Here is a 144,179-nt window from a genome sequence, read left to right as displayed (position 1 = left end):
ATGGGGATGAGTGTATCAATTAGATTTGTGACCCCAGTCAGTGATTGGCATCAGGAACAAAGCCTTTCAAACTGCATATAACACATAGCAGTTCTAGATTTAGGTGCCCCTCCCCCCTTGAGAGAAGTATGCCATTTATTGAGATGTCTTAAATCATTTTAAGCTGGACTAAGTATTCATGAACCATTTATAACAATATCCCACTTCTCAAACCCATCTTTCCAGTGTTTGGTTTTGCCCTTAAGAGAGCCTTGTCCCAGAAAGTCAAAATTATTTTGCCTTTGTTTGATAAATAAGTAACTCTTATTTACCAGAAAGTTACATTTTTAGCTTGTTAGATTCCCATAATCATTTGCTTGGGGTTAGGGGTTTTGTCTATAGATGCAATTAAAACACTAATGTGAGCATGCTAATGAGCTGCAAGAAACTAGATTTCAAAGCTTGTCAGATAACCCGTAACCAGGTTAAAATTGTGTCTTTAGCAAAGAAAAACTTTAATTCAAAACAGCTTAATATGCAAAGAAGAAGGGAGGGGAAGTCTGAATTTAAAATCTATTTCTTTGTTCTTTAACACAATAGCTTCATTCCTTTACTTTCTCTTTTTCCCCCACAATGTGGGAGCTAGACCTTACTGTCACTTGGTCAAGATACAAGCTAAAGGAACAGCTGAGAGAGCCAGGGGGTGAGCAAGTTGGTTTTTCAATTACAAGTTGTTCCATCATAACCAATTTCCAAGGTCAGAGGAGATCATAATTTACTAAAATTGAGAATTACACTATTTAAAAAAGGAAAAATCTTAGGTAATTACTTAATCAAAGAAATCCAGAGATTTATATGGGTCTTTTGTGGCTTTAAGTCCTGCATTTATAGGGACAGAGTATGTGGAAGAGAAGGGGGGGGAGAGAGAGAGAGAGAGAGAGAGAGAGAGAGAGAGAGAGAGAGAGAGAGAGAGAGAGAAAGAGAGAGAGAGAAACCAAAACCCAGGGATCAGAGTATTGAAATATGAAGTTTATACCCAAAAGTACAGTTTGGACTGTTAAGAACTGTAATTAACCCACCTTCCCTCTAAATTCATAACTATGGGGAATTAGGGAATATTTTGAGATTGGTTGGTGCCAGAGACTCTGAAGTATAATTTAATTTTAGATGTGCTATTATTCTACAATAATGTCTGAGAGGAGACCATAAACCAAAGATGAAAGCCTAGGCAGTTGATTCCATTGGAGGTAAGGGGACCATGATAATCTCCAGCTCTGAACTCTAAAAGCTTAGAGCATCTTAGTTTAGGAGAAAAATTAAGAGCTTACAAAACCAGGAGGAACAATTGAGTTGGAGGATATGAAACACTCAATCTATTAAGGATGTATTTTAAAAGTAGGAATAGATGAAGATGGGGGTGCTATACAAGGCTAAAGTCAACCATTAAGGAAGATTTTGAGAAAAAAAGCAATTTCAACCAGCAGCTGAGGAGTAGAATTAGAACTGAACCAGGAAAGGGCATTTCTCTAGGGTTTGAACAGGTTGAGCCTTGCAGGTTCCTGTAGTACTTAAAAATGCTTGCTGGATTGGGTTGAATTGTACTAGTCAAAGAAATAGGTAAATTAGCCAGAGGGACCACAAATGTTAGGGCTAGAGGAAAAGGGGAAGAAAGAGGAGAAAAGGAAGGAGGTGTGTGAAACAAGAAATGTTTCAGAGAGACTGAATAATATTTTAAGATAAATCTAATTGGCAGCTCAAGAATGGTTACTTGTAATTTAATTACTATGAACAATTATATACTGCTTTAAGATTTACAAAGCATTTTCATCACAACAGTTCCTTGAAGAAAATAGGTAAAGTGTTCTTTAAATAGATAAGTAAATTAAATTTCTTTTTTATTATTACAAGACTAGTATATGTTAGAACCAAGAGTTCAGACCTAGGTCCTATGACTGCAAGTCCAATGATCTTTTCATTATGAATTGTCTTTCAATTATCTAATATTTATAAAAATTGTATTTCTTATTTTTATAATAGAGTAATTATACTTTAAAATGGAGATATATATGTTCTCTGACCCTAGCAACAATCCATTTATGAGTCATTTTTTTTTTTAGGTTTTTGCAAGGCAAATGGGGTTAAATGGCTTGCCCAAGACCACACAGCTAGGTAATTATTAAGTGTCTGAGACTGGATTTGAACCCAGGTACTCCTGACTCCAGGGCTGGTGCTTTATCCACTACACCACCCAGCCACCCTTATGAGTCATTTATGAGACTCGTCACCATTAGAGTGTATACTTTATGATGGATATTTTGCCCAGGAAAACTCATATAAAATGGCCTTCAGTCCTAGTATATTTCCACTCCCACAGGGATGATAACAGGGAGAGAAAAAAAAAAGAAGGAAGGTAGGGATTGCTAAGAATCACATGGTTTTCTCACCATGTATAAACTTTAATTTGATTAATATTGTCCAGTGATCAATGGATGGAAGCTGAATCATCCCTGTTTTGATTTTATTGTTATAAATAACACTAGAAGAAAGAAGGAGATAACAGAGAATAGAAGAATAACTGAGAGGTACACAAAGTAAAAATGTGGTGGAGGTGCTCTTATTCTATGTTCAGAGGCAACAAGAAACATTATTTCATGGAACAACTAATCATCTCATATTTTAATGCTGATGATAAGTATTTGCAAACTGCCATGGGGATTCCCATGTAAAGGTCCCAGAGAATCCTAGCTCAGTAGGGGATAAATTCCACTTTATGATTTAAAGTGGACACTAGATTGAATAATGACCAAGAAATCCAGGGAGAAATACCAATAGTACTTCATCCAACTCAAGCAGGGATATGCTGATAAATTGTTCATCAACCAGATTGGTGGTCAGTAGGAGGAGTAGGAACAACATACTTTTTTTTTTTTTTTAGGTTTTTGCAAGGCAAATGGAGTTAAGTGGCTTGCCCAAGGCCACACAGCTAGGTAATTATTAACTATCTGAGACTGGATTTGAACCCAGGTACTCCTGACTCCAGGGCCGGTGCTTTATCTACTGTGCCACCTAGCCGCCTCAACAACATACTTTTATATTTAATATACATTATTTACATTTTCTCCATCACTTTCTCAAGTCTAAAGTCTAGATTTATAGCATTTGGCACTTTCTGAGGTACAAATGCTCACAATGAAAATTTTACAACTGACTCTTACACATTCCTTAGCCCACATCTTCACTGAAAGACAACTAGAAGCTGCAGACAATGGAAGAGAAGTCCATCCAGAGAAGTTAGTACAAATATAAATAAATAGGCCAGAACCCTGTGATATTGCCCCAGCTGGGATAGTGCCAGGAATAATGGAAAAACCATGGTGGCAATTGGAACATGGACAGCCAACTACAGAGTTCTGAAAGCAAAATGAGACCCAAAGTTTGGTATAGTAATAGATTCAACTCAACAGAGAAAACAGTTAGTTTCAGGGAAAGGGAAGAAACAGATTTATGAGGAAGGGTAGAGTCAAGAGAAAGAATAATCACATTAAAAAAAAACTTATAACTTAGAAAGATTGATCATAGAGTGAAAATTAAGGAAGTGAAAGAAAATGTGAGAACTATTGACTGATACTATTTCATTTGGTGATCTCATCAGTTCCCATGGTTTCAAACATCTTCTCTATGTAGATGACATATCTATTTGTACATTGACCCAGCCCTAACACTACATGCTCTAAGATGAAATGTTTCCTACCTCTTGACAGGAAGGTAATAGATCCGAGAGAGAAACAGAATGAAACAAACATTTTCAGACATGACCAATGTACAGATTTGCTTGCTTGACCATGTTAATTTGATACTCTCTTCTAAGTTTTTGTGACACTGCTCTCTTTTGGTTCTCTTCCTCCCCATATGACAATTCCTTCTCTGTTTCCTTTGTCATTTCCTTCATCCACATCATGCCCACTAACTGTATTTATCCCCCAAAGTTCTGTTCTTCTTCCTATAAACTAATTTCCTGGGTGATCTCATAAGTTCTAATGATTTCAGTTATCATCTATATGGAAATAGCTTGAGTTTATTTGTCCTGCCCTAACCTCTATCCTGATCACCAGGCTCCCATCTCCAACTGTCTATTAGATATCTCAAAATGTATTCTCTTGAACATCCTCTCTCTCCACCCCTCACATCTCATGTCACGTCATATGTCTACCTTCAAAATATTTTTCTTGGTGCAGGCCCTTATATCCTCATACCAAGTAGTGTGCAATTGCTTGGTGTTTGGCCTCCTAGCAATCGATCTTCTCTCTACTTGCATCCATTCTCCACTCAGCTGTTAAATTGATCTTCCAAAAACCCAGGTCTGATCCCCTATTTAATAAACTCCAGTGACTCCCTATTGCCTTCAGAATCAAATATGAAAGCTTCCATTTAACTTATCACAGTTTTATATATGCTTCTAAGAGAGGTAGATTTGACCTTAAAGAGAATAAAGATGGGGGGAAAATGCCAGATTAGCCCAAATGCATAAAAGGGTCTACCTTTTTAATTTTCTAGTCTTCTTACACCTTATTTCCCTCCAGAGCCATTCAGTGGAATTGATCTGTTTGCTATTCATTACACATGATACCCTGTCTCCAGAGGCCATATATTTATATTAGCTGTATTCCATGCCTAAAATGTTCTTCCTCCTTATCTTCACATCCTGCCTTCCTTGCATTTTAAGTCTCAGCAAAAAGTCCTACCTTCCATAAGAAGTCTTTCCCAGTTCTCCTTAATCTTAATGCATTACCTCTGAGATGACTTCCAATTTATCAGGAATATAGTTTATATATACATCATTAGACTGTGAGTTATTTGAGATAGGAATTGTTTAAAGAATGCTTGACAAGCATCACATTCAACTGAGATCAATGTATAACATGGAACCAATGTAAACACTAGCAGAATGCCTTCTGTGGGGGGGGAAGCAAGAATGGGGGAAAAAATTGTAAAACGTAAAATAAATAAACTCTTTAAAAAAAAAAGAATGGGTGGATGGCTAGGTGACAGTGGATAGAGCACTGGCCCTGGAATCAGGAGTACCTGAGTTCAAATCCAGCTTCAGACACTTTCTCATTACCTAGCTGTATGGCCTTGGGCAAGCCACTTAACCCCATTGCCTTGCAAAAAAAAAAGAATGCTTGACAAGAAATTCAACTAAGCAAAGTCATCCCAAGGAATTTTTTTAACTATTTATTTTATTTTATTTATTTAAGGCAATGGGGTTAAGTGACTTGTTCAAGGTCACACAGCTAGGCAATTATTAAGTGTCTGAGGTTGGATTTGAACTCAGGTCTCCTGACTCCAGGGCTGGTACTCTATCTACTTTGACACCTAGATGCCCCATCATCCCAAGGACTTTTAATGACAAAAATGGAAGGACAACAAACAGAAGAATAAAGTGGAAAAAGATGTGATTACAACAAACTGTTTTCCTCACCGGGGATAAATGGAACCACTATCCTTGGACCCAAACATCACAGTTTTATATATGCTTCTAAGAGAGGTAAATTTGACCTTAAAGAGAATAAAGATGGGGGAAAAAATGCCAGATTAGGCCAAATGCATATAATCAGAAGAACAATGAAGAATTGACATGCAAGGTATCTAAAGAAGGACATACCAAAGCTATAGTGAAAACATATCTTCTCATTAATTCTTATCTTATAAAACAACTACTAATCTAGTACTATCTACTATCTCGCTTGTATAAAATCTTTTCAAAGATTGAGAGTTTCCTTTAAGGAAGAATTAGGAGGGAATAGGGAAGCTTTCACGAATGATTTTCAAAAATAATGTAACAAATCTTTACCATTTCACAGCTGATTAAAGATATACAGAATTTAAGATCCTATTGTGTTTATTATTTCTAGATTGTGAGAAAATCATTTGAGACTTAGCAACGCAAAATGCCACCTTAAAAGCCCTTTTCCAACAAGGTATCTTCCATTCATATGTCAGAAATTTCACAATTTCTTGAAAGACTTAACAACAAATCTCTGGTCATAAGCATCAGAAAGGCATAAAACAAGCACACGTATGCTCACCAAATGAGCTTTTCACTAAGATAAAGGAAATACAGTAGAGAGTCCAAGTTGAAGAAGGTAGATGGTGAGTCCTTCAAACATTCCTACTCAAGGATGACACTGTATTCTAATGAATACATTCCTCAAATCCTGAAAGAGTGCAGAACCTCCTTTAAGAGATCTGTAACCACTCAAAAGAATTTTGCCCGACAATGCACATAGAAAACAGAACCTAGTGAATAGAATAAGAGATTTGGAGACAAGATAATCTGGGTTCAAATCCAGATTCAGATACATACTAATTATGGGTCACTGAGCAAATCATTAACTCCTCAAGACCTCAGCTCCTCATCTATAAAAATGAAGAGGTATGATCAGATAGCCTCTAAGATCCCCTTCAGTTCTAAATCTATAATCACTTGAATCTAAAAATTAAATGGATAAAGAATAATTACCATATCAGATAATGACCTGACTTAGGTCAGTCAAGTAGTCAAGGTTCAAAATTGAAACAAAATGTGATATGTAATCCATTTATAGTTGTTTTTTTAAAAGACATTTATCTATTTATAGCATAAAAGAATTATTCAGCAAAGATGCAGCACTGATTTAGGTAGATACAACCCCCTAAATTGTCTCCATCAAGAAATGTTCCTGGTCAATAGAAATGGTGTGGAAACTCCCATGCTCTGGGATGTTTATAAAATATAACAGACATTGATTCCAAAGTTTCTAGGTTCTTTTAGGCCCTTAGCCAACTAGGAAGCATGAAAAGCATTAGGGTAAGCCTTCTCCTCCGTGAGTCAAGACTCATTGAATAGCTTCCATGCCTTTCAAGGGAAATCTAGCCTACTTATAGGTAAACTCAGGTGGATATTGCTCCTATCACACAAGCATGTCAACAAAATCCCTTTAGTATTTAACAAATTAGTATATCTGGAATAAACAATATAGATAGTCAATGAATGGGGTCTGGAGAGTAGTAATAGGAGAGTTGACTGAATTGCCTTTAGGGAATTACAAAGTTCTTTTAATAACTTCAAGCTATTCAAAGAAACAAAAATCCAGCTTTTAAATACCAATATTCTACCACTGCTGTTTTATGGCAGTGAAATATTGAATACAACAGTCTTCAAACAATTGAAAATTAATCACAAAGAGAATAATAGAGAATACGTAGTAGGTACAACAAAAGAGCATAATACTAAAGAATAAAAGAAGTGAAAGATCATCAAAGAAATACATGAAAGGAAAAGAAGATAGGCTGGTTATATGGTGAAAGCAAAGGTTGTGTTCCTCTAGTACCATTGCAAAGACAAGAGAAAATGAAAAGGCCTCCAACACTCTGGATGAATCATCTGTGGTGAATTGAGGAAAGGACATGGACAAGAGTCATATAGGATGGGCAAGCATGGATTAGATGTGGTCTGAATCACTGGAGGGAATTTCCAAATTGATGAGTTCACAAGTCTATTTGAGAAATCTTACACTGCAAATGGATATTGTGTAGGAATGACACATTAGAAAGAGAAAAGCCATTAATCCCCATAAAACCACCAGGTGGCAATGGCAATTGTGGCCTGCTGAAATGTAAGTTATTCTCCAAGCAGGAACCATATGGGCCTGCTCATATATACAACTCATTCCTTCTGCCCTTGGGACTCTTTTCAATACTGGGCTTTCAGGGAAAAGAGAAGAAATGGCAGCCATTTCATGGCTTATTCAGTTCTAATAGAGGCTACTAGTAACATATAAAATGGGTCTTTTAATACTTGGGTTCTTGAAATGCTAATTTAAAAATCTTGCTCTGTCAGAGTTAACTTGGATTGTACTGGGATAAGATACAATATTTTAAATGTTTCCCTTACAGTGTTTTATGCTTTCTCAGTTCCCAATTCTACTGCTAGCATTCAAATAAACAGAAGTGGCCCAAATTTGAATGATCTTTCAGATTTTAATAAAGGCAAAGAAGTATAAGTTACAGAAATGATAGCTTTAATAGTAGTAAGTAGCATTAGGAGAGTTAAAAGCAGCACTCCATCCAATTTTCCATTAGGGAATATATAAAGCAAGGGAATAACCAGATCAGTTAGGAAGTGAGTGGGAAGGTAGAGGGGAAATACAATGTAAGGCAGCCTTACCACAACCTCCATTTCTGTACCTCCAGTAGTTAGTTGTTGGCCAGTTCTGGAATTTTGTTACAGGGGAGGAATGATATCTGATCTCACTCAATTCAATTTATGATAGCAGAGTTCATCATAGAGATTTCTACTAGGATGGACTCTAAATTTTCACCATTCTCCATTGGTCTTCTAGGTAACCATTTCTTTCCCTCCCTCCTTGTTTCTCTATCTCGAGATTGCACATTTGGCTTTCTTCTCCCTCCACCAGCCCTCTTCAAGGTCAGGATCAAAGAACACCACTTTGAATAATTTGTTTCAGAAAAATCCTAAATCTCTAGTTGCTCAGTTTGCCAGAAAATGGGACTAGCAGCTCTTCCCCCTTACTTCATATCCAAGCTGCTCCAGAGCACTTCGAGGTGCTCCAGAAATAGTTACACCAGTATGATAGTCTTTGCAGTGTTATAGTCCTAAAATCACCAGATACCTCTTCAACAGAAGTGGAAAGCTAAAGAGCTAAAATAAAATAACTCATCCAGGCACTTTTTTGAATACTAAAAATACATCCAGAGCCCATGTATTGCAACTTATTGGAGTACTAAAAACAAGAAAAGAATGTAAATATTCCATTTCAGTGTTTTTGTGGGACACGAACTCATAGTAGCTATTTTTCTTTTATGGCTGTCTCTCTAGCACCTAGCAAATAGTAACTACATAGGAAATGTGGGTAATTGTTGGAGCGGTAACAAATTTTCATCTACATGTTCTGAAGATATAAAAGGAAACGATGGTAGTTAATACTAAGAAAATTGAAAAAGTACTTGAAATAAAGAAGCATTTCCTATGGAAGTATAGAGGCACAAAATGGAGTCAGGGGACTGAGTCTCAAATTTGCTAAGTTAAAATGCATAATTAGCAAGAAAAACAATCATAATCATCGTCACTGTAATTTAAGGATTATGAAGCAGATCTGAACAAATTAAACTAAACAGTTTATAGAGAAAATGCAAACTCTTGTAAGATAGAAAAGATAATCTGTTCTAGGAACCTACCCAAAAGGAGATAGCATTTAACATATACATAGCCTTATGAGGTTACATATGTATCCTCATGAGTTACATCCTCTCATGAGGTGGGTAAGAATACTAGTTTTGGAGGGATTTGGGGGGGTATTTTGTTTGTTTTTGATTCTGGAATTCATAGTTTGAAGGATGTGAAAAACACTCCTTATATGAGTTATGAAGACTAGATTAGAAAATGAGACCAATAAAGAGAGGTTAAAGGGACTGAGATTATTCAAGAAAAAATAAGTTCATACACACACTAGTGTCTATATAGGAGAAAAAATAGGTTTAAAACAAAACAGGAGAACTTTAGTTTATTAATAATGACTCACATTTGAGAATCATTGTGGTCTAACAAATAGCAGGCCTTAAAGCAAGGGGGAAATAGATTCAAGACTTTCATCTGATATATAATCTAATTATGAGACCTGATAATTTCTTAGGGTTCCAGGCATCGCTCTAGGCCTCTCTAATCAGTTGCTAATCAGTGGGGAGAATTTCTACAAAAAGACTTCCCCATATTGATGAAATCACAGTTCTGGACAAAGCAAAAAAAAAATTCACTAGTGGTAATATAGCACATGAAGTATCATAAAGTCCCAAGTTATTATTATAAGCCTTACCTACATTTTACAGACGAAGGAATTGAGACTTGGTGATTTAAGCATGGTGCTCAGTCAATATAAGAGTGACTTGAACCTAGATCTATTCAAAAGTCTAGCATTCTTTCCACTATATCAACTTATTGATGAAGATCATTGCCACATAAAAAAATCTAAGACTGCAGAAGATCTTAGAATAGCCTTCTCTGGAAATCTTAAAAATAGAATAAATTCTTCTTTCTATTGATCTAATTAGGAAATATACATTAATACAGGTAATGAAATAAATGGCTTCTTTCAGAGTATCTTTTATCTGTATGATTCTAAACCAATACAAAGGCAAAAGAAACCTGAGGAATAAGAAGCAACAGTTTGGGAGGAGAGGTAGAGGTGCAACCATGCTAATAGTTCACTATTTCAATTAAGCTCTCACTGCAGCAAGGCAAACTTTTTACTCCTCCATTCCACCCCCATTGGTTCTTGATCAAACTCACCATTATGACTATTCCAGATTTTCTCCTCTCCTCAAGCCTCCCACAATACAACTTTCCCCCCATCTTCTCAGTTGAAGTCAGTCAGGCAACAAGTACTTATTAAGTTGAGGAAACAAAGTAAGACAAAGAAAAATAAATTCTTTTTCACAAGGATCTACCATGCTATTACTTCTAAAATAATAATGATGCAAATAACCATAAACATACTAGATTCATATAACATAAAAGGAAAGTAGCCATAAAGGGAAGGAACTACCCAAGAAAATATCATGCAGAAGAAGGAGTCTCCCAAAGAAACTGGGAGACTCAGAGACAGATGGATTGTAAGGGATAGACTTGAAGCAGGGAGACCAATTAGAAGTTTATTGTAATAGTCCAGACACAAAGTTATGTACAACTAAATGCAGTTGGGGTTTATGTGAGTGGAGAGAGGAAATTGGATCCAAGAGATATTGGGAAGGTATAAACATTTGGCAATTGTATCTCTGAGCTGAATCTGAATGAAGGTAAACATTGGTGACTAAGAGAATGTTGATGCCCTCAAGATAATGAGTTCTTTTTAAGACATATTGTATTTATGATTTCGTTAAAAAAATCCTATTCCAAATGTTCAAAAGTGTATTGGTAATATAGGATAGTAGATCAGGAGAGAGACTATGAGAGAGACTATATCTGGAAACCAAATGCACAGAGATGAGAACTGTTAAGTTTACCAAGAGAGATAGTATGGAGAAAAATTGAAGTGGACCCATGGCAGAGTCTTAGGGAACACCAACAGTTAATCTTCCAGTTGTATTTATGGAAAATTAAAGCCATTTGTCCTTGCATCACAAACTCTTGACATTATCTACCAGAATTTTGTCCTTTCTTCTACTCTCTTAATGAAGAAGAGTCCTTTCTCCTTGACAATATCAAAATCAGGACAGCTGAGTGGCACAGTTGATAGATTACTGGTCCTCTAGTCAGCAGCACCTAAGTTCAAACATGGTCTCAAACACTTAATAATTACCCAGTTGTGTGATGTTGGGCAAGTTACTTAACTCCATTGCCTTGCAAAAAAAAAAAAAAGACAATCAAAATCTACCTATATGATGGGTTTCTTCCTCATTATCACCAATCCTGCCCAAATGATTGCCCCTATTATCATCCCTCCCTTTCTAATTAACAGTTTCTCTCCATCTATGGCTTCATCTCTGCTGTTTCCAAACATATCTAAATTTGGCCTCTTCCCATATATTTGTATTTCTTAGTCAAACTCCTTGAAAAAAGCTATCTACACTTGGTGTTGCTACATCCTCTCCTCTCACTTTCTGACCACATTGTAAAATTACCAATTTCTTTGCCTTTGCCAGCATTAGTTTTGCTGGTGGCCCCCTTTCCTATGGTTCATGGGTTTCAGAATGAATTTTTATGCACTTCTCAGGTGGAAGGAGTCATACTTCTGACCATCACCTCCCATCATCTGCCCTCTTTTCTGTCAGCCCTTCCCTTTTCTTCCTTCTTTCCTCTTCTATTTCTGCCCTTCTAACAGCCCCCCCCCCTTTCTTTTATCCTTTCCCTTTTCCTTTACTATAGGGTAAGATAAATTTCTGTATCCAGCTGAATGTGTTTGTTATTTCCTTTTTGAGCCAAATTTGTTGACAGTGAAGTTCAAACAATGTTCAGACCCCACCTTTCTTGCCCTGTACTATAAGTCTTTTGTGCTTCTTCATGTGATTTAATTTATCCTATTCTGCCTCCTCTCTTTCCTCTTCTCCCAGTAATCCTTTTTTTAACCCATTAGTTTTTTAATATCATCACATCGAAGTCAACTTATACTCACACCTTCTATGTATACTCTTGCTAACTCTCTAATAGAGATATACTTCTAAAGACTTACAAGTATCATCTTCCTCATGTAGGGATTGTAAACAGTTTAATCTTATTGAATAACATTTTTTCCTTCTCTTTTTTCTTGTGCTTCTCTTGAGTCTTGTATTTAAAAATATAATTTTCAGTTAACTCTCATCTTTTTCATAAGGAAAGTTTGAAAGTTCCCTATTTCATTGAATGCCCATTTGCCCCACTAAAATATTAAGATCAGCTTTGCTAGTTAGTTGATTTTTGGTTGTAATCCAAGCTCCATTGCCTTCTAGAATATCTTATTCCAAGCCTTCTGATTTTTTAAGTAGAAATTGCAGCTGCTTGTAATATTTTTCTCCTTGTTCTAATAATTCTGGAATTTTCCTGAAAATTCTACAATATTCCTTGAGTTTTCATTTGGGGATTTCTTTTAGGAATTGATCAGTAACTTTTTTTTTCATGGCCATTTTACCATCTAATTCCAGGATAACTTGACAGTTTTCCTTTATAATTTCTTGAAAGAAATTATAGAAATTATGTATGTCCAGGTTCTTTTTCTTGATCATCACTTTCAGGAGTCCAATAATTTTTTGAACTAATAATTCTTAAATTATCTCTCCTGGTTCTATTTTCCAAGTCAGTTGTTTTCCAATGAGGTAATTTATATTTTTCTTCTATTTTTTCATTCTTTAGATTTTGATTGACTAATTTTTGATTTCTTATAGAATAGCTTTCATTTGTCCAATTCTAACTTTTAAGGATTTATTTTCTTCAATTAGTTTTTGGCCAATTCTACAATTTTTTTTAGGTTTTTTTGCAAGGCAAATGGGGTTAAGTGGCTTGCCCAAGGCCACACAGCTAGGTAATTATTAAGGCTGGATTTGAACTCAGGTACTTCTGACTCCAGGGCCAGTGCTCTATCCACTGTGCCACCTAGTCACTCCACCAATTCTACTTTTAAAGGAGTTGTTTTCTTCAATGAATTTTTTTCCCATTTGGCAAATTCCATTTTTTAAGAAGTTTATTTTAGTCAATTTTTGTCCATTTTTCCACAATTCTCCTTCATTCATTTTTTCCCCAATTTTTCATTTACCTGTCTTATTTGATTTTTAATTTTAATTTTTAAATTAAAAAAAATTTTTTTTTAGGTTTTTGCAAGGCAAATGGAGGTTAAGTGGCTTGCCCAAGGCCAGCTAGGTAATTATTAAGTGTCTGAGACCAGATTTGAACCCAGGTACTCCTGACTCTAGGGCTGGTGCTTTATCCACTGTGCCACCTAGCCACCCTGTCTTATTTGATTTTTAAAATTCTTTTTGAACTCTTTTAAGAGAATCTTTTTGGGCTTGAGACCAATCGACATTCCCCTTTGAGGCTTTACATGTAGGCAATTTGACATTGCTGTCTTCTTTGGAATTCATGTTTTGATCTTCCCTGTCTCCATAGTAGCTTTCTATGATTAGGGCTCTTTTTGTTATTTTGCTTCTTTTTTTAAAGTTGAGCTCTGCTCCTGGAGCATAGGGAGCACTACCACAAGCTTCTTATGCTGGGACCTGGGGGGCCTGGTTACTGGCTTTCCATTTCAGGACCTCAGGTGCTTAAAGCTTGTCCACTGCCCTGGGATGGCCAGGTCTAGTCCTACCTGTGGTGCTGGGGTTCCAGGGTTGGCAATTTGTCTTCTGTGCTGGAACCGGAGGCCTCAAAATTGACCTGCTCTGCCACTAGCCTGCTGAGCCAGGATTGAAGGGTGTTGGTTGCTGATCTATGCTATGGCTAGGAGCCTCCCACTAGCTTGTCCCAGCATCATCTGTGCTAGACTGTGCTCCCCTTTTACACAAGTGAGACAGATCTTTCCTGAAGTCCTAAATTATCTTATGCTGGAAAATTGTTTCACTCTGTCTTTTTGTGGGTTCTCCCAAATCTGTTTAGATGCTTGATTTAATGTGGCTTCCAAGAAAAATTGGGAGAACTTAGGCAACTTTCTGGCTTCTCTTCTCATTGAACTTCTTGATCATTTTTTGTTCTGGGGAAATTTTCAGGGTTTTGGAGAACAGGTATGCTGGGGTCTACTTTCATTCAGGTAGCCATCTTGGCCAGAAGACTTTTCTCTGTAAATTTTAAGATACTTTCATACTAAACTCTCTTGGTATTTGTGTGCATACACACAAATGTGGGAAGAAGAGTATATGTGTTCTTTTCCCTTACCTTGTTTCAAATAAGAATGAGTGTTGTTTCTCATAGAATGGAACCTGCCAAATAATGTTTACAATTGACTGAGTAGTAGTAATGTACCATGAACTTTCTTAGTATTGTTTACCAGAGTCCTCTGAAAAATGTATTCAAAGATAGTTTACATATCTATTTACTATGGAATATTAGTTACTTGCTAGACCTGTGACTATGTCATTAAGATGTTCTGTCATTCAATATGTTTAAGGCTTATCTCAGTGGTTCACATGTACAAGATTCACTTTCAGATAAGAGTTTATAATGGAGTGTTACAATACTCAAATGAATATGCCTGAGATTCTATAAAAAGAAGAAACTACCATTTGATTACTTTTGATGATTCCACAAATGTCTGAAGAATTATTTGGAGCAAGAAATCATCATTAAAGGCAAAGAGTTTAGATGCACTTGAATTTCTAAACTAACATTGAATTTGTGTTTTGCTGGTCTCTGGTTTTCTTTGTTGGCATGTTAGTTTAACAGTGAAGTTTTAGATTGTATCAATGTCTAATCTTTATTTACATATATATATATATATATATAAGTAAATGTATGTGTATATATATAAATAATATATATTTAAATACATATTTTGTCTCCAAGCATTTTTCAACTAAAGTTTTTTAATCTAGTAAGATCATGAGAACTTTACAAAAATGAGATGAATTGAAACCCTCTGTGAGGTTTTTGTTTTACATGTCAATAAAAGAATAATTTAACAATTGATTTAGCACCTTCTATAGCTTAGTGTTAGAGATACAAAGACCAAAGTGAAACAGTTCCTGCTCTCAAGGAGCTTAAATTTTGAGATACATACATATGTGTGCATGTGTGTGTATATATATATATATATATATGTATATATATATATGTATATAAATATATATATATGGAGAGAGAGAGAGAGAGAGAGAGAGAGAGAGAGAGAGAGGGAATTTATAGAATATGAATATAAGGTTCTTTGGGAAGAAGAACATCAGTAATTGGAGGAAGTAGGGGGAGAGGAGGTCAAAAAAGTCTTCATGCAGAATAAATAAAGTGAATGCTTTTTCAAGCATGAGTGTTACCCAGTGAAAAGACATGATGATGAGAGAAAGAACAAGTATAGCAGCAAACAGGGAGTAATATGTAATAAGACTGGATTGGACATTCAGGTTAATATGGTAAAGGGAAAGTAATATAGGAGTTTTGCTCTAACAACTACCTGAAAGTGCCTTTTTATAGAGCAACGCTATAGAAACCAAAGAGAAGCAGAAATAAGCTTCCCCATTTAGTCCAGTACTGAAAAAAAGACAGCCTAGCCTGTAGAGACTAAGTATATTCACAATATTTAGTTGCAGTGAATAGGCAGAAAGCAGTGCAGTCTGGAGAGATCTCAAATGGAAGACACCAGTAAAAATCAGACCTGTGATCAGCTGGTGTTCTCAGAAAACAGAAGCAGGATACAAACTCTTTCTATAAAGTAAGATGTAGGAAAATACAGACTAGCCATGTACTTCTCAGAGACTAGGTGCCACAACAAGAAATAAAACCAACTCAAGGCCTAGATATTGTTATTGGAAATCCTTGTAGGAGGCCTGAAACAAATATGATCTCTAACTTCTTTTTTTTTTTAAAGATTTTATTTATTTTGAGTTTTACAATTTTTCCCCCTAATCTTACTCCCTCCCCCCACCCCCACACAGAAGGCAATCTGCCAGTTTTTACATTGTTTCCATGGTATACATTGATCCAAATTGAGTGTGATGAGAGAGAAATCATATCCTTAAGGAAGAAACATAAAGTATAAGAGATAGCAAGATCAGACAATAAGATATCAGGTTTTTTTTTTTTCTAAATTAAAGGTAATAGTCCTTGGTCTTTCTTCAAACTCCACAGTTGTTTCTCTGGATACAGATGGTATTCTCCATTGTAGACAGCCCCAAATTGTCCCTGATTGTTGCACTGATGGAAGGATCGAGTCCATCAAGGTTGATCATTGCCCCCATGTTGCTGTTAGGGTGTACAATGTCTTTCTGGTTCTGCTCATCTCACTCAGCATCAGTTCATGCAAATCCCTCCAGGCTTCCCTGAATTCCCATCCCTCCTGGTTTCTAATAGAACAATAGTGTTTCATGACATACATATACTACCACAGTTTGCTAAGCCACTCCCCAGTTGAAGGACATTCACTTGATTTCCAATTCTTTCCCACCACAAACAGGGCTGCTATGAATATTTTTGTACAAGTGATGTTTTTACCCTTTTTCATCATCTCTTCAGGGTATAGACCCAGTAGTGGTATTGCTGGATCAAAGGGTATGCACATTTTTGTTGCCCTTTGGGCATAGTTCCAAATTTCTCTCCAGAAAGGTTAGATGAATTCACAACTCCACCAACAATGTAATAGTGTCCCAGATTTCCCACAACCCTTCCAGTAACGATGATCTATAACTTCTGATTGGAAGCTATAAAAACCACAACAGGAAATGGAATTACTGACTAGGGATTGTGCAAAGAAAATGATTCAGAGACAAGGTTAGAACCTCTAATGAAGCACCAGAAGGCTGAGACAGAGAGAGAAGCCAAGGACTGAGTCATAAAGGGGAACCTAATACCAACTATATCATCCAGAACAATAGCAAAAAGGGTCAAACAAACCCATCTGAGGGTCTGGAGTCTGGCAAAAAAAAGTTCCAATCCTATGAATCGAGGATTAAAATATGAGTAAAAAGAAAAAAATATTAAACACAATGAAGAAATACTTTGAGTTAAGAAAAGCCCAACAGGCAAAATTAGAAAAAAAGTAATTCTACAAGTATAAACAATGTTTCAGAGGGGGAAAAATGACTTGGCCACAGGAACTATAAGAATTGCAGAAAGAAATTAAGGAAGAGATTGTTATTTAAATTATAAATTATGCATGAACCAATGCTGAATGAAGTGATGATCAGCTATGATGGAATTGTTCATATCAACAGTACAATAATAAAAAACAATTCTGAAAGACCCGTGATGGAAAAAACCAGCCATATCCAGAAAAGGAATATGGAGTTTAAATGTAGACCAAGGTTACTATCTTCAATTTTTAAAAGTTGTCAAATATGTTATGTTTTTGCCTGTCTCATTTTTCCTCCATTTTGATTTGATTCTTCTTTCACAACATGATTATTATGGATAGATGCTTAACATAGTTTTATTTTTATGTATAGATAAAACCTATATTAGATTGCATTATGTCAGGGAGAGGGAGGGAGGCAGGGAGAAAAATGTGAAACTCTAAACCTTACAAAAATGATTATTGAAAACTAAATATATAGTTGAAATATATATATTATATGTAATTTTAAAAATTAAAAAATAAATTATAGGTTAAATGAAAACTTTGAAGAAAAAAATATAAGAAAAAATAGGTCAGAAGAGAAGTTAGAAAATCCACTCCCAAGGAGTGACGTTCATGTAAAACACAATGGAACAAATAACTCTATAACACAAGAAATATTGGAACAAAATGAGAAAATTAATAAAACAAAACATACAACATCTACTATTTACCATATTTCCCCATGTTTAAGACATACCCTTTTTCAAAAAATTTGAGGTCTAAAATTGTTGTATTGGTTGTAGATTTTTTACTTGCATTTCCTACTTTTTTTGTGCTTGTTTTTTTGCACTCATTGTTTTGAATTTGTTACCAAATATTAGGTTACATTTTGCCATGTTTTGCCCAGAAATGACTCAGAAAAGATTTTCATACAGTGCTGAATTCAAGTTCAAAGTGATCCAGTTTGCAAAAGTGAATAGAAATAGTACTGCTGAAAGTCAGTTTGGTCCTCCTCCAACTGAGAAAAAAAATCAGAGACTAGCTACATACAGGAAGAAGAAACCCTACTGAAAACACCATGACAGAAGAAGACCAAGGGGTAAGTCAGCAAAATGACCTGATTTAGAGAAGGAACTGAAGATGTGGTTTGAAGGGCAAAGGGCCATTGGAATTCCTGTGTTCACAAAGATGGTTCAGCATGAAGCAAGAAGATTTACTGATGAAAAAGAAGTTATTGATTTCAAAGGAGTACACAATTGGTGCTTCAGGTTCATGAAATGGAATGGACTAAACATGCATACACGCACCTAACCAAAAGAGGTCTGAAAGCTATGAGCAGAAGGTCCCTGAATTTCATGATGAATAAAACTTGAGTTCAGTAACTTTATGTAATACATTTTTTTTTCAAATTTCGAGTCCCAAAATTAAGGTGCATCTTTTACATGGGAGCATTTTATACATAGAGAAATATGGTAAAACAAAAAAAACTACTGACTTTGAAAACAAGTCAAGGGGAATTTTTTTTAAAACACTACTTCCTGAAAACCATTCATCAAATAAAAAGTCTGGACTTCATAATTCATTCACCCCTCTCTGTTAGAACCAGAATCTATTTATCACCTTTTGAAAGAAATTCCAAGCTGAAAACATCCAAGAATATTAAAGCCAAAATTCAGATATTCCATCAAAGAAAAAATATACAAGCCAGTCAATAAATATTTATTAAGCTATCTATATGGTACTATGCTATGCATTGGGAATTAAAAAGAAAGGTAAATTCAATCATCTGCTCCACTTTCCCTCTCCAAAGCATTCATATTCTAATGGGAAGATAAATATGAAAATAAGTAGATATATAAGAAACTAGTCTTATAGAAGAAGGAACTAGAAGCTTTAGGGACCAGGCAAGGGATTCTGTAGAAGGTGGGATTTGAGTTGATTTGAAGGAAGCCAGGGAAAGTAAGAGACAGAAATGAGATCATTTCAGCCCAAGTTTAGAATAAAGGCATGAATATAAGACAGAAATTATCCTGAGCAAAGAAAAGGTAATGCAATGTGAAGGGGTTTGGGAGCATGTGGAGGATGGGCAGTAAAATATAAGAATATAAAGTTTAAAAAAGGATCAGGTTGTAAAAAAAATTTAAATAGCAAACAAATGATTTTTTATTTGATCTTGGGGGCAAAAGGGGGCAACTGAAGTTTATTGAGAGGAGGAAGGGGAGAAAATGTTCAAATCTCTGTAGATAAATCACTTTGGCATATGAAGAGAAAATGAATTGGAGTGGGAAATGGTTAGAAAGTTATTCCAATAGTCTAGATAAGAAATGAGAACTAGATAACTAGAGTAGTGGAGAGAAGGGGTCAGTCATATGTAAGAAATACCCTGCAGATATAAATGACAAGATTTAACAAGAAATTGTATCTGTAGAATGAATCTGAGAGAAGTTGACAGATTATGAGCTGTGATAGAAGGATGGTGGCAGGAAGGATAGTAATCAGTAAGTTCAAATAACTGAAAGTTTAGGGGAGAGAATGATAATGATTTGGGTTCTGAACCTGTTGAATTTAAGATACCCATAAGATAATCAATTCACAAAACTAGATGGGAGTTCAAGAGAGAAACTAGTGTTGGATATATAAATCTGGAAATTATCTACATAAAGATGATATTGATCCCCCTGGCAACTGTTAAGGTCTAAAAGAGATAGTAAAGAGAAGAGAACTCAGGTTAGAGTCTTAGTGGCAGTTCTCCAGAACATTTTTTATTGAAAAAAATCAAGGTCATTTGTCAGTCTTCTTTCTCATATAACAATTCCTTGACATTATCCCCCAATTATTTCCTCATTTCCTAAGTTTCACATTTTTTTAATTAGATAAAGAAAGAAAATATATTTCCCAACTATGATTATGGGGAGAATTCTTACATAAACAAGAGGATAAAAGCATTGATAAAAGATAAAATAGACAATTATGAAAACTGAAAACATTTACACAAGCAAAATGATTATAGTAAGATTTAGAAGGGAAACAAATGGTCCAAATATCACTCCAACAAATTTCTCTGAAAAGGTCTTATATCCAAGATTAAATAATGATTGATGCAAATATATAAGAATAAGAGTTATTTCCTAATAAATTAGTGAGTGAAGGATATGCATAAGCTTGAATAAATTAGCAGTTATTCAAATGAATGGAAGCTATCATAACTATATAAAATTGTTCCAAATACCTAATGACATAAATGCAAATTAAAACAACCCTGACCTTTCACCTCACACTAGACTGGTTAAAAATGAAGAAAGTAAAAAATTGCTATTTTTGGAGGATTGTGGGTTGAAAGGCATGTTGGAGCTGTAAATTGGTTCAGCCATTCTGAAAGGCAATTTGGAATTATATCTCAAATGTCACCAAACTGTGCATACCTTCTGATCCAGAAATATCACATAAGATATATTACCTAAGGAGGCCAAATACATACAGAGGAAAAGACCAAGACGTACAAGAATAATTATTGCAACACATTTTGCTGTAGCAAAGAATCAAAAACAAAACACATGTCCATCATTTAGGAAAGGTCTGAAAAGAAAAAAATGATATGAATATAGCAAAATACAATTGTACCATAAAAAAATAGTGATCCTATCATATTATAAAAACTAATGTGAATGGATGTATAGTGAAATTGACAGAATCAGGAGAAAAATTTATTTGAGGACCACAATAATAATGAAGGGAAACTCTGAAAGACGTTAGAACTCTAAGCAAAGTAATATCCAGTTACAATTTCAAAACATAGATGATAAAACTCATATTTTTGGGGTGAAAGATGGGGGAATAGAATCAAATGTGCCTTCCCAGATATGAGCAATATGGTCATTTGTTTTGCTTGACTATAGACTTTCATTTAGAAAAGTGAGATATGGCAAATTAATTCACAAAAAAAAGATGTGGAAAACAAAGAGTTGATCATTAAGACATTTTTAAATGCACAGAAGTGGAAAAGAAGTACAGTAAGTGACACAGAGTAATTTTATTTACTACTTCATTGCTACACATTGCTACACATCAATTAACTGTATATATAACAGAAATTCAACTTTTTATATGTCTCTTTCTTGTCCTTTGTATGTTGAAGTGTTTGGGCAGTTAGGTGGTGTAGTAAATAGAGCACCAGCCCTGGAGTCAGGAGGACCTGAGTTCAAATCTAACCTCAGACACTTAATGATTACCTAGCTGTATGGCCTTTGGCAAGTCACTTAAATCCATTGCTTTGCAAAAACTAGAAAAAAACCGCTCCTTATTCCTTGACAGAGAAATGATAAACCAGAGACATACATTCTCAAACTGCCACTTTATTCATCTGCTTACCTAACTTGGAGGAGTACCATTCATATAGTCCTAGAAAGTTGCCCTGAACATTGAAAAGTTTAATGACTTGGTCACAGGTTACATTAGCCAGTATGTGTCAGAAGAACTGGAATCCAGGTCTTTCTGCCTTCCAGGGTAGCTTCTAGCCATTGTTCCATATATTCCATATAATATCCATTATATTCATATATTCCATATTGCAGGTCTGCTGCATTAATGTTACTTGGATTTAAGGAATTCATTGAAAAGTGTTCATTATTACGACTACAAAAAAACAGAATAGATTGAACAATTTTAATATGAATTGCAGAAGTATTTTGAATGCTGCTCACCTTTCCTATATTTAATTTTAATTCAGTTCAATTCAACAAGGATTAGCCGCCTACTATGTGCTAGGCAGAATGCCAAGTGATCTGAGAGTAGAAAGACCAAACTACTCTTGCTCCCAGGCTTCTTGCATTAGACAATTTGATAGTACTTTTGCTTTTCCTCTGAATGCTTGTTGATATGTATTTTATTTCATTTTGCCTGTCTAAAGAAAGGTAAGCATTTAAGAAAATGAAATTTAGCCCCCCCAAAAAGCATTTCAGAAATGTAAACCTTTAGGAAAATGTTCCCTGCACAACAAACAACAAAAAAACTACTGGTTAGTGATTGCCACTTAAGTAGAATAGTTGTCACTCTTTGAACCTGTTTCTTTGCCTATAAAATGAGGGGGTTGGACTAGGCGATTACAAAAATTATAGGATATTATGTTTGGAAGGGATGTGAGAGATTAAGCAGGCCCTTTTTCTCTCAGATTCTTTCCATACCTAAAATTCTGTGATTTTACTCTTAAAAACACAAAGCACTTTTCTGTGCTCTGTATTTTTCTCTAAAGCTAGACCCTTCTCAAATTTAAGGAATTTGTTTATGAATTTAAAAAAATTTTTTTTAAGTCTCTCCACAATAAAATAAAACTAATGGGGTAAAGAAGGAAAAGAAAATTCTGATACGAAAAGCACTCAAAGTAATGAAAAAGAAATCGTTTTTGTGTTTGTGGGGAAATCCACTTAAAAAATATAGACAGATTTCTCTGAGCAAAAAAAAAAAGTTTATTTTGGCTTTTCTGGAGAAAAAGGCACACTCCAAGTCTCATAAAGGTAGTGAAGATCAAGGAGCTGCCCCAACTGACAGTCAAGCAAGATTATATGGCCTAATGCATCCCTCTCCTCCATATAGTCCCTCTGTTGACTCATTGGGTAATCTTCAGTTACATTCTACTTGTGAAAATCTACCCCAGCAACAAAGAAAAGAATGACAGGTTTTCATAAAATATTACCTCACCATCCAGATGGTGAGAACATCAAAAAGACTTTTAATGATCTTCTATGTCTGTCTAAACGAAAGTGTCTGAGTATGCAAGGTCTTCTGCTATCCTCCCAGTCAGTAAAAGTAGTCTTATCAAACAAGAGCTTCTGTGGAATGCAAAGTTTGTCTAATGGGAAAAAGTCTACCATCCTTCTAGTAGTCAGTAAAAGTAGTCTTATCAAAAGTTAGGAGAGTAAGCCACCTGTTTGGAATACAAGGGGCTTTCTTCTAGGAATAGTTTAAGAATAATAGTTTGTTCTTTCTTTAATATTTCCTAACCCTGAGAGGACTTCACTAGGAATATTAACCTTGAAATGGTTTTATTTGGAATATTCCACTCAGGTGGTAGCTCCAACAAAAGGTTTTAGAATGCTTTTGATGATAGGATACTTTGTGTTACAAAAAAAAAAAGGAATAGGAAGGAATAAAGAAAAATTGAGAAAGGTCAGAACCTGGAATCTTTTAACTACCCACCTTCCCACCTGACAATTGTAGAAATTGAGGCTAAATTGTGAAAATAGAGCTGAAAGGCCCTGTTTGAGCTATTTGTACCAAACCGGTTCTCTAAACGGATTTGATCTTGGCTTAAGAAAGGAGCAAGAAACTCTTCTAAGTCCAAGTAAGGGGCCCGGAGCTGCCTGGTCCCAAGGTAGAGTAGCAGGGCCCTACTAAGAGTCTACTTCCCACAGGGGAAGTAAACAAGGCAGTCTCGTTTTTCAGTCCAGCTCGGAGCCGGCTTCGGGCCTGAATGAGAAGTCAAAGCTGTCAGCGGAACGGCAGGGCTCTAGTTTTCTGAATAAACTAGTTAACTCGGAAACCTTCCTCCAAGCAGGCGGGGCGGCTCTCGGAGATTGCCTTGTAGGGAGATAGGAAAATGTTCACTGGCTGGAGGCCAAGGGAGTGGGCCGAGCAGTGCGTCAGGGGAGGCCAGAAGCTGGGAGGAAGGGAGAGGTGAAGGATGAAGAGGGGAGAGGCTTTGCTCTCCCAGCTGTTTCCCAGTTCCAGTATCACATGGTTTCCCTTCTCCCCACCTTCACTCACCACTTTGTCTCATCACTTGCCTTACTTCCTTTTTTTAAATTTTAAAACGTTTTATTGATGCTCTTCCCCTCCCCCCCCACAATATCCCATCTCCTCCACGACCCCCAAGCCCTGTTCTCTTTCATCATCTTGATCCTGTTTCTTCCTCCTCTCTTCCCTACTCCGCAGATGATAACCATAGCCCTCTCCCCAGACTTTGCCCCAACAAGATGATCACCCGCGTTGGCCAAACTTCCTCCTTTCCTCCCCCCACACCTCTGGCTGATACCAAAAGGTTTGGTTTGAACTTTCGAACTCACCAATGAGAGTCCGGGAGGAGGGTGGTGTGGCAGGGACCGGACGGGGTGGAGTTTGGGATGGAAGCAGAGCGGGGAGGGTGGAGGAGAAGCTCAGAGAAAGGAAGGAGGGGGTGGGGTCAGATCCTAGGGACCCCCCCCAACACGTGGTCTAGGAAGCCCTATATAAGGCCCCTCCCGCGAACTGCGATTCTCACTAACTTTTCTCCCGGAGACCTCCTAACGGTCGGTCGGTGAGAAACTTGTGTTGACCTCCTTTTCCATTTCTTCCCTCCGCGGACCCTCAGCACACCTTTATCATGGTGAGTGACGTGATGCCCCAGGTGCTCCAGGTGGTGGAGAGCAACCGCGGGCCCGGGACACTTAGGGTCATGGGCCCGGGAGGGGGGTCTAGGAGCCCGCCCTGACCCAGTTAGGGAAAGCAGATTGAGCAGAGGGGCAGTGGGACTTGGCGGGATGCGGGGCGCACGTGGCAAATTGGCCCCAGTGATGGCATGGAGGAAGTTCCTTGGCGGGCTGCCCCTGGAGCTGCGCCCTGAGAGCCTCCTGGGGCTTGAAAGGAGGGAATGTAAACGCCTTCCTTTGGCCCGGACGAAAACGGGGCGACTGGATCCTCCTAACTTTGCTACGGGACCAAAATTAACAGCAGGGCCGCGCGCCCCTTCTTTGAGGTGGAAGTGCCCACAATGATACGTGATGATTCCATTTTTTTTTTCAGAGAAAACTTACCCCAAAGGACAAGTTTTTTTTTTTTTCCGAAGGACAGGTTTTAAGGTTCGGATTAGCAAATGGTTTATTAAGCCCATTAAAGAGGTGCTCCATCTGATTCTTAAGTTTTCACTCTTCTAGAAAGTTTAAAATGCTTTTTGCACATTACCTTTTCCTATTCCTTCCTTCCCTCCCACAAAATAAGTAAGCTGGCCTTTCTATAGTAAATGAGGCAAATTGAAGATAAAGGTTGCTGGCTTTCTTCCTTATCTTTTAAGACATGAGGTCATTGAAGGCGAATGCTATCTAAGGTGGAGGAACCCCTCCCGACTCCCCCGGGACTCGTTCCCTGTGACTTGGTGCTGAGTCACTTTTACTTGAAGGAAGCACTAAAGTGTGGGGGGTAACAATGTTTCCTAAAGTCTAGTTAGAATTGGAGGGAGGGGGAAAATGAGGTTCCAAATAAATCGATAGATAACTAGTTTAATATTGCCTTGTCGAATACAACTTTTCTCACTTTATAGGTACTTAAGCTAGATTCTTAACAGATGTTTTCTTGTAAGGTTCTTAAGTACTGGTTATAGGATAACTTCCCATTTTCAAATATTTGAACGATGTCATTGCTTTTTGAAAGGAAGAATCACATTTATTTGGATAATTCTTCCTAAATATTACTCAGAGCAGCATAGAAAAAATTAATTCCCAAAGAGATCACTTCATTTCTTTTGTCTTGCTACAAAATACCCTTTTGGGGATAGGAATGGAAGGGGAACTATGTTCATCTTTAACATGATGTAAAATAAAAGGATACTATTCCAAATAACCTTGGTTATTTTTAGGGTAATGATTATCATTCAAACAGGTAAGGATAGGCTTAGCATGTGACCTGACTTCTAATAGCTGATCACCCTTCCCCCAGGTAATCTTGGAAAGGTGAGTCTTTTTTGACCTTCCCCGCTTTCCCAGGAGTTAAGCAGACAGTATAGGCCCTGTGAGGAAATTTCCCAAGGAGGCTGACTCTTTCATGATTTATAATTTATACTGAGTAATACCTTATTCAGAAGGAAGGGAATCATCACCAACATAGATTTGTGATTATGAGATCTGATAGCAGATAAGCTCACTTGAAAAGAAAGTAAATAACAAAAGGCTCCCCTAAAAAGACATAATTATTTATGAACCAGGAAGCCTAGATTCTAGTCTGTACTGTAACTAACCAGTAATGGTATTGGATGAATCATTTAACTTCTGGGTTTCATTTTCATCATAGGTAAAACTGCTCACATTTATGCATAAAGTTGTGTTTAATTCTGATTCTATGACCCTTAGTTCTTTTTTGCCTGCTAATTTAGTCCAGTGCCTTCATTTATCTTAGATCTCTTCTATCACAAGGATTGCCCAAGCTATATGATTTTTCCAAAGTCCAGTTATTACCATGATGAATCAGTAAATAGTCATGAGCTCATTAAAATAAATAGTCACACCGCCTACAGCTGGGCAAGTGGGTGCAGGTAATTTTGGGCCTTGACATGGTCAGATGACCATGCTTGTTTTATGAATTTTGTTAGATTGCTACCTGGGAGGGAAAGATCATAAAACAAAGGTTGCAAAGATTAGGGTGTTTAAATTCCTTGCTAAAAGTTAGGCTATACAACCTGTGATGACAGGATTTTTTTTTCTATTCATAAGAATTTTGAACCTTACCATTTTAGAAAACTTGAAAGCAGAGTTTTCTATAAGGGAGTTTGGGAAAAGTAGTGCTAGGTCCTTAGAGATTCTAATTAATAATGTAATATCTCCTGTTGATAAAAACTCCATTTAGGCCACACCCTACTTATAAATGTGTAAAAGGAAATGTTTTCCTAAATACTTTCAAAGGAATTTGATCCCCACCCCCCCCCACTGAACTAGAGATGTTTATTTTCCTGGGGAAGTCAATAATGATCTCTGCCCAATGAAGATGAAGGTCTCCCTACTATAGAGTTTTTCCCAGAAATTTTTTTGGGGGCCCTGTGGATACTTCTATTGGAAACAGCAAAGCAAAAAAAAATTCTTTCCATGAGTTGTAGGGCCAAAGTAAATGCATTGATAATAATAGATAAATTCCTTTACAAGGTTAAAAACACTGCCTCTGACCAGATTTTAAAATATAGCTAGTCTCTGCTTATCTGGCAGTTTCTTACAGTCATGTGGTTGTAGCTTGCTGGTTTAAGCCGGTTTTTTAAAGGAGGAGGGGAAAGAAACTCTGGAGTTTAAAGAATAGGATTAAAGTGGGTCAGAAGGATCTCAACAGAAGTTACACAATCACACAAAAAGTATGAATAAGAACTGAAAGTGGGAGGTTTTGGGGGGGATTTTTTGTTTTTTTGGTGTTTATGGAATCAGCTTCATATAGTTCCCTAGAGTTGAAAGGAAATTGTTCTGAATAAAGCTCTGGAGATAGACAGTTCTAAAATGGCAGGCAGGCTCCTGACTTTGATTCAAGCCATGCTGGTCCCTAGCTTTAGAAAGGTTTTATTTATTTTGAGTTTTACAATTTTCCTCCTCAATCTCATTTCCCTCCCACTGCCCCCCCCACAGAAAGCAGTTTTGCTAGTCTTTACATCATTCCCATAGTATGGATTAATCTAAGTTGAATGTGATGAGAGAGAAATCATATCCTTAAGGAAGAAACATATAGTATGAGATATAGCAGAATTATATAATAAGACAACATTTTTTAAAAATTAAAGGTAATAGTCCTTGGTCTTTGTTCAAACTTCACAATTCTTTCTCAGGATACAGATAGCATTCTCTGTCACAAACACCCCAAAATTGTGCCTGCTTGCTGCCGTGTTGGTATAAGCAAGTCCATTAAGTTTATCACTCCCATTGGTCCCTAGCTTTATAAGATAATGAATTCTCATTTGTTTCCTCAGAAAATTTTCTCCCAATTCAGTTTGTAGTGTTTGAACTTCAGGTAAGGGAGGTATACCTTTTGCAGTACTTGTGCTGTAATTGAATTCATTACTCATAGATATGAATACATTAGTTATGTGTCCCAACTGGCTCTTTTATTTTCTTATTTTTCTGCAGCGTGAGTGTATCTCTATCCACGTGGGCCAGGCAGGTGTCCAGATTGGCAATGCCTGCTGGGAGTTGTACTGCCTGGAACATGGTATCCAGCCCGATGGCCAGATGCCAAGTGACAAGACCATTGGAGGAGGAGATGACTCCTTCAACACCTTCTTCAGTGAGACTGGGGCTGGCAAACATGTTCCCCGTGCTGTGTTTGTAGACCTGGAACCAACTGTTATTGGTGAGTCCAGTTTGCATTTGCAACATGTAGATGAGAATGACCATCATTCCTAGTGACCTTTTTTTAAAAAATACCCTGGTTCTTCTTAAGAACCATATTATTGCCAAATTGTTAAAACTGGACTATTTTTTATAATCTTCCAGATGAAGTTCGAACTGGAACCTATCGCCAGCTCTTCCACCCTGAGCAGCTGATAACTGGTAAAGAAGATGCTGCTAACAACTATGCCCGAGGACACTATACTATTGGCAAAGAAATAATTGACATGGTTCTGGACAGAATTCGGAAGCTTGTGAGTCCTTTAGTACTAGGGTGATACCATTGTAATAGTAAGCCCTGAATTAGCCTAAGCAGTCAGGGAATCTTGCCCTCAAGATTGAAAATTCTCTTAATGTGCTATGTTAATTAGAGTGAATATAACATGTTCTCCTTAGTAAGGAAAAAAAGGGGGGGGGACTGAACAGTGCAATAACCACCTAGGTATAATTTATTATATCTATACTGTAATGTTAAAATTTAGGAGTCCTGAAAAATGTTAAGAAAGTAGGTTTAGTCATTTGGAAAATGGTTATATAGTCAAACCATGACTTGTCTAACTCAATATATCACATCAGGTCAAGATGGGCATCCTATAAATGGAGAAAGTTTTGGCTTTGATTCAGCAGAAGTAATTTAATGTTTCTTCTGCTTAACATATAAGCTTAATGGCAAGTCCATGACAACAAATGTTAAGACACAAATATAGAGTTGTGTGAACCTGTGATCTAGAAAGCCAGTGGCTTCATTCTGTACAGTGTCCTTCTGTGGCCACACTAGGCTGGTAGATGAAGTCACTGGTAAACCAGCAACTTCCTCTTGTCTTTTCATGTACAAGGTGGATTTCTATCAAATGAAGCCCTTAATAGACTGTAGAATTCCTTTGAGAAATCAGAAGTTTGTGAAGTATAATTGTTCTAAAATATGACTGTAACACTGTTTTCAAGAATAGTGAGTGTTGGGTATGATTTGGCTAATTAATTTGTTGAAAAACCATTGGAGATCAGCCTAGACATTGAATTGAGTTTCTGTGAAACAAATAGAATGTTTAAAGTTGTGTTGTTTTTCTTGTTTTACAGGCTGATCAGTGCACAGGTCTTCAAGGCTTCTTGGTTTTCCATAGCTTTGGTGGTGGGACTGGCTCTGGTTTCACCTCTCTGCTGATGGAACGGCTTTCCGTGGATTATGGCAAGAAGTCCAAGCTGGAGTTCTCCATTTACCCAGCCCCTCAGGTTTCCACAGCTGTAGTTGAGCCCTACAATTCCATTCTGACCACTCACACCACCCTAGAGCACTCTGATTGTGCCTTCATGGTAGACAATGAGGCCATCTATGATATCTGTCGCAGAAACCTTGATATCGAACGCCCAACCTACACTAATCTGAATCGCCTTATTAGCCAAATTGTGTCCTCCATCACTGCCTCTCTCCGATTTGATGGTGCCCTGAATGTTGATCTGACAGAATTCCAGACCAACCTGGTGCCCTATCCCCGTATCCATTTCCCTCTGGCCACATATGCTCCAGTCATCTCTGCAGAGAAAGCCTACCATGAGCAGCTGACTGTAGCAGAGATCACCAATGCTTGCTTTGAGCCTGCCAACCAGATGGTGAAATGTGACCCTCGCCACGGTAAATACATGGCTTGCTGCCTGCTCTACCGTGGTGATGTGGTTCCCAAAGATGTCAATGCTGCCATTGCTACCATCAAGACAAAGCGTAGCATCCAGTTTGTAGATTGGTGCCCAACTGGCTTCAAGGTTGGCATCAATTACCAGCCTCCCACTGTGGTTCCTGGTGGTGACCTGGCCAAGGTACAGAGGGCTGTGTGTATGTTGAGCAACACCACAGCTGTTGCTGAGGCCTGGGCTCGCTTGGACCACAAATTTGATCTGATGTATGCCAAGCGTGCCTTTGTCCATTGGTATGTGGGGGAGGGCATGGAGGAAGGGGAGTTCTCTGAGGCACGGGAGGATATGGCTGCCCTGGAGAAAGATTATGAGGAGGTTGGAGCAGATAGTGCTGATGGGGAAGATGAAGGTGAGGAATATTAATTTGTACGTTATCTTTTTCTTTACATTAGGTCTGTCTTTTTTTCTGTTCTGTGAAAATGTCCTCTGATCATTAAATGTTAATAAAAGTGTGATACTTGTATTTCAGGTGTCTGATCATATTTTGTCTGTTTTGTGATTGAATGATTTGAGCCACTTTCCTATGTTATACTTATTGTCATAGGCAAAACTCTGATAACATTAAAGTCAGCATGCATTCAGAAATGCCATGTTATTCCATGACCTGTTCTGGGCCTACTAAAGAGATGCATCAAATGTTCCAAACCAAACTAATACTTTGTATTTAGAATAGACACTAAACATATCAGTTGAAGAAAAAGTGTAGAGTGTTGAAGAGCAGTCCACCCACCATTTGGTGTTAGCAAGAGAATTTAAGTGATAAAGAAAATTTACCCGACTGCCAACTAAGTTCCATGCACTATAAAAGAAAAGTATAATGATATATTCAATAAGGGATGACCTTCAAATGAGAATCACAGAAAACTTGGACTTAATGTGTAGAAAAAGTAATGGATTTTGTTTGAGAAGGCTTCTATGCCTAAACTTAATAAGTTCCCATATGGGGATTATGTCTATTAACATCGAGATGAAGTCAACGTATTTTTTAGAAATGTAAATATAAATACAAATGAAATTATTCCTAAAAGGAACTGAATGAAAAACCAAGATTTGGAGAAGAGAATGAAATATCCCTTAGCTGAGGCACCATGTCTACTAGAACGAGTCATACACCATTATATATGACCACCATGGTCTCAAGGTTTATGATGGAATGGAATGGAATGGAATGGTCAAACTCAAAACTGGTTAGATGACAAAGCAGCTAACTGGCACAGTTGGTAGTAATTTCCAAGCATTTGTGTAAAGCACATGGATTCATTTTCAATCAATATTGAGACTACCATCTGCATAGTGCTGCTAGGTGTGAAGTAGATGGAACGTGACAGGATCACTTATCAAGGTAGTTTGAGTAGACTTTGAAGGATGTTTAACTTGGGTAGGGAGGGGAAAAAAGTATGCTTTGATTGGAAAGGGCATTTGTCATCTAACTAGAAATTAGTGGGAAAAAATTCAGAAGGCAGTAGAGCTTTAAGTTTAGGAGGAGGATATTACTGGCAAGAGGAAAGGCAGAGTTAAAATTTCCACATAACAGTAGGACATCTCAGGAATTGAAATGTATCAGAGGCACCTGGAGATGTAAGACTAAAAAAAGTGATGGAAAGACATTTCTTCATACCATAATATGGTAGCAACAAATTTTCCATTTGCATCCCCTTCTAAACCTTTGTGCATATTTTAAAGTGTTTCATTGATTCTTTTTTCTTTATGACTAGTAACTAGCTCACTAAACTCACCTCCTAAGCAAATAGTTCTCCCTTGTAACAATCTACCAAACCAAAAAAAGTTTTTTTTTAAAAATGCATATCCTCAACCTAGAGCTCTAATCCATCACATGCTTCATGATCAGTCTCTTAAAGTCATGATTGGCAGAGTAATGAAATCTTTGTTTTTCCCTAAAATTTTGTAATCATGTGAATTGTTTTGATTCTGTAACATGTTTGTCATTTCTTACAACTCAGTGCTATCACATTTTCATACAATGTCAGTCAAGATGTCTGAAAGGCAGTTGGAGATGTGTAGAAAGAGCAATGGATTTTGTTTGAGAAAGATTCTATATCTAAACAATGCTGTTTTCCCATATGGGTATCATGTCTATTTACAGGATGAAGTCTACATATTTTTAAAAAATGTCAGCAGAGAAGTTGGAAAGTCTAGTTAAGAAATAACTAGATTAAGAAATTATTGATATAAAGATGGTAATTAAATCCATGGGAGTTGATGAGATCATAAATTGAAGTAGTTTTTGGGATAGAGGATAGAACCTGTGAGATATCTTCGATTAGAGGAAATATTCTAAATGAGCATTCAGCAAAGGTGACTGAGGAGGAGCAGTCTGATAGAAGAACCAGGAGAAACTGATCCCCCAAAAACCTGGAGAGAAGAGAGTATTAAATAGGAGATGGTGATCACTTCTGCAAAGAAGCTGAGAATAAGGATTGAGAAAAGATCCTTGAATTTGGCAACTAAATAGGTTGTTGGTATATTTAGAGTGGGAGATTTTGGTGGAATGAAGTCAGCAACCAGATTGTAAGAAATTAAGAAAATAAGAAGAAAGTGGAGGCATCTATTATAGATGGCCTACTCAAGGAGTTTATCCACAGAGGGCAGAAGAGATAATAGCAGAGATGAAAGAATCAAGTAAGGATTTGTTTTTTATTTTTTTGTGATGGGGGAAACATTGTCATCTTTGTAGGCAGTTGGGAAAACTTATAAGCAGGGAGAAATTGTAAATAAGTGATAATAAACATCAGATTGCTTGTTGTCTTATGGACTGGAGAAGGAAAAAGTGAGGGAGAAAAATTTGGAACTCAAAAACTTATAAAAATGAATGTTTGATTACTTGCACGAATTGATCCTGAATAAAGTGAACAGAACCAGGAGAAAAGTGTACATAGCAACAATAATATTTTGTGTTGACATAATGATCAAAGACAAGTCTAAAACACTTATGATGAAGAGCTATGGAGTCTGAATGTAGATCAAAGCATACTATGTTCACATTTTAAAATTTTTATTTTAGTGGTTTCCCTTTTCTAAATTTTCTTTCACCCCATGATTAATATGGAAATATGTGTAACATGATTATACAAGCATAACCTATATCAGATTATTTGCTATTTTAGAGCAGGGAAGGGAAGAACAGGAGGGAGAAAGCTACAAAAATATATGTTGAAAACTATATTTGTATTTGAAAAATAAATACATTAATTAATTTTAAAAAATAAAATGGATATTGATAACTATCTTTACATGTAAGTGAAAAAATGTTATTCATAAAATTTTTTAAAAGGAAAAAAAGAAGTGAAAGAGTGGGGCTAACAGAAGAAGGACTTGAGGAATGCATTGCCTTGAACAGGTAGAGGGATTATCTTTGGTAAAGGGTAAGACTACCTTTTTAATTCTAATACTCTTCTAATTCTAAATGCATTGATTTTGCTTGTGCAAAAGCTTTTCAGTTTTATGTATTTAAAATGATTAATTTTATCTTCTTTAATCATCTCTATCTCTAATTTAGGACAGCAAAGTGGCAGAGTGAATAGAGAACTGGCCCTGAAATCAGGAGGACCTAAATTCAAATCCAGTTTCAGACACTTAGTAGCTTGTGCGACCCTGGGCAAGTTCACTTAACTTTTTGCCTCCTTTTTCTCATCTGTAAAATGAACTGGATAAGGAAATGGCATACCACTTTAGTTCTTTGCCAAGGAAACCCAAATGGGGTCACAAAAGAGTCAGACATGACTGAGGACACAGCAATAACACAACAAAATCTCTTACCTAAAAAAGAAGTCTCCCTCTAGTCACAGTTGTAAAAGATATCTCTTTCCTTTCTCTGGAAAGATGACTAACAGATTTATTTATCCAGAACTAACTTTTCTCCCTGCCTCCAGTATGAAACCTCTGGCTATTGAACATCTCAAACTAGGCATAATAAACTCAAACATTTTCTTTCCCCCCAAATCTTAATCCAACTCCCTATTTCTGTTGAGGTACCACCATACTTCAAGTCACTCAAGCTTGCGTATAGGTGACATCCTAATTAGGAGAAGAGAGCATCCATCATTCCTTCAAGTTGCTCAAATGCATTTAGCTATTGCTTCCTAGGATTGGGTTTCAGAGATTCTGCCCAAATCTAATTTCCTCAATAGAAATGCTTGGAAATTATCAATTAAAATTTTATTTTCCCCCATCCCCACCAATACACACTGTTTTTACTCAGTTTTTTACAGTATTTTTTTTTGGTTGTTAGTTTTTAACTGAAGTTTTGAATTTTTCCTATATTTCTGGGTGGGTTCAATTTTTAGTTCTATCAGGAGGTAATGGGTGAATTCTGGTTCCACTTTGTGCTCTGGCTTTAAACATTCCACTTCTTTTATGATTTCTTGAAATATGAGATTTAAGTTCTTTGTTTATTGTAGTTTTTGAGAAAGTTTGATGGTTCTTAAATTTGTTCTCCTTATGTTTTCCAGGTCAATTTTTGATAATAGCTATCTTGGGGCAGCTAGGTGGCGCAGTGGATAAAGCACCGGCCCTGGAGTCAGGAGTACCTGGGTTCAAATCCGGTCTCAGACACTTAATAATTACCTAGCTGTGTGGCCTTGGGCAAGCCACTTAAGCCCATTTGCCTTGCAAAAGAAAAACCTAAAAGAAAAAAGATAATAGCTATCTTACAGAAGTCTAATTTTTTAACCTTTTTATCTTATAGTAATATTTCATTTTGTCTTGTTGAATTGTTAGGTGTTCCTTTCTCTCTTTCAAGATGTTCACTCCTTGGCTGAGGTTTTCTTTCTTGCATTCTAAATTTCTCTTTTTTAAAAATCTCATTTTAACGCTTATTTTATTTCTTCCATCTGCTCTGGCATTTCTTAAAGTCGATCCAGGCTTTTTGGGGGGTTCTACTTGTACTTTTGTGGAATTAATTTCTTCTAGAATTTTATCTTTGGATTCTTTTAATTTGATCTATTGACTCCTGTTGACATATGTCTTCAGCTTCATTTTGTGGATTGTATCTTAAGCCAGACTGAGCTCTACCAGCCTGTTACTGTCCTTTATTATTAGATGGATCAGCTAAGCCTAGGACTTGCCTCCTAATGTAGTTCTGGCATTGGATTCAAATTTCCTAGGACTAGATCCTGCTATCTCTCTAGTTACAGATGCAGGAGCAGCTATATCTTGGTCCCGTATTTTCATAGTCTTTGGATGAGAGGCCATGTGAGGCTCCTGATCTAACTCCTGTCCCTTCTTCATCCTTCATTGCTTATGGGGACTTTAGTTATATTGTCTTTGGGTCCAATTCCTGACAGCCTAAGTGTTCTTTGATTTCTAGACCTATTTCTTGATGAAATGTCTGATAATTTTGACCATTCTGAGGCAATCCTGGACCAGATACCTTTTTTTTTTGTTAAATCTTTGATTCATCTGGCATTTTTCATTTTCCTGGTGTTTCTCAGGGAGCTAGCTGGCTTTGACTAGAACTTTTCACATTACTATATTTGCTTGATGGTCCTATTATTACTTTTTTAAATTATCATTTTTATTATATTGGCTCTGACCACATCATGAATAATTAATATTTATCCAAATATTTAAATCTGATTTTATTTGTAGAAAAATGGTTTTTTTTTGTCATTTTGTTCATATAATTTCTGGGTTTGTTCTGTTACTGCATTTTTTTTTAGTTCTCCCATCTTCCCTCCCAACTAGATTACATACTTGTATGCATGCATTTTTGTTCAGTCATTTCAGTCATATCCAACTCTTCATGACCCCATTTATGTTTTTCTTTCTTTAGTTTGTTTTACAGATGAAGAACTGAGGTAAGTAGGGTCAAATTACTTTCTCAGGGTCATTCTCATAGTTAGTGAGTATCTGAGACTATATTGGAAATCTTTTTCATTCCTCATTCCAGGCCTGGTACTCTATCCATTGTAGCACTGAGGTGCCCTTAATACTCACATGCATATATGCACACAAAAAATATATACAAATATACATACACATATGCATACATACATAGATATAAACACAAGGACTTAATAACTAAGGTGGATTGAAATATATCTTCAGAGAACTTTACTTCAGAAACATAACAAATGTTGACAACTTTATATTGTGGAAAGAGAGTTATCATAACAGGAAATTCAATCTAATGATTCCTCATAGTTATATTCATTACCTACTTGCCCCTTTTCCCTGACCCATCCTTCTTTGCTAAGAATGACTGAAAAATAAGAATTGTTATTTGACAGAAAAATCACCACCTTGGTCTGATCCTTTGCTTTCAGTGTGTAATATCTTAATTCTGTAGACATGAATCGTTTTACTGCATGATGCAATAGGGAAAGCATGACCCTCCTTCCTTCATGAGGAAAGTGAGTCCTAGTATCATCCTGGAGGTGTTAGCCAGCTATTGCTACATATCATTTGGTAAATGGGCTCTCTTACAGCTGCTCTGGAAAAGGAAATGTAAATAGAATCAAGGAAGGCAGGCCAGCCAACCTGCTGGATGATTAGAGGAATTCCTCACCATCCAGTAGATGGATCTGTTGACAGAACCTTGCTAGTTAGAGGATTCAAGTGAAACAAGATATCTTCAGAGAATGAGAGCAGAGAAATCAGAAAACAGTCCAGGATCTTATTCTGACCTAGTACTTTAAATATCTTTTCTCCACTCTATGAGACAGAAGTAAAGCAAAAGGAAGAAATTACAGTTTAGCCTAGCCAGATAGAAAGGGGAAGAATCTAAATAATCTGGGCATTTGGTAGGTCAAAACCTCAGTCTATCAGGTGATTATAAGGTCCTTTAATAGAGGGATTTTGTTTTCTTCCCATAGGATATTAAATATGAACAGAAATAAATCTGTTCAGGTATGAGCAAGAAAATTCTATATTCCAATATTTAGTCTAGCACATCCCAAAAGATGGTTATCTGCTTAATCTTCTAATGAAAAGGAGTGACACAAGATCAAAGGTCAACAATGTGGTTTGACTTGTAAGAATGGGCAAAGTCTTAGCATGGGGTGTTTGTGAAATATAGTGACTTTAGATACAAATGCTAGCTACTCAACAGTGGTCTGACTTGACCAGAGGGGTGATTTGCTATTAAGACATAAGAAAGGCCACTTATTAATGATCTACTCAAAGACTCTTAACTTTTTTGTGTTGTATAGCATTCTGGTGAAGCTTATAACCCCCCCCCCCCACACACACACACACAAAGATCTTTAATAATTGACAGAAAAGCTAGAGGTTAGTAAAAAAGAAAGTTGTAGAACCCTATCCACATAAGACTCCCTGACCTAACTCAATGTGCATAGGCAGAAATAAGCTTCTTCTTACATGGGTGGCAAGGACTATTCTCAGAATCCACAGTCATGTAGGCTAGTGGGCAACCTACCTACATGTTTTTGAGGTAAATGGCAAACTGAGCCCTTGTTTTAATAAGAACCCCCTAAATACAGTTTTGGAACCTAAATAGATTTACTGTCAAGTACCAAGGATCACCAAATGAATTAGGGAATAGAGAATCTAACTTAGCAAGATTTCACTTCTTTCAGACTTTGTCTTGTGGAGGATCATGTAAAAGCACTGAATCAGTTTAATTTACCCTATTTGACCAATACTGTTTCTAGGCTACTCTAAGGATGGCCTCCCCTCAAGGCCTTTCCCCTCTGTTGAGGTCATTCAAAGAAGTGAAGACCTACTTTCATCCCTGGCAAGACAGTGAGATCATTTTAAAGGTAAAGTTGGAAATGTCAGTTGAAAAAACAACAGTTGGAAAGCAAATGCCACTAGAAGAGAAAAAATATTAATTGCCAACTGTCATTTTGGAACATCTTGGACTTGATGGCTAATACTTGATCATTAAATAAAATGGCAAAAATCAGTTTGTTTGCACCACAGTCTTACCCATTTAATTGCCCTTGGTGGGTGGAATCACTTTTGGCGGGTCCTCTTAACTTGGAATATCAATTCACCACCTTACACAGAGAGCTAGCATCTTGTAAAGTTTTATAAAAGCACCTGCTGCTTCCAACCTTGGTCCCTGGAAAGAAAGACACTCTAACCACTTAGACAAAGAACAGTACATAACTGGAGTATCGCTTACCCAAGAGCAGTTATGCTGAGACTAATCAGCCCTTGTTTTACTGGAGTCAAAAGGTGAAGCTAACTGAGATGAGGCATGGGTCTGATCTGACCTTGGCAGACAGCTCTGGCACAGCACCAGGGCAGCAATTCAAGAGAGACAGAAGGAGCAGAGGGTGATGGGGAATGTTGATCAGCTACCAGGGAGGAAGCATTTGTTTTTTTGCTATTGGAAAAGACTCCCTTTTACAGATGCAGTTGTTGATCTAAGAGCAGATACTTCTGCTTTCCCTCACAGTTCCTCATTTCCATGAATCTTTTATCACCTGACCAATAGCTCAAAACCTCTATATAATTGGGAAGAAAAGCTGGCTACTTATTTTACCAATATTCTCTCTGGGTTTATGGTAGAAGAGCATTTTCCCCCATTGTTTTCCCCTTTTCTCTTTCATCAGTTTCCTCTTATACTTGGAGTTCTTCACACTATACTCACCCCATTTTTCTTTTGGTTTCCTACTTCCATCCCAACTATCCTAAGCCCTCTACTTCACAGAATTCCTGGGTGACATCATAAAAGGAAGGAATTTCATATCAAACAAATGGAGAATATACTTGAATCTTAGATTATAAAGGTACAAGGGTAAAGGAAAGCAGTCCTAACTAAGGTTTTAATCTCTCTGAATTTTAGGTTCCAAAACTGTAGAAATACTTTTATTATCTGCTTCATCAGAATGTTTTGGAAAAAGTGACTTCTAAAGTATTTAACTTACACAGAGGGACTTGTTTCATCTGATATTAGGGACTCTGGAGCAGTTATTCAAAATGCTATATCTGCCCAGAGCTGATATTATTGGGCATGCATGAAAGGTTTTTTCTGTGCTCAACCCATAGTCACTGTTTGGTCAATCAGTTAAGCATTTTAAGTTCCTGCTATGAGCTTGCCATTGTGCTAGATGTTTCACAATACAAAGACAAAACTCAAACAGTCCCTGCCTTTAAGACTCACTCTGAGTTTGCTCAGGCCACTGGTGAATATTTCCCAGGTTCTCATCTAGAGATTATACTGGTTTCCTCAAAACTATAACTTAATTGACTCTGACCTCTATTCCCATGGGGTTCCATATTCTTTCTTGTCCTGTATATAAACCAAGAGAACTCTCCCAGTGAGTGTTCAAATTAGTGTATTTACTTCATTGACAAAGAAAGTAAATTGTTAACAGTAAGACTAGGGGCAGCTAGGTGGTGCATTGGATAGAGACTAGCCTTGGAGTCAGGAGGACCTGAGTTCAAATGTGACCTCAGACACTTAATAATTGCCTAGCTATGTAACCTTAGTCAAGTCACTTAACTTCATTGCCTTAAATAAATAGGCTAGAAGCAGTTGAATCTACCTCTCCAACTCCTTCTACCTTTTCCTATACCTTGCCTTATGGCTCTTGAAGGCTAAAGTCATTGGTAGAGATCTGCTTTCAAGTACCCTTTGTCTCTGGTGCCAAACTATCTCATTATCTGCATTACCCCCCCCCCCCCCCACACACACAAACACATACTCACAGTTCATTTTATAAGAAGTGTACTCCGATAAAACCCCAAATGTCTGAAACTCTCTCCTTTCAGGAGAGAGGTAGGGGATTAGAGAATACTTAGATATTTACATACTTCTTCATATACATACATACTTCTTCAGATGCAGACATTCAATCCACTGTTCTAATTTCTTTATCTTTATTACAAGATAGGGAGAGTTACAATATATATCTGAAAATTACACTGATATAAAAACAGATCATCTATAAAACTGAGCCCCAAAATTGAATTATTGGGTTTGGCTCCTACTGCTGGTTGCATAAATATACCCAGAACTAAAGTTCAAAAGGAGTTAGTTTGTGAGTGAGAGTTTGAATAAAATTAATAATCTAATCCCTAGATTCTCTTAGGAACTTCACCTGAAGGCTAATGCTCATATCTTTTATAGAAACTACCAGGTGTCTATTTGTGGTGTCCCTCACACAGAAGGATTAATAGATTAACCCCACCACTGCATCTGTCTCCCTAAAGTAGGGCAAAAAGGGTTTTGTCAAGATTGTCAGCATGTTGTGATACCAACCAATCAGTCAATCAAACAACATAAATATAATCAAGCACTTACAATGTGCTAGACACTGCAATACAAAGAAAAAAGCAAAAATAGTTCCTATTCTCAAGGAGCTTACATTCTAATGATGGAGAGAACCTATATAAATCTTAACACACAAGACATAGTAAGTGGAAGAAAAATATTCTTCAATCCGGTAACACTAATTTTCTGATTGTTCCACACACTAGACAGTCTGACTCTCCAATTTGGGCATTTTCTGTGCCTGGAATATTTTCTTCTCTTCCAGCTGCTTATCTCCCTCGCTTCCCTTAAAGCCCTACTAAAATCCTACCTCTTCTACAAGAAATCTTTCCCAAACCTTAATTTTAGTGCTTTCCTACTCTTAATTATTTCCTATTTATCCTGTTCATTGATTACATATATTTGTTTGCATAACATCTCCCCCACTAGATTGTAAGCTCCTTGAGGGTAGGAACTGGCTTTTGCCTTTCATTTACACAGTGTCTGATACACAGTAGGTACTGGATAAATGTTTAGACATGGTCAGACCCATGCTTTGGGAAAATTATGCTTGGCACTTGAGTGGAGGACAAATTAGAGTAGAGAGTAAAGAAAATGTGAAAAATGAGAAGTTGTTAAATGGTTATAGTAAAGGGGTAATCTAAAGGTGGTATTGGGTAGCAAGGAATATTTTGACTCTGTGGATGGTTTTTGTTTCTTTCCAGGTTTTTTGGAGGGTGGAGTGAGGAAGGTATGAGTGAAATCTAGTACTGGAAAGGGTGGCAAAGAAGACAGCATCATCAAGAGGAATACAGATCTCCATGAGTTTCAAAAGATGGAAGGAATGAGGTAGAAAGCTGTGACATTAGTAGATTAATTATGGAGCAAGCATTCGAAAGGGCACAGTGGAAAGTGGAAGATCTAGAGTAGGACATTGGGGGATGGGCACAGTTGAGGGGGATGAAAATGAGGGAGTAAACAGCTGAGGCTGGGGAGGGGCATTTGTTCTTCTGTAGCTCAGGTTTCAGCATCACAGTAATGGGGAAGGGAGAAGACTGCATTAAGGCATAGGAGTGAAACTTGAATTACTCTCTTTTCTCTCCCCAATCTAGGTTCCTTGATGAACTAATTTGAACCTACTATCCTCTGCCTTCGCAACACAAACTCTTTTCAGAGTTGTGTTTGTGCTAGTGTACACATGTTCACATGTTGCTTGTGAGTCAGAAATGGGAAGTTATTGCAGAGGAATTCAATGGACAAAAGCAGTTGTCTCTCACTCCACAAAGTTTCACTATTAGCCATGTAACAGTGGGGCATGTGCAAAGCAACCCTACTTACATCTAGTTGATCATATGTGTTGTTTCAGTATATGGATGCTTTGAGAATGATAAATCTATTTGCTGCTTCTGGTCAGCCGTGTGTGACTCAATGCTGAATAATTCATGTGCTTTGGGGATTATCGAACCTGAAGAGCTGATAACTCAGTAGATCTTTAAAATGGAATAACTCTCCTTTATTTGCTCTCTTCTCTTCTAAGCTGCAAGACATATTAGGGCTGACAGAAGTGAGAGTAGCTAAATGTTAGCTATAGCAGGTATCCATAGGTACCTTTGGCTTTTTTTATTCTCCATGATACACTTCTACCAGGGTAGAGGTGACCAAGCAACAGTCTGAAGATGGATGTGTCCGATTTTGGAGACAACATTTTTGAGTTTGAGAATTCTATTACCAAGAGGGGAAGGAGACAACTCCTAACCCAGCTGGCCAGAAGACACAGACTATGAGGGAGATAGTGCAGAGCTGAGATGAAATATAAATATTTTTATTTAGTAGTCCCAAAACTGCTTCATGTTCCAGTGTCTAAGTCTTTGCCCCCTAGGAGATTTTTTCAATATGGCTGTTACTGTTGCTCATTTAAGTTTCTTTCAAAGTGCACTGTGTATCAGAGTAATTATAAATTATTGTTTCCTGTTTTAAATTTTTTGTCAATACATGCTTGTGGAAGCATTATTTTATGTGGCAGAAAAAAAATATCCATCTCATAACTAATTCCAGTTGTATAATGAGTACCTTTTTACTTCATGCCTCCCCTTCACCTTTGAGGAGGTCCCAGCCTTTGGTCAAATCTAAGCTTTAAGTGATTTTCCCCTAGGGTGTTGAATTTAGAGCTTACAAAGAATATAAATAAGGAATTTGACTCTTATTTTAGGTGGTCAGGTTCCCATAGGACAACCTGTGTCCAGAGAAATAGGCCTAAGAGGCCTCCTAAGAGGAGAGGAAGAGGGTGAAATACCTTAGTATTCCTAGATCCAGAAGAGGTTTTCAGTTGTTAAAAATTGCCTCTCACCACTAAGAATGTTATCAAAAAGATACAACAGGGTTAGATGGCTTGGGTACACATTATTGACTTTGTGACCTTGAACTGTTCACAGGCTCCCATGCTTCTCTTGTCAAATTCATAGAGAATCTTGGGAAAGCAAAAGAGTATAGATTTTTTTGGCAAGCATGCATGGAGTGAGGAGGGGCAAGGGGAAGAGCACAAGTAGAGAGGCAGGATGATATGGTTGTCCTTTATTATACCTTTTGACACTGCTTTTAGCTTTGTTCACTTGTACCCCTGCTTCATCAGGAAAGAAAGAACAGTTGACAAGTGATAATGTTTAACCATCACTAGGATAGAAGTTGAGTAAGTGTGTGTGTGTGATTATCCATGTATTTGGTTTTACCCCAAGTTTAATATTTTGTATTCTATGTACACCATCTGTCATCCTAAACAATTAATATGGGGAAGACAGGACTATGATCTTACTTAAATGATAAAGATTTGATCTGATATTTGGGACCACCTAAAGTTTCTAATTGTAGCTTTGAATGATATTAGCTCTGAGTCTCAATCTTTCTTTCTATAAAAAGTAATGAACATTACTACTTTTCTAAATAAGGGGGTGAAATAAATGGGCTATGTAATTACAGGCTCATTTTTCTGAAACAATAATTTAATTATGTAATTTTCCTTCTCAGGAAACTATAATGGCTCCCCATTTCCTGTCATATTTAGTCTAAATTCCTTTCCCTGGCTTTTTCAAAGCTCTTTATAAACTAGTTTGTCTCATTTGCATATTATTAATTGCCTCCTATTCCTTATTATCCATCCTTTGTTCTAATTAGACTGGTTCTTTTACTTCTTACATGCCAAAGCAACTCCCATAGCCATTCTATTACTCAAGGTCCCTTCCAGCCAGAATACTGACTCCCCTCCATTTAGTTTATCCAAATCTTAACCATCCTTCAAGATCCAACTCTTTACATCAACTATTTGAATATTTCCTGAACTAATCTGCCCAATCTGATCTCTTCCTCCTTTGAATTTTCAGAGCACTTACAGTCTACCCCATACCAGTTTTGTTAGATCATTTACTATCTTATATTGAGGTCATTGTTCTATGTTATTTTGTTTTTGTAATAGCCTGGTTTCACCATCTAGGCTCTAAGCTCCATTATTACAGTGAATATATTAAAATCTCATTAAAAGCAAGTACAACTTTATCTGGCTTGATGATGTTTATCCTTCATAATCAAAGAGGTCCAGTATATATGATGACATGATTTGCATAATTATGTTTATTATAGTGAGGGGAGTATTGTGCAACTGCAGAATATGAACCCTTTTTTTAGAAGGAGGTACCTCCCGAGTAGTTGAACAACTGTCCTGGTCCCTTGCTAGGAGGGCACAGTGATTCCCTTTGAGTCCAGTGACTGAGATTGCCTTAAAGAATCAGGAGTATAAACTCTTGTCAGAGGAACAAACCACACAAAATTATTTATTAAATGCCAGCTATATGTAAAGAAAAAATCAAAACAGAACAGCTGTGTCTGCTCTTCAGGAGTTTCCAGTGACAACATTCACACAGCTCTATATGTAGTATAAACTAAGGATTGTCTCAGAGGAAAGGCAATAAAATTAAAGGAGACTGGCAAAGGGGACTGAGAAAGGCTTCTTGCAGAAGATGGGACTTTGCTGAAAATCAGTCCATGGTGTGTGTTAGAGTGAAAGTGGAAAAGCTCCACCTCTGGAACCTTTTGCCACACCTTTAGAATCTTTGTTCTTCCTTAGCCAGCTAGGGTACATTTCCAATTCCATTAGGGGTTTGCTCTTTCTTTCTTTTTCTTTTCTTTTCTTTTTGGTTTTTCTTTTTTGTTTTTTTCAAGGCAATGGGGTTAAATGACTTATCTAAGGTCACATAGCCAGGTAATTATAAAGTATATGAGTTCGCATTTGAACTCAGGTCCTCCTGACTCCAGGGCTGGTGCTCTATCTACTGCACCACCTAACTACCCCGGTTTGCTCTTTCTAACTAAGTTCATGCCAAAAAAAATCTATTCAGGTTGATTAGCAATATGTAAGTCTATTAAATAGGTTTAATTTCCCCATTTTTTTGCTCCTAAATTTCCCCACTATCCCTTTATCTAAGATAAGGATATTCTATATCTTAAGATCTACCAGACTATTGTTATGGGTTCCACCAATATATTTCAAACCCTAATTATCCTGTAGACAAATTAGGTTTTTGGGGGGGGAAAAATCTACTAAATAAGATCTAAATAACTTAATCCAGACATTCAAGGATCTTAAGAGTTTGGCTTTGTAGAGAATCAATTTCAAACAATAGCAAGAAAAAACTGCAACTTGATGAATTTCTGGAACTGTTCCTTTTAAGAGTCCTATCCCCAGAGAGTGGAGTACAAGACCTTAACAAGTAAAAGTTTCCATTTTCCATTTTTGCATTATCACACACAACTCCCCTTAAAGGATTCCTCATTCTAGTCAAATAGTACCACACTGTTCTCCCAAAGAATGTTCTGAGCTTTCTTACTGCTGTGCCCATGAGCTATGAGTCAGTTAATTGCCTATTATAGGCCAATCATTGTATTTAGTGCTGGGGATGCAAAAAAAGACAAAAGACCATCCCTTCTCTCTAGGAGCTCTCAGAGTAAAATGGAAAGCAACAAGTAAGCAAATATGTACAACCAAACTATATTCAAGTTAAATAGAAAATAAAGTACTAGAGTTAAGAGGGATTGGGAATTGCCTCCTCTAGAAGGTGGGGTTTTAGTTGGAATCAAGAGATGGAGAACAAAAGCCTATAAGGCAGGATTGAAGAGTGTGTGAGGGGAATATAAAGTATGTGAAATCTGGAAAAATCGGAGAGCCTAGCTTATAGAGGGCTTTGAATGACAAATAGGGGATTTTCATGTGATCCTGGAGGTGGAACCACTGAAGTTTCCTGAGTATGGTGGTTGACATAGTTGGACTTGCATTTTAAGAAAATCACTTTTTGGCTAGAAGATAAATTAAAAATTTAACCTAGATTCTTATTTATTTTATAACTGTTTGACCTTGTGAATTCTGGGGAAAATATTCATTTATATTTTACTATCTATAAAGAGAGATAAATATGCATCTGGTCAGGGAAAAAACCCCAAAACAAAATAAAAAAAAATCTTTACAAAAAATCAAAAATGATTGGAGTCAGTTTTTTTAAAAAGTGAGCATTTTCCTTTTCCATATATACCACAGAACACAGAGGATTATATAGGAAATCATGAATCTCCAATTTATACTGCTTACTTTAAAAATCATAATAAATTCCACATTGTTTCAGAACTATCTTGCTTGTCTGTGCTTTTTTTCTGAACTTCTTTCTGTTCACTTCTGCATATTAAAAAAAATGTTTCAAAGACCTTCCTTTTTTACATCACTATTTCTAACCCTCCTTATTCCCCCTTACCACAAATTAAAAATAAATAAGTAAACCTTAGAACAAATAAACACAGTCAAGTGAAATGAATCCACTCAGTAAACATGTTCAAAACCATATGTATCTTTCTGCAACTTGCATCTATTGCTTCTCTGTCAGAAGGCAGTTAAAATATTTCATCATAGTTCCTCTGGAGATATGGTTAGTCATTACTTTGATCAGAGTTCAGAGTTGTTTTCCTTTACCATGTTTCATTGTCTAAACTGTTTTCCCGGTTTTGCTCACTTCACTTGTTCATATTTCCTAGGATTCATCATATTTTATGACATAATATATTCTGTTACATTGTCAAAATATATGATTTTATATTGATTAATATGAGATCTATAATAAATAATAATAATAATAATAATAATAATAATAGGTTTCTAGAGATCTTTTTTACAGGCAGGTTCTGGACCTGGGAAAACAATGAAGAAGTCATCTGTCAATTATGGCAGGTCCTGTCCTGAATTGTGCTTGCCTGTGCTAAGAGAACTATATCAGTATAACCTGTACTTTACTATAACCCCCAAACTATACAATCAATCCAGCCGTTCCCACAGAACTCCTACTTGGATAGTCACAAGTGATGTAATTTATTATATTGTCCCCCATGGTAGGCTTGTCCTGAGAAGATCACTCAAGCTCCAACTCTAATTGTTCTATGATCCACCTTCCCACTTATAATTGTATATAAAAAGCTGGCTCCCCAACTGCAAGGTGAAGCTCCAAGGAATGGAATAATCTTATCATTTGCAACTCTGTTCAATAAACCCCTATGTTACTTACTGGCACTTTGTCTTTGGTCTGTTTTGTCACGACCAGGGTAGAGACAGCTCAGTAAAATCTTGGTTAACACATTCATATACCACAATGTATTCAGCTATTCCCCAACTGATGGATATCATTTGAGATGTTAGGTTTTTTCCTTTGCCCAATCCAGGATTAGGAAATTTGTTTTGCTTGTTTCTATTATTAAACTTCATCTCTTTAGTCTTCCTTTGTTTCGCTGTTGGAAACAGGGACTGTTGAGTTGGACATTGTTCTACATCAAACAGTTTTGTATTTGTAAGTATGCTTGTGTTTTCAACACTGCTTTTTATATTTCAGATAAAAGTGAAGTTAATCTGATAATGATTTCTTCCTCATTATGAGAAGTAGCATTCTTCTTCCTTCCTACAAAATTGTATTTTTTATTCTCCTTCCTCTTTTCCCTCTTAGAACAAAACCAACTCATTCCTAGGAACTGTTTTTTTAAGTTCACTCCCTCATTAGGATTCTGAAGAAACATTTATTTCTTCTCCTATTAGAATGTTAACACTATATCATCATATAGCTTCCAATTCCACAAATAAATTTACCTTCCTCAGTTTTTCTTCTCTCTGTGTTGTATTTAAAAATTCTTTTATCAACTCTTGTCTTTTCATCAGAAATCCTTGAAAGTCTATTCCATTCAAGACCCATTCCCACTCTGGAGAATTTTTCTCAGCGTTATAAGGCAATTTATTCTTGGTTATAAGCCTCTATATCTTGCTTTTTGGGTTATCATTTTCCAAGATTTCATCTCATTTAAATTGAAGCTACCAGGTCTTGTGTGATCTTAACTATAGTTCCTTGGTTCTTAAATTGTTTCTTTCCAGATGCCTGTAGTATTTATTTTTTCTTTAATGTGGAAATGCTGGATTTTGGCTATAACTTTATTTTTTTAGGTTTTTGCAGGGCAATGGGGTTAAGTGGCTTGGCCAAGACCACACAGCTAGGTAATTATTAAGTGCCTGAGGTCGGATTTGAACTCAGGTACTCCAGACTCCAGGGCCGGTGCTCTATCGACTGTACCACCTAGCCGCTCCAGGCTATGACATTTCTAAGACTTGCCTTTTTTGTGTTTCAGGAAGCGATTTGTACAGTTTTCATTTCATAAAATATAGTGTATAGATGGTTTATTATTTTAAACTATGAATCTAATGATTCTTAAATTCTTTTTGACCTCTTTTTCAGGCTAATTGTTTTTAATGTAAAATATCTTACATTATCTTCTATTTCATCACTCCTTTGATTTTGTTCTTATATTGTTTGCTGACTCATGGTATCACTGATTTCTTTTGATCTGTCTATTCTAATTTTCAGGAAATTTTTTATTACTTGATTAAGATTTAGTACAGTTAGGTGGCACAGTTGTTAGACCATTGGCGCTGGAGTCAGGAGGACCTAAATTCAGATTTGACCTCAGACACTTAATAATTACCTAGCTGTGTGGCCTTGGGCAAGCCACTTAACCCCACTGGCTGGCGAAAAACAAAAACAAACCTCATCCCCCCCCCCCCCCCCAGATTTAGCACTTCTAATCTATTCTATTTCCAATTCTTTACCCCCAGAATTTTTATTTCATTTTTTAACTCTATTAATCTTTTCTGAGTATTAATTTTTCTTGCAGAAAATGCAACTTTTCCATTTAAGTCTATGTAATTTTTCCAGATTTATTGTCTTCTTCATGTTTATAGTTTTTAGATTTCTCTGAATCTACAATAGTTCTTTATAGAGACTGATGTTTTCTATCTCTCTAGCCCTAGTTTCTGATCCTGGAATTTATGTGAGGTCCAGACTCTGTTCCCTACTGAATTCTTTGGTGGTGGTGGGGTAATTGGCTCTGTTTGCCCTCACTTGTTCTCCCTATGTGTCCCCTGACTAACCTCATGGGATTAGGTCTCCTGGATCTGAGGTTCAAAGTGCTGGATCTTCAAAGTCCTCTAAAGCATATTAGATAGAGGTCAAGGTGCCTCAGAGCTCTAGGCTATCCCAGTGAGGGCCTTGCAACTAGTGGCTGCTGTTCTTAGTCCTGTGAGGGTCTCTCAATAGGGAGTTTCTAACTTACAAAGAAAATCTGCTATTTGATCAGTTATTTAGGCTATTTTTTTAAAATTTTAATCTGTCCAATAATGGTAAAAAAGAAGAAATAATGTGAAATAAACCTAGAAAAAGCTTCTCTTTCTCAAGATTTGCTACAATGAAAAAATAAAATGAAAATAAAGTTGTGACCCCTCAAAAAAAGACATGATCTTTTGACTATGGATTTGCTACATATGAAGGGAACAAAAATAAGTAAAGTTAATCTGAATTTACTATGATTGTTAAAATGGAAATTCTAAGTCTTACTTCTTAGGATTCTTCTCACTTTCTGACTCTCTTTAATCATTCCTTGAAATAAGCTCTGGTGCAGATTGAACCCCAAAATGGAAAAGGGTATTTTACTGCATCACTGTCTTAAAGTAGCAACATGTTATGTGATTTATTGTTAGAAACTACTTAAGTAATCTCTTGATTCTATTAATTATCCAGTTTAACTAATTCTCATTTTGTTGAGCAATGAATTATGTATATTCACCTTTAAGCTAAAACAGATTAAACTGAAGTATAATAAATAACCACAATATATAAATCAATCTGAACCTGTATACCCCCAATATAAATATAAAACCAAATTAAATGGACAATCCTTTTATTTAAAAATGTAATTCCCACATCAAACGAGAGGCTAGAGCATTGTAGAACCTTGGCATTGTATAAAAGACTCTTGAATTTAGAGTAAAGTACAGGAAGGAAGTTTTTAAAGTAGAGACTAGAAGTACCAGGTCTACAGATCAAAAGAAATTATCAAATTGATATGGAATTACATACATTCTACCCCCCCCCCCCCCCGCATTCTCTTTACACATGTATTAAACTGTAATGTGGAAAGGGGTTTTGACTTGTTCTGTTTGGCCTCAGAGGATAGAACTAGGATAAACTGGTGAAAGTTGCCTACAGGCAAATTTAGCTTAGGGAAAGCCTTTCTGATCATCAGAGCTATCCCAAATTGTAATAGACTGACTTAGAAAGTAATGGTTCTTTCTCATTGAAGGTCTTTAAGCAGAAAACTACCTTTTAGGTATTTGCAATGCTGTTCTAGGTTCCTAGGGTTAATTCCAAGAGTTGAACTAGGTTACCAGACTATCCTGCCCTTTTACAACATTTAACAACATATGTTCTGTAAATGAATAGTGATGTGGTTACTAAAAGGTGATAGTAAAACTCAATATATATAACTCAAATATATTTTAGTGGGGTTTATTGAAGGATTTAGATTATAGCCAGACTAAGATAAAAAGTGAATGCAGAGAGTGTAAATATTTCCAGGTCATCTTCCAAATGGCAAGTCACTCCAGATAATAGACAATCCTCCAGTCCTTCTATGGGAAGGACTTCTTATAAGGACTATCTTATCCTCCAGCAGCCTGCCCCATGCTGATACAAGCACTAGTTTTCCAGTGACACACATAGGACAAGTTATCAGCAGCAACACTGAGATCTTGACTACTATTTGGCCAGGGAACAGTGGCCAATCTCATGGATAGTCTTTGGTGTTTGGGGCAATTAAGGCTTAGCAGAATTATGAAGACTCTCAGCAGACTTAGGCATAGGCATCTATTATTTAGGGGAAAATCAATTAACATATATATGCACAAACATACATATAGTATCTATATGTATACAAATGCACAAAATATTTGTGTGCTACATGTGTATTGCATAAACATTTAAGTGCTTACTATGTGTTAGGCTGGATTAAGATTTGGGGATACAAAGAACAAAAGATAGTTCCTGCTTTCAAGGACCTCATAATCTAATGTGGGAGATGACATGCAAACAATTATATATAAAATTATATATATGTGTGAATATATACACCCATATCTATATGTGTATATGTGTATATACACACAAACATACACACATGCCATGAAAGGCTTTTTGAGGAAGGTAGGATTTTAATTGGACTTGAAGGAAGTCAAAAGGTAGAGATAAAGAGGGAGAGAATTCCAGGGATCAGGGACAATGTGATAAAATGTAAAATCAAGTAAAAATGGAGAATCAAATGAAGGATAAGGATTTAGAATAATCTAAAGTTTAAAAAAGAAATTGTTTTTTCTACTTTGGCTTTTGTCTACAACGATTTTCCATTTACAATATTCAAGTTTCAGATGAGTTTGAAAATAAGATGTTACACTTAGACTGGAATTTTAAAAATCCCCTATAATAGAAAGACTGACCAATGAAAACCCAGTCCTTTAAATATACTTGAATTTGTTCTCACTATTGAGTTATATGATGTTCATTGCCTGGTTCCAATCACGTCTCAGAGATTCATGCTATGTGATAATGAAAAATCTTCTAATTGTTTTTAGGAGACCCACGACCTAATAACTTAATAGAAGTAGAAATGAAATTTAGACCACAACAAAAACTTTCAAGCAGATCGTCTGACTCCCTGGGAACTTTCAAGTAAGGAAGGAATGCTATGAACTACTGTTGTAGGGCAAAGAGCAGAATGACATTTTATTCCTCCAACCACCATTATGTACCCATGGGAACAAGGCACCTGTTTCGTTCCTAATCTTAGGTGAATGAATATTTAGAAATGGAATGGACCAGGTTATGACCTTGAAGCTTCTAGAGCCTTAGAGAGTCATCAGAAGTTCCCCTCAGCAAGCAGAGTCATTAACACAGACTTCTAGAGTTAGTAGCAAGAGCAGCCAAGTCTGGTAAGGGATCAGCACAATGATCATAAGACCTCCTTGACCCAGCTCAGTTCGGATTGACCCAGTAGATAAGATAGCACATATCCTAGAAGAAACTGGTCAGCTGAGCAAGGGAGCAACTTATTGATCATTACTTCAGTGTCCCAAATGAACTTGGTAAGCACTAAGTAAAAGGGGAAAAAGGATTCTCAAGTCAAGAATCACATGGTACCCCTTAATACCCCTTAATGTGCTCTATACCATATCTATCTTTTGTTCTTTTTAAATATATTTTATTACCATTTTATACAATATATACAATATACAATAGTAGTTTCTACCTATCATTTTCTGTAAGGTTTTGAATTTTACAATTTTACAATTTACAATTGAATTCTACAATTTGCCACTGAAATTTACAATTTTTCCTCCACCCTCCCTTCCCTCTCCCCTCCCCCCCCCACAGAAGGCAGGCTTTACATTGTTTCCATGCTATACATTGATTGAAACTGAATGTATTGGGGCGGCTAGGTGGCATAGTGGATAAAGCACCAGCCCTGGAGTCAGGAGTACCTGGGTTCAAATCTGGTCTCAGACACTTAATAATTACCTAGCTGTGTGGCCTTGGGCAAGCCACTTAACCCCATTTGCCTTGCAAAAACCTAAAAAAAGTAAATTGAAGGTAATAGACTTTGGTCTTTGTTTAAACTCCACAGTTCTTTCTCTGGGTACAGATGGTATTCTTCATCACAGGTGCTCTAAAATTGTCCCTGAATTTTACATTGTCTATCTTTGTTCTTAAAGCTTAGGCCCACTCTCTCCCAGTGATTTTTGGTGTGCCCCCAGTTTGGAGAAAGTTTTCATAACGTATTTTTACTATGCTTTCTCAGCAAATATTTTCAAGTAAAAAACTAATTGATGTGACTAACTGATAGGTGTTGGGGGGAATACACTGATTCATGAAAATAGTGTTAGAAATACCACCCCCTCTGGATTATCAGACAATAGAACTCTGAGGGGAGAAGAGCTCCCCTCATGGACTCAACTCAACCATCTGAGTGGGATTTGGGATAACAGCCCAGAGGGAGTACAGCAGCTTCTTGTGAATTCTATGACATGAATTCAAATAGTAGACCTAACAGTAATTTTCATAAGCTGGAATTTGTTATTAAAAACATGAATGATAACATTGTCTTACAATATTTAACAGGAAGCAGAAATATTTCAGGACTTGCACAGGATAGTATTTTTGTTGTTGTTTAGCTATTCAATCATATCTAAGTGATTCTATTGACAAAGCCCATGGGATTTTCTTGGCAAAGATATTGGAGTGATTTGTCATCCTTTTCTAGTGTATCTCCATTCGAAAAATAAAGAACTGAGGAAAATAGGGGTTAAGAGACTTGTTCAAGGTTATTTAATAATAATAATGTTTGTCCTCAAAAACACCAGGAAAGTGATGCCATGGCAATCATATGAATTGGATTTGAGTGAGGGGGTGCTGTGCTAAATCACCAGCCCCACTTTCTCCTCCAAAGTTATCTGGGTCCAGTGGCCATATATGAATCAGGATGACTGGAGACAGCCCTGGATAAGAGGCAATCAGGGTTAAGTGACTTGCCCAAGGTCACAGAGCTAGTTAGTATCAAGTATCTGAAATCAAATTTCAACTCAGGTCCTCCTGACTCCAAAACCAGTACTCTATCCACTGTACTACCTAGTTGTCCACCTAGTATATGCAGTCTCTATTGCCACCATAAAATCAAAGGAATAAAGATGTAGTTACTAAGAAATACTCCAAGATCAGATTTTTTCCACTTAATTTGGTTTATTTATTTTATATTATTATAATAATAATCCTGTTGTGAGAATGAACATAAACCTCCCTCCTCCCCCCCAAAAGATAGAATAATTGAGAAAGAAAGAAAAGAAAGAAAGAATGTCTGTGTTCAGATTCCAACAGCTCTGTCTCTGGGATGACTTGCCTTCTTTATCATAAGTCCACCAGAGAAGTTGCTTCACTATTTTTCCCACAGTTGCTATTACAAGTTATATTTCCCTCCATTCTATTCCTCCCCACCCTCATTTATTCTATTCTCTCTCTCCTTTCATCCTGTCCCTGCTCAGAAGTGTGTTGTATCTAAGTACCCTCTCCCATGATCTTCCCTCTCTTCTAACACCTACTCCCCCCTTCCCTCACCCCATTCCCCCTTATCCTATCCCTTTCCTTTTCTTTAGGGTAAGATAGATTTCTTTATTTTATTAAGTGTGTATGTTATTTCCTCTCTGATCTATTTCTAATGAGAATGAAGGCTCACTCATTCCCCCTTGCCTTTCCCCATTCCACTCCATTGTAAAAGCTTTACCTTGACTCTTTTTTCAAGGCAAATGGGGTTAAGTGTCTTGCCCAAGGCCACACAGCTAGGTAATTATTAAGTGTCTGAGACCGCATTTGAACCCAGGTACTCCTGACTCCAAGGCTGGTACTTTATCCACTATGCCACCTAGCTGCCCCCTTTACCTTTACTCTTATGTGAAATATCTTAGCCCCTTCTTCCTCTCCTCTCCCTTCCTCCCAGTACTTTCCTTTATCACCCACTGACTCCATCTTATTACTATATTATACTATTATATTCAGCTCCTTCCTGTGCCCTGTCTATATACACTCCTTCTAAATGCTCTTATGAATGAGAAAGTTCATATGAGTTATCAGTGTCTTCTTCCCATACAAACAGTTCAACATCATTAAGTTCTTCATAATTAGTGCTTCTCATTCACCCCCTCTGTGGTTCACCTGAATCCTGGACTTAGAGATCAAATTTTCTGTTCAGCTCTGGTTGTTTCAGTAGGAAAGTCTGAAAGTTCCTTGTTTCTTTTCCCCTGAAAGAGGATGTTCAGTTTTTCTGATTGATTCTCAGTTGTAAACCAAGATCTTTTGGCTTCTGGAATATCATATTCCAAGCCCTATGAGACCTTAATGTAGATGCTGCCAAATCCTGTGTAATACTGACTATAGTGTGACAGTAGTTGAATTGTTTCTGCCAGCTTGTAGAATTTTCTCTTTGACTTGGGAGTTTTAGAATTTGACTATAATATTCCTGGGAGTTTTTCTTTGGGGATGTCTTTCAGGAGGTGATCAATGAATTCCCTCAATTTCTATTTTTACCCTCTGCTTCTAGGATCTCAGGACAATTTTGCTGTATTATTTCTTGAAAGATGAAGTCTAGGCTCTTTTCCTTGTCATGATTTTCATGTAGTCCAATAATTTTTAAATTCTCTCCCCTGGATTTGTTTTCCAGGTCAGTTGTTTTTCCAATGAGATATTTCACATTTTCTTCTAATTTTTGGTTCTTTTTGGTATAGTTTTATTTCTTCCTGATTTCTTGCAAAGTAATCAGCTTCCTTTAGTTCCATTCTACATTTGAAGGAGCTATTTTCTTCAGAGAGCTTTTTTATCTCCTTTTCCAGCTGGCCAGTTCTGCTCTTTAAGGCATTCTTCTCCTCATTTGCCTTTTAGTTGATTTTTCCATTTGGCCTAAACTGGGTTTTAACATTTTATTTTCTTCAGTATTTTTGTATTTCTTTCACCAAGTTGCTGACTTAGTTCTTATGATTTATTTGCATCACTCTCATTTCTCCTCCCAACTTTTCCTCTACCTCCCTTAATCTTTTTAGAGTCTTTTTTGAGCCCATCCATAGCCTGAGCCCATTTTCTATAGAGCCCATTGGAGGTTTTGGATACAGAAGCTTCAACTTTGTCATCATCTGAGTATATGTTTGGATCTTCCATGGGCCAAAGTAATTTTCTATGGTCAGATTCTTCTTTTTCTGTTGTTTACTCATTTCCTCAGACTATGACTTATTTACCACAATTCCAAGGCTTTGGGGGGGGGGGGTTTGGGACACTCCACTGGGCTTTAATTCCTCCAAGGTCTTATGAGAGTCTCTGACTGCTCTCTTGCCTGTGTTCAGGCCCTCCCCTCTGCCCTGGAGCTGTGAGGAGGATGCCTGCTCTGCTATAGTAGTATAGGGGCCCAGACTACAATCTGGATCTGAGTGTGGGCAAATGGCAGACTCCTGCCCCAGGGAGAACAGAGAGACCTCTGCAGTCTCCCCTGATCCCTTTACCATCTGTTGGCTGGTTGCTCTGGAAGTGCTGGGTGGCTTCCCCGTTCCCACTATAAGTTTTCACCATAGGGCTATTATTGTGAGGCAGCTCTCTTCTCAGTGCCCACTCTGGTGTGGCAGTTCTCTCACCCCCCCCCCCCACTTCAAGCTGTCCCTGGTGTGGTCTGTGGCAAGAGGTCTGGAAACTGCTTCCTCTGCCACAGACCCAGGTGTCCCCAGAGACCCAGGTGCCCCATGGGCTGTTCCTGGAAGACTGTGTTGGTTTGCTCTGGCTCAGCTGTGTTGCACTGTGGCTCTTTCCAACTCCCATTCCAGTGAAACAGACCTTTCTTGAGGATATTCTAAGTTGTCTTGTACTAGGAAATTGTATCACTCAGTCTTTCTGTGGGTTCTGCCCCTCTAAATTTTGACTAGAGTCATAATTTGATAGCTTTTGGAGTTTTTTGGGGAATGAGTTTCTGGGAATTCCTGCCTTCACACAGCCATCTTGGCTACACCCCTCAAGATCAAATTTTAAACACCATCATAACAGAAGATCTGTAGAAGGTCATTGGAGGATTATATCAATATCTAAGTAGTATATATAGAAGAAATTTGAAGTTCACATCCAATTAAAGGAAGCAAAAAATAATTATTCCAAGCATATTTCAGAGAACAAGAGTATCAAAAATTTTAGATTCCTTTAATCAGACATTGAAATTAAAAGTCAAAAAGGTTAAAGCAACAAAAGTTACCAAACCAACCCAAAGAACAAAATCCATGCATATTAATTGTTTTTGAAATGTTTACTACAGAGGTTTGAGAAATAAAACAATTAAAGAAGAGAGAACCTACAGAGAAGGAAGATACAGAAATTTTTCTGATTATTCATATAAGAAGTCCAATTCATAAGAAGTCCAAATCAGTAAAAATAATAGCTGGATAATATGATTAATCAAGTCAACAGACATTTATTAAATACCTACTAATGCTATACTTTGGCAAGTACCTACAAAGATACACTTAGGCAGCAAATACCTACAAAGATACAAAGAAAGACAAAAAACAACTCTTATTCTCAAGTAGTCACAGTCTGATGGGGTGACAATGTGCAAACAATTATGTACAAAAAAAGATATCTAACACCACCAATTCAGTGTTGGGATTCAGACAGTTTGCACTGATTTGGTATAACCGATACTCAATTTTTTGTTGAGTTTTGCAAACCAGTTGTTAAAATGGCACTTTTAATAAGGGTTCTCTCTAAAGTGGGCCCCTGCACAGCTGTCCAATGTGAAAACCACAAATTTATATTCCTTATTCTTTTTTTAATGTTCATCTGGGCAACAGAGTTCTCTAAGCACCCGTGGTAATGTTCATTCCATCTAGAGGTGAAAAAAAAATTGATGGAACTATGCTTGTAATATTCATTTATTCATTTCTTAAAACTCATTATACTTTTGATGAAATGCTATATTTTAATTACCTCATTTTTCTTACTCCAATAAACAAACATAACATAAAGAGAAAAACTGCCAACCAACTAGGGGCAACAAGCTGTCATTTGTTTCTGCTTTGTGGTATGCCCCAAATTCCCCCTATACTGGTGTTCCCTGAACAGTGAAACTATTAGGAAGCTGGGACACAATGAACTAATAGAAATATAGATTTCAAGGGTTATCTTATTGCCCGTTTTGGAATCCATGGAAATAAAAAGAAAAAAAAAGTTAGAATAGGTAGAATGAGTTTTGGTTTTGCATATGCATTGGCTGCTGTGGTCACATGGCTGCTTTTGCTCCTAAGGATATGTTTCATTACTGTGAGTAATAATCTAGTTTTATTTTTATTGTTCTTATTTGATTATTAAATGTATGAAATATTAAATTATCTTTTGGTATATCTTTTTGTAAACTTAAAATGGTCGTTAGGACATAGGACCAGTTGTTAATTTATTTGAATCCCACTACTGGATAAATTGCAGATAAACTCAGAGGGAAGGCAGCAACATTGAAGGTGATCAGAAAAGTCTTCTCATAGAAGGTAGGATTTTTAGATGAAACTTGAAAGAAGCCAAAGAAGATAGGAAGAATATAAGGAGGGAAAGTGTTAGGCATGGGGGGAACCGCCAATGAAAATACAGAGAGCAGAGAGATGAAAAGACAGTGTGAAAAAAAAACATCATAAAGGCAAATATCATTGAATTATAGTATACTTGAATGGGAGTGAGACATAAAAAGACTAAAAGGGTAGGAAGGGGATATAAAAGGGATTAAAAAAGACTTTTAACACCAAATAGAGGATTTCTATTTGATCCTAATTTAATTGGGAGTCACTAGAGTTTGGTAAATGGGGTGGGGGAGAAGCAATAGGTGTTGACTTGGTCAGATCTTCACTTTAGGAAGATTAATATGTCAACTAAGAGGAAGATGAACTGGAGTGAGAAAAGAATTGAGGGCAGGAGGCCAACCACTAGGCTATTGCAGTAATAGTCCAGATGGGAAGGTGATAGGGGTCTTTACAAAGTAGTAGCAATGACTAGTAAACAAAAATTATCAGCGACAATAATTTCAGAACTCTAAAAATAGATTTGGAAGTTATTCTGACAAAAACTCACACAATATTAGTGACACATTGGGTCTATCAATCAAAAGTAGCTATAGGAAGATGAACAAAAAAAAGATGCCAAAAAAAGAGGAAGAAGGCTGACATTCTTAGACTTTCATAAAAAAAATAGACTAAAAACCTTGAGAAATACTTTTGGAACAGACATCATTTCACCCAGCAGTAATAAAAGTTGACAAGTACATGCCATTGGATTTGTCTACTATAATCCAAAGTGATTTGCTTCTGAATAGAATCTATAAAATGGCCAAGATTCATGAATAGAATTGAGTCTCCATGAGCAATATTCAAATGAACTTGGCCAACAGGTTATTAACAAAGAAAGTATTGAACTTGACTGAATCATGCAGATTTGTTTATGGAAATGAAGGCATTATGAGGGTAATACAGTCAGAGGTCATAGTCACCAGTAACTAAAGAGGGGTTATCTTTCAGGAATCAGAACTTAGAGACCAATATAGAGTTTTCAAGGAAGTTGAAATAACTGCTCCTTAACAAAGACTGCAAAAAATGTGGCACTTATCAAATACATAACAAGATATAACCTTGTGATTAAAAGGCAGGTTGCTGTCTTTCAAGAACTGACAAGTGACAAATCCTGGTAGTACTAAAACAAACTTCAAAATATATTTGAAAATGCGAATGAATGTTACCGGAAGCTGGTCATTATCCTGAACTACTACTGCCTTCAGTCACTTTGATATTATAATAGTCCCTAGAAACTTAAGGACATTTTAAAAGATTCTCATAACCTTCAAGTCAGTTGGAATGAAAGACTTTTAAAAATAATAATAATTACTAACATTTACTTATCACTTTGAAGTTTACAAAATGCTTTACAAATATTGTCTCATTTTTATCTTTACAAGCCTGTGAGATAGGTGCTATTATTATTATTATTATTACCATTTTACAGATGAGAAAATTTAAGCATCCAGAAAGTTAAATGATCTGCCCAGCTTCACACTGGTTTTGAGACCAGTATTGTTTCCAATTGTATCACTTAGCTGCCTCTATGTCTCTATAGATAGATGATGTTTAAAGCAGCATTGGTAATGCAATGTGCCCTTAGGAAGCTCATATTCTAATAGGAAAAGATAACTACCTAAAAGGCAGCTAAAAAGCAAGGTGGGTAACAGAAGAATTAAAAACTACGTACAATTAATTAAGTTGAAGCACCTATAATTCCTATTGTCCTGTCTGTTACTGGACTTGTCCTAAGGATAATTTTAGTGAGTCCACAAAAGATGAGCTTACATCCTCACACTTTATTCAACTACAAAATGGAGCTATGTTTTCCACTTTTGTTATAATCCATTCAATTTAGGTTGGTTTTTTTTAGGTTTTTTTGCAAGGCAATGGGGTTAAGTGGCTTGCCCAAGGCCACACAGCTAGGTAATTATTAAGTGTCTGAGGCCAGATTTGAACTCAGGTACTCCTGACTCCAGGGTCAGTGCTCCATCCACTGTGTCACCTAGCAGCCCCTGATCCACCTAGCCACCCCTATTCAATTTAAATATAAAAGAAAAATGGCAGTATAGTGACTTATTTTGAAACAGCTTTGAGACAGCTTTGACATCTTTCAAAGATGAAGATGAGATAATAATCATAATAATGATGACAATACATCACAAATAGAAATTTATACATTAACCATAGGAGAGTCATAGAAACCAGACTAAATCATTGACTAATGAAAAAAAGCCACTCCTTTCCCATAAGTGGGGGTTACTTTACAGGTATGGGTTAGGTTCGCTGGCCATTGATGTCTTTGCTAACTTCAGAATACTGATTCTGTGATTCAAGCATAATGCTTCTAGGAAGATTTATTTGACATCTATAATTAGAGGAAAGAGAGACTACAGACAATGAACTAGTTTGGAAGCTACTGCAACAGTTCAGGCAAAACATGATGAGGACATGACTAGTAACGGGGGGGAAAATGAAAAGGAAGGGACAGATTCTGAAGGAAGAGTGGACATGTCTTAACAATAACTAGTGCTTATGGAATCCTTTAATTGGATAAAGTGCTTTATATCTATATTATCTCAATTGATTTCTATGCCACTGCACCACACAACTTGATTGGATGTAGAAACTGAAGGGGGAACTCAAAGACGACTCATCTGTAAAATGAGATTGTTATATTGGGCGATCTCTAGGGTATCACCTTGTTTTAACATTCTGTCATTCAATGACAATGTCATTCAATTCTATGGTATTCCTCTTAATAAACAGGAAATAGAATCAAGTGGTGGTTCAGGTTGCTTTGTTCTGTTTTACTGATGAGAGATGTTAACAGATTCAATTGAGATATTTTGATCTTGAGAAATCTAGAGTACATCTAGGAGTCATGAAAAGTCCTGTCCATTAAGTATTTAGAAATGTGAGCTAGGAATTCAGGACAAAGGTCTAAGCAAAGAAGGCAATGCACACTGTTTACTTTGCCTCAGACTAAGAAGAAAATGGCAGATGATAGTGCTGATAGAAAGAAGGTTGCTGTCTTTCAAGGACTGACAAGTGACAAATCCTGGTAGTACTAAAACAAACTTCAAAATATATTTGAGAATGCAAATGAATGTTGGAACCAGGTCATTATCCAGAGCTACTACTCCCTTCAGTCACCTTGATATTATAATAGTCCCTAAAAACTTAAGGGCATTTTAAAAGGTTGATGATAGTGAAAGAGGAAAGAGTAAAAGCTATTTTTGAAGTTAAACATAAAAAAATTAAACTCTTGGTAGCTGGTCCTATCACTTCCTGGCATATAGAGGGAGAAGAAATAAAAGAAGTATCAGATTATATATTCTTGGGCTCAAAGATCCCTGCAGACAGCGAAATTAAAAGATACTTGCTTCTTGAAGGAAAAAACTGGCAAATCTGGACAACATACTAAAAAAGTAGAGACATCACCTTGCTGACAAAGCTATAATAAAAAAAAACCCATGAGTTTTCCAGTAGCTATATATATGATGTGAGAGTCAAACTAAAAGGAAAATTGAATACCTTTGAATTGTGATTCTGGAGAAGACTTTTGAGAGTCCCTTGGATATCAAGGGCTTAAAGAAATTAATTCAGGCTACTCACTGGAAGGTCAAATGCTGAAGTTGAAGTTTAAATAATTTGGCCACATAATGAGAATATGGGACACTCTGGAAAAGATTTTGATGCTGGTAAAAAATTGAACCTAAAAGAAAAAGAGAACAGTAAAGAATGGAAGCAATGAATGAGAAACTGTGCAAAATTTAAGAGATAATGCAGAACAAAAGGGACTGGTGTATCATGGTTAATAGGGCTACAAAGAGTCAGACAGAATTGAACAACCACAGGAAAAAGGGGAAAAACACTTAATAATCAAGGGACACTCATTCTTACTAGGTAATTTCTCTGGCCCTCAGTTTCCTCAAAGAAAGGAGAATTATAGTAGAGGATCTTCAAGATTCCATCTAAAATTATATGACTGAAATAATTACAAGACATTTAAATTTAGTAAAAATATCATAAATTGTTAAATTTGAATTTTGAGATTTTAAATGCTTTTTTAAACTAAGCTAGGTTTGAATGCCACCTCAAAGCAGTAACATGTCATTCTCACACCTTTACAGTGGGTGGCAGCAAAATACCACTATTAATTCTCTTGCCCAAGACCTGTGAATACTAAATTCTTGGAAATTCTGAGACCCCTGAAGCCTCCCCCCACTTCCCTTGCTCTTAAGGCTTGCCTAAGTTCTGAAGAAGTCTGTTGTTGTAGGAAAGCACAAAAGCCCCAAATGCAGGGTTGATTTGATAATGAGGTCACCCATGGCCCAATGACAACCTTCCCATAACCTCACTGCCCCAAAGACTCACATAGACCAGGTTTGATCCTAGCATTGACCCCCAAATTGTGGTCAATTTGCTTTGGCCCTTGCCTGGAACCTTCAGGAAAATCCCTAAAATAAAACTTGTGTTCAAATTTATCCAAATATATATTACAGGATCTGTAATTTCTACTACAATCCAATAAACATTTATAAAGTGACTGCTAACCACCAGAGATAGAATTAATAAAAAAAGATAGTTCCTGCCTTCAAGGAGCTTACAAAAGGAGGTAGGAAAGCAGAGAGTGAGGAGGCAGGTACCTGTCACAGGGTTATCTTGTTCTATGGAGCTGAAACTAGGTAGAACAGTAGGTATAGACAGTGATTAGTGTTATGGATTGTAATAAGTACAAATTACTAAATTTAAAATATTGGCATTGGGCACAAGGATCTTTATTTTACCTACCATAAAGAAGGGCATGAGATAAGAAGACTTCATAGGATCCCATGAACAAATAGATAAATGTAAAGCATTCTAATAGTTCATTCGATTCTACCTAAAACAAAGTGACACTGGAGGACTATTCAACAGAACCTCTCTATCTTAGACCTATACCCTCTGAACTACTCAGGGCAATGGCAGGTTGGCTAGGTTCAGATCTCTTGCCCTTCCATGGCAGGTCTTTAGTTCTTTAGCAGCATAGTCATTCTCTGGAAAGGATTCTCTTTCTCTTTTAAGAATCATGAACAGTACTCTGGACACTACTTTATCTTGGTCATGAAAAGTCCATTCTCAGGACTTTGGGTTAAATTCTATGACCTATGCCTAGAAAAACAAACCAAGGCAGGGCTGGTCAGGTAAGATCTGAGGCTATTTGGAAGCACACACTGCTTTTAAATGGGTGAGTCATCATTTTTTGTTCCTGATGATGGAGTAGGGATGGAGAAATTCCCACCTTTCCCTTTTCTGTTTCACACAAGTTTAGAAGTCCAGTGAAAATAGAGGGGTAAAGACATGTCACAGTTTATAACAGAGAAAAGGTATAAATGGTTGTTGTTCAGTCCTGTCTGACTCTTTGTGACCCTGTTTAGGGTTTTCTTAGCAAATACTGGAGTAGCTTACATTTCCTTTTCCAGGGTTAAGTGAATAATTGGGATCACACAGCTATTATGTATCTGAAGTCAGTTTTGAATTCAGGAAGATTTTCAGATTAGGGATCTATCCTTTATATCATCTACTGCCCCTAAAGAAAGAAAGGAGGGAGGAAGGGAGAAAGGAAGGAAGGGAAAAAGGAAGGAAGGAAGAGAGAAGGAAGGAAAGGAAAAGGAAGAGAAGAAAAAGGAAGAGAACAAAGGAAGGAAGGAAGGAAGGGAGAGGAAAACAGTAGAGTTGTATTGCCCTAATCTATAAAATCATCTGAAAAAGGAAATGGTAAACCACTCTAGTGTCTTTGCTCAGAAAACCCCAAAAGAGCTCACAACTGGGCTAAATAACAATCAGAGTAAGTCTCATAGTTTTGGTTGAATCAACTTGAATTTGGGTTGAGTGGGTGGTAGGGGAGGTTCAAAAGTGGGTAATACCAGGGTAGAGATACAAACAAAAATGACAGAATTGAGACTCAAATGACCTTTAGCTACCTGAGTAAAAGGTAGATCTTCACACAAGAAAGGGTGAAGTTACAAAGGTAAAGAGTTTAGACTCACATGGCATGGAAGAGTATTAACGTATACTAGCTTGACTAAGTCAAATAGAAGTTAGCTGATTCCCTGGTAGAAGTCTGAGGGAGTTAAAAATCTTAAGAGATGGATTTGATAGATTAGATCTATGAAGTGCCCCCAACTATTCTCTACAACTTATGACCAGTCAACATGAAAGACAATTGGATTCAGGGTAGCTAGGTGGTGCAATGGATAGAGCACCGGCCCTAGAGTCAGGAGGACCTGAGTTCAAATCCAACCTCAGACACTTAATAATTGCCCAGCTGTGTGACCTTGAGCAAGTCACTTAATCCCATGGCCTTAAATAAAATATAAAAAGAAAAGAAAACAATTGGATTCTACCTTCTGGGTGGCATCTGGATTCAACGACTAGGCTATATCACCATGCAAGTATGGGCAGATAAGCTGATGAAACTGAAATAGGGGACAAATACAGCAGTGACCATCTGGGCAAATTCAGCTGTCAGTGAAAATAGGTGTTTTGGGGAAGATTGGAGAAGATATAAGGTATGCCACTCTTCTACAAGGGTGAAGGGTAGAGAAACCTTCCTTTGAAGGAAGTTTGGTTATGCCCCCCCCCAAAAAAAGTGATTTTATAAGGAAGAAATAAGGGTAGCTGGGTCATGAAGTGGATAGAGCACTTGGATTGGAGTCTGGAAAACTCATCTTCCTGAGTTCAAATGTAGCCTCAAATCTAGCTATGTGACTCTGAGTAAGTCACATAACCATATTTGGCTCGTTTTCCTCATCTGTGAAATGAACTAAACGCAAAAATGGAAAAAATGCTCTCCAGCATCTTTGTCATGAAAACCCCAAATGGAGTCATAAAAAGTTAGACATGACTGAAAAATTTATTGAACAACAAAGAAGCAATGAATCACCAGCATTATGGGATGTTAGTGAAACTGGACTGTGACAAGCAGGGCAGTAAGGAAGGCTCAAGCCTGTCCCTAAAATTTCTGCTACACTTGGCAATCTTGAGTTATCCAATTTTGAGAGACTTTGAAGTCAAAGGATCAATGCAGAGGTTCCCCTGAGACTTGAGTTAACAGACTTAGAGTGTCCTGGAAAAGCAGTGAGTTGCCAAATATATGTACAAGGCTGCATAGAATTCCCAATGAATACCTAAAGGCACCCAGGTTTCATCAAGAGGATAGAGGGCAGATCACAAAGAAGAGAAATAAGTTGGAAGTGAATGTATTTGGATCACAGTTAAAATTCATAATCAAGGTGAGTGGAAATTGGAATGGACATTAATTGCTCTTGGGAGTTTGTATTTGTACAGGTTCTTTTTGCAACCTCTTATGCTGGTTATTGTGGGTTGAGCCAAAGAGGTGTTTTGGGGAACCTCAGAGTTCCCTAAACCATCCTATATAATTTATAGTAAGTAAAATTGGATCTCCAGAGGGGGATAAAAGACATTTCCTCCCTAGTGACAGAAATTAACATCAAAGTATTTTGTTAAAGCATCTCCCTGTATTGCCCCATGAAGTTGAAAAAAGTTGTCATGCTTTATAGTTGTACATAACTTTGTTAATGCAGTAGACCAGGTGGCCCAAATCCACAGTGAGCCTTACAGCGTAACTTACTAACTCTATTCAACTCCCCTCTATTTCTGTGGCTGAGACAAGTCAGCAATAGATTGTTTCTATTGTAAAAATTTGGTATATCTTCACTGTTCTCCTTGGGCCTACCTGAGCTCTCCCTCTTGCTGCCACTATCCATCCATACCCATGCAGTCATTACTATCACTACATTGAAGACATGGTATTTATCTGGTTGGAGGTCCCATGGTGGCAAAGGTCCCAGATGTGACTGTAGTCCATATGTAGAACAAAGGGGAAAATCTAGGTTCCAAACTTCACAGTCAACACAGTGAACCCAGATGATTCTAGACATAGACCATAACAGAATACAGAATAATCCACTCATTTCCTAACAATTTAAAAAAAGTGTAGAGCGGAGCCAAGGTGGCGACAAGAATGGATCATGTCTTAGGCACTCTCTCATAAAACTCATAAGCTAAGGACTCTAGCTAAACTTTCTAGAGACAGAACCCACAGAGGGACCCAGTGAGGCAGTTCTCCTACTCAGGGTAACCTGGAAAAGAGAAGAAAGGCTCTGTTCCCCAGGGTAGGAGGGGCAACCTGCCAGAGGGGTGGCCCCCCCCAGAATGAAAGAGCTTCAGCCTTCCAGAGGCAGCCCCAGGGCACTGGGAGCTGGGGCTCACAGCAGCAGGGGAGTCTCCTGAGCTACACTCCGGGGAGCATCGGGCACAAAGTGGGGGAACAGCGAGGGACCTCTGCCAGAGCGAGAACCTGAAACCCAGCCCTCAGAGAACACAGCGAGCAACATGGCCTTTCAGCAGTCCAGATCCCAGAACAGAAGCAGGGGGAGCCAGTAAGCAGGAGCCCCCAGGGCATGAGCCCATTGAACCTAAGGAGGGGAGTGAAGAGAGACTGCAGAGCTCTGTCCTCTGCCTCTAGAACAGGACTCTGGGGCTCTGAACACATTCAGATCTTGATCTCAGTCTAGGGGCCCCCCCATAGAACAGCAGGGCCCCCCCACCTCAGTCCTGTAGCAGAGGGGGTTGCATATGGTCATTCACAGACCAGGAGGGAGGACAGTCTCACACACTGAGACCCTTGTGGGAGTGTCCCAAAAGCTTAGGAAGCACCCCAAAACCAGGCTCAGGCTGGGAAAATGAGCAAGCAGAGAAACAAGAGGAACACCACTGAGAAATATTTTGCCTGTGAGCCCAAGAAGGATCAAAATACTCAGTCTGAAGATGAGGAAGCACAAGCTCCTGCATCTAAAGATTCCAAGGAAAAAACAGAAATTGGGCTCAGGCTATGACAGAGATCAAAAAAGACTTTGAAAATCAAATGAGGGAGTTAGAAGAAAAACTGGGAAAAGAAATGAGAGAGATGCAGGAAAAACATGAAAATGAAGTCAGCAGCCAAGTCAAGAAAATCCAAAAAAATGCTGAAGAAAATAGCATGCTAAAAACCAGCTTAGGTCAAATGGATAAAACAGTTCAAAAAGTTATTGAGGAGAAGGATGCCTTAAAAAGCGAAACTGGCCAGATAGAAAAAGAGATAAGAAAACTCTCTGAGGAAAACAAATCCTTCAGACAAAGAATAGAACTCAGGGAGATTGCTGATTTTATGAGAAACCAGGATTCATTACTTTAAAACCAAAAAAAAAAAAATATGAAAAATTAGAAGAAATGTGAAACATCGCATTAAAAAAACTGATATGCAAAACAGACTTAGGAAAGATAATTTAAAAATTATTAGAATACCTGAAAGTCATGATCACGAAAAGAGCCTTGACATCATTTTTCAAAGAATTACTACAGGAAAGTTACCCTGATATTCTAGAAGCAGAGGGCAAAATAGAAATGGAGAGAATCCACTGATCCCCCCAAGAAAGAGATCCCAAAAAACCAACCCCTAGGAATATTATAGCCAAGTTCCAGAACTCCCAAGTCAAAGAGAAAATATTACAAGCAGCCAGAAGGACACAGTTCAAATATCATAGAGCTGCAGTCAGGATCACACAGGACTTAGCAGCAACTACATTGGAAGCTCGTAAGGTTTGAAATATAATATAGCGGAAGGCAAAAGAGCTTAGAATGCAGCCAAGAATGAACTACCCAGCAAGGCTGAATGTCTTCTTCCAGGGGAAAAAGATGGACTTTCAATGAACCAGGGGAATTTCAAATGTTCCTGTTAGAATGGCCAGAGCTGAACAGAAGGTTTGATCTTTAGATACAGGACTCAGGTGAAGCATGGAGATTGGAGGAGAGGGGGAAAATATGAGGGACTTAATGATGATGAACTGCATGTATTCCTGCATAGAAAAATGACACTGATAATACTCATATGGACCTTCTCAGTTAATAGAGCAGGTAGAGGGAGCTTGTATAGTTGAAGCACAGGAGAAAGCTGAATTCGAAGATAAAATATGGTGTAAAAATGGAGTCAATAGAAAAAAAGGGAAATGTAACGGGGCAAAGAAAAAGGAGAGGGGGGTGAATAGGCCAAGATATCTCATATAATAAGTTTTTTTCTTTATTACAATGAGCTATTGCAATGATATGGAAGGAGGGAAAGCAAGGGGGAATGAGGGAATCTTCGCTCTCATCAGAGGTGGCTAGGAGAGGAAACAGCATATACACTCAATGGGGTATAGATATCTGTAAGAAGGGGGGGACAGGGGGAAGGGGTGGGGATGTGAATGAAGGAGGAGAGGATGGACCATGGCAGGAGGAGAGTGGTCAAATATAACACATTTTCCTTTTTACTTCTTGCAAGGGGCTGGGATTTGATGGCCTGTCTGGGACCATAGGGCCAGGTGGATGCTGGGCCTAAGGGCTGGTGGGGGGCTCGGGGCCTCTTGGCCCCAGGACCAGGGATCTGTCTGCTGTGCCACTCAGATACCCTACAGCAGAGTCAGAGTGAAAGGGGAGAGAAAATATAGTACATGGTAGTGGAGAAATAAGAAAGGAGGGAGTTCCGATCAGCAGTGGCAACACTGGAAAAATATGGAAGCAACTTTTGTGATGGACTTACCATAAAAATGTGATCCACCTGTGACAGAGTTGTTGGTGTTGGAACAAAGACTGAAGCACATTTTTTATTATTATTATTTGGGGGGAGTGCAGGGCAAATAGGGCTGGGTGGCCTGCCTGGGGCCACATAGCAGAGTGATCTTTGGGTGTCTGAGGCCAGATTTGGAGCCGGGTGCTCCTGGCTCAAGGGCCAATGCTCTGTCCACCACCTAGCCACCCCTACTATTATTACTATTTTATTTTATTTTGGGTCTTTTTTTTTCTTTTTTTGGTTTTTGCAGGGCAGTGGGGTTGGGGTGGCTTGCATGTCACACGGCTGGGTGATTGTTGGGTGTATGGGGCCAGATATGGTCTCGGGTGCTCCAGGCTCCAGGGCTGGGGCTCTGTCCATTGCGCCACCTGGCTATACCTACAATTATTACTATTACTATTATTTTTTAATTTTAATTTTAATTTTTTCTCTCCCCTTCACTTTATTGCTCAAGTGAGTCTATATTTTGTGGGGGGAGGGGGTATTCTGTTTTCTCTTAAACAAGAATATTTTATTAATGTACACAAAACATTATTTGTACAAAAAGAGCATAAATATTTTTTTTAAAAAAGTGTAGAGAGTTTTGGACTGTTGGAGTTTTACCCCTTCTGGGTATCCTTATTTGAGTCACTTATAAGCCTACCTCTGTCAAATAAGTCCCCCAAACAAGCTAAAGCTCTGAAAAGTCTAAAGTCTCTTGCCTTGGGCCCTTAGGATGCTGTGGGGTCCATATTTTTTAGAAGTCTAATGTTTTATTTTTATTCTGGAAGAAGATCATGGCATCAGGGAAGGTGATGCCATGATAAAGACAGGAATTGGATTTGAATGAGGGAGTGCTGTGCTAAATCACCAATCTCACTTTCTCTTCCAGAGTCATCTAGGGCCAGTGACCAGATATGAATAAGGATGACTGGATATGGCCCTGGATGCGAGGCAATCAAGGTTAAAGTGAGTTGCCCAAGGTTACACAGCTAGTACGTATTAAGTATCTAAGGCTGAATTCAAACTCCTGTCCTTTATTGTGCCACTTAGCTGCCCTTTGGAAGTCTAACAATGAAGTTGAAGACAAGTAGTCTTTCACAAGCATTTATGGGTGACCAGACTAAATGATCATTAAAATTCTGGACCTTCAAGTTCCCTCATTTTACCATTTTTGAGAGGTACTTAACTACTAGTGAACCCTAGTTGTTATTGAATGACAGTGTTACACTGTCATCCTCCATTCAAAGTTGCTTACTATGAGTTGGGTGATGCAAGGTAGCCCCTCTAATAAGATAATTATAGTACAGGGGCTTCTCTTATTAATTGTATATGATTCCTTCCAGATTGTACTTGCCTAGATCCCATAGTTGTTATCACTTTTCACGAAACATTGCAATTCTGAGGGGTGGCTAGGTGGCACAGTGGATAGAGCACGGACCATGGAGTCAAGAGTACCTGAGTTCAAATGCAGCCTCAGACACTTAATAATTACCTAGCTGTGTGGCCTTGGGTAAGCCACTTAATCCCATTTGACTTATTAAAAACCTAAAAAACAAAACAAAACAAAACAAAAAAATTGCAATTCTGTCAAAAAACAAAAGATCCAATCAAGATCTAGATACCTGAGGCCTCTAAAGTGAACCATCTCACCCTGCCTAATGACCCACCCCACTTCCTGGCCAGGACCCAGCTCCTAAGGGATATCAGTTAGTCAGATTTATGGACAGCTCTGTACACCAAAAGAAACAGGTTCATTTCACCCTCAGAGTCCATTAACCTGGTAATAAGAGATACCCTGGGAAATTGTGATACTGGAAAGTTCCCCTAGTGGGTCAAACCGTTGGCCTTATGACTGATATGAGTAATAAACTATAAGAAGAATAGAAAGTTTAAAAAGATTCATGTTGTGAAGTTTTAAAATATCAACAAAGGGGGGCAGTTAGGTGGTATAGTGGATAGAGCACCAGTCCTGGAATCCTGGAGTCAGGAAGACCTGAGTTCAAATCTTACCTCAGACACTTAATAATTACCTAGCTGTGTGACCTTGGGCAAGTCACTTAACCCCATTGCCTTGCAAAACCCCCAAAAAATATCAGCAAAGGATTTTATATTTGATCTTAGAAGTAAAAGGGAGAACCTGAAGTTTATTGAGGAAAAAGAAATAGAGATCTAGTCTTTCAATGAATCACTTTGGCATATGAATAGAAGTTGAATTGAAATGGAAAAAGACTTGGGTCAGGGAGAGCAACTGGAAAGTTATTACAATAGTCTAGGCAAGAAGTGATGAGGTCCTGAGCTAGAACAGTGGCCGTATGAGTGGAGAGAAGGGATCGGTCAGATGTAAGAAATGCTATACCGGTATAAATGACAAGATTTGACAACAAATTGTAGCCATGGAGTGAATCTGAGTGAGAAGTTAGCAATGAAGTCAGGTTATGAGCTAAGAGGGAACAGAAGGATGGTGGTACCCGAGATAGTAATCAGGAAGTTCAGATAGTTGGAAGTTTGGGGGAGAATAATAAAGATTTCTATTTTGGACCTGTTAAATTCAAGATGTCTATAAAATAATCAATTCAAAAAACTAGAAAGGATCTAAGGAGTGCTGGAAATATAAATCTAGGAATCATCTGCCTAGGGATGATAGTTGACCTCATGGGAGATGATAAGATCAAGGAGAGATAGGATGGAGGAAAAAGAATGGAGGACCAGGGACAGCAGCTTAGGGGACACTCACAATCTCACTCCAGAGATTTTTTTATTGAAAAAAAAAAATCAAGGTCATTTGCCACTCTGTTTCCTTATATTGTCACCATTCCTTGACATTTTCTCCCATTATCTCCTCATTTCCTAAGTTTACAAGAGGTCATATCTTTTGTTTTTAATTAGAGAAGGGAAGGAAATAGTTTTCCCAATTATGATTATGGGAGAATTCTTATATAAACAAGAGGATAAAAACATTGATAAAAGGTAAAATAGACAATTATGAAAACTGAAAAAAATTACAAAACAAAATATAGTAAAAATTGGAATGGGAAAATATCACTCCAACAAATTTCTCTGATAAAAATCTGATATCCAAAATTTAAAAGTGATTGATGCAAATATAAAGATAAGAGCTATTCCCCAATAGATTAGTGAGCAAAAGATATGCATACACTTGGATAAATTTGCATTTGTTCAAATAAATGAAAGCTATCATAACTATATAAAAATATCTGAGCTTTCAATTCACACTTATCAGATTGATAAAACTGAGGAAAGTGGAAATTATTATCTTTGGTGTATTGATGGGAAGAAAGGCATGATATTATACTGTTAATAGACCTGTAAATTGATTCAATCATTCTGAAAAACCATTTGAATTATATCCCAAAAGTCATTAAACTGTGTATACCCTCTGATCCAGAAATACCACTTAAGATATATTATCTAAGGAGGTCAATATGTATATAGGTGAAGACTCAAGTGTACAAGAATAGCTATTGTAATGCATTTTGCTCTAGCTCAGAACCAAAAACAAAACATATGTCCATCATTTAGGGAAGATATGAAAATTTTTATATGAATATATCAAAATACAATTGCATCATAAATATTGATATGATGGATTCTAAGTTTCTAACACATTATAAAAATAATGTGAATGGAGATATAGTGAAATTCATAGAACCAGAAGAACAATTTACTTGATGACCACAATACTAATATGAGGGAAAACTCTGAAAGGTCTCAGAACTCTAAAGTAATGACCAGTGTACATAGCACTGATGATAAAATTCATATGTTTTTTTGACTGGAAGGTGATGGATAAGAAGTATAGAGTCAGATGTGCATTTCCAGACATGAGCAATATGATTATTTGTATTGCTTGACTACAAGCTTCTACTTGGAAAAGTGAGATATAACAAATAAGATCATAAGGTTAAACAAGGAAAATAAAGACCATCAATAAGACATTTCTAAAACCTTATTTATTTTTTCACATTAAAACAATAGTCTTGTTGTAAAAGTAAACATAATTCCCTTCCCCTACAAAGATAGAGAAACATCAAGAAAAATAAAGTGAGAGAAAAAAGTATGCTTCAGTCTGTATTCCAATATCAACAACTCTATCTTTGGGATGGATAGCATTCTTTATCATAAGTCCATCAGAAATTGCTTCAATATTTGTTCCCACAGTTGCTATTGTTAGCTGTATTTCCCCCAATCCTATTCCTCCCCTCCCCCATTTCTTCGATTCTTTCTTTCCTTTCACCCTGTGCCTCCTCAAAAGTGTACTGTATCTGACTACCCTTTCCCACAATCTTCCCTCTCTTCTATCACCCACATCCCCCCTCCCCTCCCCTGTCTCCTTTTTCCCATCTTTTTTCTCTCCTTTTTTCCTCTAGGATAAAATAGATTTCTATACCCAGTTGAGTGAGAATATAATTTCTTCTGAGTCACTTCCAATAAGACTGAAGGCTCACTCATTTCCCCCTCACCTTCCATTCCATTGCAAAAGCTTTTTCTTGCCTCTTTTATGTGGAATAACTTAACCCATTCTACCTCTCCTTGCCCTTTCTCTCTGCACATTACTGTCTTGCCCATTAACTCCATCTTTATACCTTCATATTCAGCTCCCTTTAGTACCTTGTCTATATATGCTTCTTCTAATTGGCCTAATAAATGAGAAGGTCCATATGAGTTATTAGTATCATCTTCCCATGCAGGAATACAAGTAGTTCAGCATCATTAAATCGATCATAATTTGCCCTTCCTATACACTCTCTCTATGCTTCACCTGAGTTCTGTACTTGAAGATCAAACTTTCTGTTCTGCTTAGTCATTTCAACAAAGTTTGAAAGTCCCCTAATTCATTGAATATTCATCTTTTCCCCTGAAAGAATTTGTTCAGTTTTGCTGGGTTGTTGATTCTCAGTTGCAATCCAAACTCTTTTGCCTTCTGGAATATCATATTCCAAGCCATACAAGCCCTTAATACAGACCCTACTAAATTCTGTGTAATCCTGATTGTAGCTTCACTGTGTTTGAATTGTTTCTTTCTGACTACTTGCACAATTTTCTCCTTGACTTGGGAATTCTAGAATTGGGCTATAAAATCCCTGGGTGTTTTTATTTGGGGATCTCTTTCAGGAGGTGATTGGTGGATTCCCTCAATTTCTATTTTATCCTCTGCTTCTAGAATATTAGGGCAATTTTCTTGTAGAATTTTTTAAAAAATGAAGTGTAGGCTCTTTTCCTGGTCATGACTTTCAGGTAGCCCAATAATTCCTAAACTATCTTTAGATCTGACTTCCAGGTCAGTTTTTTCCTCCAATAAAATATTTCACCTTTTCTTCAATTTTTAATTCTTTTGGTTTTATTTTATTGTTTCTTGGTTTCTCACAAATTCATCAACTTCCCTTAGCTTTATTCTACATTTGAAGGAATTATTTTCTTCACAGAGCTTTTGTGTCTCCTTTTCCATCTGGTCAATTCTTATCATTGACCTTTTTGACTGCTTTTACCATTTGACTTAGCTGTTTTTTAAAGATGTTATTTTCTGGGGCGGCTAGGTGGTGTAGTGGATAAAGCACCAGCCTTGGAGTCAGGAGTACCTGGGTTCAAATCTAGTCTCAGACACTTAATAATTACCTAGCTGTGAGGCCTTGGGCAAGCCACTTAACCCTGTTTGAGTTGCAAAAAAACCTAAAAAAGAAAAGATGTTATTTTCTTCATTATTATTTTTTATCTCCTTCACCAAACTGCTGACTTGGTTTTTATGATTTCCCCAATTTTTCCTCTATCTCTCTAACTAGAATTTCAAAATCTTTTTTGAGCTCTTCCATAGCCTGAGATCAATTCATATTTTTCTTGGAGGCTTTGGATACAGAAGCTTTGACTTTGTAATCTTCTGAATGTGTATTTGGATCTCCATAGGATCAAAGTAATTGTTTATGGTCAGGTTTTTTTCCCTTCTGTTGTTTGCTCATTTCTCCAGCCTATGACTTGATTTTTAACTCTTTGTTAAGATGGGGCTCTGCTTCCAGGGTAGAAGACACACTTTCCCAAGCTTTGAGAGTTACCTCAATTCTTGAAGATCTTATGAGAGGCTCTGACTGCTCTCCTGGCCTGTCCTCTGGTCTAGATGACCACAAGAACTCCCCTCTGCCCTGGAACTATGAGGAGGGTCTCTGCTCCATTATGGCAGTAAAGCTCTTTCTTCTGAGACTGTAGCCTCTGACTGCTACACCAAGTAAATCTGAGCATGGGCAAAGCAACATAGTCCTGCCTCAGAGATAGCATAGAGACCTTTGCAGTCTCCCCCAACTCCCTTACCATCCATGGGCTGAGCACTCTGGAAGGAGCTGCCAGGTGGCTCCCTACCAGGTGACTCCCTTGTCTCCTGGGGTAAGGTCTGCACTGAGACCTGCACTGGACTAGGCTCTGTGCTCACTTTGGTGAGGCAGAGTTTTCCTGCTGGTCTTCCAAGTTGTTTATTTTTTTTAAGGTTTTTGTAAGGCAAACGGGGTTAAGTGGCTTGCCTAAGGCCACAGAGCTAGGTAATTATTAAGTGTCTGAGACCAAATTTGAACCTAGGTACTCCTGACTCCAGGGCCAGTGCTTGATCCACTGCACCACCTAGCCACCCACCCAAGTTGTTCTTGACAGTCCTTGGGTTCAAAGGTCTGAAACTGCCCTTGCTGGTACAGACCCAGGCATCCCCAGGAACCCAGGCATCCCCAGGAACCCAGGCACCCCCGTGCACTGTTCCTAGTGACTGGAGCTGGTTTGTTCCCATGTGGCCGGGGCTATGCTGTGACCGTTTCCAATCCTAGTGTAACAGACTTTCCCCATAGATCTTCCAAGTTGTCTTGGGCTGGAAAATTGTTTTATTCAGTCTTTTTGTGGATTCTGCCACTCTATAATTTGGTTAGAATTATTATTTAAAGGCATTTGGATTAGTCAGGGGAGGGCTTCCAGTATTTCCTGCCTTCACTGTGTCATCTTGGCTCTGCACCCCCCATAAAACATTTTTAATTGCACAAAAGAAAAAGAAGTGCAGGAAATGACATAAATAAGGCAATTTTATTTACTCCCTCATTATATTAATATATCTTAAAAAACTATATATAACAGAAATTCAACTTTTTTATACAAGTCTCTTGTCCTTGGTATATTGAAATGTTTATATTTTATATATGATTATTTTATGATTTATATTTTTATATATAATTATAATATGATTGTGTTCACAACAAAAAATAAATTTTAGATAAAATAGAGAAGAAACAGTAGTCACAATTTCCACTATGAGGCAGCAAGTTTATATATGGTTCCTAGTGTTAATTACTAGTTATGTTTGCTTCAATTAACCTTTTAGAATCTACAATCTAGAAAACTGTTTTCCCATGAGGTATGTCCAAAAGTTAAAGTGGAAACACTGAGATATTTTAAATAAATTTTTTAGAATCAGAACCCCAAAGAAAGAACTGCTATAAAATATAGTTGTAAATCTATTGACCTATAAGAATAAGTACTAGACCTGTGAAAGGAAGGACCCATGTAATTTGACCCAAATACCGACCCTGGGAAATAGGTCCTATTAACAGCCTCATTTTCCATTGAGGAAACAGAGATACATAGGTTAAGTGACTTGCCCAGGGTTATGCAGCTAGCATCTCAGGTAGAATTTGAGCTCAGGTCTTCCTAACTCCAGTCCAGAACACTATCTTACTCATCAACTAGCTGCAAGATGAGAAAATTCCCTCTTCCACTGCTGATCAGTAGGAATTAGTAGGAGTTAGGAATGTTAAAAACATGCTTCTTACTCCTTGACAGAAAAATAATGAACTAGAGACACACATAACTCTATATTCATCTGCTTTGCTTAACTTAGAGGGGTACAATCCGTATACTCTTAGTTTCCCTTAAACATTGAAAGGTTAAGTTACAACAGCCAGTATATGTCAGAAAAAACTTGATTCCAGGTTTTCCTGGCTTCTAGGGTAGTTCTATCTATTATCTATATTGACACGCTATCATTTTTCCCATAACAAAGTTACATTGGTGTTACTTGGATTTAAGGAACTCATTGAAAAGTATTAATTATTATAACTACAGAAATCAGTACAGATTGAACAATTTTAAGATGAATTCCTGAATACTACTCGCCTTTTCTAGACCTCACTTGTCCTGAATCTAATTTTAATTCAGTTCAATTCAATAAGCATTAAACACCATCTATGTGCTAGGCTGAGAATAGAAAGCTCAAACTCAAAGCAATCTTTCCCCCACCCCCCCCAGTTATCTTACATTAGTTAATTTGATAGTACTTTTGCTTTTTCTCTGGATGAATGTTGATATTTTTTTTAATTTCATTTTATTGTCTAAAGAAAGGTAAGCATTTAAGAAAATGAAATTTAGCCTCCCCCCCCAAAAAAAGCATTTTAGGAAAGTAAATGTTTAGGAAAATGTTCCCTAAACAACAACCCCTTCTGACACTTGCCACTCAAGAAGTAATAGTTTACACTCTTTGAAGCCATTTCTTTGCCTGCAAAATGAGGGGGTTGGTTACAAAAATTAAAGGATATTATGATTGGAAGGGATTTGAGAGATCATTCTCTCAGATTCTTTCCATGTCTAAAATTCTGTGACTACTGTACAAAGACACAAAGCACTTTTCTATGTTTTGTATTTTTCTCCAAGGCTAGACCCTTCTCATATTTAAGGAATTCATTTATGAGTTTTTTCACTGAAATTTTATTTTATTTTTCCAATTACATGCAATGACAGCTTTTCAACATTCATCCATTTGCAAATTTATGAATTCCACATTTTTCTACCACCCTCCCTTCCCTATTTCCTCCCCATGGTCACAAATAGTCTGGTAAAAGTTGTAAATGTACAACTGTTTTTAACCTATTTACATATTAGTCATGTTGCAAAAGAGAAATTAGAACTAAGGGGAATGAAAAAAACTGAGAAAGGAAGGGAAAACATAAAAGAAGTGGTTTTGTCCTCTAGATGTGAATGGCACTGTCCATAACAGGTCTACCAATGGTTGTCATGATCTATGAACTGCTGAGAGGAATTTATTCAGCATAACTGATCATTTCACAATATTGTTGTTAACAATGTTCTGCTTACTTCACTCATCATCAGTTCATGTAATTCTTTCCATGCTTCTCTAAAGTCTGACCACTCGTGATTTCTTTTTTTAATTTAATTTAATTTTTATGATTCTCATTTTGTACAAATTTTTTACATTAATAAAATATTCTTATTTAAGAGTAAACAAAATACCACTCCCCCCCATGAATATAGACTTGCTTGAACGATAAAGGGGAGAGAAAAAAATTAAAATTAAAAAAATAATAGTAATAATTGTAGGTATGGCCAGATGGTGCAATGGATGAAGCACCAGCCCTGGAGCCACAAGCACCGGAGCACACATCCAGCCCCGTAGACCCAACAATTACCCAGCCGTGTGACATGCAAGCCACCAGATCCCCACTGCCCTGCAAAAACCAAAAAGAAGAAAAAAAAAGACCCAAAATAAAATAAAATAGTAATCATAGTAGGGGTGGCTGGGAGGCAGACAGAGCATTGGCCCTTGAGCCAGGAGCACCCAGCTCCAAATCTGGCCTCAGACACCCAAAGATCACTCTGCTATGTGGCCCCAGGCAGGCCACCCAGCCCCATTTGCCCTGCACCCTCCCCCAAATAATAATAATAAAAAATGTGCTTCAGTCTTTGTTCCAACACCAACAACTCTGTCATGGGTAGATCACATTCTTTATGGTAAGTCCATCGCAAAAGTTGCTTCCATATTTTTCCAACGTTGCCATTGCTGATCGCAACTCCCTCCTTTCTTATTTCTCCACTACCATGTACTATATTTTTTCTCTCCTTTCACTCTGACTCTGCTGTAGGGTATCTGAGTGGCACAGCAGACAGATCCCTGGTCCTGGGGCCAAGAAGCCCTGAGCCTCCATACCACCCCTTAGGCCCAGCATCCACCTGGCCCTATGGTCCTGGACAGGACCTCCAGTCCCAGCCCCTTGCAAGAAGTAAAAAAGAAAATGTGTTATATCTGACCACTCTCCCCACATGGCCCATCCTCTCCTCCTTTATTCACATCCCCACCCCTTCCCCCTGCTCCTCCCTCCTTCTTACTCCAGATGTCTATACCCCATTGAGTATATATGCTGTTTCCTCTCTCTGATGAGATCAAAGGTTCCCTCATTTCCCCTTGCCTCCCCCTTCCATATCATTGCAATAGCTCATTGTAATAAAGAAAAAAACTTACTATATGAAATATCTTGGCCTATTCCCCCTCTCCTTTTTCTTTCTCCCATTACATTTCCCTTTTTTTCTATTGACTCCATTTTTACATCATATTTTATCTTCAAATTCAGCTTTCTCCTGTGCTTCAACTATAAAAGCTCCCTCTACCTGCTCTATTAACTGAGAAGGTTCATATGAGTATTATCAGTGTCATTTTTCTATGCAGGAATACATGCAGTTCATCATCATTAAGTCCCTCATATTTTTCCCCCTCTCCTCCAATCTCCATGCTTTACCTGAGTCCTGTATCTGAAGAGCAAACCTTCTGTTCAGCTCTGGCCATTCCAAAAGGAACATTTGAAATTCCCCTGGTTCATTGAAAGTCCATCTTTTTCCCTGGAAGAGGACATTCAGCCTTGCTGGGTAGTTCATTCTTGGCTGCATTCTAAGCTCTTTTGCCTTCTGCTATATTATATTTCAAACCTTACGAGCTTCCAATGTAGTTGCTGCTAAGTCCTGTGTGATCCTGACTGCAGCTCCATGATATTTGAACTGTGTCCTTCTGGCTGCTTGTAATATTTTCTCTTTGACTTGGGAGTTCTGGAATTTGGCTATAATATTCCTAGGGGTTGGTTTTTTGGGATCTCTTTCTCTGGGGGAATCAGTGGATTCTCTCCATTTCTATTTTGCCCTCTGCTTCTAGAATATCAGGGCAATTTTCCTGTAGTAATTCTTTGAAAATGATGTCAAGGCTCTTTTCCTGATCATGACTTTCAGGTATTCCAATAATTTTTAAATTATCTTTCCTAAGGCTGTTTTCCATATCAGTTGTTTTTTTCAATGAGATATTTCACATTTTCTTCTAATTTTTCATTTTTTTTGGTTTTGAAGTATTGATTCCTGATTTCTGGTAAATTCATCAATCTCCCTGAATTCTATTCTTTGTCTGAAGGATTTGTTCTCCTCAGAGAGTTTTCTTATCTCTTTTTCCATCTGGCCAATTTTGCTTTTTAAGGCATTCTTCTCCTCAATAACTTTTTGAACTGTTTTATCCATTTGACCTAAGCTGGTTTTTAGCATGTTATTTTCTTCAGCATTTTTTTGGATTTCCTTGACTAAGCTTCTGACTTCATTTTCATGTTTTTCCTGCATCTCTCTCCTTTCTCTTCCCAGTTTTTCTTCCAACTCCCTCATTTGATTTTCAAAGTCTTTTTTGATCTCTGTCATAGCCTGAGCCCAATTTCTGTTTTTCTTGGAGTCTTTAGATGCAGGAGCTTGTGCTTCCTCATCTTCAGACTGAGTATTTTGATCCTTCTTGGGCTCACATGCAAAATATTTCTCAATAGTCTTCCTTTTGTTTCTCTGCTTGCTCATTTTCCCAGCCTGGGCCTGGTTTTGGGGTGCTTCCTGGGCTTTTGGGACACTCCCACAAGGGTCTCAGTGTGTGAGGCTCTGTCCTCCCTCCTGGTCTGTGAATGACCATAAGTGCCCCCCTCTGCCACGAGGCTGAGGTGGGGGGCCCCCTGCTGTTCTATGGGGGGCCTAGACTTCTATCAGGATCTGAATGTGGTCAGAACCCCAGAGTCTTGTTCCAGGGGCAGAGGACAGAGCTCTGCAGTCTCTCTTCACTCCCCTCCCTCAGCTCAATGGGCTCATGTCCTGGGGGCTCCTGCTTACCCACTCTGCCTGCTTCTGTTTCCTGATCTGGGTTGCAGAGAGACCAAGCTTCTTGCTGTGTGCCCTGAGGGCTGGGCTCCACGTGCTCGCTCTGGCAGAGGTCCCCCGCTGTTACCCCACTTCATGCCCAGTGCTCCCTGGGGTGCAGCTCAGGAGACTCCCCTGCTGCTGTGAGCCACGGCTTGAGGCTGAAATTCTTTCGCTCTGGGCGCCACCCCTCTGGCGAACCGTCCCTCCGACCACAGGGAGCAGAGTCTTTCTGCTCTTTTCTAGGTTACCTTGAGTAGGAGAACTGCCTCTCTGGGTACCTTTGTGGTTTCTGTCTCTCAAAAGTTTAGTTAGAGTCCTTAGTTTCAAGTTTTATCAGAGAGCGCCTAAGACTGGATCCCTTCTTGTCGCCATCTTGGCTCCACCCCCCCCACTCGTGATTTCTTGTAGAACAATAGTTCTCCATAAAATCCATATGCCATAACTTATTTAGTCATTCCCCAATTGATGGGAATTCCCTCAATTTCTAATTCTTTGCCACTACAAAAAAGAGTTGCTACAAATATTTTTGAACATGTGAGACATGGTTTATTTTTTATAATTTCTTTGGGATATGGACCTAGTCTTGGTATTGCTAAGTCAAAGGATATGATCAGTTTCATTACTCTTTGGGCAAAGTTCCAGAATGCTCTCCAGAATTGGTGAATCAGCTCACAGCTTCATATCCTCTCCAACATTGATCATTTTCCTTTTTTTGTCATCTTAGTCAATCTGATAGGTATAAGGTGATACTCATAGTTGCTTTAATTTGCTTTTCTGTAATCAATAATTATTTGGAACATTTTTTCATATGACTATATGTAGCTTTAATTTCTTCATTTGAAGACTATCTGCTCATATCCTTTGACCATTTATCAGTTGGGGAATGACTTATAAATTTGATTCAATTCTCTATATATTTTAGAAATGAGTCCTTTATCAGAAATACTAGCTGTTTCTGTTTTCCTTCTAATCTTGATTGCATTGGTTTTATTAAAGCAAAATCTTTTAAATTTAAATAGTCAAAATCGTCCATTTTGAAATTTATAATATTCTTTATTTCTTGTTTGGTTATAATCCAACAGATAGAGTATGGGGTTAAGTGACTTGCCCAGGGTCACACAGCTAGGCAATTATTAAGTATCTGAGGCCAGACTTGAATTCATGTACTCCTGACTCCAAGGCCAGTGCTCTATCCTAGCCACCCCATCTTATTTTCTTAATTGATTTACATCACCTTTATTTTGGAATAGGGTGTGAGATGTAGGTCTATGCCTTTTTTTGCCATACTATTTTCCAATTTTCCCCAGCATTTTTTGTCAAATAGCTAATGTCTTTGGGTTTGTCAAACAATAGATTACTATAGTCATTTACTGCTGTTTCTTTTGTAGCTGTTCTAATCCATTGGTCTATCCCTCTATTTCTGAACCAGTACCAGAAAGTTTTGATGACTCCTGCTTTATAATATAGCTTTAGATCTTTAAAAAAAGGTTTTTAAAAATGTCTCTACAGAGGAAGAAACTGGTGGGGTAAAGAAGGAAAGGAGAATTCTGATACATAAAACATTCAAGGTAAAGAAATGGGTGGGACAAATTGCTTTCTGTGGGGGGGTGGGAGGAGGGAAGTAAGATTGGGGGAAAATTGTAAAACAAATAAAATCTTTAATAAAAGAAAAAAAAAGAAATGGGTGGGAGCTCCAATAAAAGTTTTTAGCATGCTTTGGAATGTGATGATATGATGCTTTGTGTCTACTCTAATCCAATGGTCCATTATTCTATTTCTGAACAAGTACCAGAAGGATCATTTAAAAAATAATAATAATAAAGAAAAAGGAGTTAAAAAAAAGCTATGAGAAAGGTCAGAACCTGGTATCTTACCCACTTCCTCACCAGACAATTGTAGAAATGAGACTAAGTTCTGAAAACAGAGCTAAAAGGCTCTGTTTAAGCTATTTATACCAAATCAATTCTTAAATAGGTTTGATCTTGGCTTAAGAAAGGAATAAGAAGTGGACTGAGAGCTGCCAAGTCCAAAGCTACAGTAGCAGGACCCTACTAAGAGCCGCTTGTCTACTAGTCCACTTTACATGACTAGTAAACAAGGTTGCTGTGGCTTGCTTCACCTTGGGGCCCACAGCGACAACCTCCCTCCTGGAGGGGAGCTGAGAATGAGGAGTCAAGCCACTACTGCCTTATGCCTCCAGCTCAATTTGATTACTGCTTAGCTATTACATATATACTGTTAGGTCTTTCGGGGTAGAACAAAGAATAATTGAGGGAATGGGGGTGTACACTGGTGTGTACGTGCAGCATTTTGCATTACAGGATAAGGGGGTATGTTAGGAAGGAGGAGGTAAAACACAGCTGTGTCTTGTGCCCTTGGTCTGTGGGGCAGAATGTCCAGCTCCCAAGGACTCTGGCGCACCTTATCTCTTAGGGCGGCAAGGCAGCTCCTGCCAGGTGGTGGTTTACTTGGAAATGATTTGTGTCATGGCTGTTAGAATAGCCTGTGTTCCCACACAAGGTGGTCTTCCTTTTTAGTCCAACAGACAGAGCTGGCTAGGAGAAGAGCCTGAATGAGAAGTCAAAGCTGCCAGAGCAACAGGGCTGTGGTTTTCTGAATAAACTAATCTAATCACTCAGAAGTCTTCCTGTAGTAGGCGGGATGGTTCTTGGAAATTGCCCCAAACTTTCTCACTGCTCAATGACCATCAGGTTCCTCCTTCCCTCTCCCCCACACCTCTAGCTTCTTCTGAAAAGGTTTGGTTGCAACTTTCAAACTCACCAAGAAGAGTCTGGGAGGAAGGTGGGTTGGCAAGGTTCTGATGAGATGAAGTTTGGGATGGAAGCAGGTTGAGGAGGGTGGAGGAGAAGCTTAGAGAAAGGAAGGAAGAAGTGGGGTTGGATCCTAGAAACCCCTTTCCGTGAATGCTGCCTCTCATTAACTTTTCTCTGGGAGACCTTCTACCAGTCAGTTAGTGAAAAACCTATGTTGACCTCCTTTCCATTTTTTCTTAGCCTAGTGAACCCCCTGCTCCCCTTTATCATGGTGAGTGATATGGTTCCCCAGTAATCTGGCTGCTCCAGGAGATGCAGAAGTGGAATTTGAGGGCCCGGGTCACTTAAGAATCATGTGACCAGGTGGGGGGCTATGAGATGCAGCTGTCCAAGTAACTGGAGAAAAGAATGACCAAAGGGGCATTGGTCCCTCCAATATTGGCAGCCTGCCTCTTGAGTTGAGCTCTGAGAGCCTCCTGAATTTGAAATGAGGGAAATGTGAGCTCCATGATTTGGGCCAGATGAAAATGGAGCAACTGAATCCTCCTAACTTACTTTGCTAGGGGACCAAAATTAACAGCAGCACCATACCTCCACTCTTTGAAATGGAAGTGCCCAAGTGACACATGATGATTCCATTTTTTCAGAGAAAACTTATCCCAAAGTCTTAAGGACAGATTTTAAGATTAGCATTAGGGAAAAGTCCCTCCCTGAAAAACTCCAAAAGCCATCAAATTATGACTCTAGCCAAAATTTAGAGGGGCAGAACTCAGAGAAAGACTGAGTGATACATTTTCCCAGTCCAAGATAACTTAAAAGTTCCATGGGAAATATGTGTTTCATCAAGACCCAGGGTTGGAAAAAAGTCATGGCCACAGCCTAGCCCAGCCCAGGGATCACTGGGAACAACTTGAAGAGAACTCTGCTGCACCATTAATGAGTGTGAAGTGAGGAGCACTGGCCACAGAACAGCCCTGCGGCAAGAACCTGAAGCAGGAATGGGGGGAACCAGCCTACACCTCCAGAGCACAGTCTACAGATGGTAAGGGGGTCAGGGAGACTGTAGAAATCTCTTTGCTCTCACTGGGGCAGGACTCTGCTATTTGCCCACACTCAGATACAGATTAAAGTCTGGGCCCCCATACAAAGATAGCTGGGATCCTCCTCACAGCTGGGGGGGGGCACCTGTGGTCATCTACATATCAAAGCACAGGCAAGAGAGCATAAGACCTTGGAGGAATAAAGGTCCCAGTGGAGTATTCCCAAAAAACCCCAGTGTTGGAAGTGGTAAATTAGTCTTAGACTGAGTGAATGAGTAAACAACAGAAAAAGAAAAATCTGACCATAGAAAATTACTTTGGTCTCATGGAAGATCCAAACATAATCAGATGATGACAAAATTGAAACTTCTATATCCAAAGCTTCCAAGAGAAATAGAATATGGGCTCAGACTATGGATGAGCTCAAAAAAGACTTTGAAAAGCAATTAAGGGAAGTGGAGGAAAAACTGGGAGAAGAAATGAGAGCAATGCAGAAAAATCATGAAAACCAAATCAGCAGCTTGGTGAAAGAAATAAAAAAAAAATACTGAAGAAAATAATGTTAAAAACCAGTTTAGGCCAAATGGAAAAAGAAAAACAAAAGGCAAATGAGAAGAAGAATGCCTTAAAAAGCAGAATTGGCCAGCTGGAAAAGGAGATTAAAAAAACTCTCTAAAGAAAATAACTAGGGGCAGCTAGGTGGCGTAGTGGATAAAGCACTGGCCTTGGAGTCAGGAGTACCTGGGTTCAAATCCGGTGTCAGACACTTAATAATTACCTAGCTGTGTGGCCTTGGGCAAGCCACTTAACCCCGTTTTCCTTGCAAAAAAAAAAAACCTAAAAAAAAAAGGAGAGGAAGAAGGAGCTAAGCTATTTCACATAAAAGTCAAGAAAAAGCTTTTTCACTGTAGTGGAATGGGGGAAGGAAAGGGGAGAATGAGTGAGTCTTCATTCTCATCAGAAATGGCTCAGAAAGGAAATAACATACACACTTAATAGGGTATAGAAATCTATCTTGCCCTAGAGAAAAATGAGAAGAAAGGGATGGGATAAGGGGGAATTGGGGGAGGGAAGGGGAGAATAAGTAATAGAAGAGAGGGAAGATTGTGGGAGAGGGAACTCAGATACAACATACTTTTGGACAGGGACAGGATGAAAGAAGAGAGAGAATAGAATAAATGAGAGTAGGAGGAATAGAGTGGAGGGAAATGCAGCTAGTAATAGCAACTATGAGAAAAATACTGAGGCAACTTCTCTGGTGAACTTATGATAAAGAAGGCAGTCACCCCAGAGGCAGAGATATTGGAATCTGAACATAGACTGAAGTACATTTTTTTCTCTCTCTCACTATTCTTGAGGTTTCTCGTCTTCTTGGGGGAGGGGGTTATATTTACTCTTATAACAAAACCATTGTAATAAAATAAAATAAACCAAAAAAAAGTGGAAAAAAAGATTAGTGTTAGCAAATTGGTTTATTAAACCCATTAAAAAGATGCTCCATCAGGTTTTCAAACTTTTTCACACTCTTCTAGGATCAACTTTAGAAAACTTAAAATGCAGGGAGGCTAGGTGGTGTAGTAGATAAAGCACCGGCCCTGGAGTCAGGACTACCTGGATTCAAATCCGGTCTCAGACACTAATTACCTAGCTGTGTGGCCTTGGGAAAGCCACTTAACCCCGTTTGCCTTACAAAAAAAAAAAAAAACTTAAAATGCTTTGCACATTTTCTTTTTCCTTCCCAGTCCTCCTCCCACCAAAATAACTAAGCTAGCCTTTCTATAATAACCAAATAAGGCATATTGAAGATAAAGGAGGCTGGCTGAAGGTTCCCTGTGATGTGGTGCTAAGCCACTTTTACCAAAAAAGTACTGAAGTTTGGGGTAACTAAGCCTAAATAAGACTGGGGAGCAGAAGGGGAGAGAAATTTAGCCCTGATACATAAAGGAACATGTTCCATAGATAAGATAATTAGTTTCATGTAAAGGTGTGTAATCCTGCTTTCTCACCTGTTAGTAGTATGGCTTGGAAACAAATACTTGAGGTAGATTCCTAAAGGGCATTTTCTTGCAAGGCCATTAAGTAGCTGGTTATAGTGATAACATCCCATTTTTCAAATGTTTGAACTATAGTATTGCTTTTTGAAAGTAAAATCACATTAAAACTTAATGGTTGAATATCAGTCATTTAGTTGATGAATGAATTCCTCCTATATATTACTCAGAGCAGCATACAGAAAATTAATTCCCCAAAGAGACCATTTCATTTCTTATTTCTTGTATCAAAATAATTTCTCTGGGGGTAAGTACTACTGCTGCTGAGATCCTTACAGCCCCCACTCTCCAGAGCCTCTCCTCCTTTCACAATCCCGGACACAAAGGAGAAGGGATTATAATCTACTAATTTGGAAAAGCTGTATAAATTAGGCAGTCAGGCATTGGTAACCTGTTAATGGGGTTCAGGGTAGCCAAAAACCCCACTCCTGTGTTTCAACACTAGTTGAGTGCTTGTCTCCTAAAAGTCTGTAATCACTAAAAATCTTTTTTCTTTTCTTTTTTTTAAGTTTTTCCAAGGCAATGGGGTTAAGTGGCTTGCCCAAGGCCACACAGCTAGGTAATTATTAAGTGTCTGAGACCAGATTTGAACTCAGGTACTCCTGACTCCAGGGCCAGTGCTCTATCCACTGCAGCACCTAGCCACCACTAGTCACTAAAAATCTTAATGAACTTTTTCTTCCTGAGGATTTGTCCCACAACCTTCTTGTTTTATTGGGTCTAGAAATAGAACAGGTTTTCATTTCCTTTTGGGAGAATGAGAGATTTGGAGCTCTTTGATCTTCTAGTGAACACTTGACTTTTGTGATATGCAGATTAATGAAGAGAATCCTCTGGGTTTGGGAAAGTAGGTTTCTAATAAGACCAACTATTTCAACAATAGTGTGCAATCTGGGTTATGGCTGAAATGTAAAAAGAAAGTAGAGTGATCTGAGAAACGAGTTTGAAAGCTTAGGCAAGAGAAATAAAGCTTGAGTGAAAATATAGAAGGCAGAAATGATTTAGTAGGTGTTTAGTAGGTGGAGAGTTATTATGGGTGGTCTTGAGCTAGCTTCAGATGGTTTAAATATCTTGAGAGGGGGTGAGAAAGTTTGACCTTATTTTAAGTAGAAATATTGAGAATGAGAATTTTGTAGTTTGATTTCTGCTGAAATATGTGAATCCCAAAGGAATCAATCTATAATCAGCTTTAATCTAGGAGAAAAGTTGGTCATCTGGTTAATTATGCTCACCCAAACTTTCAGAAATAAATCTGTAAGGAAACCCTTCCAGTATTACATGAAATTTAAAATTTTTTAGACTGTTTATAAAACTATATGCATTTCAAGAATTGGAAATCAAGTGAATGCCCTTAAATTAGGGAATGGCTTAACAAACTGTGGCATATGTATGTGATGGAACACTATTGCTCTATTAGAAATCAGGAGGGATGGGAATTCAGGGAAGCTTGGAAGGTTTTGCATGAACTGATGCTGAGCAAGATGAGCAGAACCAGAAAAACATTGTACACCCTAACAGCAACATGGGGGTGATGATCAACCTTAATGTACTTACTCATTCCATCAGTACCACAATCAGGCACAATTTTGGGGTATCTGCAATAGAGAATACCATCTGTATCCAGAGAAAGAATTGTGAAGTTTGAAAAAAGACCAAAGATTATTACCTTCAATTTAGAAAAAAAAACCATTATCTTATTATGTAATTTTTCTTTCTGTTACACTTTTTCTTCCTTAAGAATGTGATTTCTCTCTCATCACTTTCAACTTAGATCAATGTATACCATGGAAACAATATAAAGACTAACAGACTGCCTTCTGTGGGGGGTGGGGGGAAGGAAGCAAGATTGGGGGAAAATTATAAAATTCAAAATAAAGAAAATCTTTTTAAAATGAACTCAAAAGAAATGTTTTAAAAAGCTATATGCATTTCATAGTATTTTGCAGTTTAAAAATCCCTGAGAAAATGGGAATGAAGAAGGCTGGAATAATTTAATCAGCTCATTATCATATGAGTCTGTAAGATAGAAACAGAGAATCTTAGCTCTTTAAGAAATCAAAATGGAGATCACCACTTGTTTCAAGATCCTTTTGTAACTTTAAAATCTTTGACAGTAGATTAACTGGAAATAATGAATCTCATAATATGAAATGCTCTTGGAACAAATAGCTCTTATGCAAAATATATTACTATATAATTGAAATTATAAATTGAGTTTCTGTATAAATTTGGAAAATAGATCTAGGTATAATTAAATTTATTCTGTGTCTCATGTTAAGCCAACTTCATTATTGTTATTACACTGCATTGTTGTTATTATTATACTGCATTATTATACACATTAGTTGTGTGGTTTTATGCCAGGTTACATGATTTGTAAAGGGAATAAAGAGATCCATCTTCTTGGGTCTAGTGAGGGGCACTTTACTGTAAAATTCTTGGCATAAGCAAATGCTATATGAATATTATCTGGCAGTTTCAGTCATGTGGTTATTGTTAAAGTGTTTTTAAAGTATTTAAGGAATTAGCCTTACACATTTCCCTAGAGTTGGAAAGAAATAGTTCTGTAAAGAAATCTGAAGATAGACAGTTCTAAAGTGGCAGTCAATCTCTGATTCAACCCATGTTTGTTCTGAAAAATTTTCACTAAATTCAGTTGTAATTGAACTTTAGGCAAGAGAGGTTCAGTGGTTGTACTGTAACCGAATTCATTACTGATATAGATATAAATACATTAGCTATCTGTCCCAACTGACTCTTTTCTATTTTTGTTTTACGTGAGTGCAATGTTTTCCATGTAGGCCAGGCAGGTGTCCAGATGGGTGGCTGAGACTGGTACTGCCTAGAACCTGGTATCCAGCCTGATGGCCAGATGCTAAGTGACAAGACCATTGGAGGAGGAGATGATTCCTTCAACACCTTCTTCAGTGAAACTGGGACTGGCAATCATGTTCCCCATGCTATGTTTGTAGACCTGGAACCAACTGTTATTGGTTAGTTCAGTTTGCATTTCCAAATATGCAGATGAAAGTAACTATTTCTAGTGACATTTAATATCCCTGGTTCTTAGTAGGAATTACCGTATTGTTAAAACTGGGTTGCATGTTGTAATCTTCCAAGTGGAACTGGAAGCTACCACCATCTCTTCCTTCCTGAGCAGTTGATTATTGGAAAAGAAGATGCTGCCAACAACTATGCCCAAGGACACTATACTATTGGCAAAGAAATAAGTGACATGGTTGGAACAGCATTTGGAAATTTGTGAGTCATTTAGTAGTACAAGGGTGATACTAAAGTAAATTAACAGTCAGACTCTAATTCAGGGAGTCTTGCCCTCAAGATTGAAAGTTCTCTTAATATGCTATCTTAAATAGAGTGATTATAATATGCTCTTCTTTGAAAAACAAAAGAAAAAGGGGGGACTGGGATTGAGGATTGGAACAGTATAATAACCATCTGGATATCATTGATTATACCAACACTGTAATGTTAAAACTTAGGGTCCCATATAATGTTAAAGTTGAGACCAGTAACATTTAATCATTTGGAAAATGGATGTTGCCATTAAAAGCACTTATAGCAATGGCATTATGGAGTTGTGGAAAAAAACAGTTACTGAAACTTTGGAGGATTTTATAAGCCATTATTTGGGCCTTATGTTTTTGCCCTGATTTGGGGTGTCATTTCTCATTATCTAAAAATCAGAGTTAGGACAACATTCAACTATTTCAGTGAGTTTTGCAGGTGTTGAGTTCAGATCTGGTTAATTGTAGTTTTATTTAGAACTTGGCATTCAGAGAACCTTTTCCTCCTTGACCAAATTATACATAATAGTTTATCCAGGCTGTATAATCCAGCCTGGGTTTAGCTTTGTGACCATGAAGTCCAATTTAATATAACAATCACATTAAGGCCAAGACAGGCATCCTACAGATGGAGAGAGAGAATTTTAGTTTTGATTCAGCAGAAGTGAGTTAGTTAACCTATAAACTAAATTGTAAGTCCTCAAAAACATATGTTAAGACACAAATATAGAGTTGTGTAAATATGTGGTCTAGAAAGCCAGTGTCTTCATTCTATACAGTATCCCTCTGTGGCTATTCTAGATTAGTAAATAGACCAAGGACTTCCTTTTGTCCTTTGATATACAAAGCAGTATTCTATCAAATGAAGCTCCTCTAGACTGTCTGTAGAATTCCTTTGAGAAATCAGCAATTTAGGAAATTAAAATTGCTCTAAAATGTGGTTGAAAGCACTGTTTTCCAAGCCATTTCCCAATTGACAAGTGGTCAAAGGGTAAGCAAAGGCAATTTACAGATGCGGAAATCAAAGCGATCCATAGTCATATGAAAAATTGCTCTAAGTCATTACTTATTAGAGAAGTGCAAATTAAAGCATTTCTGAGGTACCACCTCACACCTCTCAAACTGTTCAATATGAGCAGAAAGGACAATGATCAATGTTGGAAGGGATGTGGGAAATCTGGGACACTAATACATTGTTGGTGGAGCTGTGAACTCATCCAACCTTTCTGGAGAGCAATTTGGAATTGACACTCAAAGGGCAACAAAAATGTGCATACCCTTTGGTCCAGCAATACCACTACTGGGTCTATACCCTGAAGAGATCATGAAAAAGGGTAAAAACATCACTTGTACAAAAAATATTCATAGCAGCCCTGTTTGTAGTGGCAAAGAATTGGAAATTAAGTGAATGTCCTCCAGTTGGGGAATGGCTTAACAAACTGTGGCTATGTATGTCATAGGTTCTATTAGAAACCAGGAGGGATGGGAATTCAGGGAAGTCTGGAGGGATTTGCATGAACTGATGCTGAGTGAGATGAGCAGAACCAGAAAGACACTGTACACCCTAACAACAACATGGGGACAATGATTAACCTTGATGGACTAGCTCATTCCATCAGTGCAACAATCAGGGACGATTTGGGGCTGTCTGCAATGGAGAATACCATCTATATCCAGAGAAAGAATTGTGAAGTTTGAACAAAGATCAAAGGCAATAGTCTTTAATTTAAAAAAACTATTATCTTATTATATAATTTTGCTGTCTCTTATACTTTATTTTTCTTCCTTAAGTATATGATTTCTCTCTCATTACATTCAACTTAGATCCATGTATACCATGAAAACAATGTAAAGACTAACAGACTACCTTCTGGGGGGTGGGGGAGGGAAGCAAGATTAGGGGGAAAATTGCAAAATTCAAAATAAATAAATAAATAGATTTATGTAAACAAACAAATGAATGATAAAAAAAATTTTAAAAAGAAAGCACTGTTTTCAAGAATAGCAAGTGTTGGATGTGATTTGACAATTAACTTGTGAAGAGACCAATGGAAAGTAGCCTAGACTTAGAATTGAATTGGGTTTCTATGAAACAAATTAAACATTTAGAATTGTATTGTTGACTTTCTTATTATACAAGCAGACCAGTGCAGAGGTCTTCAAGGCTTCTTGATTTTCCACAGCTTTGGTGGTGGGACTGGCTCTAATTTCACCTCTCTGCTGATGGAATATCTTTCCATGGATTATGGCAAGAAGTCCAAGCTGAAGTCCTCCATTTACCCAGCCCCTCAGGTTTCCACAGCTGTAGTTGAGCCCTACAATTCCATTCTGACCACTCACACCACCCTGGAGCACTCTAATTGTGCCTTCATGGTAGACAATGAGGCCATCTATGATGTCTGTCGCAGAAACCTTGATATTGAACACCCAACCTACACTAATCTAAATAGCCTTATTAGCCAAATTGTGTCCTCCATCATTGCCTCTTTTCAATTTGATGGTGCCCTGAATGTTGATTTGACAGGATTCCAGAACAACCTGGTGCCCTATCCCCGTATCCATTTCCCTCTGGACACATATGCTCCAGTCATCTCTGCAGAGAAAGCCTACCATGAGCAGTTGACTGTAGCAGAGATTACCAATGCTTACTTTGAGCCTGCCAGTCAGATGGTGAAATGTGACCCTTGCGACAGTAAATACATGGCTTGTTGCCTATTCTATAGTGGTGATGCCCAAAGATGTCAATGCTGCCATTGCTACCATCAAGACAAAGCATAGCATCCAGTTTGTAGAATGGCGCCCAAACTGGCTTCAAGGTTGGCAACAATTACCAGCCTCCCACTGTGATTCCTGGTGGTGATCTGGCCAAGGTACAGAGGGCTGTGTGCACGTTGAGCAACACCACAGCTGTTGCTGAGGCCTGGGCTCATTTGGACCACAAGTTTGATTTGATGTATGCCAAGCGTGCCTTTGTCCATTGGTATGTGGGGGAGGGCATGGAGGAAGGGGAGTTCTCTGAGGCACAGGAGGATATGGCTGCCCTGGAGAAGGATTATGAGGAGGTTGGTGTGGATTCTGTTGAAGGAGAGGGTGAAGAATATTAATTTCTATGTTATCTTTACACTACGTCTGTCTTTTTGTTGTTGTTTTATGGAAATATCTTATGTGGTCATTAGATATCAATAAAACTGTGCTATTTTCATTTTTAGGTATTTGATCATATTTTGGTTTTTTGTGATTGATTGATTTGCCATACTACTGTCACAGGCAAAGCTCTGGTAATATTAAAGCTGGCATGCATTCAGAAATGCCATGTTATGGAACAATCTGTGCTGGCCCAAGGAATACATCAAATGTTCCAAACCAAGCTTTGAACTCATTTTTCTCTACTTTCTTTATATTTATTGATATTTGTTGAATTGAAGGAAGTGTAGGATGTTGGAAAACAGTTCACAATTGGTGTTAACAAGAGAGCCTGGGACACAGTAAGTGATAAAGAAAGCTACTGACTCAATGAACCACATTTAAATGACTGATTGCCTCCTAAATCCCATACATTACAAAGAAAAGTATAATCTGAGGTATCATAGAATAAGATAGGTGAAGGGATGACCTTCAATTAAGGATCACAGAAATTTAAGGGTTAATATGGAGAAAAAGGAATGGGTTTTGTTTGAGAAGGCTTCTATGTCTAAACTTACTGTGAAGTTTTTTCATATGGAGATCATGTCTACTAACATATGAAGTATACATATCTTTTTAAATATAAACATAAAATATAAATGAAATTATTGCTAAAAAGAACTGAATAAAAAAACTAAGATCTTAAGAAGAGACTGACACATCCCTTTCATGATGTAGCCTATCTACTAGAAATTATACACAATCATTTGAGACCACAATGGTCTCAAGGTTTATGATGGAATGGTCAAACTCAAACTGATAATAGGTCAGATGACAAAGGATAAAAATATATGTGAAGATAGTTTTTTAAGGTAATCATCACATGTTAATCCAACAAACTAGCTAACTGGCATAGTTGGTAGTAATTTTCAAGCATTTATGTAAAGCTCACAGATTAATTTTCAATGAATACTGAAACTCTGCCATCTGCATAGTGCTGCTAGGTGTGAAATAGTTATAACAGAATTCCTGGCCCATAAGGGACTTCTTTACCTTTCCAAGGATTATTTTATCCTGTAGTAGGATAAATTTTCAGAAGTCAAGAAGACACAATTACTACCAAGGTGGTCTGGGGAGGAGTTGACAGAAGGCTTTGTAAGGGATGTGAAACTTGGGTAGGAGAGAAAAAGTAGGTATGTTTGGATTGGGGAGAGGGTTTGTCATCGCACTAGAAATTAGTAGAAAACAAAACAGTAAAATTCAGAAAATAGTAAAGAGGCTAGTTCATAGATTTTTGAAGAACAATTTTAATATAGTTATGAAGAAATTAGAGTAGAACTTTATGGGGGAGGTAATGAATCAAAATTTCCATATAATACTAGGTCGTCCCTTGTAGGGAAGTCTCAGAGGCAACTGGAGACATGGGAGTTGTTTTCAGTGATGGAGAAAGACATTTTTCTTTTTACAATAAGTATGCCTTTTTATTATAAACTTAATTATCAAAAAAATGAAAAACACTTAATTGTACAAAAATCAAAAAAGGATTCAACAATGGACCTGTCAGTATACAATAAAGTATGTTAATATGGTAGCAACAAATATGTCATTTGTATCCCCTTCTAAACTTTCTGCAAGTTTTAAAATGTTTCATGGATCCTTTTTGTTTTCTTGTATCTCTAGCACAAACTACAAACCTAGTTCACTAAACTCACCCTCTAAGCAAATAGAACTTTTCCCTTGTAACAATCTATCAAGCAAAAAACAAAAAACAAAAAAAAACATTGATCATGTCTGAAAATGCAGAGCCTCAGTCTAATGCTCTAATACATTACATATTTCATCATCAATTCCTTAAAATCATGATTAGTCATTTCATTAGGCAGTGTTCCCCTAAAATACTGTGGTCATTGTATAAATGTTTTGATTCTGCTCATTTCATTCTGTCTCAATTCATACAAGTCTTCCCAAGTTTATCTTCATTTTTCATGTTTGTAATTTCTTACAATTCAATATTATTACATTATTTTCATATAATGTCAGTTAAGATGTCTGAAAGGCAGTTGGAGATGTGAGTTTGAAGGTCAGTAGAGAGACTGGAAAGGATAGTCAAGGAATCATCCAGCATAAAAACTGAAATGTTTGGTTGAAGGGAAAGGACAAGAGGACAAGATGAGGATCCAGCAAAGGTGACTGAGGTGGAGCAATCTAATAGGTGGAGAACCAGGAAAAAGTGATTCCCCCCCAAATCCTAGAGAGAAGAGAGAACTAAAAAGGAGAGGATAATACACTTCTTCTGCAGAGAAGTGGAGAATAAGGATTGAGAAAAGGACATTGGATTTGACAAGTAATAGATTATTGATAAATTTGGAGTGGGTAGTTTTGGTGGAATGAAATCAGAAGCCAGATTGTAAGAAAGTTAGAGGAGAAAGTGGAGGCATCTATTATAGATGGCTTACTCACGAAGTTTAGCCACATAGGGTTGAAGAGATATAGGATGACAGTGGAGATGCAAGAGTCAAGTAAGTGTTTTTTTATTGTGGGGGAAACACTGACATCTTTATAGTCAATAGTGAAGGAACCAGTAGACAGGGAGAGAATGAAAATAAATGACAGAACCCTTTGATCCATCAATACTACCACCAGGTCTGTTTCCCAAAGAGATCACCAAAAAAAAATGTATAAGAATATTCATAGCAGATCTTTTTTTGGTGGCAAAGAAAATTGAAGAGATTGAAAATTGAAAATTGAGAAGATTCTCATCAATTGAGGACAGGTTGAACAAATTGTGGTATATGAGTGTAAAAGAATATTATTGCTCTATAAGAAAGGCTAAATCTTGTGCCTTTTTCATTTTTATCTTTCTTCTCATCACCACTTAGCCTAAAATTTGGTCACTTACCTAAACCGTTTAAAACCAACCAAATAAAAACTTTTTTCCACTGGGACATATAATTTGATGAGTTACCCCTAACAAACTGAAGAAAATAGATAAATGGTATTAAAAAAGAAATGATGAGCAGGCAGATTTCAGAAAAACCTGGAAAGATGTACATGAACTGATGCTGAATAAAGTGAGCTGAACCAGAAAAACATTGTATATCTTAACATCAACACTATTCAGTAATCAGCTATGATAGTCTTAATGATAGTCTTAGCTCTTCCCAGAGAAAGAACTATGGAATCTAAATGCAGATAAAAGCATATTATTTTTGTGTTTTTATATTTGCTTTTTTTGCTTTTTCCTTCTTTTGGCTTTTCCTTTTTCGTTCTGATTCATCTTTCATAGCATGACTTACATGGAAATGTGTATAACACAAGTATAACCTATGTCAAATTACTTGCTATCCTAGAGTGGGGGAGGGAAGGGTGAGAGGGAGAAAACTTTACAAAAAATGAATATTGAAAATTATCTTTGCATATAATTGGAAGAGTAAATAAAAATAATTAAAAAAGAAAATTAATGATAGACATATAATCTACATCATTGCTTATTGTCTTGGGGAGGGGAGAAAATTTTTTCAAAATTGTAGAAAACTGAATGTTGATAACTATACTTACATGTAATTGGAAAAAGTAAGATAATTATTTCTAGAAATTTTTAAAAGAAAAAGAAGTGACAGAGAGGGTAATGACAGAAGGGAAAAATCTGTTGAAGAAGCTAAGATGGAATGGGATGGGATCCCTTGAGCACACAGAGAAGTATTATCCTTATCTTTCTAATTCTAATAATACCCTTCTAATTTTAAATGCATTGATTTTGCTTGTGCAAAGGTTTTCAATTTTATACAGTTAAAATGATCAGTTTTATCTTCTTTGATCACTTTTATCGCTAGTTTAGGGCAACAAAATGGCACAATGGTTAGAGGGCTGCTCTGAAATCAGGAGGACCTGAGTTCAAATCCAACCTGTCACCCTGTTTGCCTCAGTTCCTCACTTGTAAAATGAACTGAAGGACATGACAAAGTACTCCAGTATCTTTGTCAAGAAAATCCAATGGGGTCACAGAGAGTCAGACACAACTCACAACTCAATAAAATCTCTAGTTTAATTAAGAATTCTTCCTCTAGTCAGAACTATAAAAGTTCCCCTATGTAGATGACTTTCAGATTTATTTATCCAGAACTAACTTTTCTTCAAACCATCTATTGAACATCTTAAACTAGATATTCTGTAGATATATTAAATTCAGCACCATCAAAATTCATTTTCTTTCCTCTAAAACCCTAATCCAACTTCTCTATTTCTGATGAGGGCACCACTATCCTTTAAGTCACCCAAGTTTTCAACATAGGTAACATAGAAGATTTCAAATATATTCACCTTTCCAGATTTCTATTGTCTTCTGGGGTTGGATTTCAGATATTTTGCCCAAATCTGATTTTTTTTCAATAGAATCACTTGTAAGTCATCCATTAAAATCTGAAACCCCTCTCCCCACCCCCCAGCACATATTGTCTTTGCTCGGTTTTGCAGTATTTTTCTTGTAAATCTTTGACTTGGAAGCTCTGAATTTTTCCTATGATATTTCTGAGTGTTTTCAATTTTTAGTTTCTTTTAGGTGATGAGTGGATTCTGTTTTCACTTTGTACTCTGGCATCAAACATGCCATTTCTTTTATGATTTCTTAAAATATGATTTTCAGGTTCTTTAATTGTGGCTTTTCAGGAAATCTGATGGTTCCTAAATTTGCTTTCCTTATCATGTTTTCCAGGTCATTAAAAAAATAGCTAACTACCTTACATATTCTAATATTTTAACCTTTTATCTTTATACTAATATTTCACTTTGTCTTGTGGAACTATTGGGTTATTAGTTCCATTTGCTTTTTTTTTTTTAGGTTTTTGCAAGGCAAATGGGGTTAAGTGGCTTGCCCAAGGCCACACAGCTAGGTAATTATTAAGTGTCTGACACCGGATTTGAACCCAGGTACTCCTGACTCCAGGGCTGGTGCTTTATCCACTGTGCCACCTAGCTGCCCTCCATTTGCTTTTTCAAGGTGTTCACTCCTTGGCTGAGGTTTTCTTTCTTGCATTCTAAAATCCTCTTAAACTCTCATTTAGCTCTTTATTTCTTCCATCTGCTCTGGGATTTCTTAAAGCTAATCCATTATTTTCCTGGGTTCTATTTGTACTTTTGTAAAAGTAATTTCTTCTAGAACTTCATCTTTGGATTCTTTTAATTGTATTATTTTCCTGTTGACATACAACTTCAGCCTCCTTTCAAAGATTGGTTCTTTAGCCAGGGCTGGGCTCTGTCAAGCACTTCACTGTCCTAGTGAATAGTCACTACTATTAAATAGGATAGCTAAGTGCAGGACCTGCCTCCTAATGGGATCCTAGGGTTGGATACAAATTTCCTGGGGCTAGATCCTACTTCTGTAATTCCAGATGCTCCCACCCTTTTGCACCTTTGACTGGAGTGGCTATATCCTGGCCCTATACTTTCATAGTCCTTGGATGAGAAACCATCTGAGGCTCAGAATCAACTTCCACCTTTGGCTTATTCCTCATCTCCTATGGGGTTTCAGTTATGCTGCCTTTGGTCCAATTCCTGACATACTGACCTGAACATGAGAATTCTCTGATTTCCAGACCTATTTACTACTGAAGTATCTGATAATTTTGGACTTTCTGAGGCAGTCCTGAACTAAATGGCTTTTTTTTAAATCTAAATTTAAATCTAAATAATTTTTTTTAAAAAAATAAAAGTGCCAGATGAGGCACTTTTTCTTGGTGTGTTTCCTAAGGAGCTGGCCTTGACTAGAACCTTTTACATTACCATCTCTGTCTTAAGTTCCTGTTATTATTGTCATTTTTAATCACATTGATCCTGCCTACCCATGAACAATATTTCTCCAAATATCTAAATCTGATTTTATTTGTAGATGAAACTTTTGGCCATTCTTTTCATATAGTTCCTGGATTTGTCCTGTTTTTTTTTCAGCTCTCCCATCTTCTCTTCCAATTAGATTCTATACATACATGCACATTCATAAAAATATACCCATTGTTGTTCAGTCATGTCCAACTCTTCATGACCTCATTTAGGGTTTTATTTCTTCTAAAAGTTTGTTTTATATATGAGGAACTGAGTTGAGTAGGATAAGAGACTTGCCTAAGGTCACACTGCCAGATTTGACCTCAAGTCTTCCTGATTCCAGGTCTGGTAATCCATCCACTGCACCACCCAACTGCCCTAAATACTCTCTCTCACACACACATACACATACACACAAGCATGCATGCATATATATATATATGAATTAATAAGGTGGATTAAAGTATATTTACAGAGAATTTTATTTTAAAAACATGAAAAGTCACCTATTTGATACTGTGAGAACAGTGTTACACATGCACTCATGACAAAATATTAAAACAAACATGGGTAAATGTCTATTGGAAAGGGAAATTCAACTTAATGAGTCTTCATAGGGTTAAGGTAGGCCCTGAAAAACTCTGGGAAATCCCAGAGAGGTTCTCCAGACTCTGGTGTGGAGGAATGTGAAAGAACTCACACAAACACACAGGTCAGTGGCTTGGGACACTAGTTGACTGACTATTGGGGAGGGAGAATTCTTTTATAGAAAAATTTTGAACCTCAGTCAGATAGAAATATGCAGAGGGAATGTTCTTCTCCCTGGCTTCTCGGGATGTAGGGAGAGTTCTATAGGTAAAGAGTTAAGGTGTATTTTGTCTAAAGGTAAGGCAGACTGAGGTGAGTTTATAAAACATGCTTATGTCAGTACTTTTCCCATTCCAGTCTCTTTCCACAAAGTTCAAGTTAAGTACTTATAACATTACTGTTAAACCTATTAATCAATTATTTGCCCCTCCTTCCTGACCATCCCTCTTTGCTAAGAGTGACTGAAAAATAAGATTTGCTATTTGTCAGAAAAATCACTACTCTGGCCTGATCCTTTGCTTTCAGTATGTAACACTAAATGTAATTCCATAGACATGAGTCTTTTTACTACATGTTGCAATAGGGAAAGCATGACCCCCTTCCCTTAAGGAACAAGGGAGTCCTGATACCATCCTGGAGGTGTTTATTAGCCAGCTATTGCTACATATCATTTAATAAATGCACTCTCTTATAGCTGCTCTGGAAAGGAAATGCAAACAGACTCAGAAGAGGTAGGCCAGCCAACCTGCTGGGTGCTTAGAGGAATTCCTCACCATCCAGGTCCATTTACGGGAGTTCCCTTTAGTTTTCCCCACCTACTGTTGGGTATGGGCTATCTTTTTATCCTTTTGTGCAGTCTCAGGCTCCACAGAGGAATCTTTCTCTTTTGCTTTCTGAATCACTGTCCTATTTGGGATTCTCTGCAGATAATTTTTGCAGACTCTGTGGGAGATCTGGACTCTTCTCCATCCTTTCCCATCTTCATATTTACTGGAATTATGAAATCGTTCAGTCTCCATAGGGAGATGTTGAAGGGCAAAACCAAAAACAAAGGGCCTTTGTTACTTCAGTGCTCTTCCAGTGTGCTAAAGAGGAAGGGTCCTGGTTGTCTGACTTCAGGCTTCTCCTGTCTGATGTGGGACATGGGGTATCAAAGGGCAGAACATTTTATATTCATACAAAGGTGGCCGTGCCACCTTTGTAAATGTGTTCTCTTTGCATCTACCAGTGAGGACTGATGAGCTATGGCTTTAGGAGTGTCACCTGGAGTGTAAATGTAATCAATCAATCAACAAACATTTATACTGTGCTCCATGCTGGAGATCAAAATACCAAGAATGAAATAATCCTGACTTCTATGTAATTTCCATTCTAATTGGGAAGACAAGAAATGATGTAAAGAAGATGAACCCTAAAACTATAAGAACCTTAAGAAAAGTAGGATTTGGGGGCAGCGAGGTGGAGCAGTGTATAGAGCACCAGCCCTAGAGTCAGGAGGACCTGAAATCAAATCTGGCCTCAGACACTCTGTGTGAACTTGGGCAAGTCATTTAACCCCACTGCTTTGCAAAAACTAAAAAAAAGAAAGAAAAAGTAGGGTTCAAAACAAACAACAGAAAATATAGATTAAACATTAAGTTTTATTCTCTGTGATTTACCATTAACCTAGAGGCGGAGAACATATATTCCAGATGATCCCACCAGGTGAGGGTGATCAGAAAACTTATAAAGCCATCAGGGGGAGGGGTACAGAATATACATAAAAGAGTAGACCATTATATTATTTGATATCAAAGAGAATCATACTTCTATAAGGCTAACTTACCTCCCTCAGGCAAGTTAGCCTTATAGAGTTTTTAGAGTTATAGAGTTAATAACCAAGGGGCAGCTAGGTGGTGCAGTGGATAGAGCACCGGCCCTGGAGTCAGGAGTACCTGAGTTCAAATCCAACCTCAGACACTTGATAATTACCTAGCTGTATGGCCTTGGGCAAGCCACTTAACCCCACTGCCTTGCCAAAAAAAAAAGGGTTAAGAACCAAGAGGGCAGGACAAGTATAAAGGATACAATCTTTCTTGGATTTAGGAGGGCAGAACAAGTCTTCCTTCCAAAGTCTAAAGGAGGACACATTCCATTCCTCACTATTGCTAAGAAAATCAACCTTTGATCAGAAATATAATTATTAAAAAACCTACAGAGATTATTTTTATTGCTATTATACTTTGATAATAAAGAAAAAAATACAAAGTTGTTGTGAAGGTAGGACACTAGCAATTGTGGGCATGATCTCTTTGGTTTACAGACCTAATAGTGGTATTGTTGAGTCAAAGGACATCACTACTAGGTCTGTATCCTATAAAATCCCCCTCTAAAAATCCCCCATGAAAAAAAGGAAAAAGATCCACATGTACAAAAATATTTATAGCAGCTTTTTTAATATTGGCAAAGATTTGGAAATAAATTGAAGGCATGCCCATTAATTGGGGAATGGCTGAGCAAATTGTGGCATCTGAAGGTGATAAAGTACTATTGTTCTCTAATGAAATCAGGAATGGTCAGACTTCAGAAAAGGCTTCAAAGACTGAGTACAAGGAACAGAACAGGAGAATAATGGTACACAATAACAGCCACATTGTGTGATGATCAACTAAGATGGACTTGCTCTTCACAGCAGATCAATAATCAAAGACAACTCTAAAGGACTGGTAATGGAAAATACCATCCATATCCAGAAAAGTAACTTTGGGGTCTGACTGCAGACTATTTTTCCATTTTTAAAATTCTTTTTATGCTTTATGTTTTTTCCCTTCTCATGGTTTTTTCTTTTTGTTCATATTCTTCTTTTACAACATGATTAATATAGAAATATGTTTAACATGTATAAGCTAATAAGATTATTCAATGTCAAGGAAAGGAGAGAAGGGAGGAAAATGTGGAACTCAAAATCATACAAAAATGAATGTTGAAAACTACCTTTGCATGTAATTGGAAAAATAAACTCATTAATAAAAAAAAGCACGAGATAGAAAATGTGGTTAAACTGCATCTTGAAGAAAAAGAGGATAGATGTGTGTGCACTTCAACTTGAAGGCTTGACAGTGCAAAGGTCTAGTGATAGGAGATGGAGTTTCCTATTCGAGGAATGATTTAGTGAGTATGGTAAGATCACAGAGAAGAGTGAATAATAGCCAAGAAATGTTTTAAAAGCTAAATGGGATGGTGTGGTAATGTTTTATCCTAGAGCTATTAGGAGCTAGTGGAGCTAAGTAAAGGAGAGTCATGGTCATAAATGTGCTTAAGCAAAACCTTTGTGGCCACATTGTCTAGGATGGACTTGAGTGAAGAGAGACTTGAAGCAAGAAGACCCATTATGAAGCTATTTTAAGAATCTAGGTCAATGGAAACAATGTAAAGACTAACAGAATGCCTTGTGTGGGGAGGGGGAGGAAAGCAAGAACAGGAGAAATGCAAAACTCAAAATAAATACAATCTTTCTAAAAAAAAGAATCTAGGTCAGACTAATATGGAAATATGTATATCATGATCCTGTATGTATAACCTATATCAGATTACTTGCTAACTTAGGGAGGGGGGAGGAAGAAAATTTTATAAAAATGAATGTTGATGGGGGAAGGGGAAAGGAAGGGAGGGGAGGAAGAAAAATATGGAAATTCAAAACCTTACAAAAAAGGAATGATTGTTGAAAACTATTTTTACATGTAGTTGGAAAAATAAATTTATTTTAAAATAAAATAAAGTTTATGTTGAAAACTATCTTTACATATAAGTGGACAAATAAATTTTAAAAAAGACAAAAAGGATCCTGGTCAGTAGGAATGATAAGGTGGTAGCTGGGTGAAAAGAGAGAGAGAGATATTATGGAGATAGAAAAGACAAGATCTGTCAACTGATTAGATATCTGGGATGAGAACAAGTAAAAATAATGTTGAGGTTCCAAACCAGGGACCAATTTAAGTTGGGGTATACCTTATAATAATAATATTCCATTTCCTTTCTTCTTCACTGTATTTTAAATCTTTACCTGACCAGTTGCCAGCTGTTGGAGTCAGTTTTGCCTCTGCAGTTGAGATACTGCAACCCTCATTAAAAACCCACACATGGGCCCTAGAGACCCTGATGAAGCCACTCCTCTGATGGTTTGAATGTAGCTCCATCTAGTGGATTAATTATGTATTATACTCCCTTGTTGATTAATTACCTCGCTTTTTTTATGCAGGTGGCAGGAGGCAAGGTAGAAACATAAGGACCATTACTGATGCTATGACCCATAGCCCTATCCAGTAATCACACCAGGGTATCTCCATGTGGGCTTCTCTAATATTTATCTAAATTCAGTAATTCTTCTTCCCCTTTGCAACAGGACTTGCTGACACCAAGCTTCTTTCCCCCTTACCTTACCTTTGTCTTGTCCTATGTCTTCCCATGGTAAAGTTTTCTTTTTCTGTCAAGGAGAGAGTTAATTAATCCCACATACTCATTGTTATTATCATTCAGTCAGTTGTGTCTGACTGTGACCCCGATTGGGGTTTTCTTGGCAAAAATATCAAGTGGTTGGCCTTTTCTTTCCCAGCTCATTCTATAAATGAGGAAACTGCAGCAAATAGGGTTAAGGGATTTGCCCAGGATCACAAGTATCTGGGACAGTATTTGAATTCCAGGCCCAATACTATATCTACTTTTCCATCTACCCATCATTAGACCATTGTGTTGAGACAAAGCTATGGGAACTTCTCCATAGCCCTCCAGGAGCCCCACAGACCTGGTATGGTTGGGCATGCAGAACCAGGTCTCAGAGCTGGTACAAATTTCTTGCCAGTGGGCCACAAGAGGGAAGTGTGCAAGTCAGCTGAAGTACAATTGTCAGGGGCTTTAGAAATGGAGCACTGCCCCTGTGAGGGGGAGAGATCCCCCGGCTCTGCCACAGCCTCTGGGACCTATCAGACATGAGAATCTCTGGGAGACGATCGTAATCTGTACTGGGATGCTGCCCAGGACCAACATCCCCTCTGCTGCTCCAGTCAGAAGCGAGGCACTGGTCAGGACTGTAGCTCTCTCTGCCTCTGGGTCAAGCATGAAGATTGTCTTCCTGAGTTCCCCATCCTGTACTTCACTCCAGCTCTCACAGTGAGCCCCTAATCCCCAATCTTCATTCCTTTGAGAAAGTGTTCCCTTTCTGAATCTCCCATATTTTCAAAGGAAGCTAATTTATCTAAGATAACATTCATTGTGTGTGTGTCCTTCGAGAGTTAAACACAGATGAAAGGAAGGCTCTAGTCAGCCAGGGACACAGAAGGAGAGAAATAGATTCTCTGCTTAATTATTAGGTATTTCATCTGGGGCCCAAACTGAACAAATCAGAATTTACGTGTGTGTGTGTGTGTGTGTGTGTGTGTGTGTGTGTGTGTGTGTCTATACACACAGAGTTTCCTAAAAGGAGAGAAGAAAAAAATTAATATTTTTTCATATAGAATATAAACTAGTAGTTTTCTCATGGGAAGAGACTAGGTAAGTAGATAGGATTTTTCCCTGTCCAAAGCAGTGACCTTAAACAATTTTCCTTCCCATTCTCTCACCCCTTGTCAGGTTCTTACAACTACTGAACAACTGAAGGTGGTCTCTAAAGAGAAAATCATCCCTGAAGAGAGCAGTAGGGACTGGAGGGAGAGATATTGCAACTAGCCCTCCTTAACTAGACTCTGACACACCCTTGCATGCTCTTATACTCTCTCCATATAAATATGCATTTTGCATGATTTAGCTTTTCAAAAACTTGTATTCTGAGAATATTGCCTAAAATATGACTCATCTCCCTTAAAAGATAATGACCCCAGGACTAAAATATTGGCACAGTAATTGAGATATGAGATGAAGGGCAAAATTAGGATGACAATGAAAATGAATAAAAGGAAAATAAATGAGTTTGAGATATTAAAAGCAAAAATGACCAGAAATTAATATTAGCTTGAATTTTTGTAGAAACTCAGAGTCAAGGGGACTTCAGAGGCTAACCCATTACAAGTAGGAATCCATACTCACCTCTCAACAATTGATGATGTTTGTTCATTCAGATAATATTTGTGAAGTACTTAGCACAGTGTTGGTTCCATTTGTCAGAAAGATGACTCTATTCACCTTGAGAGACTGGATAAGATGTCAAGAACAAAAAAAAAGGATGAAAGGGAAACCAATCTGAGAAAGGAAGATGTTTTTCTGGTCTGCTCTATTTGTGTTGTACCTGAAGATATATCCTAAATGCTACTGAAAACAAATTAGAAGTCAAAGCAAGAGATATAGATTTGGGAGATGATAATTCCCAGCACATATGAGAATGGAAATAGCTGAGCTCACCCCAGGAAGCTTTTGGACCAAGGAATGGATCCTATGGGGTTTTTTGGGATGAGGGAGGAATTTCATTGGTAATTTCACTGATAACTCTGGCTCTCTTCAACTCTTTTCTGTTCATCATCTCTCATCTAAATTATTGCTGCTTTCCTGACTGGTTTTCCTGCCTTAAGCCTCTCTCCACTCAGATCTATACTCCACACTACTGGCAAAGTGATTTTGCTTAAGTGTAGAACAACCATGTCATTCCTCCTCAATTAATTCCAGTGGCTCTGTTACCTGTAGGACAAAACATAAATTCCTCTGTTTAACTGGCAGCTACTGGATGGAGTGCTGGGCTTGGACTCAGGAAACCTCTTCCTGAGTTCAAATCCAGCCTCAAATACTAACTGCATGACCCTGAGCAAAGTCACTTAGCCCTGTTTGTCTCCTTTTCCTCATCTGTAAAAGGATCTAAAGAAGGAAATGGTAAACCCCTGAAGTATCTTTGCAAGAAAACCCCAAATGGGGTCCCAAAGACTTGAACACAACTAAATAACTGCTTAGTTTTTAAAGCACTTCACAAGCTGGCTCCAAACTATCTTTCCAGCTCCACAGATCATGATTTCCCCTCCAGTGTGATCCAGACAGACTAGCCCTCTGTGTTACACGTGCACACGTGCACACACACACACACACATACATACATATATACTCTATCCTCTAGCTATGTGTCTTTGTACCATCTATCCTTCGTGACTAGAATAAGCCCCTTCCTCCTCTCTCTCTCACACATGCAAACCACCACCAACAGCTAGTGCCCCAATCACTTTATATTTATCATATATATGTGCATAAAGGTATATACATCCATGTCTCCCCCAGTGGAATGTAAGCTCCATCAGAATAAAGATGGTTTTATTGTTTTTGTATCCCCAGGACCAAGGACCTAGTATTGAGGTACACTAGTACCTAGAATTTGCATGTAATAAGTACTAGCTGACTGTTGAAGTTCCTGAGGTCTTTTATCCCAGGCAGGTCTCAGAAAAGGCCAAAATCTACTTTTTACCTTCTTCCTCTATCAACATCCCCAAGGTCAAACTACTCCTTTGCTGGTCCCCTTCAAGAAACAAAGGACAAACAACCCTTTTAGTAGCCCCTTTGCTACTACTCCCTTCTCAGGTAGTTGTACCTACCTGATGAGAAGACAAGGTGGAGGGTAAGGATATTCCATCTTCTCCATTCCCATACCTCATTGTCTCCCTGTTTCATGGACTAGGTAGCAGCCTGGATCTCCTTGAAGCCTTTCATTTGAGATAATTAGCAATCTGGTTTCTTCCTCCCTAAAACATGCTAGTTCCAATTTGAATGACTTGGGAAGAATTCACTTTTCTGATGACTGAGACCCCACTTAAATAATGAGGGGCATAGAAGCAGACCTTCCCCTGGTATGCCCAGGGCTATGCCAAGAATACTAATGGCATTCCTGCCCCCCCCCCCCAATAAGAAGATGAGACTGGGATTTCCTTCCCTTCTATTCTCTATTCTTTGGAAGATTAGAGGGAAAAGGATGAAATGACTGGGGTCACCTCCCTCCCTTTCTATTTCTCTAGCCACAAAACCAATCCCATAATAGAGAGATGTTCATAGCTGAACAAGGAGAGACTAATGCAGGAAGGGGATAGAGCAGGGGACCTGGGGTGGGGGGGGGGAGAGAGGGAGGGAGGGAGGGAGGGAGAGAGAGAGAGAGAGAGAGAGAGAGAGAGAGAGAGAGAGAGAGAGAGAGAGAATATGAACAAGCATCCAGTAGAGGGAAGAAAAGATAGTGATTGGAGCGGGTCTGGGCGTTGGCCTGCTCTCAGAGGAAATGCAAAGGCCGATGGGCAGAGAGAAGCATCTCCCTGCAGTTGGCTGACCTTGGACTGTTGAGCCTTAGAAGGCTGACCTTTCAGTGAACACACACACACACACACACACACACACACACACACACACACACACACACAATCAGTGAGTGATATTGATGTTAGAAAACCAAGTACTTGGGAAAACATCAATCCAGGACCAAGGCTCATTCCTCATGATTGTCATGGAATGTTGTAGCTAAAAGGGACCTTCCAGAGGATTCTCACCAAGCCCTGAGGCAGAGAAAGGTGAACTCATACCATTTAGGGACAGAGCTAGACTGAGATCTGGGTCTTTACTTCCTGTGGAGACATAGTACAACATAGTGCTTAAACTCAGAAAATCTAAGTTGGAATCCCAACTCCAACCCCTACCATCTGGACAGATTACTTCTCTATGGTCCTTCTCCTCATGTATAAAATGGAGATAAGACTTTTTTCCCTGTCTGCCTCAATGAACTTGCAGTCTGCTGGGACAATGAATAAAATCCTGGGCCTCAAGTCATATTAGATCTGAATTCAAATCCTGCCTCAGATTCAAATCCTACTAGCTATGTGACCCTAAGACACTTAACCACTATTTGCCTCAGTTTCATCTATAAAATGGGGATATGCGACTGACAAATAGTAGTGCTCTACAAATGCTTTTTTCCTTTCCCTCTTGTATTGAATCTTCTTATTGTTGAATCATTTCACTTGTGTTTGATTCTTTGTGACCCCATTTGAGGTTTTCCTTGGCAGATACTGAAGTAGTTTGCCTTTTCCAGTTCATTTTAAAGGAAACTGAGGCAAGATCAGTGACTTGCCCAGTGTCATTCTGCAAGTGTCTGAGTCACATTTGAACTCAGCTCTTCCTGATTCCAGTTATAATGCTCTATTCACTCTGCCTCCTAGCTACCCTATCTAAATTTGGAAAGCACTCTAAATTTGAGCTATTATCATTTCTCTTTCCATCCCACAATGCTCTTCTTGTCTGGCTTAGTTCCTTAGGATTTAGAGCTTTTAGCAGGAAGAACCTTAGAACGCTCATTTTTAGGATGAGGAAACTCAGGTCCAGAGAGGAGAAGTTTATTGGCCAAGGTCATGCAGATGAATGACAGATTTTGAATTCAATCCAAGGTCCTCTGATTAAAACCTGGCCCTCTTTCTCATACACCATACTACCTGTCTCAGTGATCAGTTCTAAAGGCCATATCCAGATCTTTATTATATATATGTGTGTGTGTCTGTGTGTGTGTATATGTATATATATATATATATATATATATATATACATATATATATATATATATGTTATATGTGTGCATATGTATAGGCTTTATATTAGAGATAGTGTCCCAAAAATCTTAATGCAGTTTTTTTAACTCAAAGCTTAAACCAGCACTAAGACTTTTGGTACACTCCTGTCAGAATGTGCTGTGATGTGTATACACAGCTCTATTCCCATTACCTTTTCTCCTCTCTACCTCAGTCTGGTTCATTCCTCTTCCTTCCTTATCTCTGTCTTTGCCCATTTTCTCCCTGTCCAGTTTAGCCTCCTCCTATTGACTGCTCAAGACTGAAAATCAATCTCAACCTCTTTCTCTTGATAAGTGTTGGCAGGAGTTGCCTGAACCCCTCCTGTTCTTAAGACAGCTGAGCCAGCCTTCCCCTCACTCCTTCCTCCACCCCTTCCCATCTTTGGACTCTCCTCCTCTTCCAGTAAAGCCTATGACAGAAAGGCTCAGAGCTGGGGAGGAGGGAGAGCATCATACAGACAGACAATGGAGAAATGGGCCCCTTTCAACAAGCTTCTGTCAGACCTGAAGCAGCCCAAATGTTCCTTCCCCCTCTCCCAGTCCTCCAAGGAGCTGAGGGAAGAGGGTCTCAGGGCTTGGGGCAAAGCATCATGAATGCAGTTATATGGGTCAGTATGCTTCTGCAGGGACTGTGTCTTTAAGACTGGGCATGCCGGCTAGCAGCTATGGCCAGAATAAAGTGGTCAAAGTGGGAGCTGGGGAAGGTGGGGGAAGCCTTTTATCCATTAGCAGTGGGGCTGGCGCCAGGCAGATTTGACAGGGCCCTAGGGAGCAGGGAGGCATCCACCCCTCACCCATTTCTGATGATTTTTATACCCATACACACATATCAAAGCCTAGCTGCAGTCCCTTGCACCTCATTCTGGCTTAACCTGGTGGGGGGCAGGGGAGGAATGAAGCAGCACCTACATGCTGGAAACAAGGATCAAGCTTACCATGTCTGGGTGGGGCTGACCTCTCCTATCCCTCTGACACCCACCCAGAGGCAAGGGGGGCCCTGTATACCTTCCTTCATCTCTGTTTCTGTATTAAACACCTGCAGCTTGAACCCTTCACAACATTCTCACATACCCTCACAGGTATCCCCCTTCTCACTCAATTTTCTTTCTTTTGGAGCAGAGATCAACCCCTATAGCACCGGGCAGTCTGGCCACAAAAGAGCTGACTTAGACTAATTCCATTGGAAAGTATCTGGGGTCCCATATGGGGGTCCCATCTCTTCTGCTCACCATCAGATGCCCAGGGCTAAAGGCACATACCCCAAGGGAGAAGTGCTGGGCCAGGCCCTGGGTCAGAAGGTGAGTGGAGGGGAAGCTGGCAGGGAGATGGAGCTGCCCCTTCCCACATGGCCTCCACTCAGACTCAGCAGTCAGGCCAGTGGGAGGAGCCAGCCCCCCCTCACGCCTGCCTGGGCTATAAAGCAGCCTCTGGCTCCATCGGTGTCTCTTCCCCACCCCCCACGGCTGCTCTGCGGGCTCTCCTGGCTGCTCTGTGGACCCAGAGTCCTCAGCCACCATGAGTCACTTATCCAGCCTTCGAACTAGCTCCAGCTCCACCTCATACCGACGCACTTTTGGGGCACCACCCTCACTGTCCCCAGGGTCCTTCTCCTACTCCTCAGGGTCCCGCTTCTCCAGTCGCCTGCTGACCTCTCCATCCCCGGGCTCCTCTGTCCGCCTGGGGAGCTTCCGGGGACCCCGGGCCGGAGTAGGGTCCCTACGCTTGCCCTCAGAGCGCCTTGACTTCTCCCTGGCCGAGGCCCTGAACCAGGAGTTCCTAGCCACCAGAAGTAATGAAAAGCAGGAACTGCAGGAGCTCAATGACCGCTTTGCCAGCTTCATCGAGAAAGTTCGGTTCCTGGAGCAACAGAATGCGGCCCTCCGGGGGGAACTGAGTCAGGTCCGAGGCCAAGAACCTGCCCGGGCCGACCAACTGTGCCAACAGGAGCTCCGGGAACTTCGTCGGGAGCTGGAGCTGTTGGGCCGAGATCGGGACCGAGTACAGGTGGAGAGGGATGGGCTGGCAGAGGATCTGGCTGCCCTCAAGCAAAGGTCAGGGAACTGGCACAGGGAAGAGAAGGGGCCCAAAGAGTGGGATGGGTAGGGAGAGAGGAAGGAACATGAAGCTTAAAAGGATAGGATTCTTTTGGGGGAAGTTAGTGTGGGAGGCTTGGGGCATGGGAGGAGATGGGGACCTCGAGCAGGTAGCTCTGCCACTCTCCCTTGTCCTCCCTCTGTCTAAGTGACACAGAGCTAGGGTGTGGCTCACCCTGATCCAGGGATAGAGCACCAGGCTTGAAGTAATGCTGTCTGGATTTGAGTCCTTCCTTTTTTGAGTCTCCTTGGGCACATTCCTGTCTCCCTCCATATCTACTCCTTCATAGGGGTTCTACCTCTTGAGGGGTTCCTCCTCTAACTCTGTGATCTGGGCTATCCCAAATCCCTAGTTTTTGTATTAGTGGTAGCCAAAGGAATCAAAGAAAAGACTCTGAACTCAGTCTCTTACTATTGTACCTGTCAGGCTGGAAGAAGAGATACATAAACGAGAAGATGCAGAGAATAATCTGGTGCTTTTCCGGAAGGTAAGCAGGGCGTGGCCCTCAGACAGCATCCTGGAAGTTCATCCATTGAAATCCCCAAGCTGTTGGCATCACTATGGGCACCTTTCCTACTGGGCACATTCTTCTTCCCCAAAGAGTCAGTGATCTCTGGTGATGGGGGAGGTAGATGGGATCTCTAAGGTAGATATCATATAATCTTACTGAATCTCACCAACTCACTGCCCTCTTCACAATCTCCCCCCCCCCACCCCCCCAGGATGTGGACGATGCAACACTGTCCCGCCTGGAGCTGGAAAGGAAGATTGAATCCCTGATGGATGAGATAGAATTCCTCAAAAAACTACATGAGGAGGTGGAGCATGGGCATCTGAAGCAGGGATAGCCAAGAGGGTTGGGGGGGCAGGAGGGGAAAGGACAGGATCTAATTAATGCTCACAAGGGTCTATGGTGGGGGGTGGGGGGCTAAGGAAGAGCTGCCTCCTGCCCCTACTGTAGAAGGAGTGCTCACTCACGCCCAGGCACCATCTGGTGGTGAGCAGCAGAACTGTACCCCTACAAGCAAGCAGAGGAGAGCCCCAGGGGGAAGGATAATCCTGTCCCTCACTGAGTTTCTAACCACCCCTACCTGCTCACCTTTGCTATTTGTTCTTCTTTTCCTCATTTCTACGGGGAAGGGGTATGGAAGAAGAGGGGGAAATGGTGGGTTACATGAGGCTGATTCTGTCTATATTTCAGGGATTTAGGGGTTACCTTGTCTATTCTTGGATGGCTTTCCTATTACTAGAATGGTTGGCCTGGGAGAAGCTCTAACCTGTTGGGTGTGGCACACATCTGGAGGGAAGATTTGTGTGGGCAAATATGGGTTGTGGTCATTGGGTGGCAGGAGTTGAGGGACCTACAGGTGAACCTGGAGAGCCAACAAGTGCAGGTGGAGGTGGAGGCCACAGTGAAGCCGGAGCTGACAGCTGCACTCAGAGATATCCGCACTCAGTATGAGAGCATTGCGGTAAAGAACCTGCAGGAGGCAGAAGAATGGTACAAGTCTAAGGTATGGACCCAGAGGCTGGGGAACCAGGAGAAGAGGGACTAAGGACTGGGAGAGTTGGAAGAGCAAGGTGGGGCGGGTGGAGGCTAGAATTCGCATTCTCAACTGGGACTCCTTCACTCTACCCAGTATGCAGACCTGTCAGATGCAGCCAATAGGAACCATGAGGCTCTTCGCCAGGCCAAGCAGGAGATGAATGAGTCCCGAAGGCAAATCCAGAGCCTAACCTGTGAAGTGGATGGGCTCCGGGGGACCGTGAGTGCCATCTAGATTCTGGGGCTTCTGTGGGTTTACCTGAAACTTGGGAGGTAGGAGAACAGGGGAAGGAGTAGCTAAGTAAAGAGCTGCTCTCCTACCCTTGGTAGAACGAGGCATTGCTTCGGCAACTCCGAGAGTTAGAAGAGCAGTTTGCCCTGGAGGCTGGGGGATATCAGGCCGGGGCAGCCCGGCTGGAGGATGAGCTCCGGCAGCTGAAGGAGGAGATGGCCCGGCATCTACGCGAGTACCAGGAGCTGCTCAATGTCAAGATGGCCCTGGACATTGAGATTGCCACCTACAGGAAGCTGCTGGAGGGAGAGGAGAGCAGGTGGGAGAAATGAGGTGCAAGGAAGATCTGGGGGACTGGGAAGAGGGGACAGGTTTGGGGATAGTAGTAAGTGAAGATATGAGAGGGAGGAAGGAGGGAAGGAAGCAAGAGGAGGTAGGGAAGAATGAAGGAAGGAAAGGAAGAAAGATAGAAAGGAGTCGCTAAAGGACTAGAGAAAAGAAGAGGTTGAAGATGCTGAGAGACTAGGTTGATAGAAGAATGCTCCATCACTGATCAGACTGCCCTCACCCTTTTCACAGGATCTCTGTGCCAATCCACTCCTTTGCCTCCTTCAGCATGAAAACATCTGGTGAGTGACAGATACAGACATACACATCAGCTGTGCTCACCCCATCTTCTCCACCTCTAGATGCCTTCATTTTCCTCCTCCATTGAATCATAGGATTTAGTCATAAAGGACCTTAAACAATTGGACTGAAATCCCTTAAAGACAAGAAGTGATTTGCTCAAGATCAATAAGGAATAGAGTCTGTCAAGTCCAGATCCTCTGACTTCAAACCCCAGGCTCCCTCAATTATACCATACTAACTTTCTTTTTAGGGCCCCCATCTCAGCTCTGTTTTATAACTCAGAAGAACTTCTATTCCCTATTTCTCCAAGGAAGAAAGAGATTTTAGTCCCTCCCCTCCACACCTGGGCCCTTCATAGCTTCCATCTTGTCAACAACATCTATTTTGGAGGGGGCTCAGGCTCAAGTCCCAGGGTCTACCAGTGACTATATGATTTTGGACCCCTCACTTAATAGCTCGTATTTCTAAGACATTTTAAACTTTAGAAAGCCCTTGCTTAACAATACACTGAGGTAAGCAATACAGATATATTTATCCCTAATCCTAGATGAGAAAACTGAATCTGAAAAGAATTAAGGGACTTCTTCAGGGTACCATAACTAGCCAAAGCAGAGATTCAAAACCTGGGTCTCTAATGACCAAATTGTGCTCTTTACACTATAAGCACATTACCTCAGATTTCTTTTGTGAGTCAAATGAGTTATCTGTAAAATAATTTAAAAACCTGAAAATGCTATAAAATGCTGTAAAATATTATGATTATTTCCTTCCCCTTCCACTTCTTTATCCCCTCCATACTCTGCTTTCTTAAGTGTCTGAGCCTGAACCTCCCTTGGACTCTCACTCCCGAAAGATGGTTTTGATCAAGACCATAGAAACTAGAGATGGAGAGGTGAGTTGGGAAGACCCTGAGGGCCTTCAGAATTCTTTATTTCTGAGTCACAGCAACAAGGAGTTGGGATGTTGGGAAAATGGAGTAAAAGCTGCTGGGTTTTTTTTTAGGACAGGGAGGGATAAACCCCCATTTTCATGATGGGGGGGGGACGACAGACAATGGGAGCTAACAGATCCCAACCCCAACTAAGCCTATTCTTTCCAGCAGGTGGTGACAGAGTCCCATAAGGAGCAGAGGAGTGAAGTAGATAAGTCTTCTACTCACAGCTACTAAGCCTTCAATGAACCAAAGATGCCTACTATCCTCTCCCTAAACTTCCAAATCAGGGGTCAGAACTGGCCCCTCCACCCTGCATGGTGCTTGGGGCCTAGTTCCCACCAAACCCCAAATCCCAAGTAATGTAATGCCCCAACTGTGGGGCCGTCCCTTTAGCTGGTGCTGTGGACGCATTCTCTAATCTTCCTGGCCTAGGGCCTCATCCTCCTACTATATGAGTACAATCCTTCTGCATATCTTCAGCCTAGTATCCATCCTAACTGCACCCCTCCCCACCAAAGGGTGAGCCCATTGATGTAAAGATGACTCCTCCCTACCCTGCAACCTGGAAGTATATGTAGTCCAGGATCCCCTCCCCATCTCAGCTAAATCTCTGCATTTTGCTTTTATCATAAATAAAACAAAGTTACCATCAAAAGAGACTCTTTGACTCAGAGCCTGATGGGACAGAATGGTGGGAGAGGGTTTTAGGTGTCTTCACTAAAACAAACCTGAAGAGGAAATATGGGTATATGATTCAGGGAGCCTGACATGATTCTGTGGTCACCATCAGGCTAGATAATGCTCTCAAGGGCCAAGGAAGGTTGGGGAGGAGACTACTAATAAAAGAACCCTGTGCCAGGGAACAAGAAAAAGTCAACTGTGGCAATGCCTTCCATGATGTCTAGTTTTAGTGCTATACTCGTTATCACTGATAGGTTTACTATTCCCCGGTTTTTGTAACTGCAAATAACCATATTCCTCTGCAAAACAGATCAACACAACTTGCTAGGGAACATACACAGGAAGGGGCACTAGTAAACTGAAGCTTTTTCCTCCTTAACATTAAAAGACCCATGAAAGATCCTCCCACTCCCAACCCCAACCCAGTCAATTCATTCATATACAGAATTCAAAGAAAAAGCTGTAACTCCTTAAAGCAAAGATTCAATTATCTTTCCCCTAAAAGCAAACCCCAAGGCCATTCCTCAGAGCAGAGGTCAGGTTAATTAGCAGCAAGAAAAATTCTTTAGTGTACAACAAATTCTCACTTTAAAAAAGTGGACATTTTACAGACCTCTATGTAAAATGATTTTTACATAATACGAATTTGCCTGAGAACTTGGGATGGGAGGGACAAAGAAAGGGGGCTGCATCATCAGCCCTTGTGGAGAGAAGGGGCTAGCATATGGTTCAAGAACAGATAAGGTCAGGGCAGCTAAGTGGTGCAATGGATAGAGCACCGGCCCTGGAGTCAGGAGTACCTGGGTTCAAATCCAGCCTCAGACACTTAATAATGACCTAGCTGTGTGGCCTTGGGCAAGTCACTTAACCCCACTGCCTTGCAAAAATTAAAAAAAAAAAAAGAACAGATAAGGTCTAGGGAAAGCAAGAAGAGAAACACTAAGAGCAAGGCCAGTCATGTGGGGATTAGAGAGGAGGGGACTGGGAGGGGAGGGTTTGAACCAGACACATTGAAGCTGACCCAGACACATTGGGGCTGGACATGAACACATAGGAACAAGTGGGAGGAAGATAGAGAGGAGAAATTGTCTCCTCTCTTAGTACAGGCCGTTTTAAGGAGGTGAGGCCATCTTTTTCATGTCAGTTCTTCCATTTTCACATGGAAATTTTTTTTTTAGTTTAATTTTAATTTTTTTGAGGAGGGAGGCTACAAGGGGCAGGAGTTGAAAGAGAGCACAGTAAAATTAACAGGTGCTCTTTGGCAATGCAGATTTCTTTTAGAGTTCTTTAGTAAAATTGAATTTGTGTAATTTGAGAACCATCTGTACTTTGTTTTCTAATTAGAAAAATCTCACTATTGGGTTTGTTGGGATGATCTCTCCCCGTTTCCTAAATTGTGATAATGCTCATCACAGTCTCTGAAATAAAATATTTGTAGAATCATAGTTCTTGTAAAGAACATAGCTTGTATTTTAAGAATACAGAAGAAGGATGCACCCCCAAGCCATTCTCACCATCCCATTTAGCCAATAACTGGGAACCAGAAAAATTTAAGTATCTTTTATATGGACAAAAATGTGATACTTTTTGTATAATACCAAAAGGCTTGACAGTCATTTTGGGAGACAATTTGCTATCTATTCTACCAAACCTCTCCCCACTACACACATACATCCACAAGCTGATTGGAGATATGAGAACTCTGCTGTTTCAGGAAAGCCATCTGGTAAACTTCTCAGAGACCCTTAGAGTTAACACCCACCCCATCCTCCTTAACACCTTGGAGAGTTACTACCCCCTTCCCTTCTCCCATTTCTTTTCTCCCAGGAATGATCTAAAATGACAAATTCCTGCAGTTTTGGGAAACCTGATGGAGAGCTGACTGAAGACACATACCAGAGAAAAATCTCATTGCCACAAGTCCTGAGACCTCTCCTAGCTAAGCTTTCAATAAATTTAAGATCTAGAAACTTTACAAATGTGACCTATGTCTAAAAGTCACATGAATATTCAATCTTTGGTTACTTTCTATAGATCCAAAGAATGACCCTGACTCTTGAGAAATGGGAAGATACCAAAATAAACCCTTTGCTAGAAACTCAGTACCATGGCACTCATCTGTTATCTCTGAGCAGTGTAACCCTTCTCTTGAACAGCCCAACTTATTTTCCAAACCCTGAAGGATCTTAGAGGGAAGATTCTAGTGCTACTTATTTCCACCAACAAGAAGCAGTCTGAACTCTCTGTCCCTCTACTCCTATGCTGTTCCTTATTGTTTTCACAGTTATATACTTTCCAGCATTATTGAATCTACTTGGAAACTCGCTCCTCCTGAGTATCTCATGGTCTTAGGACCCCTTCCTCCCTATGACTGGACAGGCTGGAAGGTGGACATTATACAGTTCTCCCCAGTCCCAGATCCTCCCTCTTACTAGATTGTGAGTTTCTTGAGTACTTGAGTGGCCTTTTGCCTTTCTTTGTATCCCTATTGTCCATAGTAGGTTCTTAATAAATATCGATTGATTCTCCAAAGAAGAACCAGTCCCCCTGCAGAGCAGACAATATGGATCTCCCTCAGTTGACCTTTCCCCAACTCTGAATCCTTTTCCATCCTTTTCTTCAATGAGGTTGTGAAGCTCTGAACTTATCCCCGGTTTTTCAGGCAGTTGGCTCAACCAACTACCCTCAATGGAGCCATCATTCATGTATTCATTCAACAAACACTTAAGTGAATAATGTATATTTATGATAGGCATTGTTGGGCAATTTTACAAAGAATATGACTTTTATCTTCACAACAGTTATGATCTTGTAATGATGATAAAACAGGACCAGAGAAAGCTATTTGTATTAATTACCATGAATGTTAGCATTATTCTTTCCAGAATGCAAGGGCAACTAAGTGTTACAGTAGACAGAGCCCACTAGCTTGGAGTTAGAAAATCCTGAATTCAAATCTGACCTCAGATACTAGCTGTGTGACTCAACCCAGTTTTCCTCAGTTTTCTAATCTGTCAGATGAGTTGGAGAAGGACAAAACCCCAAAGAGGGTCACAAAAAGTTGGACTTAACTGAACTGCAACAAAATCCAGAAATGCACTTGGGACAATTCAGCAATCTTGTCCTCTCTCATTTCTGATTAGAACAGTCATAAATTCTTTTTTTCTCTCTCTGTGGACATTTGTGGGGCTAATATAGGGTGGTAAGAGTATAAAGGAGTTCTGAACAAACTGCAATATAAATTACAGTTCAGAAAAGGCTTCAACAAGGTGGAATTTGAAATAGGCAGGATAAAGTAAGATTTTAAATGGACAGAATGTTAGGGGACAGAATAAATAAAAGTTCCAGAGGGATAACAGTGCAGAGAAATAGAAGATGGAAGGCCAGGATAACACATATCCATGTACCTTATAACTTTCCTAAAATCCCATGAGTAGGATAGTGGAAAATGGTACACAGTTGAGGAAATCGAAGTTAAAGACCTCCCTTAGCATCACCAGTGAATAGAGACATACACGTAAGGTTGTGATACAAACTCTACAGCTTTATTCTTAGATACTCGGACTTTTATAACAAAAACTTATCTCAGGAATGACAAGTTAAAAGAGATCCAGCTACACAATTTCCTGGGTAAATTTATAACATTTATCCTTAGAAATCTGTAAACTTCCTTATCAGAAAAGCCTCCTAAAAATACCTCCGGATGCCACAGAACGTTTCAGGTCAGAGTTCACTGGAGAGCCAACAAACCCATTTAATGAGCAAGGACACATACATATCTCTGGTGGCAAAGGTACCAAAAATATGTGTAACTCACTCTCAGGAGCTGGCCCTGGACATACCCATGCACATCGCTAAGTAGCTGAATAAACATGAAGCTTCTCAATAAAGACAGATACAGTATGGACTTTATCAGATCTATGGAGAGAGTAGATGTTTATGACCAAACAAAAGAGAGAGAACATTATAAATTGCAAAAGGGATAATTTCAACTATATTAAATTTGGGGTTTTTGTTGTTATTTTTTTACAAGGCAATGGGGTTAATGACTTGCCCAAGGTCACACAGATAATTATTGTCTGAGGTGGAATTTGCACTCAGGTCCTCCTGACTCCAAGGCTGGTGTTCTATCCACTATGTCACCTAGCCGCCCCTCAACTATATTAAATTAAAAAGGTTTTGCACAAATAAAACCAATGCAACCTAGATTAGAAGGAATGCAGAAAGCAGGGAAACAATTTTCACAGCCTTTGTTTCTAATAAAGGATCATTTCTAAAATATATAGAGAATTGAATCAAATTTACAAGATTCTCCAATTGATAAATGGTCAAAGGATATGAACAGGCAGCTTTCAGATTAAGAAATGAAAGCTGGGGGTGGCTAGGTGGCGCAGCAGATAGAGCACCAGCCCTGGAGTCACGAGTACCTGGGTTCAAATCCGGTCTCCGACACTTAATAATAACCTAGCTGTGTGGCCTTGGGCAAGCCACTTAACCCTATTTGCCTTGCAAAAACCTAAAAAAAATGAAAGCTTTTTATAGTCATATGGCAAAATGTTCCAAGTCATTATTGATTAGAGAAATGCAAATTAAAATAACTCTGAAGTACCACCCATCAGATAGGATAAAAATGACAAAAGAGGAAAATGATCAGTGTTGGAGAAGATGTGGTAAATGTGGCTGTTTTTCAGAGTCATGAACTGATCTGATCATTCTGGAGAGCAATTTGGAACTATGACCAAAAGATTATAGAACCCTGCATAAGCTTTGATCCAGCAGTCTGAATCCCAAAGAGATCATTAAAAAAGGGTAATGACTTATTTGTGCAGGAATATTCAGAACAGCCTTTTTTTTTTTTTTTTTTTTTTTTTTTTTTTTTTTAGTTTTTGCAAGGCAATGGGGTTAAGTGGCTTGCCCAAGGCCACATAGCTAGGTAATTATTAAGTGTCTGAAGCCAGATTTGAACTGAGATCCTCCTGACTACAGGGCTGGTGCTTTATCTGCTGCGCCACCTAGCCACCCCCAGAATGGCTCTTTTTGATGGTAAAGAATTGAAAATTGAGGGGATACTCATCAACTGGGGAATGGCTGAACAAATTCTGGTACAGGAATGTTAACTGCTGTTTTGTAAGAAAGCATGAAGCATGGAAAGAAGTACATGACTTGATGCTGAGTGAAGGAAGCAGAACCATGAGAACCTTGTGCATACTAACCTCAACATTGAGAGAAGTTCAACTATGATGGCCGTAGCTCCTCTCTGTAGTCCAGTGATCTGGGAAGACTTGCTATGGACATCCACATCCAGAGGAAAAACTAAGGAGTCTGAATGCAGAGCAAAGCAGAGCAGACTATGCTCACTTTTTAAAACTTCTTTTATTTTTTCTTCTTTCTTTCTCTTGTTTTTCCCTCTCTTTAGTTCTAATTCCTCTTTCACAGCAAAGCTAATATGGAAATATATAAAACAGGATTGGATCTGTACACCTTTTATGATTGTTCATGGGGTGGGGGGGTATAGAAAAATTATGGAACTCAGAAACTTGCAAATGGATGAATGTTGCAAACTACCTTTGCATGTAATTGGAAAAATAAAATATGCATACATGTATAAGTATATACATACATATATATCATATATTCTTTATTTAGTATATACTTTAATATATATTAATCTATTTATATATTATATTATATTAACATTACTTTATATTTTATATATTTATTATATTATAGATTTCTGTACATTTATATTACTTTATATTTTATATATTTATTACATATTATATATTTTCTATATATTTATATTACTTTATATGTTTATTATATTATATATTTCTGTATATTTGTATTACTTTATATTTTATATATTCATTATGTATTATTTTATATATTTATATTACCTTATATATTTCTTATCTATAGGATATCTATTTTTATATAATTATATTGCTTTATACATTTTATTACTTTAGTATCTATCTCTCTATCTCTCCATCTCTCTGTACTTTATTTGGTGAGCCCAGGGGTGCCACAGAAGGATTCGGAGGAAGGCAGCCTCTGCTTGCCGCACCAGGACGCTCCACAGGTCTCGGCGACCGCTCCCCCAGAAGCCCACGGAGGGCGTTTCAAAATGGCTCCAGGGCTGACGTCACGAGGCCGGTGGTCACGCGGCCGGGTGTAGGGGGAACTTGTCACTGCCCCTCCCCCCGTTCGCCCCCCGCAGGATCTCCAGGGACTCACCGCCACCGCCTTCTTCCCACGGCGCGCGGCCGCGCCACGGCTTCTCCGGGCCTCCCGCCCCCCCCAGGCTCCGGGCCAGCGGATAAGCCGTTAGGGCGCAGCCCCTGGGAAACCGCCCACCCCGGCGGGCGGGGCAGGGACGGGCGCTCCGCCCCTCTCCGCGGCCGCCGGAGGGCCACGCCCACTGCCTGCTGATTGGCCTCCGGGTCCGGGCCACGCTCCGCACGGAGGGCGGCGGGCCAATCAGCAGCCGGGGAGGGGTATTTTACAAACTGAAGCGGCGCCGGGCCCAGTGAGCGGCCGGGCCGGAGCCGGGAGCGTGCTCAGAGTACGGCCTGAGTGCGGGAGGTGCCCGGCTCTGGGGGCCCGTGGGGGAGGGGCCGGGCAGGGGCCTACGCCCCCGGGAGTTGCCCGTGCCGAACCCCAGCGCGGGCCGGATGGATCCCCCCCTGCAAACTGCCTTTTCCTCCCCCAGCAGGATCCCCGTGCTGGCCCGGAAATGCCCTATTCTCTCTAATGGGGGGTCCCAAGCCCCCGGCCAGGAGAATCGGGACCCAAAGGTGAGCAGCGGCCGGGCCGGCCCCGGCGGGGCGGGGAGGAGCGAACCCCGCATTTCTGTTCTTCCTTGCCCCCAGGGGTTGGTGCAGAAGAAGATGTCGGGGAACCAGCTGGTGAGCCCCAGGCGCAAGCAGCAGGCTCGGGGCTTGAAGGGAGGCCCCCGCCCCCGGGCCCCGCTGGAGGAAATCTGCTCTGTGTTTGTGGGGCAGAACGTGACGGCTGCCAACAGGGCCAGAAGCGGGGCCCCCGCGGCCGTGGCCTGCCCGGGCAGACGGGAGCCGGCCACGCCGAGGTCGGCCTCGGCCGGCAGAGACACCAGACTGCGTGAGTAGCCCCAGGGGTCCCCGGGATGGCAGTGTGGGACCGGGGCCCCCTGGCGCTGGAGCCAAGGCCCCGCCGCCCCATACCCAGCCCCCCGCCTGTCACCTTTCTCCCTTCAGTGGACCCCGCAGATTTGGCCACCGTGCTGGCCGCTATGAAGGTGACTGGCGGTGGTCATGGCCGTCAGACTGGGCTGGCCCAAAGAGTGCTGATCCGAAGAAACCAAAACCAAAATGGTGCCCCCGGTGGGGTGCAGGTAAGTGGGGGGAAGGAGGAGTCTCGTGTTGATTCAGTTCCCAGGCTAAGAAGGTCTTTGGGGTTTCCCCAAGACCCCTACAGAAAGAATGAGTTCTGTCCACTTTTGTGAGTTTTCATGGCTGAACGCCAGGGCCTGGTGGGCCAGACCATGCATACCTCAACAGCTGTAGGCTCAAGAGATTGCCACAGTTCTAAGGGGCCAGGGCTCGGGCTCTAGAGCAGAAGAAGTTCTTAAGCTTTTTCTGCGTTACAGATCTCTTTGGCAGTTTGATGGTGTCTGATGATTCTTTCTTAGAATTAGGATTTAAAATGTATGAAACATACGATGGAAACAATATAAAGACTAAGAGGCTGCCTTCTGTGGGGGGTGGGGGGAGGGAAGCAAGACTGGGGGGAAATTGTAAGACTCAAAATAAATAAAATAAAATCTTAAAAACTAAATAAAAGAAAATAAAACACATGAAACAATATACAGAAGATTACACAAGAAACCAGTTATGTTGAAATAAAAAGGTAAATTTTTCCCCTATTCCAGTTCATGGACTCCCTGAAGTCTTCCCATGGACCTGTTAGTTGATCCCAATTTAAGAATCCTACTCTAGACCTTTAATAGGAACTAGATTAATAGAAGCTGGCTCTAGTCAGCATGATTAAAGACCTTTTATGTTCAAAGGACTGTGCTAGAACCTGGGGGTCTGAAGAAGTAGTAAATAGAATGAAGTAAGGTCATCCTTGGCTCTGTAGTCATGGGGAATAGCAGGGTCTCAAGCAGGATAGCAGTAGAGAGCATTGTATCTACAGACCATCCGTTGCATAGAATGTCTTCCTTCCTCTCTGGAGCCTTTTAAGAACTTGAGCCAACACATGTTATTACCTCTTCCTTTCACTTGCCCTGAAACCCACCCTTGAGGTCAGGGCCTGTTTTCATTTTTCTTTGTATCCCCTAGCACTTTGCACATAGTTAAAGATTTTGTAAATATTGAATTGTTGCCCTGAGAGGAATGAAGTTTGAGATGAGATTTAGAGGTAGATGATGGATTTGTACTCTTAACCCCTTTCTATTCTACTTTAGGTCCAGACCCCAGGACATCATACCAGATCTTCATTCTTCAGTAGAGATGAAGAATCAACAGAAAGAAATGTCAACAGCCAGTAAGGAGTGGGCCTGGGCTCAGAGTGGCTTGTTCCATAATAAATACAGGTCCATGAAGGAATAGTACAGTACCTCAATGAAAAGGAATGACAACTTGTTCTTCATTACTATCAGTCTGCCCATTTGCTGACCACTCAAATAATCAGAGGATCTTGGGGGAGGAAGGGAAATAAAGAAGCAGGGCTTCCACCATGGTGTCAGCTTCCTCAGACTCTTCCAGAGCAGGGGTCTGGATTTTGTCTGGGTCTGACTGATGTGTCACCAGAAATTCCCACTCTTTGGAGTCACCTTGGGGTGCCTTGGACTATGTCAGTAGTTGTATTTCACAGGAAAATAGTCCCAAGTGACAGAATAGTAATTCACCACTCCTGTTTTCTCTGACATCAGGACCCAGATGAGCAGTGATTCGGGAACAAGACTACCAGGTGAGGTGAAAATGAGATAGCTAATTATAGAAGTAAAATGGAATTATCAAAATTTGGAGCCAGATAGAACATGATCATAGGGAATTATCAAAATTTGGAGTCAGATAGCACATGATCATAGCTCTTCCTAGCTAACATTCTCTCTGTCCCCAAGTGTTCAGCATTCTGAAAGTTTCCTATGCTAGAAGTAGAGGTGATTATCATTACCACTCATCTCTTCACTCCTTAGGAGAAGAGTCCCCCAATTTAGCAAGCTGCTTCTGAAAATTTGCCTAAACTGACTAGTATATAGTTTTAACATGTTGCCATTCAGTCATGGCTGATTCTTCCTGACCTCATTTGGGAATTTCTTGGCAAAGATTCTGGAGGAGTTTGCCATTTTCTTCTCCAGCTCATTTTACATATGAGGAAACTAAGGCAAACGTGGTTAAGTGATTTTCCTAGGGTTATACAGCTATTAAGTTTCTGGGCCAGATTTGATCTCAGGAAGATGAATCTTTCCTGACTTCAGGCCAGGCACCCTGCTTGGTCACCTAGTTGCCTCATAGCCTTAACATAAGTATATATTAAATACCAGTTCCAATCTAATTAGCATTTATTAAGTTCTTAAAATGTGAACAGTACAATGCTAGGCCCCCAGGGTAGAAGAGGAGAAGGGTACAAAGACAAAATGAAAAAATAGTCCCTGCTCTTAAGAAGCTTTTGTTCTACTGATTAGGTCAACATTTTCAACTCACTGGAATGATCCCATTGTTAGCACTCAATAAATACTTGTGAAATTTGTTAATCCACTCATCATGTTATCCCCTAACATCTCACTCAGGCTTCCAGATTCAGTCCAATTAGAACCAACCTATGAAGACTTCCCTGAGAAGTGATTTCTCCCCTTTATCTGGCCTCAGCACTCTATGCCCCTCTATTAGATTTCTCATTCTCATTTGTGTCCATAGTCTAACCTTTCTTTGTTTTATTTGTTTTTACCTTCATACACAGTACACTGCATATAATAAATGTTTGAATGAGTGTCATTCTTTACATAGCTCACCAAACCCCAGGAGAGCCGACGGTCCCCGCCTACTCTGAAATGGTGGACAGTTCCCAAAGGAGACAGGAAACCCGAAGTCTTGCTCAGCAAGTGCCACTGAAAGGAACACGTGAAGTCCCTTCCCCCATGGTGAGATGGGGAGTCGAGAGGATCTTAGAGAGTAGAGAGCAAGGATATTTGGAAGTGGGGGAGACAGAAAGTTCCAGCTTTTGGGAGACTTTTCCCCCATAGCAGGTAGCACTATGCAGGTGGGTAGGATAGTTTCAGTATCCAGAAGGGTATTCATGGTTCAGAGGACTAGGTCTGAGACAGGTTGGGCCCAGGCTTTCCTAAAATGAAGACTCTAGGGGAAATTCATTTATATCTGTCTCCCTTCAGAGTAATCTTAAGTTATCAGTAAGGTAAATTGGTGTTTTCTGTCCCACTTTTCTTCATCTTCTTCTCTCACAGGATAGCCCTGGCTTCCCTTGGACCTCTTCCCCTCTCATTCAGTTCACTCCTGGTCAAATAAGCCATGCCTCACCCTTTGGACTGGCCAATCGTGTGCCTGTCACCCATCCAAAACCTCTGGTTTGTACTTACATGGTTTTAGGATTAAGGAAGGAAGTCACCTGAGTGTAAGTTGTTTGGCCTTATAAGTTCTAGCCGCTCTCTGATTTCTCCACAGACCTCCTACTCTGTAGTACGTAGTTTGGCTGTCTTCTCCAAGACTCCTCAGGCCACCCGTGCTCCAACTCCCAGTATTCAGCAGGTAAGAGAGCAGGAATTACTTCCAGAAAGAATGGAGCCCTGGAAGCAGGGAGAACCAAAGCAGTGTGGCCCTTGGGCGGTCTGACATACCCTCTGCTAAGAGTTTGTGGGTCATTGTATTGACATCTCCTTGGTCACGTGTGATAAGCCTGTCTCTACCAGGCTGTTTTGAGAAGCCAGCTTTTTGTGCAGGGTGAGTGGATGGGAGCTGTTGACTAACAAAGTCCTGGCTCTATGAGTTTACTCCAAAGAAACCCTTTCTGCTTTTCTCATGTGTCCTCCTTAATTAGCAAATTTCTGGTTAAAGTATTTTATGGCCCTTTCTCATGAGAAGCAAATCTTGGGGATTTTATTTTGTCCTTTGTCCCTTAAACCTTATTGCCATTTTGTAATGAATACAACATTTGGAATCAAACAGTATCTCAGGGAGAGCTACTTAGGAAGTTTTTTGCCTTGGAGAAATGCACTCCCTTCCTCTTTGGTCTCTTTTGACATTTTCCTAGTTTTCCCATTGTACTTTTTCCCCAGGAGCAGATTGTTGTCAAGCAGTTATATGAAGAGAGCTGGGAAAGCCTGGAGAAGGAGCCTGAGAAACCCTCCCCCACAACTCCTCTCAACAGGATGTCCTTGGACCTGAGCAGACACAAGGCCAGCCCCAGAGATACAGGGGTAGCAACCCCTTCCAACAGGATGTCCCTGAAACCAAGCAGATATAGGGTGGGTCCCAAAGATGTGGGGGCAGCAACTTCATCCAGTAAGAGGTGCCTGGATCTGAGCAGACATGAGGTAGGCCCTAGAGCTGTTGGGGTGGCAGCCCCATCCTCCAAGAGAATGTCACAGGGACTGAGCAGTCTCATGACCTTATGTATGTCTTATTTACAGCGCATCAACATCTTGAAGCAGCTACTACAACAGGAGGTAGAAGGGCTGGCTAAGGCAGAAGATAGCCATCAGAGTGGCATGGCACACCTTCAAATGATTACTCCCAAGCTGGCTGTGATTCCTTGTACTATGGAATCCTCAGACCATGGTTCTGCAATTTCCAGCCCCCAAGGATCTAAGCAACACCCTGATGTTGGGGACCCCATCTCCACTGAGGGTCCAGGCATTCAAGAACTCATCCAGCAACCTAACTTTGACATGTATACCACAGCTTCTACCAACCTGACTTTTTTTCAATGCCCTCTCTGTGGCAGCATTCCTCTCCATTCCCTCAATTCCCTAAGAGGTCCCATGGGCACTACAGGTAAGGACAGATAAAAGGGGTTTGGGTAGGCAAAGGCACTCCCCTGAATACTGAGGAAAGAGTCCCTCCTTTAAATAATGAAGCAAAATTATCCTACCTTTCCTTCTCTGTCTCCCTTTAGCTTCATCCATTCTCCATGTGGGGAATAAAAAGGGGGGGAAGTTTTAGATCAAAACTTTGTGCCAACTTTACCTTTGGATTGAATAGTCAAAAAGATCTACTTCTCTCCATACTTATTTTACTCAACTACTTACCCCCAGATCCTGCTGTCCTAGCCCTATGCCAGCAACTAAATGCATGGCTGGAAGCCATTAGACTCCTCTATGAAGGCTGCCTGGATGATGAGTGTGCCTTCTATACAGGACAAGGCCTTCCAGGCCCACAGAGGATCTGTAAGAATCCTGTGGCCACTTGGCTGGAGAGGCAGGAGGCCATGGTAAACCTCACTTGACAATGAAAGGGGTTCAAGGGTATAGTGGGGGGGAGGGGGATGGACTTGTCTTGCATCATAGGCTCTTTGCCTAGTGAAGATCCAGGTGGAGAAGAGGGGTTGGCCCTGAGTTTAGGGGAAGCCAGACTAATGCGATCTCTTCTCTTTCCAGGATTTTGTTCCAATCTCCTCTCCAACTCCCTAGAACTATTCAAACCTCTCCACACATCAATTTTCCTTATTTATTATAATTGAATCTTATATTTTTTAATCTTTGAATAAAATTTTATGATCATAGTTGTGCTCTTTTTTTTTTTAAGAGTAGTTTGAGGTAGGGACTAGTTTTAGGCTGTTACTATGACAGTTATCCACAAGGTGGCACTACCAACCTTCTCAAGACCTTTGTACTTAGGATTTCTTTTTCTCCTCCCCTTTTGTCTTTTTCAGGATTTCTTTTTCTTCCCCCCCCCCCCCACCCCAGGGCTATCCTGTGTTGAGAGCAGGATCCCTTGATGGTAAGGACCTCAGAACACAGGATCCATCTGGTCCTGTTTAAATTATCTACTCTTCTAGATGTCAGTGGTGTTCTTCCCAGGGTCAAATGCCCTCCCACCAAATCCCATCCACCCCCAATTGAACCTCTCCTTTACTGTCACTTTTCCTTCAACATTAGATGGGTAAGTAGAGGCACCAGCCTACACCAGAGGTTCTTAACCTTTTTATGTGTCATTAAATGCCTTTGCAATCAATCTGGCAGTAAATCCTACTGACCCCTTAGAATAATGCTTTTAAAATTACAAAGGAAAGCCAATTATGTTTAAATAAAAATGTAATTTTTTCCCATTTAAGTTCATGGGCTCTTAGGTGTCCATGGACCCCAGTTAAGGACCTGGCATCACCTCCTGCTCACACCTAAGTCAAAATCACTCTGCCTAATAGGCTCTCCAACATAAGGGCTTTGCTAAGGACTCAGTTGACTCCACCTGCCAGAAGTTGAGTTGAAACCTAATTTTTTTTTCTGGGTTCAGCATTTCCCCTGAGCTTCCATCCTTTTTCACCCCACAACCTTATGCCCATTTCCCTAAAGTGGTGCTTGGTTTCAGGGTATAATAGGGGTTTTTGTAGTCCTGAAATGGCAGGTGATGTAGCTTTCCATTCTTCATTCTCAGTCCAAGTCACACTCAGCTATACATGTCCCAAACCTTATTTTATTAGAAGAGAGAGAACAGCAACTGTAACCCTAAGGCTCAGTTCAGTTGTGAGATATGGTAGGGATGGGGCTGCACAATTTGGGTTTAAAATGCCAGAATATGCTCCTTCAGTTTACTGATCAAAACTAGGTTCTTTTGCTTAAGGACTGAAGAGCAGCTGTCTCTAGCCTCTATCTTCTGAAGATGGGGAAGTAGGTGGAGAGGAAGAAGACCAACATCCCATTCAAAGGCCTAGCCATATCTGTGGAACACTTCTTGGGAGTCCAAATCTTTTGCTCTGGATTCCCTTCCCTGCCCCAGATGCTGGTGCTGATTTTACTAGTTGTATACCACTATCTCCTCAGCTAAGGGTTGCCTACCTCTCTGCCTGCCCTTTCTTTGGGGAAAATCAGACTCTGAGCCTCGCCCTCCCACCCAAATCTAGGACCTTTAGTTGTGCCACTCCTAACCCCGCTGGTCCTGGAGCCTACCTCTTTGGTGCAAAGCTCCGGTCCTCTATTCCACAAGGATTACTCCCCAAATCATGCCACTCTGCCACCCTGAGGCTTAGCTGGTCCCCTAGAAGCTTTGTCTTGTTGATTTATGTCTGGAATTGGGGGTGGGGGGGAGAAGCAGGGACTGTGACCTGGCAGTCTAATTAAGCAAAAGGAATAAGATGTGGGCGTGGAACAGCTGAGGATAGAACTCAGCCCGGATGCTTCAGTGAGGGCAGGCTGGGAGAGGGCTCAGTCGGGGTAGATGATGAAGCCAGAGAAGGTGCTGTACTTGTTGGTGTTCCCACCATGCACCTTGCCTCCATCCAACTTGATGAACACCTCGTCCCCCACGTCCAGGTGCAGGATGACGCTGTTGCTGGCATAGTCGTAGTTCTGGTCTGCATCCTGCGCGATGGCACTGGCCCGGACCTGGGGTAAGGGGACTGATGGTGAGGACAACCTCAGAAGTCTAGGCTCCTGGCCTGTAGACCACTCTCCTCCATCATTTTCTGACAGCTTAGTTGGCGACCTGAAGGGTCTCAATTTCCTCCTGCCCCTAGGAACTTAGGTCCAGGCTGACCCTTCCCCATTCATACTTCCCAAAGCTATCCACACTGGGGAGGGTGGAGGGGGTGTTAGGAGGAAGGGTAGGCCCGACACTGCAGTGTCTGATTGGGTTGGCTAGCACCCCTCCCTGCAACTTATCACACAGGTCAAGGCCCTTTCACTGGAACGATGTAGCAGAGGGCCTAGGGAGCTAGAAATCCTGGCTTCAGGTCTCTAAGCAGTACTTACTCCACTTGGACCAGACGGGGAGGAATATATTCCACCCGACTTATTTCGCGAAATTTTAAAGCCTGCTTTTAGGGTTAAAAGCCTAGTAAGATAAACCCAGGGGCGACCTTCCTCTCTCTCTTTTCCCTCGCTGCTGCCGTCCCACCTCAAGCATCTGATTGTCAACCATTCCTTCCTCTTCCTACACCCCCGCCCAACATTTCTTTTCCAGTCCCGCAGGGGCTGGTTATTAACGCATTAATTATTCATCATTATTCTAATCACTATTTACCGTCCCCTGGGCCGCAGCCTGGGAGCCATCCACCCAGAATACAGAATGGCCACCGCCCCAGTCCTGGTACACACACACACACACACACACACACACACACACACACACACAAAACACTTTTCCCCCAGTTGTCAGTGGCTGGCAGCCCAGGGGAAGAAGAGAAACAGTCTCCTGTTGGTATGATTGGACTGAAAGACACGGGATACCCCGATAGGTCATGGACAAACAAGGGAAAAAGACAGTCACAGAACTGACTATAAAAGACAGTGGGATAGAGACAAGAAAGACACAGAAACAGGCAAAGCAAACACGGGGCCCCCAAATTCAGAAGCCATCTGGCATATCCTGGGGTCACCCCCTGGGACACGACTGCCCGACTGCTTCATTTCCACAATCTCCCTTTAAAGAGAAACACAATTGAAACCTCTCCCAACCAGAGTGCTAGGGAGCCTGCTTAGCTCAAGGAGCTCAGCGGCTCGCTCCTAGAACCGCAGCAGAGCTCTCCTGCCCTCTCAAATTCAGTCCTCCCCTAAGCTACATTTCCTACCACCGCACCTCCGAATCCTCGACCGTCGTCCCCCTTGGGTTCTGGTCAGAAGGAACTGAGCTTCCCTTTCCCCCAGTCAAAGGCAGCAGCTACAGGTATTAGGCTCTTCTCTGGACTTCCTTCCCACACCTCCTCCGCCCTTCTGGACTCAGCCCCTTTCTGTGAACCGGCAATACCAGGGTTCGATCGGATCTGGGCGAGTTCCAACAGGTGCAGGTGGGTTGGGGGACTAGTCGGAAAGTTCGAACCTGAGGGTTGACGGAGGGGTCAGAACCTCAAGCACCCGGATCGGTGGGTTCTTAAGGTCGGGGCGCTGCCTAGTATATTTCTCTCCTTAATTCCTGTCATTCTTGCTCCGAATCTCGTTTCCTTTTTACTCCCTAGACTCTTGCACACCTATCCCGCCTTGGGCTGCTGCATCTGGAAAGCTCGGAAGTGGCAATTAAGAAAGGGAGTAAGACGACTAGCCTCTGGGGTTTTAAGCAAAAAAAAAAAAAAAATGGGGTGGAGGGGAGGATGGAGAGCGAGGGAGCGAAGTTGTTTGCATTTGAAAAATAAACAAACAACCCTTTTCTTCAAAATCAGAACCGAATCCTGTGCAAGGCGAAACCCCGCGCCCACCTGCCTGCCGACCAACTAACTTCTAAGGGATGAAGCGGCTTGGAGCTGTGACTGGAGAGACTCCTCGGGGATTCGGGGAGAAGGGAACTCAGGTTGTTTTGAATAAGCAAAGACAAGAAAGTGTCAGAGGCTGCCAGGATCGAAGGGATTGAGGGTTCAAGATGGGGAGATTTAGAGGGGAGGTGGAAGGAGTCTAAGGGAGGGGAAAGGGTTCGGCCCGGATGACAGGAACTGGATGGGACAGAAAGACTCAACAGGCCGGAGACCCCTCTGTACCCCCTGAGATCTGAAGTGTGTGTGGGGGGTGGGGATGAGGGAAGGGGGGCGAGGGGACGCAGAGGGAGAACCAGGGGGTGGGAAGGACAGAAGTCTCAATGGAGAGCCTGGAAGCATCTCTCCTAAGGGTGGGGGGATGGGGTGAAGTGGGCAGGTCAGGGGTCCTGGGCAGCCGCGGAGGTTGGGTTCCTCACCTGCCCGTTCTTCATCAGATCTGCCCACATGCTGGTGCCGTCGCCGCCGCGCATCAGCACGTGGTAGGCAAAGAAGTAGACGCCCGGCATGGGGCAGGTGAACTTGCCACTAGCCGCCTCGTAGGCGTTGCCCACGTTGGTCACCACGTCGTCGAAGCGCAGCACCTCGTAGCCCTCGTGAGGCCGGCGGAGCCCGGCGTAGAAGGCGATCCGGGGAGAGTAGGCGGCGGGCGCAGCGCCTCCAGGGCCGGGGCCCGGGGGGCCGGGGGGCCCTTGTCTGCCAGGCTCCCCTGGGGGCCCCCTCGGGCCCTGCGGACCCGGCGGCCCTCGCAACCCAGCTTTGCCCCTCCGGCCGGTCTCGCCTTTGGCTCCCGGGGGAAACGGAGGCGCGGAAGCGGGGGACCCGTCGGGCCCTGGGCCGTGGGGCCCGTGCGGGTCACAAACCATGCGGCAGCGGCCCAGCATCTCGTAGTGCGCGGGGCCGCGGGAGCTGTGCACCAGCAGCGGGATGGCCACGAGCAGCAGCAGCACCATGGCCACCCCGACGGCCGCGCCCACCACCCGCTTGCGGCGGCTTAGGCGGGACGCGGCCAGGGCCAGGAGGTCCTCCTCGCTCTTGGGCGCAATGGTTGCGACCGCAGCTGGCCTGGGTCCTCCCGGAGCCCCGGAGCCGGCAGTGTCGGAGCCTGGGCTGGAACCGCCCCCACCCGACGGGGCGTCTGGCCTGTCGCCCTTGCGGGTCCCGGCGACCGTGATCCCGACTCCGAAAAGGGTTGCCAAGGCGGCCCCCGACGGCTGGGCGCCCGCGGACTTGCGAACCCTGCGTGCTCACTCCGCCCCGACCACCCGGCACTCACGGACCCGAGGTGCCTGGATCGCTGGTGCTCCGAACGGTCCCAGATTCCTGGCTTCCCGATCCCCTTGACGGTTGGGTCCTGGGCCGGGCGGGGGCCGCTCCCCGCAGGCCGGGCGCCCCGGGCTCTGCGCTTCGGGAGGCGCGAACCTGATTCCGACTCTTCATAGGGCTTGGCTCTCCGGGCTGGGGAAGCTGCTGACCCCACGCCGGCCCCAGCCCTGGCAGAGGCCCCAGTCCCGTTCTCCTCTCTCCCTCTCACTCTCTTCCTCCTCCTGGCTCCCTCCCTCCCAGTCTTCTGGGGTGGCTGAGCCGGCTGTGTGAGCAGCCGCGCGGCGGGAGCCTCTATAAGCGGCCGGAGGCGGAGCGACCCCTGCAGCTGAGAACGGGGAGGGCGGGGGCGGGGCGGAGGGCCGGCCCTCCCCTTCGGTCTTTTCCTCTTCTCTACCCTCGCGAACAGCTTTAAGGGGAGGCCCGGTCACTCCGCCGCCCCCTAAACCATAGGGCCGGGGTTCCACAAACAGGTAGCTAAGAGAATCTGGACAGAAGCTAGAAGCAAGAAGAAAGAAAAAAGACAGAGATAGCGAGATTTATGGGCAGAGACATCAGGAAAGAAAAGCATGAGAGACTTGGAGGAAAGGGAGAAAAAGACAATGGAGTGGCTAAAAAAACGAAAGAGTGGAAGAGAAGACATCCTCCCCCACAACGCCTTGACTTTGGGTTAGCACAAGGCAGGTGTTCGATGTGAACTTGTTGAATTGCATGAGAAAAAGGCAACCTGCCAGAGAACCAGTATGAAGCAGGCAGAAAGACAGAAAAGAAATCACCAGGAAATAAAGGACACAAAACAGATCCTGATGCAGAGACAGAAACAAAGACACAGAGAAATACAAAAAGAATGGCAGGAGAGAGACGCAGAGAGGGAGAGACAGACAGGGATGGAGACAGGTTGACAGAGCTAGAGAAATGTAAATGGCGAGCTGCAGAGAGACTCCCAGGTCCGTGTGCGGACTCCAATGTAACATATCAACTCTGCAAGGGGAGAGAGCGAATGTGACTGCCTGTGAGATTCTAGGAGACTGTGTTTGTCTGTATGACTGAACAGGTCTTTCTCTGTGACTTATGGGTCTGTTTCATGCTATAGGATTATGTGACTGAGTTTACATAATTTTATGTAAGCATATATGATTGTGTGTAGGTTAAGATGCATCAATGTTTATGTATAACTATGTATGAGTCAGTGAATGTTTTAATTATGTGTCTGTAAAATTACATGATATTATTTGAAAACATGACAGTGCCACTGTGTACCTTCATTTGTGTTATTATGTCTATTTCTATTTGAAAATGTTGAAGGAGAGGGAATCCTCCCTTTGTCTTGTTTGTTTGTAGGCTGTTTAATTCTTCTGAATACAGTACTTAGCTTAAGGAGAGAGTATTCAGGATTGCAGCGTGGAAGAACATAATAGAAAAGGTCTGTCTTCAATCTTCCAAAGGCCTCAGCCAAGCTTAGTCCCCCCAACCCCTCTAGTCCATTATCTCTGACCCAGTCCCTGGCACATCTGCTTATTGCAGTGAGAAAAACAGCCCTGCTTTTAACCTGGAAAAATGAAAATTGAAACCCCTTATCTTAATTTATCTGTCCTTCCCACTCCCCCTTCCTTTATAACTGGTAGAGAGGGGAGAAATGGAAACTTGCTTTGCAAAAAAGTATAAATCAGTCTGTAGTTTTAATAATACACTTCTCCTTTCAGTGGTAGTTTGTGTCTCTGAGTTTTGAGGAACAATCACAAGAGCAGGAAATTTTATAGTTCCCTCCCAGACTAAGGGGTAAAAGTTCTAGGAAAAAGGATATCATACTTACATTTTCCAAACTCCTAGGAATAAAAAGAGCAAAGGATGCAGTCAGTAGCCTTAGGGAACTCAAATAGGAGAATGAGAGGGAAGAAGAAAAAGAGGTGCTTAGGGAGCAGAGATGATGAGGTCAGGAAATTGATGTCAGGGGTTAGGGCAAAGGTTTTGAATTCTGGAAGACAGGATTGAAGCAGGACCTGGGCCACAGGGACTCACAACATGTTACTGCATTACTGGGCCTGGGTTGAACAATCAACTAAGGGGATGAGATTTGTGAGACAGTCAGTGGCCTTCTGAGCTTCTGGGTGGGTCTTGAACCTCTTGAGACATCTCTTTCTTCCCCCTTCCTTCCCTTAGTAAGATAAGGAGGGCAAGGATAGAGGAGCTGGGAGAGTTAAAAGGAGGGCTTGATAGCTCAAGAGGGTCAGGTGGTGGATGGAGACTTAGTAGTGAAAGGAATAGGAGGGGCTGGCTCTTTACACTATAAATACAAATTTCATTCCAAGGTCTTTGTCACCATTTGTCTTGAGGTGGTGGAGGCTGAGGGGCTCAGCAGCCCCTTGCATGTCTAATTCCGAAGCAGATCCCCCAGGCTGGGATGATGGATGGATCAGAGAGGAGGGAGAGAGAGAAAGAGAGCAGAACCATGTACATACTGCCTTCTCTATCCCAGCTTCCTCTGTCCTTTTCTCTTTCTTTCTTTCTTTCTTTCTTTCTTTCTTTCTTTCTTTCTTTCTTTCTTTCTTTCTTTCTTTCTTTCTTTCTTTCTTTCTTTCTTTCCTATCATCTTCCTACCTCTTCCCTCTCTCTGACTCTTTCTCTTCCTCCTTTCTTACTTCCCTTTTTCTATGTTACTCTGTGCTCTTTCCAGATTTTTGAGTTCATCCCTCACTGACTAAACTCACTCCCAGTCCTTGTCCTTCACTTTGCATTTTCTTTCTCTCTCTTTTGCCCTTTTAAACTCTTTTTCTTAGCTTCTGCTCTTATCACAGAACCTCTGCCTAATCTCTCTCTCTCTCTCTCTCTCTCTCTCTCTCTCTCTCTCTCTCTCTCACACACACACACACACACACACACACACACATCTTTCGTATTCTGAAAGCTTTCTTAGCCCTTCCAACACCCTTGCCCTCCTTTCACAAACCCTTGATCACAAACCTCCTTCAGCTTTTCTTTCTCGATCTTTCCTTCTCAATGAAAACAATCTCTCATCTTCTTGCTTCTCTAGGGGTGGGGAGCAAGCTGTTGGCTGTAGAGCTGTGGGAGCCCAGCAGAGCTGCAGCAGGGGAGGGGTATGGAGAACTGTGGAGGGAGCTAGGGGGCTAGCTCCATGAATTTATTCATGTTCTGTTGCACTTTCCCCCTCAGTCTGGAATGATGCCTTTAGCTCACCAGGCGCTTCTTTCTTCCCTTGCAGCTGTCACTTGACAGGGCTAGGAGGGCCAGGACAGAGCATCAGACCTTGGGACATCAAGGTTAAGAGTCTAGGTTCACAAGGGGATAAAGAGCAGGAGTGCAAAATCAGGAGAGAGAGAAAGAATTTAGTGTCAGTTGATCTGGTCAGCCAAAAAGAGGTCTAGTAGAGCTAAATGGTAAACAGAATCAGGTGAGATTTGGTAAAGGGACTTACAAAGTGACCCAGAACAGGAATAAGGAGCAGATCTGAGTCAGGGAGCCACAGTGGAGTCCTAGATGGGTTGCCAGTGGTCCCTATTTCAGTCCCAGGCAGAACCCCAACACTTACACAAACCAATTTGAATTTCAGATCTACTCCTGATTCTAAATCTAACCATATCCACAGTAATTCCAATCAACTCAATTCCTAGACTAACTCTAAATCAATTCCTAACTCTAACTCTATTACCTTAACTCTATAACTTAAACCTATAATGGCATTATTCTAATCCTCACTTTACCCAAGCATTAACACTAAAATTTTCCCCAGGGCTCCATCCATCCAATATCATTGTAAGGAAGACCATGCTTTTGGTAAGCATATAATTAGCATATGATTTGCATGAAATATATATAGTTCACAATAAGTTTTTCTGTTAAAATTTTATGATGTGTGCCCCCTTGACAGAGGAAGAAAACAGAACAATGATGACAAATTGCAAGGGCCCACAAGATCCCTTTGGAGTTAATCATGGTCCTTGAACCTATTCTTTTTTTTTTTGTTTTTTGCAAGGCAATGGGGTTAAGTGACTTGCCCAAGGCCACATAGCTAGGTAATTATTAAGTGTCTGAGGCTGGATTTGAACTCAGGTACTCCTGACTCCAGGGCCAGTGCTCTATCCACTGTGCCACCTGGCTGCCCCTCTTTAGCCCTTTCTTGGAACACATAACTCTAATTTATTTTTGTAAAACTTAGGGTGGGCTTAAGAAAAATCCCATGACACCTCAAAATGGAAACAAAAAAAGTAAGAAAATCATTGGAAGAATGAGGAAAGAACAGGAACAGAAGAGTCAAAGGGGCAGCTAGGTGGCAAAATGGATAGAGCACTAGCCTTGGATTCAGGAGGACAGAAGTTCAAATTCAACCTCAGACACTAAAGCTGAACACTAACCAGCTGTGTGACCTTGGCCAACCCTGATTGCCTCTCATCCAGGGTTATTTCCAGTCATCTTGATCCATATATAGCCACTGGACCCAGATGATTTTGGAGGAGAAAGTGAGACAAGTGACTTAGCAAAGCACTTCCTCACTTAAATCTAATTCTTGTGCTTGTCATGGCATCCATGATGTCATGGTCCTCTTTGAGAATGAAGGGCAAACATCATCAGGAAGAATAGAGGGGATTAAGGGAAAGAAAAAGAGAAACAAAAAACTAGAAAAGCAGCAATAAAATGTAAGAAGGGATTGAACTTAAAAAAGGGAATAGAGTTGGAGGATTTAGGAGAAGATGGGAGAAAGCAGGAATGGAAAGAATAAGATATGGAGTATATACATATATATGTATGTAAATTGGAGGGGTGGAGAAGAGGAGGACTTGAAGAAAAAAGTTGGACAGAAAATAGGGGGAAAGACTATGAAGGACAGAGAATAAAACCAAATGGATTAAAAGAAAAGGAATGAAAAGGTGTAGGGTAGAGTAAGCTAAAAGGAAGAAAATGAAAAAAGAGAGATTTCTGTCTTGGTTGGAGGTTCAGAGATATATGACCTATACCCAGGATTGCCCTAAGGCCCCAGCAAACCTGGGAGCAAATAGGATTGTGATGGATGAGACTGTGACAAAAGTGGTATATCTTAAAGATCCCAATGTAAGGGATCCCGATACAAGAAACAAACATTCACTGTCTGAGATCCCAGCATTCCTAGCTGGCATTGTTCTATGTAATAGTTGCATTCACTTCAACCCTGGCAGAACCTTCCCACAGACTGTCTCTTCTAGAGGGATCCTACCTGCATCTTCAAGATTGCTATCTGACCTGGCAATCTATTGAGTTTAATATGCCTTTCCTCACTAGCCACCTTGACTTGATCCGCTCTAGACTTCAAGCACTATCAAAATTGAAGATATTGCATCAGGTTGGAGTGGAAAGCTAGTGACTGTAGAGGTTTCTCATTTCCTCTAGGGGGCAATTAGGACTAATCCAGAAAACCATCTGGGATTGAAAAATACTGACTTCTATCAAAAAAAAAAAAAATCCCCCCCCCCCCCTTCCCAAGGCAGTAGAGGATCCTAACCCATGTCTATTCCTAGACCACATTTCTGCTTTCTACTTCGGACTCCTCCCTTCCTCAAAAATCATCCAACCCTTTCCTTCCCCACTCCTTACTGGATACTGGCTCCAGTTAATGAAATGTGCAGAGTAGCAACTCAGACAGATAGATGCCAGGTTCGCTGGTTAATAGATCCAGAACCGATGGGTGAGAAGAAATGGATAATACTAGAAAGATAGGGCATAAATGAAATACATCAGCCCTGGAACGAGAAAGGACATCTCATGAGAGCTCTGTTGACCTAAACTTGCCATGTTGTTCCAGATCTCTGACCCAGGAAAAGGGAGATGGGAGTGCATAGATGGAGGTGGGGTTGGTGGGGCATATCAGAATGCGAACAGAGATGGGCTCAACTCAGCAATTGAGGTTGGAACTATGCCTCCAGGCCCTATAGCTTCCCTCCTGCCCCGTGGGCTGTGGCCTCTCTCCACAGGGGGAGATAATACAATTAATCCCGGGAAGCTGTGCTTCAGCATTGGACTCAGCATCGGTGTTGAAAAGAGAACGAGATAGACCTGGTTTCTTTCCCTCTTTTTAATCTCTACCTGGTAGGGAAGACTGCGGGGATCTGGTCTGTTTCCTGCTCATCTATAACCCTGACCCCGGCCCTGCTCTGGTTCTGGTCCCAACACAGACTCTTGACTCCCCAGGCTCTCTTCACTAGCCGGGCTCCCCCCCTCTTCCAGCCTCCATCCATCCCTGTCAGTTGGGCGGCTCAGAGCCCCAGAGCCAAGGCCCGCCGGGTTCCTCCTCCTTCCATCTCTCCCCCCTTCCTCCTCCTCTCCCTCTCTGGCGGCCTCGGCCTTTATTAGGGATTCCGGGGCTGTCGGTCCAGCCATCCATCCTGTCCGCCGGCAATTAGGCGGCCAGACAAAGAGCAGCTTCGGATGGATGAGGGTCCCGGAGGATAGGAAATGTGAAGGGTCAGCGCTGCCGCCCGCGGGCCCCCCCGCACCCCGCTCCCTCCTCCGCATAATCACCACGCAGCCCGTCACTCACTCGGGGCCGTCCGGGGACCTGCTGAAGGCTGGAGAGAGGGGAGGAGGGACGCATACTTTGGCCCCGAGCCCCAGGAGTCGGGGGGGGGGGGACCGCTGCCTCCGGGCGCCTCCTGCGGGAAGCAGGCGGGACTGCGATCTGGGGTCGCCTCCTGCGACCCTCGGATCATTCCCCACTCCATCCCCCCATTCTATAAAGTGAAACTGAATTGAACCCGAGGCAAGGCAAGACTTGCCAAGCGCAGTTTGGGCAGAGTAGGATCAGATATCGGGGTGGAAAGGAATGGAAGGGAGCTCGGAGGAGCTGAGCGGAGTCAGGCTTTCACTGAGGCTTTTCTTCCCTTCCTCTGCCCCTCCCCGACCTGACAAATCGACGTCTCAATCTGACAATTACCCGCGGTGGCCTGGGGAGGGGGCTCCCTGGTCCTGTCCCTGATCACCGGGCGTAGGGAGGTGGGCGATCCTGGCAGTGATGAACGAGGTGGAGATGGGGGGGGGGGGGGTCTGGGCCCTGAGCGCGCATTCATTACCCCGACTGACAGCTGGGGGGGGGGCGGCGCAGAGGCATACGTGCCCAGAGTGAGGCGGGGGTAGGAGATGGGAAGATGGGGAGCTGTGTATGTGTAGAAGGGTGGTGGTGTGGACGACTCCTTCCTTCATTGGTGGGAAGGCCTTTTCAGCCTCTACTCCTGGGATTTGTCCCCTATTTCTCCCAATAGACCACCCCCCCCGACTTCTAATTTTTTCCACCTCGACTGCCCTGTTCCTTATTTTGGAACGCTGTCCATCCAATTCTCCTTTCCCTTCTAGCCCCCCCCACCCCCGCTTCAAGCCCCATTTCTTTTCAGAGAGAGTATTAAAGGCAATCCGAGGAGCTTCTGGAGGATAAAGCTCCCAAAATGAGGAGAGAAGAGGTGGGACAGAGAACTCTGATTCAACCTATTATATGGGGCAACTATTCTGGTTCGATATGGGAGGTGTGTCCGTGTGTAATTGGTCAATGTGTGTGTGTGTGTGTGTGTGTGTGTGTGTGTAACTCATGTGTAAGGGTCAAGGTGTTTCAGTGTTAGAGTGTCAGGGATAGCGTCTGGGTGTGTATGTGTGATTGGGGCGTTGTAAGTGTGTGTCCCCAAGTGTGTCGGTGTGTCTTTCAATGTAAGCCGCAGCCCTTCAATGTGATGGCCTCACCGCTCAGCTGTCAGATCCCTGTCTCTGGCTCTGGAGGAAATGGCAGCGCAAGTGGTGACAGCTGAGGGGGGAATGAAGGAGGAGGGTCTTGTTAACTGTCTGAGTGCCAGGCTAGACCATTGCTTCCGTCTTGGGCACTGCCCATCAGGTTTACCTAAATCTCCACTCACCAATGGCCCCTCTCTAATAGCTCCTCTTCTTCAAGTTTCTCTGACATATAGAAGAGGGACCCGGCTGGACTCAACCAGAGATTTAGGACCCAAAATAACCCAGTGGTTATTCTCCCCAAACTGGAGAACTGAAGCACCACTTCCCCATGGAGTGAAGGGCAGGGAGGAGGGCTTGGTTATAACTCTGGGACTTAGTTCCAGTCCCTAGGAACCTCAAGAGGCAAGGATTGATGGATTCATGGCATCTTAGAATTGTATTATCTAGACCAGCTTCCTCCTTTGACCAATGAAGAAACAGACTAAGATCTCAGAGAAGGTTGTCCAAAACGGCCTAATGCAGGAAGTGGAAAGGAAGGGAGAAGTGGAACAAGAGTCTGATCTGGGATAAGGATACCTGGATTACACAGAAATTCCATCTCTGGAGAGTGATTTCAGTCACTCTAGGCTAAATCCTCTTACCAGGATGGTTGGATGGGAAGGGTCAAATGTAGTTTGCCAGGTTAACCCTGGGGTCAATTTGACTTTTAAGTAGGTTATTCCAAAGAAGTTTTGAGGGATCCTTGTGATACAGTGAGAGAGTCCTTGGTTCTGAAATCAGAGGACCTGGGTTCAACTCCCAGCTGTGCCCCTTACTTCCATTTTAACCTTGGGGAAAATACTTCAGTTCCCTGAGTCTTGAGTTTCCTCATCTGTAAGAAGAGGTGGCTGGAATACATCATTTCTAAGGTCCCCTTCACTCTGTTTCATGTTGATTGCACTTCAAATAGTTCTCTCTAGGTTTTGTATATTTGGAAAAACACTCTCATGCAAACAAATGCATCAAGACGGGTGATCTTATTATAAACACTGCCTTTTTATAGTGAGAAATTTTTGTGTTTGGTCTTTTTCTCCTGGGCCTCATCTCTTAGGCCCTGAAAAAAATGAGAGCCAGGGACTCTATTGTCTTTTCAAATTCCCAGTCTTTGTCCCTGTATTTTCCTCTCTCTGCCTGTATATTTCAACATATATTCACTTCTTTCTCCTTTATCCTCCAGTGTTTGCAACTCTATGTGTCTATGACTTTGTATTTCCTATTTCCCCCCCACTATAATTTTTTAATACATCCTTTCCTGAAGACCTCCTCGACCCAGATGTGAGATCCGTTGCAATTTGGGAGGAGAATCCCTTTTCCTTGTCTTGTATTTCTGTCGCTGATAATACACCTGGATCTCTTGACCTCTGGGACCCCGGGGACCCCAGGGAAGAGGGTGTCAAGGCCGTGGTCAATGCTAGGGCCAATTCTCATTCTTGGCATAGGCGGTCGGTCGATGCTCAGATGTCTTCCCCTCGTCTCCTCTCAAGGCCCCCCGCCCCCAGCTTGGAAAAGGCAAATTTGACATTTTTAAATCCCGAGCCTTAGAGGGATCGATGAGACCCGAGGGCCCCACCCGGGGTCGATATTCCTGATTGGGAAGAGGCCGTAGAGCCAAGCCAGAGTGTAAATCACCAGGGCTCGGGGGTGGAGGGGAGGATTAAAGAAGGCGGGGGAAAGAATCTGGAATTGGCTGAGGGAATCGGAGAAATTCTGAAGAGAGAGGTGAAGAGACAGGCAGAAAGGCAGAGACTCCGAGACTGGAGAAAGAAACAGAGCTACAGAGAAGAAGATTCTGGAAGAACAACATATGGAGGGGTCGCTTTCTCCCTCCCCCATCCTTCAGCCTTCTCTCCTTCGTTCTGCCAACTCTCGAGCTCCGGCTCTGGTCTCGCTTCAACAGCCTCCACCCTCCGCTGCCTCTGGAGCCGCCCTTGGGAGTCCGGTGTCGAAGCCAGCCAAGCGGCGGCCTCAACTCTGGCCGCTCCCGGGGGTGGAAGTTGGGGGGCGGGGGGAGGGCAGCGGTTTCGGCTGTCACTGAGCAGACAGGCCGACTTGGGGCTCTGGGGTGGAAGGTGGGGGTCGAAGTGGATCTGAGAGAGAAGGGGAGACAGGAGGACCAGTGAGTGGAGGGTGGAGACAGAAGGAGGGGATGAAAGGAAGGTACTCCTGGGGCAAAGGGGACAGAACATCTTTCTTAGAGGAAACAGCCGACTTAGAGGGAAAACTCCGAGAAAGCCAACTGTGAAAGGTAGACAGACTCAGAAAGGAAACCAAAGATGAGTCGAGGGAGACAAAATGAGATTAGGAGAGCGTTTCAGATCCTGAGTCGCCCTACACCTTCGTGAAATCAGCCCAGGGAAGTTTTTCGGTTCTCTGCAGAGGTTTAGAACTGAGAAGGGGAGTAAGGATTCTAACTCTGGCCCTCGAGTTGAGCTACAGTGGATAAAATCAAATGTTCCAAGACTCTCTAACTTTTATGTCCATTTCCCTTTGCAGTCAGGATTACATGGAGGAACAAAAAATTCTACTCAGTTGTTCCAGTTCTAAAAGCCTAGATCGGTTTTTGATGAGAAAATACAGAGACAGGGTGGATGTGGGGCTTGAGAAAATTGGGAGAAGCAGGGACAAGTACCTGCCACCTGATGCTTAATACATGCTCCTAGATTGAATAACTGAAATATGAGCATGGGAGAGACAGGGATTCATGAAAAGATAGAAATAAAAGTAAATGGCTAAAATGGAGAAAGGAGAGAGATTTATATTTGTGGGAAAGGTTAAATGGAACCAGATCTTTCCACAGATGCCTGATTCCAGACCAAGTCCCAAGCCATCATTCCCCTCCTGATAATTGGATTTTTAATGGTACTGCCTTTCCGACTTCTTTAATACTCGGTAGTGCAGTGGATAGAAACAGAGCAAGTCACTTAAATGCTATTTGCCTCAGTTTCCTCTACTATTTCACGCTGTTGTTGTGAGGATCCAACAAAATAATATTTGTAGAGTGCCTGCACATAGATGGTAGCCATAGTTGCTACTGTTTCTGGTCTTGATGCTAGGAAGGGATGAACCAGGGAGTTTAAAGACAGAATCAGTGATAGGAATAAGGCAGCGTTCTGGGGAATGCACTCTGGAGGATTATTCTGGAATCTCCTCCTTTCCTCTTTTTTCCTTCTCCCTTCCACTCCCCCCACCCCGAAGATCCACCAAGCCTAAACCTTGGCTCTCTCCCCAAATCCCATATTTTGTATTAGTCCATGTAGCTCTTAGTCTCTTCCCTTCCTCTTCTGTCATCTTCTTCCCTCCTCCTCCAGGTGCCTGTTTATAGAATAATTTGGAAAAAAACAATCCAGGCTTAGTGACGGGCCATAATTGTGACAAAGTGAGTTTGGGTGCAGACAGAGAGCTAGTAGAAGGGGGGAGAGAGGAAGAGAGACAGAGTCTGTGTGTGTGTGTGTGTGTGTGTGTGTGTGTGTGTGTGTGTGTGAGAGAGAGAGAGAGAGAGAGAATCTTTTCACAGCATCGCTTCCATCCTTCTGCCCCTCTATCTTATCCCTCTTTTCTCATTCTGATCACCTTCTCTCTCCCAGACTCTTACTTGCTTTTAATTTTTCCTCATTCAGGCAATTTCCCAACTCCTCCCTTGTTTCCTCATCTTTCCTCATTTTTCTTCTATTAACTACTTCCTTCTCCCATTCTCATGCCTATCCCTCCCATCTTTTCTTTTTTTTCTCTCCTTCTGGAACTCTCTCTTTTCTAGCCCCCCACTTTCTATCCTCCATCTTTCACTTGTTTCTGCATCTTTCTTCCTCAACTGCCTCAGTCTCTCCTCACCCCCTCTTCGTTTATTGATTTTCTTCTGAGACTTCTTCGTCTCTTTTTCCCAAAGGTCAATACAGCTGCTCTGTCCTCTACCTCTCAACTCTCCAGGCTCAGTTTCCCTCCTAAACGATTCTTTTTTGAACTGAAAGATTCCGAAAGGAGGGTCCTCTGAAGGCCCCGAGGTGTAGGACGAAACATTTCCCCCCTTACC

General features: G+C 40.2%; 4 protein-coding genes, 1 long non-coding RNA gene and 1 pseudogene across 11 annotated transcripts; 4 read left to right on the top strand and 2 right to left on the bottom strand.

Moving 5' to 3' along the window:
• Positions 1–24,370: 24,370 nt before the first annotated feature.
• On the top strand, positions 24,371–30,451 carry LOC141514863 (tubulin alpha-1C chain). Its single transcript, XM_074226005.1, has 4 exons — positions 24,371–24,552; positions 28,034–28,256; positions 28,400–28,548; positions 29,372–30,451. Exons 1-4 carry the CDS (start codon positions 24,550–24,552, stop codon positions 30,344–30,346), a joined length of 1,350 nt encoding a protein of 449 aa, XP_074082106.1. The 5' UTR covers positions 24,371–24,549; the 3' UTR covers positions 30,347–30,451.
• A 58,560-nt stretch (positions 30,452–89,011) lies between these two features.
• Positions 89,012–92,668, top strand: LOC141514862 (tubulin alpha-1B chain-like; annotated as a pseudogene).
• A 6,238-nt stretch (positions 92,669–98,906) lies between these two features.
• On the bottom strand, positions 98,907–121,103 carry LOC141514861 (uncharacterized). Its single transcript, XR_012476133.1, has 3 exons — positions 120,932–121,103; positions 119,908–120,016; positions 98,907–105,195 (listed from the first exon to the last, which is right to left on the bottom strand). It is a non-coding gene; the product is annotated as an uncharacterized LOC141514861 (long non-coding RNA).
• On the top strand, positions 110,014–114,703 carry PRPH (peripherin). Of its 3 annotated transcripts, none has more exons than XM_074225996.1 (9): positions 110,014–110,628; positions 111,098–111,158; positions 111,394–111,489; positions 112,021–112,185; positions 112,312–112,437; positions 112,548–112,768; positions 113,029–113,078; positions 113,892–113,971; positions 114,165–114,264. In XM_074225996.1, exons 1-9 carry the CDS (start codon positions 110,093–110,095, stop codon positions 114,186–114,188), a joined length of 1,359 nt encoding a protein of 452 aa, XP_074082097.1. In that variant the 5' UTR covers positions 110,014–110,092; the 3' UTR covers positions 114,189–114,264. The 3 variants fall into 3 exon arrangements, with proteins under 3 accessions (XP_074082097.1, XP_074082098.1, XP_074082099.1); XM_074225997.1 differs by having other exon boundaries at positions 110,027–110,628; positions 114,179–114,703; XM_074225998.1 differs by having other exon boundaries at positions 110,027–110,628; positions 114,182–114,701.
• On the top strand, positions 121,023–127,414 carry TROAP (trophinin associated protein). 5 transcript variants are annotated; one of them, XM_074226004.1, is made up of 13 exons: positions 121,027–121,259; positions 121,410–121,491; positions 121,567–121,813; positions 121,930–122,066; positions 123,141–123,220; positions 123,609–123,646; positions 124,687–124,820; positions 125,142–125,261; positions 125,359–125,442; positions 125,970–126,227; positions 126,324–126,687; positions 126,948–127,123; positions 127,290–127,414. In XM_074226004.1, exons 3-13 carry the CDS (start codon positions 121,585–121,587, stop codon positions 127,320–127,322), a joined length of 1,653 nt encoding a protein of 550 aa, XP_074082105.1. In that variant the 5' UTR covers positions 121,027–121,259; positions 121,410–121,491; positions 121,567–121,584; the 3' UTR covers positions 127,323–127,414. The 5 variants fall into 5 exon arrangements, with proteins under 5 accessions (XP_074082103.1, XP_074082101.1, XP_074082102.1 ...); XM_074226003.1 differs by having other exon boundaries at positions 121,407–121,491; XM_074226001.1 differs by having other exon boundaries at positions 121,025–121,491.
• Positions 127,415–128,316: 902 nt separating this feature from the next.
• Positions 128,317–132,668, bottom strand: C1QL4 (complement C1q like 4). The gene is made up of 2 exons (XM_074220754.1): positions 131,509–132,668; positions 128,317–129,233 (listed from the first exon to the last, which is right to left on the bottom strand). Exons 1-2 carry the CDS (start codon positions 132,040–132,042, stop codon positions 129,054–129,056), a joined length of 714 nt encoding a protein of 237 aa, XP_074076855.1. The 5' UTR covers positions 132,043–132,668; the 3' UTR covers positions 128,317–129,053.
• Positions 132,669–144,179: the final 11,511 nt, after the last annotated feature.

This window comes from Macrotis lagotis, chromosome 2 (genome assembly GCF_037893015.1).
Source record: "Macrotis lagotis isolate mMagLag1 chromosome 2, bilby.v1.9.chrom.fasta, whole genome shotgun sequence".
In the NCBI taxonomy this organism is placed as follows: Eukaryota; Metazoa; Chordata; class Mammalia; order Peramelemorphia; family Peramelidae; genus Macrotis; species Macrotis lagotis.
This window is presented reverse-complemented; position numbering and strand designations above follow the sequence as displayed.

Coding starts and splice junctions, on each gene's coding strand:
- LOC141514863 (XM_074226005.1), top strand. Junction 28,257..28,399: donor CCTGGAACCAACTGTTATTG/GTGAGTCCAGTT, acceptor ATAATCTTCCAG/ATGAAGTTCGAACTGGAACC. Junction 28,549..29,371: donor TGGACAGAATTCGGAAGCTT/GTGAGTCCTTTA, acceptor CTTGTTTTACAG/GCTGATCAGTGCACAGGTCT.
- PRPH (XM_074225997.1), top strand. CDS start 110,093: ATGAGTCACTTATCCAGCCTTCGAACTAGCTCCAGCTCCACCTCATAC. Junction 111,159..111,393: donor ATCTGGTGCTTTTCCGGAAG/GTAAGCAGGGCG, acceptor CCACCCCCCCAG/GATGTGGACGATGCAACACT. Junction 113,972..114,178: donor TAGAAACTAGAGATGGAGAG/GTGAGTTGGGAA, acceptor TATTCTTTCCAG/CAGGTGGTGACAGAGTCCCA.
- TROAP (XM_074226000.1), top strand. CDS start 121,369: ATGGATCCCCCCCTGCAAACTGCCTTTTCCTCCCCCAGCAGGATCCCC. Junction 123,221..123,608: donor GAAAGAAATGTCAACAGCCA/GTAAGGAGTGGG, acceptor CTCTGACATCAG/GACCCAGATGAGCAGTGATT. Junction 127,124..127,289: donor TGGAGAGGCAGGAGGCCATG/GTAAACCTCACT, acceptor TTCTCTTTCCAG/GATTTTGTTCCAATCTCCTC.
- C1QL4 (XM_074220754.1), bottom strand. CDS start 132,042: ATGGTGCTGCTGCTGCTCGTGGCCATCCCGCTGCTGGTGCACAGCTCC. Junction 129,234..131,508: donor ATCTGATGAAGAACGGGCAG/GTGAGGAACCCA, acceptor CCCTTACCCCAG/GTCCGGGCCAGTGCCATCGC.